At 46.3% G+C, this 103,307-nt stretch overlaps 5 protein-coding genes across 11 annotated transcripts in view; 2 read left to right on the top strand and 3 right to left on the bottom strand.

Moving 5' to 3' along the window:
* LOC311107762 (uncharacterized protein) overlaps positions 1–7,397 on the top strand; it is a 24,432-nt gene extending 17,035 nt beyond the window's left edge. The window contains exons 6-15 of the mRNA XM_084150293.1: positions 2,020–2,341; positions 2,816–2,989; positions 3,096–3,187; positions 3,294–3,367; positions 3,461–3,506; positions 3,734–3,869; positions 3,986–4,161; positions 4,611–4,705; positions 4,864–5,341; positions 5,523–7,397. Coding sequence (XP_084006419.1) covers positions 2,020–2,341; positions 2,816–2,989; positions 3,096–3,187; positions 3,294–3,367; positions 3,461–3,506; positions 3,734–3,869; positions 3,986–4,161; positions 4,611–4,705; positions 4,864–4,977 — 1,229 coding nt within the window. The 3' untranslated portion in view covers positions 4,978–5,341; positions 5,523–7,397. The remainder of the gene's footprint in view (positions 1–2,019; positions 2,342–2,815; positions 2,990–3,095; positions 3,188–3,293; positions 3,368–3,460; positions 3,507–3,733; positions 3,870–3,985; positions 4,162–4,610; positions 4,706–4,863; positions 5,342–5,522) is intronic.
* Positions 7,398–11,065: 3,668 nt separating this feature from the next.
* On the bottom strand, positions 11,066–25,560 carry rusc1 (RUN and SH3 domain containing 1). Its single transcript, XM_084158310.1, has 11 exons — positions 25,524–25,560; positions 19,789–19,911; positions 19,411–19,487; positions 18,684–18,701; positions 16,302–16,503; positions 15,676–15,781; positions 15,543–15,589; positions 14,882–15,390; positions 14,518–14,756; positions 14,257–14,415; positions 11,066–14,102 (listed from the first exon to the last, which is right to left on the bottom strand). The coding sequence occupies exons 2-11, from the start codon at positions 19,856–19,858 to the stop codon at positions 13,937–13,939; spliced, it is 1,593 nt and encodes a 530-aa protein (XP_084014436.1). The 5' UTR covers positions 19,859–19,911; positions 25,524–25,560; the 3' UTR covers positions 11,066–13,936.
* Positions 25,561–32,487: 6,927 nt separating this feature from the next.
* On the bottom strand, positions 32,488–41,649 carry fdps (farnesyl diphosphate synthase (farnesyl pyrophosphate synthetase, dimethylallyltranstransferase, geranyltranstransferase)). 7 transcript variants are annotated; one of them, XR_014612777.1, is made up of 11 exons: positions 41,595–41,649; positions 40,837–40,992; positions 40,436–40,576; positions 40,210–40,290; positions 39,879–40,001; positions 39,712–39,800; positions 39,449–39,521; positions 39,280–39,357; positions 39,036–39,170; positions 33,335–33,685; positions 32,488–33,229 (listed from the first exon to the last, which is right to left on the bottom strand). XR_014612777.1 is itself a non-coding variant. In XM_084158316.1 (11 exons), exons 1-10 carry the CDS (start codon positions 41,595–41,597, stop codon positions 33,485–33,487), a joined length of 1,080 nt encoding a protein of 359 aa, XP_084014442.1. In that variant the 5' UTR covers positions 41,598–41,649; the 3' UTR covers positions 32,488–33,221; positions 33,466–33,484. The 7 variants fall into 7 exon arrangements, 3 of the variants coding, with proteins under 3 accessions (XP_084014442.1, XP_084014443.1, XP_084014441.1); XR_014612778.1 differs by having other exon boundaries at positions 32,488–33,221; positions 33,340–33,685; XR_014612779.1 differs by having other exon boundaries at positions 32,488–33,215; positions 33,353–33,685.
* A 1,199-nt stretch (positions 41,650–42,848) lies between these two features.
* fam189b (family with sequence similarity 189 member B) lies at positions 42,849–72,049 on the bottom strand. The gene is made up of 20 exons (XM_084158304.1): positions 71,383–72,049; positions 70,439–70,499; positions 68,166–68,226; positions 67,760–67,837; positions 64,575–64,664; positions 63,945–64,010; positions 63,660–63,710; positions 58,857–58,913; positions 58,422–58,529; positions 58,057–58,173; positions 48,575–48,682; positions 48,283–48,443; positions 47,841–47,940; positions 47,531–47,603; positions 47,010–47,304; positions 46,570–46,910; positions 45,370–45,438; positions 45,092–45,273; positions 44,806–44,952; positions 42,849–44,723 (listed from the first exon to the last, which is right to left on the bottom strand). Exons 1-20 carry the CDS (start codon positions 71,504–71,506, stop codon positions 44,472–44,474), a joined length of 2,541 nt encoding a protein of 846 aa, XP_084014430.1. The 5' UTR covers positions 71,507–72,049; the 3' UTR covers positions 42,849–44,471.
* Positions 72,050–72,456: 407 nt separating this feature from the next.
* LOC311124639 (small ribosomal subunit protein eS27-like) lies at positions 72,457–77,791 on the top strand. Its single transcript, XM_084158320.1, has 4 exons — positions 72,457–72,527; positions 73,128–73,236; positions 74,032–74,142; positions 77,497–77,791. Exons 1-4 carry the CDS (start codon positions 72,522–72,524, stop codon positions 77,523–77,525), a joined length of 255 nt encoding a protein of 84 aa, XP_084014446.1. The 5' UTR covers positions 72,457–72,521; the 3' UTR covers positions 77,526–77,791.
* Positions 77,792–103,307: the final 25,516 nt, after the last annotated feature.

Below are 103,307 nucleotides of genomic sequence, written 5' to 3'. Positions count from 1 at the left end.
ACAGCCTGGCTGGCTGGCTGGCTGGCCAACATACTGTAATGTACAATGCCTGGGTGGCTGGCTGGCCAACATACTGTACTGTACACTGCTTGGCTGGCTGGCTAACATACTATACTGTACACTGCCTGGCTGGCTGGCCAACACACATTTACATTTTACATTTTAGTCATTTAGCAGACGCTCTTATCCAGAGCGACTTACAGTTAGTGAGTGCATACATTTTTTTTTCTTTTCATACTGGCCCCCCGTGGGAATCGAACCCAAAACCCTGGCGTTGCAAACGCCATGCTCTACCAACTGAGCTACACAGGACTATACTGTACTCTACACTGCCTGGCTGGCTGGCTGGCCAACATACTGTAATGTACACTGCCTGACAGGCTGTCTGGCCAACATACTGTACTATACACTTGCTGGCAGGCTGGCTGGCCAACATATTGTACTGTCTGCTGGCTGGCAGGCTGGCTGGCCAACATACTGTACTGTACACTGGCTGGCAGGCAGGCTGGCTGGCCAACATACTGTACACTGGCTGGCTGGCTGGCCAACATACTGTACTGTACACTGGCTGGCAGGCTGGCTGGCCAACATATTGTACTGTACACTGCCTGGCTGGCTGTCTGGCCAACATACTGTAATGTACACTGCCTGACAGGCTGTCTGGCCAACATACTGTACTGTACACTTGCTGGAAGGCTGGCTGGCCAACATATTGTACTGTCTGCTGGCTGGCAGGCTGTCTGGGCAACATACTGTACTGTACACTGGCTGGCAGGCAGGCTGGCTGACCAACATACTGTACTGTACGCTGGCTGGCTGGCTGGCCAACATACTGTACTGTACACTGGCTGGCAGGCTGGCTGGCCAACATATTGTACTGTACACTGCCTGGCTGACTGGCCAACATACTATACTGTACACTGCCTGTCTGGCTGGCTGGCCAACATATTGTACTGTACACTGGCTAGCTGGCCAACATACTATACTCGTAACATACTATACTGTACACTGCCTGTCTGGCTGGCTGGCCAACATACTGTACTGTACACTGGCTGGCTGGCAGGCTGGCTGGCCAACATACTGTACTGTACACTGGCTGGCAGACAGGCTGTCTGGCCAACATACTGTACTGTACACTGGCTGGCTGGAAAAACCCTAGAAGGAAAGGCTGCTCAGTCAGTGTTAAAGTTGGGGAATTTAGGAAAGATGGGAAAAAAGGAGATACTTGGGGAGAAGTGATGGATAGAGGGATGCCGGGGGACCGATAGTGAGGGAGGACAGAGAGGGAGGTTGGAGGGAGGTAGAGAGTTTTGAAAGGGGAGGGAGGGAGGGATATGTTTGGCTGTGGCACATCATCTAACCAGACACATATGTGACTGAGCACACACACACACACACAGCCCACACATTGTTTCTAATATATTGTGTGTGTGTGTGTGTGTGTGTGTGTGTGTGTGTGTGTGTGTGTGTGTGTGTGTGCGTGCGTGTGCATACCAGAGGCGGCTTGTAGGAGGAGACATAGGCGGACGGGCTCTTTGTAATGGCTGGAATGTAATCAGTGGAATGGTACCAAACACATAAAATACATGGAAACAACGTGTTTGACTCTATTCCATTAATTCCATTCCAGCCATTACAATGAGCATGTCCTCCTAAAGCTCATCCACCAGCCTCCTCTGGTGCATACCGTGTGTATGTGTGCTTGACTGCTTGTTGTGATTCCCAGAAAGGGAGTAGATGATTTGAGGGGAAAACCAGGCAGCAGTGCAGAGGAAGTGTAGAGTCACCCCATTCCTGTTCACTGTGACTCACAGGGACACACTGAGACAGACTGCTGCTGTTTCAAATACTGATACATATACACCTCTCCTCACTCTCCCTCTCTTTACTTCCCACTCATTCCCTTTCTCCTCCCTCTCTCTCCCACCTCTGTCTTATCTCTTTTCCCCATCTCTCTTCTCTGTCTCCCATCTCTCTCTCTCCCTGTCCTCGCTCCAATGACTGCTCTCTGGACTCAAGGCCCACACTATGACCTGAGCAGGAGGCAACTGAAGTGGCTGAGAACCGGTCAACGTTTTGGGGCTAAGAGAGGGCCTGGACGACCCAGGAAGAACCCTCTACCCTCCCCCATGGTCTCCCCCTTCCTCTCCCGTACAACCCCACCAAACCCTCCAACTGAGACACACGTCCAGAACAGAAACAGAGGAAGTAGAGGAGGAGGAGATACAGTGCAAGAGGTGATTGAAGCTGTGATTCGGCGCCAGAGGAGGAGAAGACGGAAGAGGAGGCGCATTGAGGAAGAGGAGAAAGAGGAGGGTGAGCATCCACCCTGTCTCCAAAGGTAAACCGTCAGAACTCACCCTTATCCCAACTGACCCAGCGGGTGCCCTCGCAGATGCTCGCAAAGTTTAACTCAACAACATTTCACTCCACAGCGATCAAAACGTTACTGAGAAAGTCTAGAAAATGCATGCTATTTTACATGCCCTGCAACTAGCTGCTAGATGTGCACTGAAGACTCAATACCTCACACAGACAAAGTATATTAACACATGGTTGACAGCACTGTGTGCTAAGCCAGTGCCCTTTCTCTCTCTCTCTCCTCTCTCTCTCTCTCTCTCTCTCTCTCTCTCTCTCTCTCTCTCTCTCTCTCTCTCTCTCTTTCTTTCTTTCTTTCTTTCTTTCTTTCTTTCTTTCTTTCTTTCTTTCTTTCTTTCTTTCTTTCTTTCTTTCTTTCTTTCTTTCTTTCTTTCTTTCTTTCTTTCTGTCTCTATCTTTCTATCTCTCGCTCTCTCTCTTTATTCCTTCCTCTTAGTTCTGGTGAAGGTGAGCCAGTCACCCACACCCCCGCCATATGCATAGGCCAATCAGAGCTAAGTCAAGCTCCATCCCTAACACCGGCCAGCCAATCAGATAAGGGAGCTGACCAGCTGCCTAGGAAGAGGTTTCAGAGGGCGGGGCTCTACTCAGATGACTACAAAACTACAGAGTGAGTTATCATGCACCCGTTCACACAAACTAACTTCACTTTGAATTTATTTCACAAATGATGTGTCTTCTATTAATTTCATTGTGTAAATGTGTCTCTTCCCCAGTCCCTCCTCTCAGAGCCAGCTGAACAGAGAGAGACTGGAATATACACCAGGAGAACAAGACTACAGCCTCCTGCCTGCTCCCATACATGTCGGTGTGTGTGTGTGTGTGTGTGTGTGTGTGTGTGTGTGTGTGTGTGTGTGTGTGAGAGATTGTGTGTGTGTCAGGTTTTTAACACCCTCCCCCCTTCTCTCTCATAGGGAAGTACCTAAGAATGAGACGTATTGACTTTCAGTTGCCCTTTGATGTCCTGTGGCTCTTCAGGCACAACCAGGTAACACACACACATACACTATACACAATATACAAACACACACACACACAATAAACACACACACTTGAATGACCATGTCTCTGTGTGTTCCAGCTCCACAAAGAGCCTGATGTTCCTCTGACCAGAGAGATCTCATCCTGTGAGTACCCTAAAGTCAGAGCTGGCTTCTGTCTGTGCATACAGTGCATACCATACACAATGTTTATACTGTAGTGTGTACATCAATACTTGACTTCAACATGACTTACCACCCTACCTGGTTGGCGGGAGACATCCAAGTGTTGCAGTGACACGTTGAAGGTGTTCAGTCTGTGTGGAGGGGTCCGTACCTCACTATCTCTCGTTCTGTCTTTGTCTTCCTCCCAGGCCAACCAAAGGAGAAGAGCCTGTCCAGTCACCAGACAGGGGTGTCCCTCCCTCCCTCTCCCTTGGAGGAGGGTTCCAGTCCCAGTAAGAAGCTGTTTCCCCACCTGGACATGGAGCCTATGACCACCAGTGACAGGTAAAGACAGAAGAGAACCCACCATGTCAATACACATGGAGGAACAGACTAGTTGTTTATTTGCATTTATCAAAATAATAATAATGATCTTATTTATGTATTTGTTTGATTGTCAGGGTGTTCGTCCTGAAGCAGCACGTGTTCCTTTTGAGGAACTGGGAGAGGGTCAGTGACAGACAGATACGCCTGAGGAGGGGGAGAGAGGGGGAGCGAGAGAAAGAAGGAGAGAAGGATGGAGGAGGAGTTTCCAGCGATGTAGCTACTGGGGACAACAACAGCCACATCATGTCAGGTCCATGAAGCAAGTGTGTGTGTTAGTTTAAGTTTTTGTAGGTGTGTGTGTGTGCTCGCCCGCCTGTGTGTCATTGTGTTTTATTTGAAATGTGTTCATTGTCTTTCAGTAGTACTGTACTGAATGTATGTTTATATGGACATAAATGTGTGTGTTCATCTCAGTGCTCAGTTTAGCTATCTGTTTTACAGTATTTATTTAGCCATATCGTATTCAGCATTACACACACAGCAGTTTTCCGACCACAGAAATAACTGTCATCTCTTCACTGCCGTCCAAGAACATTCAGCTAGGTTCAGCTTTCCCCATAAACTATCAACCAAACTTTATTTCCATCAAACAGTCACCAGCCAAGAACAGACACACATAAGGGAATTTAAGGACATCTACTGTACACACACACACACAAAACCATCCATGGGCACTAAAGTTGTTTCCCCTCCCTGTAGGTCGACGAATGGTGGTGAAGAAGAAGGTTGTGTTGACTAGTGAGCCCCTTCGTGATCCCCAGTGCCCCCCTAACCCCCTCAGCACCACACCCCATGTGAGTACTCTACTCTGTACTGTAACTGTAAACATATTCACTCATTACAGTTTCTCCCATGAGGGCTGCCTTGAAGTGTAATGTATTCATACAGAGTGCTTTGTCTGTGTCACTAATTCTTATAACTAACTGCTGATGTCGCATCTACCACACCACAGCTCACTCAACCTCAGAACAGACGAGAGGAGAAAAAACAGGGGGAGGAGGAGGGCCAGAGGGAGGTGCGGAAGGAACGACTGAACAACATACTCCTGAAGCTGCGGCAGGCATGATTGGTGACAGAGAGGAAAAGCAAGGAAGGAGGAAATCTTCTTCCTCCAAGTAGCTCAGCTCAGTCGCTCTTCTTCCTCCAAGTAGCTCAGCTCAGTCTCTCTTCTTCCACCAAGTAGCTCAGCTCAGTCTCTCTTTTTCCTTCAAGTAGCTCAGTTCAGCTAACTTTGCACTAGTGTTGGGGGGGGGGGGGAGCTTCCCCTCGTTATAAGTTATAAAGATTCTTTTCGGCTTTGTTTCTGAGAGGAATGTGGGATGGGTGTTGTTGTTTGCTGTACCATTGAGAATGATTGACAGATGGTCAGCAGACCAGTGACAGTCTGATTTAATAGTCAGAGAGGGCGGAAGGGATGGATGGAGACCATAGTCCAGGGTTCTTCAATTCCGGTCCTGGAGGGCCGAAACACCAGTTTTTCATCCTCTCCTTCTAATCAGGGGCTAATTCAGACCTGGGACACCAGGTGAGTGCAATTAACTACCAGGTAGAAATAAAAAAACAGAAGTGTTACGGGCCCTCCAGGACCGGAATTGAAGAACCCTGCCATAGTCTTAGGGCTGGATTCAATTCGTATCGCGGAAGATCCGCGTTATAGCTCGATTTAAATGTAAAGGAAATGTTCACGGTAAACGCTGCATGTCGGCTCAATCTAAAATTACCTTTTTCTCCCCAATTTTGTGATATCCAATTGCGATCTTGTTTCATCGCTGCAACTCCCCAACGGGCTCGGGAGAAGCGACGGTTGAGTCATGAGTCCTCCGAAGCATGACCCAAGCCGCACTTCTTAACACCCGCTCGCTTAACCCGGAAGCCAGCTGCACTAATGTGTCGGAGGAAACACCGTTCAACTGATGACCATCAGTTGCAGGTTCCCGGCCCGCCACAAGGAGTCGCTAGAGCGTGATGAGCCAAGTAAAACCCCCCCGGCCTCCCTTAACCCGGACGACGCTGGGCTAATTGTGCGCGGCCCTATGGGACTCCCGGTCACGGCCGGTTGTGAGACAGCCTGGGATCGAACCCCAGGCTGTAGTGACGCCGGAACACTGCGATGCAGTGCCATAGACCACTGCGCCACTCACGAGTCCTATCTTTACATTTTTATGCAGATTTTCTGCGATACACAGCCCTTAGGGTTTGATTCAATCCCTATCACTGAAGGTCATTTCCAATTGAGCCAACATATGCAGTTTTTACTGTGAATGCAGTCTCCGCTAGCCTGGGAACATTGCCTTTAATATTCTCTTCAGCGCTACGGATTGAATCAAGCCCTTAATGTAAATGTGCCATGTTGTAAATAAACTGAAGCCTAAGTGAGTTCGATCTCCAAAAGCAATACATCCTGTAAGGATTTTACTACAATAACTGTAATATCACTACCAGTAGCAGCTAGAGATCCTTCTATGTATCAAACCAAGTAGTTTTTATTGCCTTAGTGAATATGATCATTTCAAGATCGTTATATTGTACCAATGATAATGCAGTAACATTGACCTAATAATGTAATGAATCAATTTCATAATTGATAGGTATCTAAGAGTTAAAGTTAATAGTCAAAGGCCTTCATTTTGCTACAAAGTGTTAAACATATAACTGACCTTTGTTAAATATTGCTATGATTGTATATTACTTTCTTTTCTTCACCTGTATAGTTTTTCTGACTAATGGAATGTTATTTTTTTATTTGGTCAGACAATCAGGAAAATGAATTGAATCTGAGATTTGTAACCGTTCATTTGTACAGTTCATTTTGGTACAGTTTCTAATTTGACTTTGAACACTAAGTTGAATGTTTTATAGTTTACCTGTGTATTTTCTTCACCCACTATTACCAATGGGTGATTAGGAATATTATAGCATTCATCAATATAGTGAAGGGTTATTTATGTAGTTTGCATGAAATTTAACTTTGGGCTGGATTCAATCCATATCGCGTAAGATCGCATTAAAGTGTAAAGGTGATATCCCATTAAGCCGACATATGCAGTGTTTATCGTGAATGGGAATTCCACGAACGCGGGAACGTTGCCGTTAAATTGAAATGGAGCTATAACGCGGATCTCCCGCAATACTTATGCGATGCGGTGAGAATCCAGCCCTTTGTTGTACAATTTAAATTGCTGCTTATAACGTGTCTTTGGAGAAAATACCACAGAGTTCATCTGACAGAATGTAATTTCAAACATTGACCTTATTATCAATAACAATAAAATGCAGTTTTTGTTTACAAAACATTGTGGACTTATTGTTATATTCTAAACCACTTACCCCTTCATACTATCACAAGGCCCATGAAAATCGTTGCTCCTCCATCCTTATGAAGACGCTGCATAACTGGTGGGATATTTAATAGACGTAATGGAGCAACTGCTAAATGACCAAAATGTAAATGTGTAATAAACAGCACCATCTGTTGGTGTAAAGCTGAATGACTCCATTGGCCATGTGATCAGGTGATACAGCGCTTTCCTCCATCACGACCCTCATCTGAGGACGTGACAGGCAGGACTGAGCCTGAGGCCCTGCTCTACTAATGCATCCTTCTCTCCTCCTTACCTTCAGCAAATCACTGATCTGTATCAAATCACTGAATCTCATTGTGATTATATAGGCTATGTGTAAGTGGAGGCTGGTGGGAGGAGCTATAGGAGGACGGGCTCATTGTAATGGCTGGAATGGAATAAATGGAATGGTACTAAACACATCAAACATATGGAAACCACTCTGTTCCATTAATTCCATTTCAGCCATTCCAATGAGCCCGTCCTCCTATAGCTCTTCCCAGGAGCCTACACTGCATGTGTGAGCAAAAGTTGCCTAGCCAATCCATCCTGCTCAGGTCTGTGGGTACTTTAATGAGGAAATCATTTTGAAAGTATTCAAACAGGGATAGTTTCTCATTTCAGAGAGTAAGTCCTTCCCTCGATCTTCCCTCATGCACTCCCCTTCACTGCTCTGATAGAAGTGGCTAGGTCAACTGGAAGCATATACACTAAGCTCTTTGATTGTGATGGCTTTAATATCAAGGGACCCCATTCTTTCTAGGCAAGTATTCGCCATAGCTCAATGGAATAGAGCAGGGGTATTCAACTCTTACCCTTCGAGGTCTGTAGCCTGCTGGTTTTCTGTTCTACCTGATAATTAATTGCACCCACCTGGTGTTCCAGGTCTAATTCAGTCCCTCATTAGAGGGGAAAAATGAAAAACACAGTGGAACTGGCTTTGAGGTCCAGAGATGAGTTTGAGGGGAATAGAGAAGAAATGAGACTCATGAGAGAGTTTGAGGTTTGGTTTATGTTGAATATTTATTGGGTATTTACAAACAAGCACATGCGGGAGTCGGACACTGACGGACTACAGGGGCACAGTACACAATGCAACAGTTAGGTACAGGGCTGGCTACATCACACCAGAGAGAGATACAGAACCCACTGCTACACACACAGACGCTCGCTCGCTCGTACATACATGTGCGCATGTACGTGCACACACACACCAGTGGAGGCTGCTGAGGGGAGGATGGCTCATAATAATGGCTGGAACAGAGCAAATGGAATGACATCAAACATATGGAAACCATGTGTTTGATGTAGTTGATAACATTCCACGTATTCCGCTCCAGCCATTACCACTAGCCCGTTCTCCCCAATTAAGGTGCCACCAACCTCCTGTGACACACACACACAGAACCCCAGATAGATAGAGAGAGAGATAGACGTGAGGGGACAGATACAACAGAGCTATATACCTTTCTGGGACTCCAGGGTCAATAAATAACACATCCAATAAATGAACAGCTTTTCATACAAATCAATGCATTTATCATGGATCATCTCACACAATGGAAAATATACCCGAACCAACAACAAAAAAATAACAAAAAAATCCTTGTCAACATACTGAGATTGTTACCGTCACAGACCATGTGTATTTCCTGAAGTTAGGTTTACCCCTCACCTGCATCTAGGCATGGCATATTGAATGGTGGGCCTTGCTGACACTAACTAGCTCTTCCCTCATACAGCCTAATTTACTACAAGCTGCCATTAAAATACATTATAGATAGCTCTAAACAACTCATGTCAATTTACTGGCCTAAGAAAGTAGTTCTCTAACTTGTTTTGCTGCTGTGACCCAGCTAAAGCCTTTAGAAAACCAGGGGTTTAGTGTGACTGGCCATGACACGCAGTGGCTCAACTATCTATTCTAGCTAAACAATGTCTTGAGACACGCAGCGATTTGGATTAGCTAGTTAGGTTGTTGACATACTAGCCAGTGCCATACCATTGCATTTGGTAAAGTAGCCTATGTAATGCAAGTGCAAAGTTACAATGTTTCCAATCTAATGTCACATATTTCTTCTACGAGGTTGTCATAGGGACACTAACCCTGTGCTACACCACAGAGGCTTGTTGGCACGGTAACCTTTAATATTTTTTCTGACCAATCAAAATAGAGATATTCCCATAGAATTTGAATTTATGGGTAATCTATTCTATTCTTCATTCCTCAAGTACCCTGAACTCCCGCGAGTGACTTTGAAAAACAAAAAAACAGTAAACAAACCAAAAAGACAAACAGTTCCTTTAAACCACAAGCTTTCAGAAGTACATCATATGCATCATCAATACCAAGCCTACAGAATAACTACCAACCAAATCATAAGATAAACACAGTAATAAACATTACTACTTTAACGTTATTCTACTACCACTATCGTTACTACAGTATTAATAATGATGACCTTACACGGGTTAGCATGACAGGTAGGGAAAGAAGGAAGGTGCAGTGGGGAAAAAAAGTATTTAGTCAGCCACCAATTGTGCAAGTTCTCCCACTTAAAAAGATGAGAGAGGCCTGTAATTTTCATCATAGGTACACGTCAACTATGACAGACAAAATGAGAAAAAAAAATCCAGAAAATCACATTGTAGGATTTTTAATGAATTTATTTGCAAATTATGGTGGAAAATAAGTATTTGGTCAATAACAAAAGTTTCTCAATACTTTGTTATATACCCTTTGTTGGCAATGACACAGGTCTTCACAAGGTTTTCACACACTGTTGCTGGTATTTTGGCCCATTCCTCCATGCAGATCTCCTCTAGAGCAATGATGTTTTGGGGCTGTCGCTGGGCAACACGGACTTTCAACTCCCTCCAAAGATTTTCTATGGGGTTGTGATCTGGAGACTGGCTAGGCCACTCCAGGACCTTGAAATGCTTCTTACGAAGCCACTCCTTCGTTACCCGGGCGGTGTGTTTGGGATCATTGTCATGCTGAAAGACCCAGCCACGTTTCATCTTCAATGCCCTTGCTGATGGAAGGAGGTTTTCACTCAACGGGCCTGGACATGTACTGGCTTAAGCAGGGGGACACGTCTCGCACTGCAGGATTTGAGTCCCTGGCGGCGTAGTGTGTTACTGATGGTAGGCTTTGTTACTTTGGTCCCAGCTCTCTGCAGGTCATTCACTAGGTCCCCCCGTGTGGTTCTGGGATTTTTGCTCTCCGTTCTTGTGATCATTTTGACCCCACGGGGTGAGATCTTGCGTGGAGCCCCAGATCGAGGGAGATTATCAGTGGTCTTGTATGTCTTCCATTTCCTAATAATTGCTCCCACAGTTGATTTCTTCAAACCAAGCTGCTTACCTATTGCAGATTCAGTCTTCCCAGCCTGGTGCAGGTCTACAATTTTGTTTCTGGTGTCCTTTGACAGCTCTTTGGTCTTGGCCATAGTGGAGTTTGGAGTGTGACTGTTTGAGGTTGTGGACAGGTGTCTTTTATACTGATAACAAGTTCAAACAGGTGCCATTAATACAGGTCACGAGTGGAGGACAGAGGAGCCTCTTAAAGAAGAAGTTACAGGTCTGTGAGAGCCAGAAATCTTGCTTGTTTGTAGGTGACCAAATACTTATTTTCCACCATAATTTGCAAATAAATTCATTAAAAATCCTACAATGTGATTTTCTGAAATTTTTCCCCTCAATTTGTCTGTCATAGTTGATGTGTACATATGATGAAAATTACAGGCCTCTCTCATCTTTTTAAGTGGGAGAACTTGCACAATTGGTGGCTGACTAAATACTTTTTTCCCCCACTGTACATATGAGAGCTGAGGTACGGTTGGGGGAAGGGCAGCCTTTACAGTAGTGGTATCTTCATACAGTACATCAGGGAGTAGCTTGCTGCTTCATCTGAAAGCTTGGATAGTCTAGGTCAGGAATGTACAACTACGGCCCTGGAAGCCCACATTGTCTACTGGTCTCTATAGTCTTTTGAATTGTCTTGTAGTCTGAGACTTAGAAACGCCCAGGTAACCAGTCGAGTTAAATATCTGGCGAATCAAAGATACTAATTGATCTATGAGGTAAAGGAAAAGCTACCAGACTAGAGTTGATCATCCCTGGGTTGAGTAGAAAGAGACATGTCTCAAGTCCCTGTCAGTCTGTTTATCTGTCAGTTTATCTGTCCGTCTCAAAGCATTGATATTTCCATAAGCACTGAGTAGTATGTGTTAGTGAGGTTTAAGAGGTGTGTACTGATTGAAGTTACAGCATTGCTATGCCAGTTATACTTATATACTGTTGGATACTAGAATGTCCTTTAGATAGATATGTGTCATATAGATAGATACTCTTCTGCATTCCAGGGTTGGACTCAATTCGAATTGAAGGCAGTCAATTCAGGAAGTGATTTGAATTTAAAATCCGCAAATTAAAAAACTTCACATAAATAGCTTCTCCTTTACAGTTCATTAAGAAGTCATTAAAAATAGATGCACCTTTTTTAATCATTGAATTGTAATTTCAGTTTACTTCCTGAATAGACTGCCGAATTGAGCCCAACCCTGCTGCATTCACTCAAAGCATTCATTATACAATAAATACAGTGTAAAGGTATGAGACTAAATCTATCAGATTATGATGAAGATATGAAGGATATGAAGTCTGTATGCCAATGCATACAACACACACTAAGATGAAGCCACTGGATTCAGATAATTGACAAACACACTCGAGCTGTCCATGTGTAAAACGACTATAGAGTAGTGACTGGTGAGTTGGAGATGTAGTGAGAGCAGCAAATAAAAGGCCAGATCACTTATCAATTTGATTCATGATCAACCTTATCTATAGTAACGTTTGACTATCTGTTTTCTCTTGGTTATCTATCTTTCTATCTATCTCAGTTAAATCAATCTATATTCATATACCTATATATTATGTATGTATATTTATACAGTCAAATAGTTATCATTTTTAAACTGACTATTAATTGTAGTGGGCACATGTCAAACACACATACAGAGAACAGGCGATAGAGGTGAGAGATCAATAGGGGTGAAAGGTCAAATAGAACACAGAAAACGGCTACATTTCACTATGGTACTACGTTACATAACAGGGGCTACGCGCCATTGCTCCAATACTCTACTATGGCTCCCTTCACCGGTTAGCCTGGCGGCAAGGTCTGAGACGAAGGAGTTGGCTAGAGCAGAAACCGACCTGGCTACCAGGCTATACATCTTCCCATGGTGACTGCTGATCTGAAAGTGTCAGGATAAACTGAATGCATGGGTTGCATGTTTCGTCACAATATTGTTTTTAACGTTCGTTTGGACTGATGATGCCCGACTGAGCATTCTACTCAATGCATCGTCAATGAGCGCTGATGAAGATTTCATCAAAAGTGCATTACAGTGGCTTGGAAATACAATGACATTCAAAAAGAGGCAAATCATTATTAGGAAAACCTTTCGTCATAATTTTGATGTCACCAGATTTACTTTAGATGCAGTATAACGTTAGCTAAGTAGCTGAAATTGAGGGGAGGCCACTGGATTGTAGCTAGCTAACGTTACTAGCTATTTTTGACGAACTTTGCTAGCTAATGACATTACCATCTGTCTAAAGTAAATTTGACGACATTATCATGCTGGCAAGGTTGTTTCCTACTACATATTTGACTACTTTAGCAACGTCACCGTATTTCCAGGCACTATAGTGTAATTTAGACTAAACAGTAGTTAGCCTCAGTTATCACCACTTTAGGGCAACGCCGATAGAGGGCGGTTTGAGAACGTTCATAACAATGGCATGACGCGACCGAGTGACGGAGATGCAACCTATGAATAGAAAGCTATGGTGTAAACTCTACAAAGCTTAATCCTTCTCAGATCAGTGGTCACCAAAGAGAGGAGATGACGAATGGAGGACATTTAAAGGGATAGTTCACACCAAGATAAGTGTTTGTCCGAAGTTTTCGAACTTCAAAAGTGGTCTGAAGTCATGCTGGGTCCATATTCCACGCCATCTGGTGAGCTAAATAAAATCTTCATTAAATCCCCCTAATTAGATGGCGCAATTCTTTAGGGATTGAGTTTTGCAGATTTCTCTCAGTGCATATAGTGGGATCTACACAACAGATGGTGCGGAGTAACGACTGAACTAAATCACTGAGACCAGAGATCATCAACTAGATTCAGCCGCGGATGGTCAGGGGGCTGGAACATAATTACAAATAATTTGTAGACTACAAATTGACCGCAAGAAGCCCATACAGATATAACATTTGACTAAAACATAATCCTTTCAAACCTTGCTTAGATTTGTAAACAATCACGTTTCTATTATGTGTGGGAATACTTTGGAACAGATTTCCTAAATTTGCTGCTGATTTTTGGTCTTATGTCCAACAAGTAACCCTAACCCTTTGCTCAGAAAACTTGGGGGGCCAAATAAAATCACAGGCCGCCAGTTGGGGAACCCTGACTTATGACTTTGGACCACTTTAGAGGTATAAAAACGTGATTTCAACTTAGATTTGGGGGTGAACTATTTCTCTGAGAGCATTGGGACTTCGCCACAGCCTCTCAATGGTTGCCTAAATACATTATAGCTTTATGACTTCATTTTCCCTCCCCCAGATATATTAAAACAATCAAAACTCTGATCAGGCGTCTGAAATCACATGATCAGGGAGGCGTAGCCAATGGGCACGAGCCCCTCTCGGTCTCCCTGACGACAGCGAATCCAGTCGTGATCGACACCCCCTAAAACCACTAACTCCTCCCCTTTTCGGAAGCTTAGCTCCGCCCCTGTGCCAGAGTGGTCGCATAGTGTTCTGACTGACCTGAGAAAGAGAGAAAAATAAGTGATACTGCTGTAAAAAAAGTCTCATAAGAATGACATAACAGTCATAATAGACAGTCATGACAACTGAACTGATGTCTGAACTGAACAAACTAAACATGTAATCTAGATATCTTTCCTAATTTTTACGATACCTGAGGGGTCTTGGGTTGTCCCATGTCTCTTCCGTCTCTCTCTCTACCACCTCTTCTACTTGCTGGGGCTCCAGCGCCCTCCTCTGGTTAGCGCTGGAACTGCTGCTCACCATCCGGGTCAGAACAGACACCCCTGGAGACAACCACTGAGACGGACGTCTAGGGAGGGAGAGAGATACATCAATAATAAGAGTAAGATACTTAAACGGTATAGTATCATACAACTCTATCACACAAACACTTACAGACACACCAGCTCACCTGGTTGAAAGTGTGGGTATCGTGGGGTTATTGGAGGCTCCAAACAGCCGTCCCAAACCCCAGGGGACCGCCAATGCTCCATCGACCTGAGGAGGGTCACTCCTGGTCTGGGGCTCTGGAGGGTCTCTGGATGTCCCCTCCTGGTTCTGGTTCTGTACTGCAGACAGGCTGAGTTCAGCCAGGTTCTGGCCCAGCTTGCCCCCCCAGCGTACCACAGCCCCCCATCCCTGCTGGATCACCTAGGGAGAGAATAACAGCTCAGAAAAGTGCTGTGTGGCACGGACACTCACACATGCATTCAAACACACACACACACACGAATACACACACTTCAGGGAAAAAAGAGCCATTGAATTGTGCTCACCTGTCCTGCCTGTTGGGAGAGACTGGCCTCCTCAACATTAGGAGGTGCTAGCTCCCTAATTTCTTTCTCCTGAACCCACATCAGCTGAGGACTCGTCTCCGCAAGACCCCCAGAGACCTTCGCAGGCCCCACGCTGAGACTCGCTGGCTTCAGTGACTCCACCAACCCCGAGTTGGCCAGGGACGACGAGCTTGCATTACGATTGGTCACCTCGGGTTCCACACTCCCAAAGTCCAGCTCTGATAGACTCTCGAGATAACTGCTGCCCCTGCCTTGGGAAGCGGACCCCCGGGGCGAAAGCCTGAATCCCAGGTCCTGATTGGGTGGGCTGAGGATCTCTGGGCTGTGATTGGAAGGCTCCAGGTGGTGGTGCTGGAAGAGCAGGTCGAGGTTAAGGGTCAGGAGACTGAGGGGCTGCAGCAGGAGGAGGAGCTCCTCAAACAGAGGCTGGCAGGAAGTCAACGACAAGCGCATGAAGGAGGAGGGCCGGTAGAACGTCACCAACACATCTGACAGAGAGAGAGGGAGGTGAAGGAGAGAGAAAGAGACGGAGGGGTGGGGGAGAGAGAGGGGTGGAGGGAGGAGAGATAAATAATGTTATAACATATTAATATTGAAACGGCTAGATTGCGGACATGAACTTTAGGCTTCAGAGACTTACCACTGCATGACTGGAGATGGGACAGCCAGAAATCCAGAAGCTTGATGCTGAACAAGAGAGAGAAGAAGCAGGTGAGAATTGGAATTTAAAAAGTCAAACAGAAAAACCCTAGGAAAGAAGAGCCAGGTCTTACTTGAGGAGGCCGAGGAGGAAGGCGTTGAACCTGTGTTTGTTCTGCCTGAGCTGGGGCAGCTCTCCTATTCTAGCCTGTAGGCTGTACAGGGACTGAGTGCTGGGCCCTGGAGGGACAGAAGGGGAACACAGATCAGAGAAAGAAAACACTTAGGCTTTGGCACAGTGAAACAAATCACTCATGTTACCTTTGACCTCAATTGACTGAAATTGAAATTGAAATTAACAAGTACTGAGTCAATGGAATAACCCTGATCACCATAATAGTGAGAAGGAGAGAATAAGGGGGAATAGAGGAGGGGAGAGAGTGATAATCAGAGAGAGAGAGAGAGAAGGATGACTCAACACTGCAGAATAATGAGTGCCAGACTGGAGCGAGAGAGGAGAGGAGGAGAGAGAGACTGAAAGTACTATGAACCCACATGATGTCTGGGAGGGTGAGAGAGATACATATTGGAGAGAGGGAAAGAGGAAGAGAGATAGAGAGATTGGCTATGTACGTCCATAATATCTGAGAAAGAGAAATAGAGAGCGATGGATATAGAGAGAGATATATAAATAGATGGAAAGGGAGGGGGTATAACAACCATAGCCCTCCTATGCTGTCTATGCTCTCTTGCCACCCACCTCTGTACTGCGCTCCAGAGTTCCTACCTGGCCTGGTGGAGGCCTGGACCAGTCCCCAGGCTGAGTTTGGCCTCCTGCCCGAGATCAAATCACTCTGGTGGGGCTTGAGGCCGTCGGAGAGCAGGCTCCGCAGGGCGGGGCACAAACACTGCAGCACCAGCCGACCCAGAGACGGATTCACACTGCTGTCTCCTGATAGAGCCTGGAAAGGGGAGGAGGAAGGAGAGTGGCAAAATACAGGAGGAGATAAATAGAGGAGGAGAGAGAGGGAAGAGGGGATAAATAGAGGAAGAGAGAGAGGGAAGATAGGGGATAAATAGAGGAGGAGAGAGAGGGAAGATAGGGGATAAATAGAGGAGGAGAGAGAGGGAAGATAGGGGATAAATAGAGGAGGAGAGAGAGGGAAGAGGGGATAAATAGAGGAGGAGAGAGAGGGAAGATAGGGGATAAATAGAGGAGGAGAGAGAGGGAAGATAGGGGATAAATAGAGGAGGAGAGAGAGGGAAGATAGGGGATAAATAGAGGAGGAGAGAGAGGGAAGAGGGGATAAATAGAGGAGGAGAGAGAGGGAAGATAGGGGATAAATAGAGGAGGAGAGAGAGGGAAGATAGGGGATAAATAGAGGAGGAGAGAGAGGGAATAGGGGATAAATAGAGGAGGAGAGAGAGGGAAGATAGGGGATAAATAGAGGAGGAGAGAGAGGGAATAGGGGATAAATAGAGGAGGAGAGAGCGGGAAGAGGGGATAAATAGAGGAGGAGAGAGCGGGAAGAGGGGACAAATAGAGGAGGAGAGAGCGGGAAGAGGGGATAAATAGAGGAGGAGAGAGAGGGAATAGGGGATAAATAGAGGAGGAGAGAGAGGGAAGATAGGGGATAAATAGAGGAGGAGAGAGAGGGAAGATAGGGGATAAATAGAGGAGGAGAGAGAGGGAAGATAGGGGATAAATAGAGGAGGAGAGAGAGGGAAGAGGGGATAAATAGAGGAGGAGAGAGAGGGAAGATAGGGGATAAATAGAGGAGGAGAGAGAGGGAATAGGGGATAAATAGAGGAGGAGAGAGTGGGAAGAGGGGATAAATAGAGGAGGAGAGAGCGGGAAGAGGGGATAAATAGAGGAGGAGAGAGAGGGAAGAGGGGATAAATAGAGGAGGAGAGAGAGGGAAGATAGGGGATAAATAGAGGAGGAGAGAGAGGGAAGATAGGGGATAGATAGAGGAGGAGAGAGAGGGAAGAGGGGATAAATAGAGGAGGAGAGAGAGGGAAGATAGGGGATAAATAGAGGAGGAGAGAGAGGGAAGATAGGGGATAAATAGAGGAGGAGAGAGAGGGAAGATAGGGGATAAATAGAGGAGGAGAGAGAGGGAATAGGGGATAAATAGAGGAGGAGAGAGAGGGAAGATAGGGGATAAATAGAGGAGGAGAGAGAGGGAAGAGGGGATAAATAGAGGAGGAGAGAGAGGGAAGATAGGGGATAAATAGAGGAGGAGAGAGAGGGAAGAGGGGATAAATAGAGGAGGAGAGAGAGGGAAGATAGGGGATAAATAGAGGAGGAGAGAGAGGGAAGAGGGGATAAATAGAGGAGGAGAGAGAGGGAAGAGGGGATAAATAGAGGAAGAGAGAGAGGGAAGAGGGGATAAATAGAGGAGGAGAGAGAGGGAAGATAGGGGATAAATAGAGGAGGAGAGAGAGGGAAGAGGGGATAAATAGAGGAGGAGAGAGAGGGAAGATAGGGGATAAATAGAGGAGGAGAGAGAGGGAAGATAGGGGATAAATAGAGGAGGAGAGAGAGGGAAGATAGGGGATAAATAGAGGAGGAGAGAGAGGGAAGATAGGGGATAAATAGAGGAGGAGAGAGAGGGAAGATAGGGAATAAATAGAGGAGGAGAGAGAGGGAAGATAGGGGATAAATAGAGGAGGAGAGAGAGGGAAGATAGGGGATAAATAGAGGAGGAGAGAGAGGGAAGAGGTGATAAATAGAGGAGGAGAGAGAGGGAAGAGGGGATAAATAGAGGAGGAGAGAGAGGGAAGAGAGGAGAGGGAGAAATAGGGGAGGGAAGAGAGGAGAGGGGGAGAAATAGAGGAGGAGAGAGAGGGAAGAGAGGAGAATAGAGGAGGAGAGAGAGGGAAGGGAGAGAGGGGAGGAGAGAGAGGAGAATGGAGTGGAGAATAGAGGAGGAGAGAGAGGTAAGAGAGAAGAGGGTTTTATGGATTGGAGGGGAAAAGTAGAGAAGGATGAAAACAGAGAGGGGGAAACAAGAGAGAAGAGAAAAGGAGTAGAGTAGAGAGAAATGTGGGGGAAAGAGAGATGTGGAAGGATGGTGTTAGTACACAGAGGTTCTGACTACTGAGCCAAAGATAGGGATATCTGAAGACAATCTAGCACCTTGTTAATGGAGGCAGACTAGGGGAGAGGAAGAGGAGAGAGAGAAAGAGAGACAGATATTTCCAGTTATTCAATGGATGATTCATAAATTATATGGATATAGAGCCACTAACAGGCTGTTTGAGCCATCAAGTTTGAGCCATCAAGTGTCACAAGTCATTAAGTTCCAATGAGCTGAATGCAACCACCGCTGCTATAGACCTAAGTCTAATTTCAGAGACACGGATACAGAAATCCTATAAGGCAATGAAGAGTCTTTTGGGAGATTGAGCTGGTTGATCTCTTTATGTCTGTCTGTTTTTCACTTTGCTTTGCCTGTCGGTGTGGAAACCCTGTCATAGCAACAGTTTGACAATACGTCATTAGGAGCGGTAGCTAGGTATTATAAACGCGGGGTGGAGGTTTGCACTGATTGGATTACCTCCCCTGATCTAAAACCAAAATGTGAAATCGGAGGAAGATGATTGGCCCTCATATTTCTCATAATTGAAATGAATATACTTTATTGATCCACAGAGGAGAAACTGAGTTTGCTACCAGCATCAGACAAAGGCAAACACAGTAGAAACAAACAGGCATGCATTCAGAAATACATAATTAAAGTATATACATAATGATTAAAAACTCAAGCCCATTTTCCATATCTTGCATAATGTGGTGTGTACATCGTGTTATTGAAGAGACAGTGTTAAACATCGTGTTAAACACAGAGACAGTGGAAACTGACCTTCTGCACCAGGGTCCGTGAGGAGCTGAACTGAGCCAAAATGGCCTCTACTGCCACACTGACTGCACTGACCAGAGCTGTGGACGGGAACAGTTACACAGTTATACACACACAAACATAATGTCTCTAACAGTGTAAATGTACATGAATAAATGTACTGTATATCACAGACTGTTTATAAATATACATGTAGGCTATATATGGTCCTGTGTGGCTCAGTTGGTAGAGCATGGCGCTTGCAACGCCAGGGTTGTGGGTTTGATTCTCACGGAGGACCAGTACAAAAATGTATGCACTTACTGCTGTAAGTCGCTCTGGATAAGAGTGTCTGCTAAATGACTAAAATGTCAAATGTAAATATATACAGGTATATCATACCTCTTTTTTCCAGCAGGCACAGAGAGGACAGCCCTAGGCCTCTCAGAGGGGCCTTCACGTCATCGCCCATCCAGGAAGTCCCGCCCCTCTGTACAGAGCCGGCGAATGAGACGCTACGAACCGCTGAGATTAACAGAGATAGAGGAAGGATCACTTACTCTACTCTAATCAGTGGTGGACTCACAGAGAGGAATAGCAATGTTACTTGGTATTTCTGTGTTACTGTTTCAGTATTAGTGATATTAGTTGTTGTAGCAGTTAGTTAAAGCAGTGGTAGAGTAGCAGTACTATCAGTAGTAGTGTAGTAGTAATAGCATAGTGATAGCACAGTGATAGCATAGCTTAGTTTGTTGAAACATCCCAGTCAATCTTTTTCACTGAATCTAAAATGATTGTCTTGTACACTTTGCTTTTCCAATATTCTACGCAGGACATCGTCCATTCTGAGGGTGATACATTATGTAAATGGGAAGCGGATGCATTAACCTTGACAGACACAGGAAACATAAAACCCCCTAAGGGAGAAGAGAGCCATGCAGAAGTCAGGTATCAGTCACAGATTGGTGGCACCTTAATTGGGGAGGACGGGCTAGTGGTAATGGCTGGAGAGGAATGAGTGGAATGGTATCAAATACATCAAACACATGGTTTCCATGTGTTTGGATGCCATTCCATTAGCTCAGTTCAAGCCATTATTATGAGCCGTCCTCCCCTCAGCAGCCTCCTGTGGTATCAGTAAGGTGTGAGAACATTCCTTAATCTGACCTCATGATAGCCACTTATATAAATGCAGCAGGAAACATATAGACACTATAGAAGGTTAGTGTTCAGCCTAGTTTATAGCCATTCACCACTACATTAAACACATCATGTATAGTCATACCCAAACACACGCACGTACACCAATGCATTCATGCACACACTAAAGCGTGATAATAATCGTCACAGTGATTATCATGGTTCAACAGAAGCTGAAGGTCATAGCTTCATTAAGGTGAGAGTGAAAATCAGAGGTGTCTATTTCAGCACTCCATGCAACACAGACACAACAACAACAGCAGGGACAGACAGACTACAGACAGACTGACAGACAGGGAGATAGAGATATACAGTGAGGGAAAAAAGTATTTGATCCCCTGCTGATTTTGTACATTTGCCCAATGACAAAGACATGATCAGTCTATCATTTTAATGGTAGGTTTATTTGAACAGTGAGAGACAGAATAACAACAACAAAATCCAGAAACATGCATGTCAAAAATGTAATAAATTGATTTGCATTTTAATGAGGGAAATAAGTATTTGACCCCTCTGCAAAACATGACTTAGTACTTGGTGGCAAAACCCTTGTTGGCATTCACAGAGGTCAGACGTTTCTTGTAGTTGGCCACCAGGTTTGCACACATCTCAGGAGGGATTTTGTTCCACTCCTCTTTGCAGATCTTCTCCAAGTCATTTGGCAACTCGAACCTTCAGCTCCCTCCACAGATTTTCTATGGGATTAAGGTCTGGAGATTGGCTAGGCCACTCCAGGACCTTAATGTGCTTCTTCTTGAGCCACTCCTTTGTTGCCTTGGCCGTGTGTTTTGGGTCATTGTCATGCTGGAATACCCATCCACAACCCATTTTCAATGCCCTGGCTGAGGGAAGGAGGTTCTCACCCAAGATTTGATGGTACATGGCTCCGTCCATCGTCCCTTTGATGCGGTCCCCTTAGCAGAAAAACACCCCCAAAGCATAATCTTTCCACCTCCATGTTTGACGGTGGGGATGGTGTTCTTGGGGTCATAGGCAGCATTCCTCCTCCTCCAAACACGGCGAGTTGAGTTGATGCCAAAGAGCTCGATTTTGGTCTCATCTGACCACAACACTTTCACCCAGTTCTCCTCTGAATCATTCAGATGTTCATTGGCAAACGTCAGACGGCCCTGTATATGTGCTTTCTTGAGCAGGGGGACCTTGCGGGCGCTGCAGGATTTCAGTCCTTCACGGCGTAGTGTGTTACCAATTGTTTTCTTGGTGACTATGGTCCCAGCTGCCTTGAGATCATTGACAAGATCCTCCCGTGTAGTTCTGGGCTGATTCCTCACCGTTCTCATGATCATTGCAACTCCACGAGGTGAGATCTTGCATGGAGCCCCAGGCCGAGGGAGATTGACAGTTCTTTTGTGTTTCTTCCATTTGCGAATAATCGCACCAACTGTTGTCACCTTCTCACCAAGCTGCTTGGTGATGATCTTGTAGCCCATTCCAGCCTTGTGTAGGTCTACAATCTTGTCCCTGACATCCTTGGAGAGCTCTTTGGTCTTGGCCATGGTGGAGAGTTTGGAATCTGATTGATTGATTGCTTCTGTGGACAGGTGTCTTTTATTCAGGTAACAAACTGAGATTAGGAGCACTCCCTTTAAGAGTGTGCTCATAATCTCAGCTCGTTACCTGTATAAAAGACACCTGGGAGCCAGAAATCTTTCTGATTGAGAGGGGCTCAAATACTTATTTCCCTCATGAAAATGCAAATAAATGTATAACATTTTTGACATGCGTTTTTCTGGATTTGTTTGTTGTTATTCTGTCTCTCACTGTTCAATTAAACCTACCATTAAAATTATAGACTGATCATTTCTTTGTCAGTGGGCAAACGTACAAAATCAGCAGGGGATCAAATACTATTTTTCCCTCACTGTAGATATACACACAGACAGACAGACTACAGACAGACAGGGAGACAGACTGACTAACTGACTGGGAGATAGATATATAGATATACACACAGATGGACAGACAGACTACAGACAGACAGGGAGACAGACTGACTAACTGACAGGGAGATAGCGATATAGATATATAGACACACTCAGACAGACTAACAGAGTGACAGACAGGCGAGCAGGATGTTAGACAGGGGGAGGGAGTGTGAGAGAGCGAGAGAGAGAGAGAGAGAGAGAGCTCTTACTCAGCGCGGGCGGCAGCGGCGGAGCCTGGATGAGTTTTGGGGGATCTAGGGTTTTCTTGGGGGGGATAGGGGGGTAGAGGAAGGGGTAGTAGAGGGGTGCGGCCAAGGCAGGGAGGGTATGAGAGCGGGGGAACAGGGGTGAGCTGAGGCAGGATGTGTCCAGGCCTGGAGGGGGGGCTCCAGAGCGATGGGGGGGGTCGAGAGCCCCGATGGGGGAGAGGCGGGGAGGGGCGCCCCTGTGGAGGGGGCAGTTTTTGGGGTGGTAGAGGTACCAGGTGGGGAGGGGAGGGAGATCTTTAGAGGTTCTGTTCTGGCCAAGGCAAGAGGTGTATGTGTGTTTGTCTGAGATAGGGCCGTACAGCAGGTCGATGTCAGTGTGTTTGTTGGAGTGTGTGTGTGTGTCCGTGCGACCGAGGGAGCCAACGGTGTGTGTTTTGGCGTATGCCATCATCATCGCATCAATGTTTTTATATGGGGTGGTGCAGCCTTGAGTGTGTGTGTCATTGCTGACGAGTGTGTGTGAGCCGGTGTGTGTGTGAGTCTGTTTATCAGTGGCGGTAGCAGTGCAGTAGAGGGAGTCAAAGTTAGTGATGGAGTCAGAGCCAAAGCCATACTCCATCTTTTCTTTAGTCTTGGAGTCATTCACATAACGATACACACTATCAACGTTGCTCTTGAAGTCATTTCCAAAACGATGTGCAGAGTCTAGGCCTCCATCCTTCTTAAAATAGTCACTATAGCTATATCCGGAATCAATATTCTTAGAATCAGTTCCATGGCTGTCTTCATTTAAATCTGTGTGAGTGTATTGTGTAGCAAAGGGGTTAGATGACTGGGTAGTGTAGGGGTTAGGGGCCGTGGCTGTAGACTGGGTAGTATAGGGTTTAGGGCCCGTAGCTGTGGACTGGGTAGTGTAGGGGTTAGGGCCCGTGGCTGTGGACTGGGTAGTGTAGGGATTAGGGCCCGTGGCTGTGGACTGGGTAGTGTAGGGGTTAGGGCCTGTGGCTGTGGACTGGGTAGTGTAGGGGTTAGGGCCCGTGGCTGTGGACTGGGTAGTGTAGGGGTTAGGGCCTGTGGCTGTGGACTGGGTAGTGTAGGGGTTAGGGCCTGTGGCTGTGGACTGGGTAGTGTAGGGGTTAGGGCCCGTGGCTGTGGACTGGGTAGTGTAGGGGTTAGGGCCTGTGGCTGTGGACTGGGTTTCAGTGTGGCTGTGAGGTTGTGTCCTGGGGGCCGGTCTCGTATGAGCACCACAGTATCCTGGGCGGTAAGGGGGGATTGCAGAGTGAAGGAAATAGGAGGAGGGCTGGGAGTGGGACTGGGCCAGGGAGAGAGGGGGTGAGGACACTGCCCAGTCGAAAGGGGCACAGGGCAGGAGGGGAGAAGAAGAGGAGTATGAGTGTAACAGGGGCAGGTTGGGGCAGAAATGGGGATTTGAAGGGGACAAGGTTTTTTTTCAGGAGGTAGGGGTGTGAGTAAGAGGTGCGGGTAGGTGGTGTGTTTGTGTGGGGGGGGGGTAGTTGGGGTCAGAAGGGGGGGTAGTTGGGGGCAGGTAGGGGTAGTTGGGGGGTAGTTGGGGGCAGGTAGGGGTAGTTGGGGTGTAGTTGGGGGCAGGTAGGGGTAGTTGGGAGATAGTTGGGGGCAGGTAGGGGTAGTTGGGAGGTAGTTGGGGGCAGGTAGGGGTAGTTGGGAGGTAGTTGGGGGCAGGTAGGGGTAGTTGGGGTGTAGTTGGGGGCAGGTAGGGGTAGTTGGGAGATAGTTGGGGGCAGGTAGGGGTAGTTGGGAGATAGTTGGGGGCAGGTAGAGGTAGTTGGGAGGTAGTTGGGGGCAGGTAGGGGGGTAGTTGGGGGCAGGTAGTGGTAGTTGGGAGCAGGAGGACAAGCGAAAGCAGAGAGGAGGGGAAGGTAAAGGAGAAGCAGAGCCATGGACAAACGTTAGAAGGACGGATGGGACGGAGGGATGAGAACAACAAGGAGAGGAGTAAAAATGTATGTTGCAAATAAATTGGGAGGAGAGAGAGAGAGAGATGGAGAGAATGTTAGTGTCTGTTGAGAGAAGAATGCAATGTAAACCAGTAGATCCCCACCACACCACAACATGCAGTAATGCAGTACATCACCCAGTATCCACACAACAACATATGTTCAGTAGTCTGACCCAACAGATGCACACAGACTGACCACAATACATGACAGAGTCAATGGAGGTGGATTTAATGAACAGAGGAGTCAAAGTTCAGATTTAGAGAAGCCTTTCTCTTTTGTTTCCTACTCTCAGTCTCACAGTCGTTCACCATTATTTCAACCACACCCAAACCTTATATCTCACCATCAAACAGTTAGGCTATGGCATTTCCCCTCTAGTATTTCCAGTGGTTTAAGTTAGTGGTTTCACGTTCTACTCTTCCGTCAGAGTGTATTCTGTATTATAAAACGTATAGGTGCAGGTGACTGGCGAAGGTGAGGGTATCGCTGGCCATAGCTAGTCTAGTTCTTCTGCTGTTCTAGCAGTTCTCTCTCTCTCTATCTTCACCTCTCTCTCTCTCACTTTTTATTTTCCTCTCTCTACAGAGCAGTACAGAGTACCGTTGGTTACGCTGAGTCAGCCTATATAGAGTTCTGTTCCTGCCTGGCTGCACACTGTCTATCTCTCTGTCTCCTTGGAGATTATTGGATAATAGCCTGTGCTGATTAGAACTCCATTATGCACAGAAATACATTGTCTCATTTAATATCACTGTGAAAGAGAGATAGAGGCTACACAGAATGTGTGTTAACTACCATACCTTGGTTTAGCCTTGAGTTGATCTGACTGTCTCTCAGATGCAGCCACACATTACACTTCCTGTTTTTTTGCACTACTGTGAAACAAGTCTCTACCATTGGTTGATAGATGGAGCCCCTCCCTTTTGGTTCTTAAAGCTGTACACGCACATGTGACAAATAGTCCGGTCTGTATTTTGTTTTACAGTCTGTGGGTAGAAGTTGCCCCTACATAACATAGGATCAGTTTATCCTACTGCTGTGACAAGTTGACCACACATAACTCCTTCTACGTTGACAAATACCATACAACTTAGCTTTTACATACACACACAGAGGGAAGCACACTACACGCACACACGCACATTCAGCATGTCTCCTGAAATGTACATTGTGACTTTGATTCGAAATATATATATATTTTAGACAATAATCACATAATGGAATTAATTAATGTAAATTGTTATCAAAACAATAAAGCTGTGTAATTAAAATACAGATTAATAGAGGTATTCAGCCCTTCAGCCTATGTAACTAAGAACCACTCTAAAGGTAGCCAATAATATGAGTTATCGGATCTGAGCTGAATCGCAGACACTCTGGGAAGGGGAGAACAGTCTGGACAAAAGAAAGGAAGATGGAAGATAGAAGAGAGGTGAAAGGAGTGTGTGAGCGGTCAAGGACAGAAGAGAGAGAGAGGAGGAGGTAGGCAGCAAAAAATGTACCGATGACTCAGCAGATAGAGGAGAGAGAGAGGGAAGAATAGAGGGAAGGGGAAACAGAGAGAAGGGGGTACAGTGTATAAACAGAGAAAAGATTAGAAAGAGAATCAGTGAGGAGGAAAGAGACAGAAAGAAGGGGAGACAGAGGGAGAGAGATACAGAGTGTATCTCTGTCTCCCTCTCTGAGGGAAGGAGAGAACTATAGAAAGGGAGTAATGTAGAGTTAGCAGAATAGGGAGAGAGTAACAGAGAGAAAAACTGCAAGAGAGGGAGAGCTAGAGGGAGATAAAGAGAGAGAGATAGAGAGAGGGAGGTAGATGGAGGGAGGGAGGGAGGGAGGGAGGGATAGCTGTGGGTACTCCATTACTTCCCCCCGGTCTGCAGATTGGATGAATAATTTAATAAGGTAGTGATGACATCACACCAGGCCCACAGGAAGCACTGAAGAGATTCCACCATCTCTCTCCCTCTTTGTCTCCCTCTTTGTCTCCCTCTCTGTCTCCCTCTCTGTCTCCCTCTCTGTCTCCCTCTCTGTCTCCCTCTCTGTCTCCCTCTCTTTACACTCATCTGTCCATCCCTGAAAAAGAATGAGTGCAGCCCATCTAATCCTATCGCTCTCCTTTCCATCTATCTGTCCATCCTAGATAGAAAACATAGATGCTGCACCCATCTCTGTATGTATCTCTCTCTTGTTCCCCCTTCTTTCTCTTTCCCTCTTCTCTGGAATGCAGAGAAATCTCCCCCTGTGTTTTTGTCATCCTTCTCTCTGCTGGTTTAGTTTTTATTCCCAAGAGAGGACACAGTTTCAGATGTGGTGTTGTGTGCATAATATTAGATGGAAGGTGGCTTCAGTGAATACTGTAGTTTGTTACTACCTCCACATTTTAACCCCAAATCAGCACCTCACAGTCAGCAACTAGGCCTATAGTCATCATCATGACCATCATCATCATCTAACTCACCTGTAGTTCTTGACTCCCAGGTTCTTCCTCCATCAGCTGTTCCTCTCACCTCCACCTCTTCTTCCTCTACCTCTTCTTTCCTCTTTTCTCCCTCATCTTTTCTCTGTCCATCCATCCTCCATAGGTTCCCTTCACTGGCTGAGCACCCAATCCGCTGCGAGGGACACAGCTCGGGCTGTCCAATCGCATCCTCTGCTTTCTGGAACATTTCCCTAAAAGCAGCCAATGAGGTGAGGGGAGGTGGTTGCAGGAAGGCGGCCTGGGCCTGGGAGGTGTACTCCCATTGGATCCCGTCGCTGTCCATCTTTTCCCTCCTCCACTTGAGGTTGTAGAGGAAGTCAGGGTCAGGGGTTATGACTGTGGGGTCAGGATCTGGTTCAGTTATTAGCTGGTAGGCCGGGGAGCTGTGTTTGCTACGGTTACGCAGTTCCTTGAAGGTCATCACTTTTGAACCTGACCCTGACGTTGACCCAGATGATGACGTTGACCCGGAAGTAGATTTCTTCAGGGTTTCTTCATTGGATTTTCTAACTTCCAAGGGCGAGGGCAGGGGCATGTTTTCACCATCGGGGGAGAAGGCCATGAGCCAATCAAATCGCTCAGGGCGTAAAGAGTTGGCGAGAAGGGTGCAGACTTTGAGGGGGGGAAGGGTAGGGGGGACAGGGGGTAAGGGACGCGGGGGAGGAGGGGGAGGAGATTCCGAGAGCACAGGGGAATATTTGAAAGTCTCGAAGCTAACATTGTTAGAGGTGTTGGTATTGCCAGTGCTGTAGTAGGGGTCAGATGCTAGGCTAACGTTAGCCCCAAACCCACTGTTTCTCTTCCTCCTTCTCGCCATGTCAGTGAAAGACGTTGTTCTAAACACATCTCTGCTCTCCACTTTCTCTCCCTCATCCTCCTTTACTCCTCCAAATATATCAGTCTCTCTATCCCTCTCCACCCCTGACCTCCCTCCGCCATCTCTCCATCCATCCACAGCCAACCCATCTATATCATACTGCTCCTTTGCCCTCTCCTCTTTTTTCCTCATCCCTCTATCCGGTGTCTGTCCAAGCCTGGAGGTGTGGTGGGTCTCCGCCTCTCCCTCCTCCTCCAGTCCCCCCACAGAGACCCCCAGCTCTGGGCTGAGTTTGAGGAGCTCAGCCTGGGTCAGTCCTGCTAGCACCAGTAGCTTACGGATCTCATCATCCAACGCATGGAAAGAGGGAGGAGGGGGGAAAGAGGGCGGGGGAGGGATGGCAGGAGGGGGGGTGGAGTTGGAGATGGAAATGGTGGGGGCAGGAGGGAGAGGAGGGGGGCGAGAGGTGGGAGGGGGGAGGGACAAGGGGGTCTTCTCGCATCCTGCTTGGAGGATGGCGAGACGCTGGGCCTCCTTACGGGCTAGGTGCCTCCTCCGAGGGGGAGGGATGGGGGGAGTGGAGGAGGGGAGGGAGAAAGGGAGAGGGGAAGATTTGTAGAGTGTAAAGTAAGGGATGGGCTGACAGGGAAGAGGAGGGGGGACGGAGGGTGGGGAAGGAGGGAGGGCCTTCTCACACCTGAAGGTGTAGAAAGTGGGGGATGAGGATGGAGAGGTGCAGACAGAGACGGAGGGGGTGATGTCACGGCTGATGTTGATGTAGGTGTGGAGTTCAGAGTTCACGCTGGCATAGCGGGCGGGGGGTTTGGGGGGTCTCGGTGGGGGCTCTATAGGCGAAGAGGTCTCCGATTCCGAGACCAGGGGCTCGTCACAGTCTGAAGGCGCTGTCAGGTCCACTCCAGCATCAGAGAACTCCTGTGAATCTCCCAGCGACCCGCCCCGGCCCTTATACAGCTTCCAAGACATATCCACGTTCCCCATCTCATCCAGAACATCAGAGAGATCCTCCTTGCCCAGATCGCCTAGATCCAGTCCCTTCTCATGGAGCCTGGAGATGTGAGCCAGCTTCACCTGCCTGTTGACACTCTCCAGTCGGTCCAGATGATCCAGTCGATCCCTCAGTAGATCCCCCTGAGGATCCCCCTCCAGGTCCCAGCGAGCCACCTGTATCACCTGGCTGAAGCGCTCCATCTTGCCAAAGTCTCCCACTGACTCCAGGAAGTCCAGGAGGCCTAGTTTGGTGACCTCTGACCCTAAGCCTGTCTGACCTTTGACCCCCAGGTAGTCGGAGGAGGAGGGGGAGGCGGGGGCGGAGGGGTAGCCCTCGTCTGGGGAGCAGGCAAGTGGAGGGGAGGAAGGGCAGCGAGAGACAGAGGGGGGGATGGGATTGAGGAGCAGGGAGGGGGGTGAACGGGAGGCTGGGTAGCGCTCAGGAACGTGAATGAGAGTGTGGTCCTGAGAGATTGACAGATCAGCGTTCCCCTCGTGGGAAGAGGACGACAGAGAGATGGAGAGATCGGCGCAGTCTGACTCCAGATCGGAGCAGGAGCTGATGGAAGTGGAGGATGAGGAGGTGGAGGAGGTCAGGGAGAGATCCAGGAGAGAGGGAGGGCAGTCGCAGCACGATGGGACCAACGTGTCATCATCATCATCATCATCATCTCCCTCCTCCTCATCATCTTCATCAACTTCAACGTCCACACTGTTTTCCTCTTCCTCCTCTCTCTCTTTCTTGTTATCCACCTCTTCCTCCGTTTCTTTCTTGTTGTCTATGACCACGTCTGTGTTCTTGTTCACATCTGCAGTCTCCTCCTCTTTTTTCCCTTTCTCCAGCTCCAGAGCATTAGGGGGGCAGGCCGGGGCCAGGGCCTGAGGCTGGGGCTTGGGCTGAGAGGGGCTGGCCTGTGCCTTGGCCTTGCCCCCTGTCCCCTCCTGTCTCTGGGGTAGCAGGGGAGGTGGTGGAGGGGGCTGAAGCTTTAGCTGCTGTCTGATGGAGATGGTGTTGTTGTTGTTGTGGTTGTGGTTGAACAGACTGTTATTGTCCTGGGGAGAATGGCCGTCGCAGCACAGACAAGGCAGGCTGGGTTCATTACAGTTGGGGTCCAGATGAGGAAGAGGAGGAGGAGGGGTGCAGTTGGACACAGCTGCTGCTGCACGGACACTTTTGGGTTTGGGTTTGGGTTTGGTCATAGAGAGGGGAGCAGTGTTTCTCTGTAAACCCAATCTGGACTGACCCAAGGGGGCACGAGGCTGGACCCCCACCCTGGTCCTGGAAGACTCGGGGGTCACTTTGGTGGCACGCCGAGGAGAGGAAGAGGAAATGGTGTTCATGTTTTTGTCTTCCCTCTGGGAAGCAGGGCCGTGTGGCTTTGGTTCCGCTGCAGTGGTGGTCCGCCTGCTTGTGTCGAAGCGACGAGGCCTCAAGGGCGGAGCGGAGGTTCGGCTAGAGGAGTGCATTTTAGGAATAATAGTTATTTATGTTTCTATAGAAACAGGGGTTCTGTTTTCTATCTAAGGGATGGAGAGATCCAAAACATGGTGGTCACATCTTGGCTTGACTCCAAAGATCCTGCAACATCAAAAGAGACATGCAGTCAATAGAGGCACAGCAGATAATAGAGATAAGAGGAGTCTGTGCTTCCATGTTCCTCTAACTGCACAAGGGACCAGCTTGTTCTTGTTCATATGAAATCTTAGAAGTTAAATCATCCCCTGGTTCATTCATTATAGCTCAATAGCTATTGGGCTTTTTCTGCTGTATAATTACCTCCTCAGTGCTGGGACTAGCTAAATTAAATCCATCTCTCCTCTCCTCAATCTTGTCCTCCCTCCCTCCCTCTCTCTATAAACAGACAGACAGACAGACACGCACACACACAGACAAACACACACACTTAAATTCAATGTCAGAGATCGAGAGGAGATCTCCATGAAAACAGTTGGCAACTAATTAAGGATTATTGTCATCCTTCAGCATCCCAGTCTACTCTGAGATTCCGCTTGATGGAGTGATGATGTTAAAGCCTTGAGAAAGGATTTACGCTCTCTCTCTCTCTGACAAATAGGTTAAGTATAGGCCAAGCAAATTGAATCGGGATGAATCAAAATGAACTATCTAAATTCGAAGGTTATTTGCATTAAAATACATTTTTACATATAGCATCGTACAAACATCTTTAGTAGACAAGATCAAATTATTTAGAGCAGAAAATCCTTAGCGGCGCAATGACTAACGTAGAGGCTGTCTTTTAAAGCCCATCCACTGCCCAGGCTAAACACACTGGTCATATTCCTCCACAGCAGCACGGTGCCCTTCACATCAAACGGGGAGAAGAAGGTAGGCCTATATAAATCATAACCTGAACAGCGCTTAGATCGGGCCTGGGACACGTTGCCCTGGTCAGAACCGTTAGAATAACGCACCGAAACCGCATCGCACATCATCTGCTGGATTTTCGGTATTTACCACCGGATTTATCGACGTGAAGTGGCCGATGAAGACCGGGGGAGATGGGGAGAGAGAGGAGCGGAGGGGGGAAAGGGGGGGGGGGGGGGGGGGGGGTAGTACCTCAAGCCGCATCGTCCTGATACATTCACCCCCGCTACTATCACAAAATGTGTCGCAATTTGTATAAAATTAACTATAACATGCTTATGTTCGTCATTCTTTTAAACAACCATAGTCTATAAATCAAGACAAAGGCTATTCAAATTGGTTATCTGGATCTGGGGATATGGGCAGTGGTTGAAGGCATAGCAAAAACGTATAGCCTAGATCTGGGTAAATAGAGAGCATTTGATCAACAACACTTATAATCATATGATTGTGAGATATTTGACTCACCATCGGCTCGGTTGAGGAGAAGATGGAGATGCTGGATCCCGTTCTCGGTAAACGGATGCGAGCTCGCGCGAACTCGTTCGACCGACCAACAGCCTCTCCAAGGGTTACAGCGAGAGCTCTCTCCTCTCGCGACCACCTCCTTATCTTTCGTCATCCGCCTCTTTCTCTCGCTCGTACGCCGGGACCACACCCCTGTTCTGCCTCACCAATCCATCTCCCTCTCTCTGTGTTCATCTGCCAGCACCCTCCATCCCTCTCAGCCTTCGCTTCCTCCCTCCAAGAAAAAGTCAATCACTTCGGAATCTTCTACCGTATTCTCTATGATCTCTAGTAGTGGAATTCTTCCTATCCGCCATCACACTCCCTCCATCTTTATTATTCTCTTTCATTCTCAGTGGAAATGGAAGGTCACATGGTAAATGCACATGCAGTATAGTAGTCTATTCACACTGTTTCCCTAATAAACACAGGAGTGGAAACACAGGAACAGTGAAAAATAGACTCATTGTCTTTATGAATCATGATGGAAAGCCACACACAATGTTAGAGCTTGCTGTACTATATATTGTGTTTCCCACAAAAGGTCTGAATACCAAACCCATGTCATGTTGGTCACATTTCTTTATTAAAAGCAATAAGATGACTGTCAGCAGCAGGTAGATTTACAGTAGTAATTACAGACAGAAAGAGGTGATCATACACAGCGAGAGATAGAGAAAACTAAATACAAAGATAGGACAGAACACTGTGTGAGAGAGACAGCAGGATTGTTCCTTTCAGGAAGCTTCCTGCTCTAGTCTATTCACTCTACTAATAAACTCTTCTATTAGTAGAGACTGCACTCTACTGAACCACTCTACTGGTAGAGACCAGACCACTCTACTGGTAGAGACCAGACCACTCTACTAAACAATGGTCTACAGGGACCCCTGTAAAAACAGGTTGTCATCCTGATTGAGGTGATCATCGACCAATAATGGTGTCATTCCCTGCCGTCATTATCAAATCCTTGGGATTCTAGAGCAAACAGTTCCTGACAGTGACATGATGTCATACTCACATCATCATCAATAAATAACTAGATTGATACAGAGACAGACAAAGATATTGACAGACTTTTTTGATGACATGATATTCACAATTTGAGTAATCAGTTATTCTGTACATAATTGAAAATCAGAGTGGAGGAAAAATTTGCACACATAGGGGTCCTTGAAGACCAGGTTTAAGACTAACTGGCCTAATCTCAACCAGGCTCACTCTCAGTCCAAACTAAAGCCTTGTTCTATTTAAGTCCCTAGACCCTTACCCTAGCCCAGGGCTCTCCAACCCTGTTCCTGGAGAGCTACCCTCCTGTAGGTTTCCGCTCTTATTAGAATCAGGTGTGTTCGATTAGGGTTGGAGCGAAAACCTACAGGATGATAGCTCTCCAGGAACAGGGTTGGAGAGCCCTGCCCTAGCCCTTAACCCCATGGTGTTCACTGAAGGGGTAGGAGCAAGGGACCGAAATGGAAGCAGCCACACCAACTAGCCCTCCTCAGTCCAGCTACAGTGTGACACCCCCACCCCCCCCCAAAAAACTGTCCCCTCGTCATAGTCTTCACTTGTTTCTCTTGTAGATTTTCTTGGCGAAGTTGAGGAAAACTACATGTGGAAGGTTTTGGGCGTGACGAGCGATGAGTTTCTGTAAGCGCTGGTAGCTGTCGTCTTCGTATTGGTGGTACAGGGTGGACATCTGTAGGGTGTTGTACAGCGCTTTCACCTTCTCCACACTCACACTGTCATGCCGACCATAACATGACTGAAAGAGGAAAATAAAAATGGAAATCATTTATTGTATTTTTATCCATTTTCTTACCAGATATACTGTAGTCAGACCAGTTTCTTGTATTGACCTATGTAAAGAATTGAATAAATACATTCATTCCCTCAATCATTCTTCCATCCTTCCAGGCTTAGGTGTATTTACAGTTCAACAGTCAACTGTGACTGTTCATGTGTTACGGATACAGGTATCCTGTGTGTGTTTTTGTGTTTTTCCTCTCCTTCTGCCCTAATCACAGGTGTCCTTTGTGTTCCTATTTGGTGGTCGTTGGGGTGTCCCACCTGTCCGACATCCGGTTGTCTGCTGATTGCTGAGGTGGACCAATCAGTGGACATTCCTCTGTATTGCACCACCTGTTTCTGGTTTTTCACTCACACCTCCCATTGTTTTAAAAGCCAGTCAGTTGTGTTTGTTGGAAAATACTATTTTCGTATGTGAGTATGGATACTGTGGTGTCCTGTTTTGTGTACTCACTCATTTGCTGGTTACTCTGTATGGTAACTATGTTGTGTGTTTCTGGTAAAATTGGGATTTAAGCAAGTTGCCCTTGGGCATACATTACCCGTAGAAAGAACATTGTCTAAAAACACTAGTTAGACCTGAGCGGACCACCCACTGTAATTTTTGTATGGTTAGCAGTAGCTTAGCGGTTCTTGAGGCAGGCAAGATCAGTTTAGTTTTTTTTTACATTGTCGTTTCATTCCTTGGGTCCTGCTCAGCCCTTTTTCCCAAACCTTTATCGTGTGTTCAAAATAAACATTTTATGTTTGACGGTAGCTTATGGTTATCAGTGTATTTTTTTTGTTCTCACTGTTTCCATGTCACGATTTAAATTTGCATGAATTATGTTACGGATCTCTTTTCCATCCACCCTAGACTTTTAAAGCTACGGGGTTCGTAACATAACGTGGGGGCTCATCCGGGATCTATCTCATTGATACCCATGCTACTCATGCAAATTGGTTTAGTGTCTGGTTCAGTGTTGAGCTTGGCAGCTGTGACTAACTGGTTTTGTGTTCAGTATTCGTCGGCTCGTGTTGCTAGCTTAAGATGGCTACTTTTGAGTTGGAGGCCTTTTTGGAAAACCCTATGTGGGAGGTTTTTGATAATTGCCGTAGAGTGGATCTACAGGCTTTGGCTGACCACTTTTCTGTACCCATATCAAGGGTTTTGGTGAAAGCAGAAGTTAGGAAAGCAGTGTTAGAGATATTATTGAACGAGCGAGTGCTTGAGTTACCGCCGCCTGAGCCTGCTGCTCCTGTAGGGGATGCGGCTGCTGCTCCTGTAAGCCCGTCGGTGTCTGAGGACGAGGCTAAGGCTCCAGCCACATTGCCCCGTTTTGACCCACTCTCTCCACTGTCCGACAGTGATGCCAGGATGGATGTCCGCTCGACATGGCTCCAAATGGAGGCGGAAGAGCGGGCACAAATCAGGCAAGACAAGCTGGAGACGCGTAAGCTAGAGGCAGAACAGGAGACGCATAAGATAGAACTGGAGACGCGTAGACTTGATAGTAGGTGACGTGATAGATTTGTCGAACACGATTCTATTCAGAGAGTGTGACCCAGAGGATAGCTTGGGTGCTACCTCTGGTAAGCTGGTGCTGTCTGATCAACAGCCCAGGGAAAGGAAGAAGTATGTGGAACTTGTGAGCAGCTGATCGCTAACCAGAAGGTTTACATTAGCCTGGCTAAATGTTTTTCTAGTGTTGTCTCAGTGGAGGAGCTAAAGAAGGAAAACATGGCATACTTCATTGATGGTAATCTCCTCATGCGTAAATGGACATCCCATGTTGACGCTGGCGGAGATTGGAATGCTATTTACCAAATAGTGATTTCTACAGCCTTTCGACAAAATGTTTTATCCCTCGCTCATGATCACCAGTGGTCCGGACATCTGGGAGTCACCAAGACTTATGATCGGGTTTTGCAAAAAAATGTTTGGCCTGGTTTAAACCAAAATGTGGCTCAGTTCTGTCGGACTTGCCACACCTGTCAAGTAACTGGGAAACCGAACCAGGTTATTCCTCCCGCGCCTCTTTGTCCCATACCTGCCATAGGTGAACCATTCGAGCATGTGATGGTTGATTGTGTTGGACCATTACCAAAGACAAAATCTGGTAACCAGTTTCTGTTGACGATTGTGTGTGTGGCCACCAGGTACCCAGAGGCCATTCCTCTGCGAAGGATTACTGCTCCGGTGGTGAGTAAAGCGTTGATCAAATTCTTCTCAACTTTTGGGTTACCTAAGGTGGTACAAACTGATCAGGGTAAGAATTTCCATTCTAAGCTTTTCAAACAAGTGTTAAAATCCTTGTCAGTTACACACCGTGTGTCAAGCGCATATCACCCAGAGTCTCAGGGTGCGCTTGAACGTTGGCATCAGACACTGAAGTCTATGCTCCGTAAATATTGCTTGGAATCTGAGAAGGATTGGGATGAGGGAGTTCCTCTAGTTTTGTTTGCTGTCTGTGAGACAGTACAGGAATCCCTAGGGTTCAGCCCAGCTGAACTGGTGTTTGGACACACCATGAGAGGACCTATGAAAGTCCTTAAGGATCAGTTTTTATCACAAGAGTTGTGTGTGAAAGAAAATGTGTTGGACTACGTTAGTCGCTTTCGTGAGCGCCTACATGGTGCCTGTGCTCTAGCAAAGGAAGCACTGTCTTCCTCACAGAGACGTATGAAACGGCACTATGACAACCAGGCTGTTTCTCGTTCACTGCAGCCAGGTGACCAAGTTCTTGTATTGTTGCCTGTGCCGGGAGTGTCATTGTCAGCACGTTTCTCTGGTCCTTATGTAATTGAAAAGAAACTAAGTGAAACTGACTACGTGATACAGACTCCTGATAGAAAACGCCAATCTTGTGTGTGCCACATTAACATGTTGAAGACATACCACACCAGACCCGTCACTCAGATAGACAGTCCAGAGAAACTGGCCGAGTCGGCGGTCTCTATTGCTGCTGCGGCTGTAGTGGGAGGTCATGTTAATGATGTGGACGCAGATGGTTTGGAGTTGCGCAATACTCAGCAGCAGTGTGCTAGATTGCCCAATTCAGAGATGCTGCTGTCTCTCCCGTCAAGCCTGATTCATTTAACGGACGGACAGTCAGATATATTGTGAGGCTATTACACAGCTTTCCATGTCTTTTTAATGATGTGCCTACATGCACAAATGTGTTAGAACATGACATCAATGTTGGAAATGCTGCACCTATCAAGCAACATGCTTATCGTGTCAACGTCTCTAAAAAGAAAGATAATGAGGGATGAGGTCGGTTATTTGCTGGAGAATAAACTGGCTATGCCAAGTTCAAGTCCTTGGAGTTCTCTGTGCATTCTGGTTCCTAAACCTGATGGGACATCCAGGTTATGTACGGACTATCGAAAGGTCAATGCTGTCACAGTGCCCGACTCGTTCCCGTTACCCAGACTGGATGACTGTATTGACACTGTTGGTGCTGCTACTTATGTAACCAAACTAGATCTTCTAAAAGGTTACTGGCAGGTGCCGTTAACCTCACGTGCCTCCGACATCTCTGCCTTTGTGACCCCAGACCACTTCCTACAATATGCTGTCATGGCATTTGGGATGCGGAACGCAACAGCCACTTTCCAACGCCTGGTTAACACAGTATTGGCTGGAGTTCCTAATTGTAGTGCTTACCTTGCTGATCTGGTAATTTATTCAACTGAGTGGTCTGATTATGTTAACACTCTAAGGGTAGTGTGTGAACGTCTAGCAGCCGCTTCTCTAACCCTGAACTTAGCAAAGTGCGAGTTTGGGAAGGCCACTGTTACTTATCTCGGTAAACAGGTCGGCCATGGTCAGGTGCGCCCTGTAGATGCCAAGGTCTCAGCTATAAATGCATTTCCCGCACCTACCACCAGAAGAGAGCTACGCCGTGGGATGGTTGGCTACTGCCGTAGTTTCTGTAAAAATGTATCTGCGGTAGTTGCTCCATTAACTGATTTGCTCAGTCCGGCGAGAAAATGTGTATGGTCTGAAGATTGTCATACTGCTTTCAACACTGTTAAAGCACTCTTATGTAGTACCCCTGTTCTTGCTGCGCCAGACTTTGAACGGCCGTTTAAACTGGAGGTAGATGCAAGTGCCAGAGGTGCTGGTGCTGTTCTACTGCAGCCGGACCAGAGTGGAGTGGACCATCCTGTCTGTTATTTTTCACGGAAATTTAACAAATGTCAGACAAACTATTCCACCATTGAACAAGAAGCTCTAGCTTTGTTGTTAGCTCTGCAGTACTTTGAAGTTTATGTTTGTTCCAGTGCATTACCAGTGATAGTGTATACTGACCATAACCCCTTAGTTTTTCTCCACTGGATGTACAACCAGAACCAACGCCTTATGCGTTGGGCACTTGTAGTGCAAAATTATAATTTGGAGATCCGCCACAAAAAGGGGTCGGATAATGTGTTGCCAGATGCTTTGTCTCGGGCTTAGAGATCTAGGTTTTTTTGTTATCCCGTCAGGATGCTGTTGATCTTTGAATTTTGGGTGTTGTGATGGTACGTGTGTCGCAAATCATTGTGGTTTGCTCTTTTAAGGGTGGGAGTGTTACGGATACAGGTATCCTGTGTGTGTTTTTGTGTTTTTCCTCTCCTTCTGCCCTAATCACAGGTGTCCTTTGTGTTCCTATTTGGTGGTCGTTGGGGTGTCCCACCTGTCCGACATCCGGTTGTCTGCTGATTGCTGAGGTGGACCAATCAGTGGACATTCCTCTGTATTGCACCACCTGTTTTTGGTTTTTCACTCACACCTCCCATTGTTTTAAAAGCCAGTCAGTTGTGTTTGTTGGAAAATACTATTTTCGTATGTGAGTATGGATACTGTGGTGTCCTGTTTTTTGTGTACTCACTCATTTGCTGGTTACTCTGTATGGTAACTATGTTGTGTGTTTCTGGGAAAATTGGGATTTAAGCAAGTTGCCCTTGGGCATACATTACCCATAGGAAGAACATTGTCTAAAAACACTAGTTAGACCTGAGCGGACCACCCACTGTAATTTTTGTATGGTTAGCAGTAGCTTAGCAGTTCTTGAGGCAGGCAAGATCAGTTTAGTTTTTTTAAACATTATTGTTTCATTCCTTGGGTCCTGCTCAGCCCTTTTTCCCAAACCTTTACCGTGTGTTCAAAATAAACATTTTATGTTTGACGGTAGCTTATGGTTGTCTGTGTATTTTTTTTGTTCTCACTGTTTCCATGTCACGATTCTAATTTGCATGAATTATGTTACGGGTCTCTTTTCCATCCACCCTAGACTTTTAAAGCCACGGGGTTCGTAACATCATGGTTGACCTCTCACCTCCAGCTCTGCCCTCTGTTCCGGGGTCATGACCCCTAAAGCAGTCACCACCAGCCAGCCACACTTGTTGTCCTGGATGTCTGTTCCAATCTTCCCCGTCACCGCCGGGTCGCCATAGCAATCCAGGTAGTCATCCTGGCAACAGAGAAATATTGTAAAACAATGATGTTATGACATTGTTAATGTGTGTGTGTGGGTGTCAGTCTCACCCATACAATTACACATAGAATGTCTGTGGTCTCACCTGTATCTGGAAGAACTCTCCCATCTCCAGTAAGATGTGTTTAGCGTTGTTGTGTTCCTCTTCACTGTCAATGCCCGCCTGGGAATTATTCAGAAAGGGATATTCCATTTCTATAAGTTACCTTGTATAATGAGACTGCACCAGCCATTAAAAGACTATACACACTCACCATGTACATGGCTGCTGCCACAGGGAGGTAGAAGGAGTAGAAGGCAGTTTTGTACTTTACTATGGCCTTATATCTGACACACAGAGAGTGGGAGGGAGAAAGATAAAGTGAGTAAAGATAATACCCTTCCAAACCCTCCATACCCCAACAGCCATGCACTACTTCTATCAACAATACCCACTCACGTGTACCTTAAATCACCATATACCCCTCCATCTCTATATCCCTCCCTCGCTTTATCCTCCCCGCTCTCTCTCTCTCACCTCTCCATGGTGAAGCGGTTGAGGTCTATTTGACCAGGAGGAGCGGTCATCAGGTCCAGAGCCTGGCCCAGCTCTGTCTGGAAGGACGTCTGACACACACAGGGACAGAGAAACAATAGTAAGCTACAGCACAAGTCAGCCGTGTAAGTGTTTGTGTGTGTGTGTACCTCAGTGAAGAGCTCCAATAGGTGTACGTAGTAGAGCTGTGCCCTGCAGTGTCTGCGCAGTAGTCTGTAGATGGCTCCCTCCAGGAGGAAGGCATCATTGATGGCATCCAGACCCACTCTCTCCTGAGAAACAACAGCTATGTTACTGAGCACACCCTTTACTTAAAGCCTACTACGTTAACAGGGACACATGTTATTGTTGACAGGTGATGCAGTATGGAAGTTGATGTCAGCTTACAGTTCGTTTTGGGTAAACCAGTTGGCTGACCATAACAATGCTTTTAGATTAGACTACAATTCTAGTGAGAGCAATAACAATAGTCAGTCTCACCCTCTTGTACCAGCAGGGCTGACCTCTCCGAGTCACTGAAGCATCCATGATGTCATCAGCTACCAGGAAGAATGCCTGAAGCTGAGATGGAGAAAGAAAGAGAGAGAACAAGAAAAAAAAAAAAAAAAAATAGTGCGAGAGTCAGCGTTAGTCAATTCACAGTAGAGAGATACTGGTACCTCAGCAAAGTGCCAATTGATGCAACAACTGTGTGTGTGTGTCTCACCAGCTCAATGCACCAGCCAACCAGCAGGGCCCGTCGCACAGCATCCTGGGTCAGCTCTGTGGGAGGGACAAGCTCCCTCAAAGAGCCAATCACAGACAGACCTCTGTTTCTTTTTCCTCCAGGAGTGTTGTAGTGCAACACCTAAGAGACAGAGACAGAGAGAGCGAGAGACAGAGACCGAGAGAGACAGAGACAAAGAGAGAGAGACAGACAGAGACAAAGAGAGAGAGGGAGACAGAGAGAAAGAGAGACAGACAGCAATAGAGATGAGTTGCATCATCTTTGCACATCTCAATTTCTCCCCCCAAAAACTAGCAACTACCGCTAGACACTTCTCGTAGATATGAAGGATAAATACTTTTTTTTTTGACTTCCTATGGTGGTCTCACAACACACCCTACCTCTCTGAGTCTGTTGAGAGCGTCAGCGAGGACAGGGTCTGTGAGGTCCTGCTCTGTGAGCTCTGTCACCAGCTCCTCAAACTGGGCCTCAAACAGCTGTGGGTCTGACTGTACCGCCCCCGAGTGGTGGGTCCCGTTGCTGCAACTACTGTCACCCTGAGAGGAGAGGAGACATTTAAGATTGTGAGGGAAAGTCGAAAGGGGCATAGTAAGCAACAGCATTAGTTTCCAAAGCATCACATGTTAATACAAGGTCTAGTTTCTGCTTACACAGAAACATAGTTCAGTGTCAACAACAACACTCAGTTTATTAGCTAACAGTACTAGCTACATTGGTATAGCCAACTAACTGAAACTGTTAGCTCATTGCACATAAGCAGACAGGGTGAACATCTTTACAGCAAAGCTAGTAACATCCCAATGCTGTCAGTAGTAGCTTCAAAAGTCCCACCACCTGTTCTCTGCAGTAATGTGACGAATTTGAGGTGAAACTATAGCTAACAGTCTGTGTTTACTAGCTCGAAAGACCCAGATAAACAAAGTCTAAAAATAGAGATGACCCACTAACATTAGTAAAAATAGCAAGTTACCTTGGCTAGAATACAACTAACGTTAGCTAGCCAACGTTATCTAGCTACTGTTAGTAAACTTGTCTGGCTAGCCATTCAAGACACAGAGCGATATCAAGCATGAAAGTTAGATCAGATAGCTAGAAAAGCAATTACACACAAGGTTGCAATATCTGCAGTCGTTCTTACCATGATTAGCTTGTCCTTGCTTGTAGTGACTGTCTGTTTGGCAAATCCCTCTTCACTGGTGTTTCTTTACCTGTCAAAGGGGAGAGCGCGACGCCCACAGAACTTGGGAATTCTGAGTATTGTAGTTTTTGACCACGTTGTGTTTATTTTATCTCATAGCTTCTGAACTAAACGTCCCGACAGCCTTCGCGAGTGATGGCAGGGGCGTGGGGCCACGAGGCTTCATATGACATCGAGACTTTTGATTCGATAACACCATCGAACCAGGATGGGCTTTCGGGCTGACTAGCCAATAGAAATTCGGAAGAGGCAGAGTTTAGATGGGGGGACCTGTCTGATGTTTAGGTAGTTTTGTGGTGATGCACATTAACCCCATGTAGTTAGTTTGATCAAAATCAATAAATTGCTTAGCATGAGTTAGAGGTTTCTAGGCTAAGTCTAATACACGAAACAATATATAATATGCAACTTGAAATCTGTGGCTCCATAAGAATAGAATAGAATAAAATGGAATAGGGCATTTCTATAACATGTTTAGCCTAGCTACACATTTGGAACACATTACACACATGAGCACTTTCATGTTGTGGATAATTTATTAAATATGTTGAAATACATGACTTGCATTAAAAGTTCTTGCATTAGAACATGTATGTATCATATTTGAAGAGAATTATACATTTATTCAGTTAGGCTCTATCACGTCAAGCCATACAATTATACAATGTGCAAAATAGGAGGTAGAAATTATAGCTAAATTCTTAACACAGCTCAGTGCTTCTGTGTGTTTGAGTGTGTGTGTGTGTGTGTGTGTGTGCATATGTGTATCTGTGTGTTGTGTTTAAATCATTTACATACATAATTGTGTGTATATTCAAAACTTAAGTCTTCACAGATATGGGCCCAATATCGCCATTGAGTGTCTAACTCTTGTCCGACTGGGTTGAGGTTAGCCAGCTTTCTAGTCCAATCCAGAGACAGTATATCCTCTAAGAATAACGCACACTTTATGTCGTCCAACCTCCAGTATCAGACTATTATAAAATAAATAAAAATAAATTGGTCATTTAGCAGACGCTCTTATCCAGAGCGACTTACAGGAGCAATTAGGGTTAAGTGCCTTGCTCAAGGGCACATCGACAGATTTTTCACCTAGTCGGCTCGGGGATTAGAACCAGCAACCTTTCGGTTACTGGCACAACGCTCTTAACCACTAAGCTACCTGCCGCCCCTATAATTATATCCATATTCTCATAGTTCTATATCCCACTAAGTCTTGCTGGAACTACCGTCCTGAATATCTGATCCCCAACATCTATACAAACTTATCTGTACATTTATTGCAAGAATCTCTTTAGTGCTTTTGGAATCATACTGAGGTGCAATTGATCATACATAACCATTCAGCCAGAGCTATACACATCACAGAGTTCATGGATGATAGTTACAACTCAGTATATCTACGGCTCTGGGTTCAACAGCACAACATTGATCCATCCCCTTCACTATACATGAACACATTTCCAAAGGCTCAGAGCAACTAGGTTTTGGGTGCAAGAGAGAGAGAGAGGAAGGGAGAAAAGTAAGAAGCATTGCCAAAACATGCAGCTAAAGTCATTCTTAGGGTGAAGTTAGTTATTTTGTAGGATTAGATACACAGGGAAGTTGTGGTATTTGAACAAGGCTCCTGTTGCATTTGGAGTACATTTTGGGGGGTTGTAGCATAACATGCACGCATACAAATCAAATCGCTATGTCCAAGGTCATCTCAGAGAGAGGAAATGCCGAGTTTGAGAGTATGTCTTAGACCGGTGTAATGGAGTTCGTTTTGAGTTTGGGGTAGATGGTGTGTGAGTTTTGAGTTTGAGGCACCTTTCCTCTGAAGGCAGAAGGAGATGGACTAGGTAAGGGGTGTTGAGGATTACATGTTGATTTTACCTCAAGAAAATTAACCATAAAAAATATAAAAATAACAATGTAAGATTGTAAACATACGGCGACACTAGCAGGCCATTCAACTTTCACTTTCAGTCAGCAAAACGAGTGTAATCTTTTCTGTACATTTTACAGTGTCATCAGGAGAAAAGGAAGGTGAACCATTTCACCAGTGGAAGACAAAAAGGTGAGTTCCATGACCACTTAAAGTGAGTTTCGCTCTGCATGAAGAGCTGGACAAATGAATGTACATTTGAGTGTTGAAAAAGAGTGAGCAGCACAATCCAACACGTGTGTGTGCAGTGGAATGAGTGTAGGTGGTTTGTGTAAGAGTGGAGTGATGCTCACAGCTCCAGAAAAGTGTTTACCTTAGACACAGATCTAGGATCAGCTTACCTTCCCCTGATCCTAACCTTAACCATTAGGAGGAGAAACACTAAACTGACCATAGCTAAGAGTCTAGGGGAAACTTCATTATCCTACTCCTTCTCTCCATCCTCTCTAGTCTTGAAGTTAGAGAGAGATCCCAGAGAGTTGGAGAGGACAGATAGGGGTGTGTTCAGTATGGGTAGGTGGAGGTTGAAGATAGGAGGTTAGAGTTGAGAGGTCAAAGTTCAGGAAAGGAAGGCCAGGCGCAGATGCAGAGGAGGGCTCCAAGGGGAAGGGAAAGAGGAAGGATGCATGTTGAAAGTATTGGAACAAGGCTGTAGTAAAGGTCTAGTCGTTCCCTCCTCATAGTGCTGACTCCCTCCACCGCCCATCAGGATATGTCAGTAGCCTGTTCCTTCATCCTTCCTCTCCCCTGTCTAACTCATCCTACCATCCTCCACCTCTCCTCCTCCCTTTGTATTTCTTCTTCATTACACCATACCATGCCTCCACTCTCCTCTGTGTGGGTACACTTTCTGCCTCCTCTCCTTTTCCTCCTCCCTCCTCCCACTCTCACAGGGCTGACTCTGTGTACAGCGCCCCTGATGACCCATGAGGGGGGTTGGCCGTCAGTAATCGCCATAGCGACGCAGAGGAGGTGGAGCTTAAGTCGCCGCAGCTGCGCAGGTGGATCCCCTCCGTCACAGGGGGTTGGTTGCTATGACGGCGGTTGTGCCGGCTGTCGCTATGGGAGTGGTGGTGACCGCGGTGATGAGGGTGTGGGGTGTTGGATCCCCGGCTGGCCCCCCAGGAGTTACGTAACACCTGGAGACAGACAGACAGACACTAGTGTGAGTGTGTGTGTGTGTATTCACAGTATGTGTGTAAATGTGTCAGTGTGTGTTACCTGCTCTAAAGGGAGATGGCCTGTCCCGTTGCCCTCCGCCCCGCCTCTCCTTTTCTGACCCTGTCCTGTGTTCCCAGAATGCTCTGTGGCGGACGCCAGGTTCCGTTTGGAGCGCTGCAGGAAGCGAGCCACCAACCCCCTTGTCACCTGACAGGAAGAAAAGGAGAGAGGATGAGAAATGAGGACCTGGCATAATCTTTCTACATACAATATCTCAATTTCTAGATATTAGTATCTTTGCAGAGTTTATGGCTGCTGTTATTTGCATTTTTCAGCCATTACACACCTTGAGGTCCCCAAGAGAGCGGTTGCATTCTTTGGGCAGGTGCAAGGGAGAGTTGGCGGGGCCTTTGGAGAGGGGCAAGGTGCGCCCCATGGTGGCTGCCTTCACACTGCCCTTCCTGGGGAGGAGGGCTGAGGGCGGCACCAGAGAGGAGTGGGGCAGAAGGCATGCCTCGGAGGACGGAGCTGGGGAAGACAGTCAGACAGAAACTATAATCTGTAGTGTCTAACCCAAGGGTGGTCAATCCTGCTCTCTCTGACCACTAACCTTTAACTTCTCACCTGTGTCTGTAGAGGTCTGAGAGCCCACCCTCACTCCTTTACTGCCCACTGAGCCACAACTGAAGTCAACTAGAGCAGAGAGGGAGGGAGAGAGCAGAGCGGGAGGGAGAGAGCAGAGAGGGAGGGGTGAGACGGAGAGATGGGGAGAGAGGGAAGAGAGGGGAGAGAGGAGAGAGGGATGAGAGGGAGAGAGAGAGGGAGGGAGAGAGGGGAGAGGGAGGGAGAGAGGGGAGGAGAGAGGGAGGGGAGAGAGAAGAGAGGGAGGGAGAGAGGGAGGGGAGAGAGGATAGAGGAAGGGGAGAGAAGAGAATGAGCGGGGAGAAGGGAGAGAGGGTGGGAGAGATGAGAGATGAGAGAGGGAGGGAGGAGAGAAGGAGGACGAGAGGAGAGAGGAAGGGAGAGAGGAGAGAGGGAGGGAGGAGAGAAGGAGGAAGAGAGGAGAGAGGAGAGAGGGAGAGAGGAGAGATGGAGGGAGAGAGGAGAGAGGAAGGGAGAGAGGGAGAGCGAGAGAGGAGAGAGGGAGGGAGGGAGGGAGGGAGGGAGGGAGGGAGGGGAGGGAGGGAGGGGAGAGAGGGAGGGAGGGAGGGAGGGAGGGAGGGAGGGAGGGGAGAGAGGAGAGACAGAGGGAGAGGGAGGGAGAGAGGGAGAGGAGTGAAAGAGGAGAGAGGGAGGGGAGAGAGGAAAGAGGGAGGGAGAGAGGGAGGGAGAGAGAGGAGGGAGAGAGGGAGGGAGAGAGAGGAGGGAGGGAGAGAGGGAGGGAGAGAGGAGGGAGAGAGGGAGGGAGAGAGAGGAGGGAGGGAGAGAGGGAGGGAGAGAGAGGAGAGACAGAGGGAGAGGGAGGGAGAGAGGGAGGGGAGAGAGGAGTGAAAGAGGAGAGAGGGAGGGTAGAGAGGAGTGAAAGAGGAGAGAGGGAGGGGAGAGAGGAGGGAGAGAGGGAGGGAGAGAGGGAGAGAGAGGAGGGAGAGAGGGAGGGAGAGAGGGAGGGAGAGAGAGGAGGGAGAGAGGGAGGGAGAGAGAGGAGGGAGGGAGAGAGAGAGGGAGGGGGAGAGAGGTATGACATAGATATGAAATGCAAACTATCACCACGTCTTTCCTGCATAGTGTGTTCATAGCGTGTTCATAGTGTGTTATATAGTGTGTTCATACTGTGAGTTGTAAATCACTAACACAGGATGTCTGTATGTGTGTGTGTGTGCCCACCTGTATCAGCAGAAGAGCTGAGGCCAGGCTCACTGTGTGACCTCACTAGGGGCAGAAGCCCATCACTATCCCTCCTCTCGCTCCCTCCGCCCCGATGACGCAAGTACAATGGCTGTAGGGGGAGGGGCACCCCGTTGCCCTGACCGCCCGGCTGATTGACAGCTGAGGATGAGGAAGTGGGAGGAGCTGCAGAGGCAGAGGCGGAACCACGTCGTAAAGGGGTGCAGGGCCTGACTCGTTTCTCTAGGATAGAGGAGCGCTGGTGAGAGGTGGCGCCCCCTAGCAGCTCCAACTGGGAACAACTACTGGCTAACATGGCCTGTCGCCTCAACACTGGAGACCTGCAAAGAGGGGGGAGGGGGGAAGGGAGTTCCCGTTTGAGAAGGGGCCGTAAGAAAGTGGCTGTGCTGTGAACTGTGTGTGTGTGTGTGTGTATTTACCTGTATGTAGCTGTAGCAGTGCTAGATGAAGAGCAGGAGTTGGACCTCTCCCCTCTGAAGCATCGCCTGGCCCTGGGGCCTACCAGGGGACTCTCCGGGGCCTGGGGAGGGGGGCCACGGAAGCTCACATACTCCCCTCCTTCTCCCCCGTCTCCCCCCTCCACTCCCCTGGTGCTCCGTCTCTCCCCCCTATCTCTCACCCCCAACCCCACGAGGCAGGAGTCCTCTGAAGGTGAGGAGTCATCTGGGATGTCAACGATCTCCGACATCAACAGAGAACCACTGTCCATGGAGACTGGAGGGAGGGAGGGAGGGAGGGAGACGGTTCATTCACTTGTTTGTATTAGGCTACATTTATGAATTGGCAGTGTTGCTGGAACAGTCAGTAGCTGTTTAGGTAAAGAACCAGAGTCAATGGGCCCTTCATGGAAAATCTCCAGTCAATACCAGACTGGTAAAAACATGACTAATAGAGCTGAAGTAAATAGAAGTGAACAGAATGTAGCATATGTGACTCTCACCCTCTCCGCTGAAGGCAGTGGATGTGGCCCTCTCTCCAGACAGCTCGTTCCCATGGCTGTCAAACACCGTGGCCTAAAGACAACCACACAGGACATGTGTTTAATAAACACAAACACACGCATGCACACACAAACACACACACATAATACACACACAGAGGCAATTGTCCTGTATTCTTGCTTAGCACTTTCTCTCTCTCTCTCTCTCTCTCTCTCTCTCTCTCTCTCTCTCTCTCTCTCTCTCTCTCTCTTTCTCTCTCTCTCAAACACAGACACACACACCAGAAAACATGTCCAGATTCCCACTGACCTGGCTAGCTGCTCTCTGTCCCATCACTAATTCGTAAGGAGGGGGACAGTCAGTGGGGTACAGAGGGACTGGACTCTCCATCGACCCGTTATAGGTGATACTGAGGACATACAGATAAACAGACAAACAATGAACAATGATTTTATTGCCTATTTGATAATGCTAGAGTGTGTGTGTAATAATAATAATTTGAGGGGTGCTTATATTATATTATAATATTTGTACTGTTACACACAAGTGTTTAATGAAAATGTGTTTCTTGCATATCCCAACTCCCCCTGAGACACCTGCAGGGAGTGGGGTCATAGCCAGGGTCACCATTGTCCTTGCTCAAGGGCATCGCAACAGATTTTTCACCTTGTCGGCTCCGGTATTCGAACCAGCGACCTTTCGGTTACCGGCCCAATGCTCTAACCTCGAGGCTACCTGTCTGTGTTATTACCTCTGTGCGTCTGTCTCAGAGCTGCAGGTGTATTCAGGGGGGTAGTAGGGGGGCGGGGGGATGGGCGGGACAAACTCCTCAAAGTCCATGATGTTGGTTAGGAAGGCATCCTGAGGAGTGGTGCATTCTGGGTTGACGGAGCGAGAGCGGTGCGGGGCGAGCTAGAGAGAAAGAAACAGGGAGAGGAGGGGAGGAATCATTATAACGGATGGATAAAGAAACTATTGTCTGTGTGTGTGTACAAGAGTGTGTGTGTGTGTGTGTGTGTGTGTGTGTGTGTGTGTAGACTCACCAGGTGCACTAAGTCCAGGGAGAAGATGTGTATACTACAGGTGACAGTAGAGAGAGTACAGATGATGGTAGAGAGAATACTCAGACCACAAGCACTGAACAACAGGTCCTGGAACAGAGGAGAGGACACTCAGACCACAAGCACTGGACAACAGGTCCTGGAACAGAGGAGAGGACACTCAGACCACAAGCACTGAACAACAGGTCCAAGAACAGAGGAGAGGACACTCAGACCACAAGCACTGAACAACAGGTCATGGAACAGAGGAGAGGACACTCAGACCACAAGCACTGAACAACAGGTCCTGGAACAGAGGAGAGGACACTCAGACCACAAGCACTGAACAACAGGTCCTGGAACAGAGGAGAGGACACTCAGACCACAAGCACTGAACAACAGGTCCAGGAACAGAGGAGAGGACACTCAGACCACAAGCACTGGACAACAGGTCCTGGAACAGAAGAGAGGACACTCAGACCAGAAGCACTGAACAACAGGTCCTGGAACAGAGGAGAGGACACTCAGACCACAAGCACTGAACAACAGGTCCTGGAACAGAGGAGAGGACACTCAGACCACAAGCACTGAACAACAGGTCCAGGAACAGAGGAGAGGACACTCAGACCACAAGCACTGAACAACAGGTCCAAGAACAGAGGAAAGGACATCAGCCCTTAACAAATAGTCAGGAGGCCAGGGCAGTGAGGAGCAGTGTGGTTACTGTTTGTAATCTTTTATATGCTGTATACTGCAGCGTGCATCATGTGCATTTGGCTATAATATTATGCTCTGCTTAGTTTATATCTGCATAAATGATTGTTGAGCTGAATCTCAGGAGTGAGTCAAAGGACTACACTTCCCAGAGTGCACCAGCAGCAGCAAACCGGCTGCTTGTCACCTGATCAGTCATTTTCACTGATTTGGAGCACCTGTGAAGGCATGGAGGGGCTCAGTCATTCAGAAGAACAAACTTCAGAGAGAAGACTCCAAGTTCACTCACAGGTTCAGTCCAAAGACGCCAATGGTAAATGGTTAATTCATTGAAGTTATTTAGAATGTTTATTTAAATGTTTAAACTAATTTAAGTTCATTAAAATGGTAACTTTTTATTCTGTCTTTAAAGGTTTACAACCTAATTTACTGGCTAATTTACTGGACAGACCAATCAACTGAAAGCAAACTAAAAATAAAAAAGATTGAGTCAGAAATTTGAGTTGTCCCTGTGTCCTTTGGATGGTGAACAAGAGGAGGACTTGACAGTTGTAAACCACGCGGAGCGGCCTGGCCCTGAGGATAAACGGCTTCAGATCCAGAAATAAGCTGTTGACGCAGAGGAAGTCAAGATGGCGGAAGATGTCCTGGGGAAGTCGGTCCAGCAGCTCAAAAAGGAGAGGACCACTGCAAAAAGCAGCTTCACCAGACAAGCCAACTTCATTTCAAGAGGAGCAAGGAGCATGCTTCAAGTGGAGTTAAAGGAGGAATTCGCTAAGCTTTCAGATTGTTTCAGACAGATGCTCGATGCCAACGATGACTACAGGATTGGACTGGAGGCTGACATGACTGAGGATAAGGAACCAGGTCTTAATGAACAGCAAGAGGCTGACATTTATAGATCTGTAAATGAAGCTGAAACAAAGTTGGCGGAGATAAGAGACATTGTTCAAACAAACCTGTGGTCGAGGTATGGAAGGAGTGAACTTCTTGTGGCAATCCTGGAAGCAGAAAAAGCCAATGATAAAGCGGCTGATGTACCTGTGGAAAGTGCCAATTTAGAGGGCTATGAAGTGCACCTCGCTCTCTTGGACAAGAGAATAAAAGAGGCCATCTCAGCAATGTCAAGATGGGAGCGATGGATCCCTGTAGAATTAAAGGACGAATTAGATGGAAGAGTCAAGGACGTAAGAGCATTCTACTACAGGCTTGAGTTAAGGAGACCTGAATTTGCCACTGCACGGACGATCAATGAGCAAGGCACAGGAGGGAAACTACTACCCCAACCGGCAACATCCACACCAATAGTGAGAATCAAGCCAATCTCTCTACCTATCTTCAATGGAAGCAAGAGAGAATATCACAGATGGAGGAAAGACTGGGAAAGGCTACAAAAGCAGGGAGAGCCATCCGGATTAACTGAAGTTAAGAAAATTCAACTCCTGGAGAGTGTGGATGAAAAAATCTCAAAAGACCTCAGACTTTCAACCTACACCACTGCCGATGACATGTTCAGAGTCCTGGAGAACAGGTATGGCAACAAGTCAACCATCATAGTGGAAATCCTGGAAGAGCTGGAGAAGATGCCACATGTAAAAGGGAACCAACCAAGAAAGGTCATTGATCTCATGCAGTCAGTGGAGAAGGCTCTAGCAGATCTCACAGAGTTAGGAAACTCTGGAGCCATAAATAACCCACTGGTAATTAGATCCATTGAAAGCAAGTTGCCTGACTTCATTAAAAGAGACTGGGTGATGTTCATGGTTGAACCCAGAAACAATGTCACATCAGACAACCACTTTGTCATGCTCTTGAAGTTCCTGAAAAGTCAAGAAGAAATACTAGAGAGACTCGACCAGCTCAGAACTGTGGAGAAGGTGGAAAAATCAGATCGTTTGGACAAGAAGTATGACAGAAAGATTGCCTCAACAAAAACCACAAAGAAATAAGAGCTTGATGAGGTATGTGGTGATAGTGGGCACAACAACAAAATCTTCTTCTGTAGAAAGTTCAAAAGACTTAAGCTACCTGAAAAGAAAACTGTATTGAGAAAGCTGGGAGCATGCAGAAAATGTCTCGGATGCCATGATGAAGATGGATACTGCAGAGACACTTTCCTATGCAGAAACAAAGACTGTAAAAGGGAAGGTGGTGCCCCAGACCACCATTTTTTCCTCTGCCCAAAAGGAGAAGTCAAAAGAGGGGAAGAGAGAAAGAGTGGAAAAGACGGCAAAGGTGAAAGCAAGCTAACGGAGGAACAAGAGGAGATCTTGTCGGAACTTTCCCAGGAAATGGCAGATCGATGCAGAAAGGCTTTCACCAACACCAACAAAACCGCAGTGACACTCGATGCTTCAGGCCAGTCTGAGCTACCGCAGAGAAATGGGCTCTCTGAACTTCCTGTCATCATGATGTTGATGCAAGTCACGGCAAACGCAGGGCAGAAGATTGGGACTTTAATTGACCTTGCTTCAGACACAAACTACATTACCCATAAGGCTGCTGAAAGACTGAGGTTAAGACATGAGAAGATAACTTTAGTTGTGCATGGGGTTGGTGGTATGACCATGGAGGTGAACACACAAAGGTATCTCCTCAAAGTCAGAGTCAAGACACCTAAAGGGACAGAGAGAGCTCATGAAATGGTCTGCTACGGCTTGGATGAAATCGCCAGAGTGCATCAAGTAATTGAACCTGAGAAGTTGAAAAAATTATTCCCAGAAGTCAAACTTACAGAATTGGAAAGGCCAGAAGAGGTTGAACTTCTCATTAGCCACCGAGGGGGAAGACTCGCTCCCCAGAGGGTAAAAATCATCGGAGACCTCCTCTTGTGGGAGGGTCCATTGGGGAAAACAGTGGGTGGAGCACATCCCGACTTATTTGAAGAAGTGGAGGTTGCAGCATATGAGTCCAAAACACACTTTGCTCGCTCCATGAGGACAGCAGCTGTCAAATATCAAGAAATCACAAGTCCAACAACTGACACAGCCCAGCTACAGCAGGAGGATGTGACTCAGACCAAATTTACAGCTGCCAGTAACCGTGAGTTCCTTGAGTGGTGGCACTGGGACAGCATCGGAGCTGCATGTGAGCCAAGATGTGCAGGATGCCGATGTGGAAACTGTCCACCAGGAGGAAAGGAAATGACCCTGGCAGAGGAAAGGGAACTGGAGATCATTAAAGAAGGCCTCACCTACAAGAAGGGGGATGCTCACACACCGGCTCCACATTGGGATGCAAAGTATCCTTGGACGGTAGATCCAGCCTCTCTCCCGAACAACAAAAGTGCAGTCCAGGCTTGTTTCTTAAGGATGGAAAAGCAACTAAGCAGAGAGCCAGACTGGAAAGTCGCATATGCTACCCAGATCCATTAAATGGTCGAGCGAGGCGCAGCCATAAAACTCACCAACAAAGTCATGGACGAGTGGAACGGACCAGTGTGGTACGTAAGCCACCTGGTGGCACCAAACCCTCATTCGGTGACAACACCGGTTCGTATTGTATGGAATAGTAGCCAGAAATACAAAGGCGTGGGTATGAATGATCTTCAGAAATGACCAGACGTTCTCAACCCTATAAGAGCTGTCTTGCTGAGGTTCAGAGAAGGGACGTATGCATCTCTAGGAGACATCAAAAAGATGTACAACTCTGTATGGCTGGAGGAGCGTGAGATGCATCTTCACAGGTTCCTCTGGAGGGACAGCCCAGATGAAGAGATAAGTGAATATGCAATAACCAGAGTCAACATTGGGGACAGACCTGCTGGTTGCATTGCTCAGTTGCCTATGAGGGAAACAGCACGCCTGCCCAAATTTCTTCACTTGGAGGATGAGCGCAGAGTCATTGAAGAGGAAAGTTATGTGGATGACCTCTTAACCTCCCAAAATGACCTGAATAAACTTGACAAAATCACAGCAAATGTCGAAGAGATCTTGAAAGCTGGAGGGTTCTTCCTCAAACCATGGGTCCGGTCAGGGCAAAGTGGGAGGCAAGGAATGGAGATGGAGGTTCTAACAAAGACACAAAGTAAAACCTTAATTCTTCCAAATCAAATGAGGGACGAAGACAACAAAGCCTTGGGTATCGGCTACCAAATGGATGAAGACAAGCTCTACATGTTAACCTCAGTTAACTTTTCCAAAATGAAAAAGAAGATGAGAGTTGGAAAAAATCTTCTCAAGGAGGAGGTGATTACTGAGACACCTAACCCACTGACTAGGAGGGCTCTCTTAAGCCAAGTGGCTGGACTGTACGACCCAATTGGCTTAGTTACACCTGCCAAACAGAAGGGAGCAATTCTTGTTCGAAAAGCATTCCAAGAGGGAGGGGGTGGGAAACTAACCCAAGAAACCTGGGACCAACCTCTCTCAGAAAGCCTCAGAGAAGAAGCCATCCAGCTTTTTGAAGAATATGTGCAGCTTGGAGAGGTGAAATTCCACAGGAGCCTCACACCAGCTGGCTGGGAAGGGAAACCTTGGGGCATCACATTCTCTGATGGAAGAGACAAAACCTATGGAGCTGTGATGTACTTAAGATGGGAGACAAGTCAAGGCACTAAAGTTCGATTAGTTGAATCAAAAACCAAGCTGACACCCCTGGATCAGAAGGGAGAAGCTGTAAAAGCTGAGATCTGTGGTGCTGTCTTCGCAGCCAGGATCAGGAAGTATGTGGAAAAGCATGCTCGAATGAAGATCGAGAGATGGTTCCATCTACTTGACAGTCAAACGGTCTTGGGAGCCATTCAAAGAGTCAGTTATGGGTACAAAACCTTCTTTGCAAATAGAGTGGGTGAAATCCAGAAGGCTGGACAAGTGCAAGACTGGTGGTGGATCCGTGGGGATCTAAACATAGCTGATATCATAACAAGAGGGGGTGCTCCTGAAGATTTGAAGGAGAATTCCACATGGCAAAATGGACCAGAGTTCCTAAAGTGGCCAGTGGAGGAGTGGCCTATAAAATCAGCTGGAGAGGTTGCAGCTCATGCCAGGGAGAGTGTAAACAAGCTCCAGAGGAAGGCATTCTCAGGTGCATTAACAAGAGCTCAAGCAAGAAGTAGTCAGCAGAAAGAAGACCTACAAGGCACTCAGGAAAGTCCAAAGAGTGAAACTCAAGAGGGAATACCTGTGGTAAACCCAACTCTTCTTAGAAGGAAGCCCACTGGCTGGGTTAAAGATCTTGTGGAAGTAAGAAGATTCAGTAGCCTGTCCAAACTGGTGAGAGTCGTTGCCTGGGTTTGTCTAGCAGCCAAGCAGTGGCTGAAGAGGAAGGGCCGGGCCCCTAAACAGGCAAAGAGGGAGGTAAGATCACCCAAGCAACCTGTGCTGACTGTCAAAGAACATGAAGATGCACTCAAATACCTTTTCCTCGCAGCTCAAGAAGGTACAGATTTTTCAGACACAACTATAAGCAGACTGACAGTGTACAAAGATGTGAACTCTGGGCTGCTAGTTTGTGGAGGCAGAATTCAGACATTCAACGAAGATAAGACAGCAGTGCCAGTTTTACCCTTTGAAGCATGGGTGTCTACACTGCTGGCACAAGAATCCCACAAAGCAAACCACGAGGGAGTGGCGGGAACCCTTTTCCGGATGAGGAAGAAAGCCTGGGTAATAAAAGGCCGTAGACTGGCCAAGAAAATGGTTGACAACTGTGTGGTCTGCAGGAAAAACAAGGCAAAACAGTGTCAACAAATCATGGCTGACCTGCCTCTAGAGCGAACAGGCCCAGCTGCACCTTTTGAATTCACCACCATGGACCTGTTCAGCCCTTATGAAGTGAAAGATGAGGTCAAGAAGAGAACTAGACTCAAAGTATGGGGAATAGTCTTCTGCTGCATGGCTTCCCGAGCCATACACACTGAAGTGGTGAGTGACATGTCATCTGAAGGATTCCTGCCAGCCTATCAAAGGTTCACTTCACTGAGAGGACACCCCAGGAAACTCTGGTCAGACCCTGGCACTAACTTTGTGGGCGCCAAACCCGCACTTCAAAAATTCCTTAACCAACGAAACAAGTCTGAACTTGAAGACACAGCTGCCAAGCATGGTACAGAATGGTCATGGAAGATCCACCCTGCAGACTCTCCCCATAGGAATGGTGCCGCAGAGGCAGCTGTCAAAGTAGTGAAGCGGGCGTTGAGCAACCTTGGTGGAGATGGTGTTTTCACGTGGGGAGAATTCCAACCTTTTCTCTTCATGGCAGCCAACCTTGCTAATGAGAGACCCATCGATGCAAGAACTCAAAGCAGAGAAGACTGTGTAGAGTACATCACCCCGAATTCTCTGCTTTTAGGACGTACCAATCCAAAGGGAGACCCTGGAGATTTCCAGTTTGATGGCTACCCTTACAAAAGACTTAAACATATTCAAGCAGAGTTAAGCCATTTCTGGAAGAAGTGGAGCCAATTGGCTGGACCTAATCTGTTCATAAGGAACAAATGGCACACCAAAGAGCGAAATGTTGCTGTTGGAGATGTGGTCTGGTTGGCTGACCAAAACGCCCTAAGAGGACAGTACAAGCTGGCTAGAGTGGTCGGTGTCAATGCTGACAGCAAAGGCATCGTAAGAGATGTGCTTGTGAAGACTTTTCTCAGCTATCCTGTTCACATCACAAAGTCAAACAGCAAAAAAGGGCCCACAAGAGCAAACGGTGAAAGAACGAAGAGGCTTCAAACCAAAATCCCAGCCACAATTCTTCATAGAGATGTCAGACGGCTTGTCATTCTACTTCCCATTGAAGAACAAACAGAGGTGTGAAGGGCTTGTGTGACCTCTCTGGATTTGAAAAAACCAGGAGCTCAAGTGGGAGGTGTTGAGCTGAATCTCAGGAGTGAGTCAAAGGACTACACTTCCCAGAGTGCACCAGCAGCAGCAAACCGGCTGCTTGTCACCTGATCAGTCATTTTCACTGATTTGGAGCACCTGTGAAGGCATGGAGGGGCTCAGTCATTCAGAAGAACAAACTTCAGAGAGAAGACTCCAAGTTCACTCACAGGTTCAGTCCAAAGACGCCAATGGTAAATGGTTAATTCATTGAAGTTATTTAGAATGTTTATTTAAATGTTTAAACTAATTTAAGTTCATTAAAATGTTTCATTAAAATGGTAACTTTTTATTCTGTCTTTAAAGGTTTACAACCTAATTTACTGGCTAATTTACTGGACAGACCAATCAACTGAAAGCAAACAAAAAATACAAAAGATTGAGTCAGAAATTTGAGTTGTCCCTGTGTCCTTTGGATGGTGAACAAGAGGAGGACTTGACAATGATTGTCAACATCAGAAAATGTAGCCCACATACTCTCAGAGAATATAGACGCCACACACATTGAGCTGTCATTAAACACACACACTGAGCTGTCATTAAACACACTTAGCTGTCATTAAACACACTGAGCTGTCATTAAACACACTGAGCTGTCATTAAACACACTAAGCTGTCATTAAACACACACACTGAGCTGTCATTAAACACACACACTGAGCTGTCATTAAACACACTGAGCTGTCATTAAACACACACACTGAGCTGTCATTAAACACACACACTGAGCTGTCATTAAACACATTGAACTGTCATTAAACACACACACTGAGCTGTCATTAAACACACCACACTGAGCTGTCATTAAACACACAGACTGAGCTGTCATTAAACACACACACTGAGCTGTCATTAAACACACTGAGCTGTCATTAAACACACTGAACTGTCATTAAACACACTGAGCTGTCATTAAACACACTGCGCTGTCATTAAACACACACACTGAGCTGTCATTAAACACACACACTGAGCTGTCATTAAACACACTGAGCTGTCATTAAACACACACACTGAGCTGTCATTAAACACACTGAACTGTCATTAAACACACTGAGCTGTCATTAAACACACACACTGAGCTGTCATTAAACACACTGAGCTGTCATTAAACACACTGAGCTGTCATTAAACACACTGAGCTGTCATTAAACACACACACTGAGCTGTCATTAAACACACTGAACTGTCATTAAACACACTGAACTGTCATTAAACACACTGAGCTGTCATTAAACACACTGAGCTGTCATTAAACACACTGAGCTGTCATTAAACACACACACTGAGCTGTCATTAAACACACACACTGAGCTGTCATTAAACACACTGAGCTGTCATTAAACACACTGAGCTGTCATTAAACACACTGAACTGTCATTAAACACACTGAGCTGTCATTAAACACACTGAGCTGTCATTAAACACACACACTGAGCTGTCATTAAACACACTGAGCTGTCATTAAACACACTGAACTGTCATTAAACACACACACTGAGCTGTCATTAAACACACACACTGAGCTGTCATTAAACACACTGAGCTGTCATTAAACACACACACTGAGCTGTCATTAAACACACTGAACTGTCATTAAACACACTGAGCTGTCATTAAACACACTGAGCTGTCATTAAACACAAACACTGAGCTGTCATTAAACACAAACACTGAGCTGTCATTAAACACACTGAGCTGTCATTAAACACACTGAGCTGTCATTAAACACACTGAACTGTCATTAAACACACTGAGCTGTCATTAAACACACTGAACTGTCATTAAACACACTGAGCTGTCATTAAACACACTGAACTGTCATTAAACACACACACTGAGCTGTCATTAAACACACTGAGCTGTCATTAAACACACACACTGAACTGTCATTAAACACACACACTGAGCTGTCATTAAACACACTGAGCTGTTATTAAACACACACACCTTCAGCTGATGTCTGACAGAGTGGCAGTCTGCATTTAGGTAGAGTACCAGGGTCTCCTCCTCGTTTATAGAGCAGGAGTGTGTCGGGGCGCAACACACACACAACCCGTTCTCCACCTGCAAAACACACACACAGAGGATTAACACACACACATCCCCCCCCCCCACACACACACAGAGGATTAACACACACACATACCCCCCCATCCAACCCCCCCCCCCCCACACACACACACACACACATACACACTCTCCACAGGGCTGTGTACACCTCTCTGATTCAGAGGGGTTGGGTTAAATGCGGGAAGACACATTTTGGTTGAAAGCATTCAGTTGTGCAACACATTTCCCTTTTCCCTACATACCTGGCAGGTGAGGAGTGATTTGACCATCTGTGCGTTCTGACAGGAGAGCATGGATCCAGCCAGACTGAGGATGACACACACAGCAGACAGCAGCATGAAGAGGGACACCTGGAGAGGGAGACATGGAGAGGGAGACATGGAGAGGGAGACATGGAGAGGGAGACATGGAGAGGGAGACATGGAGAGGGCGACATGGAGAGGGAGACATGGAGAGGGAGACATGGAGAGGGAGACATGGAGAGGGAGACATGGAGAGGGAGACATGGAGAGGGCGACATAGAGAGGGAGACAGAGTTTTGAGGTATGCAGATGACCTGTGTTCAAATCAGGTAGCAGGTTTGTCAGTTACATACATATGCACAAACACACACACACACACACACACACACACACACCATTAACATATAAATAGACAGACACTTCTGTACTACTCACCACAAGAGTGAGTGGTCTTCTCCATGAGATAAGTCCAACTATCCCTGACGCCACAACCTGGGAACAACACACAAAAAATACATGAATCAATGATCATATCTATAACCCAGTTAAGCACAGCCATGAGATATTGGGATCATTTCAATATTCTAAAGAGGTTTCTTCTCCTTGTATCCTTTCCTCCATCTGCACTCCATCTGCACTCCATCTCCACCTCAATGAGACATTCTCCATATTGCTTTCACCTATAAAACAGCCTGCTGTCTTTTCAGGGGTGAGTTTCACATACAGATGTAGGATCTTCATTTGAGCCAGTTTGCTAGAGCAGGAAAATAATCCTGCAGCGAAAAAGGAAATGTGAATTATTCATTGAATTATAATTGATGGATATTTTTGTAGGGGTTGATACATTTTCAGTTAGGACAAATCAAGCCTGAAATGTCAAAGTGGAAATTACAAACATTGGAAGCCTTTTCAAAACTCAAATACACTACAAGTTTGCATTTCATGCTTTGCAGGAAAATTCTCAGCAATAAAATAGTGATCAAAATAAGATCCTACATCTATAAAACATAAATAATTGTTTTAGCATTAAGATCATGTTCCTCCATTGCCTAATAGACTTATGATTATCTTGCTAAAGATGATATTTAGGTTTTCAGGAAAGTCCCCCCTTATCAGTGCAGATGAAGGAAAGGTAGTCATTCAGACCATTTAGAGATGCTCCCACGGGATACTCACAAAGAAGCCGGCCCAGAAGGGGCAGGACTGTCGGACGCGGGTGGAGGATGTGAAGGCCATGCTGGTGAAGGAGAAGGCCAGGACCATGGCCCCCAGGCCCAGGTGGCACAGCCCCAGGTACAGCAGCAGCTTGGCCCCACCTTGACGGCCAGACATGCCCCTGCGGCTATCTGACCAGCCCCTAGACCCAGAGGCTGACACCACACTGCTGGAGTCTGACGGGGATGGCATGGCTGGTGTGTGTGTGGAGAGTGGTGAGTCTGTGTATGTGTGTGTGTGTGTAGGCCTATGTGCGGTGAGTGTGTGTGTGTGTGTGACAGAGAGAGAGAGAGAGAGAGAGAGAGAGAGAGAGAGAGAGAGAGAGAGAGAGAGAGAGAGAGAGAGAGAGTTTGTTGCTTTGGAAAAAATCAGCCCTTTTCCACTTTGGCACCGCAGTCAATTGGCAGGTGACAAAGAACGTTGTGCAATCCCCAAGGTTCGATCCTGACGCGACACAGCGCAGTTTCCAAAAACTCTCAACTCAGAAGACTGGGCTATTCACCATTTGAAAACACCAATAGCTGCTTAGCAGAGTGTGTATGCCCATTTCATCTGCACCCCAGACAAACTTCAGCATGTTCACGTGAGGAAAAAAAAAAAAGAAAAATACCTAGGGCTGATGCTTGAGAACGTGAATGTATTTACGACACACAGCTCCCTCCCTCTGTTCCTCTCTCTCCATATCTCTACCTCCTAAGGCCCGTAGCATTGCGGTGGGCGGAGCCCCTAGGCCGCAGTCCTGTAGCATCTCCCGTTATTAAGGGCCAGATATCCCGTTGTTTCTACGGTAATGGGAAACGACATGTATTGTGTAAGGCGGTGAGTGGGTCTGGATCTTGTCAAGGTGACGAGGAACGAGCATTGAAACAAGGCCCGAGTTGTCCTGTCTTCACGAAGGTCCGACTACCGGACCTGTCCAAGGATGAGAGATATGGCTCTTGATCAGATCTTAATCGGTCCGGTCGGGAAACCGTTCAGGTTAAGAAATTACTTAAATCCGTCGAAAGTCAACGTATATAAATTATAGAAAGTACATCCTCCTTGAAGCAGTCGGTACGTTTGTTCTGTTTTCATTTGCTATTCCTCCACTTTCCATGTTTTTCCTCCGTGGGAGTTTTGCGGTGGACCACACAAACTTCTCTCCTCTTCTCTCCTCCCTGCAGCAGTCACGCGGGCCTCCCGTTCTGCTCGTGTGTATCCCGGACATCTACCTCACTGCACCGAATTCTACGTCACACACCTCAAGCGATCGGTTCCAGTTTCACACACATCCGTTTCCCAAGTCAAATAGCCTAGCTGATCATCATTCTTATATTTCCCGTTCACCATCATCCCATCCCTCCATTATCTCTCCTTCACCATAGAGGCAAAAGAAAGGAATGACTAGTGTTTGTAAACCGACACGTCGTCATGTGACGAAAAGGCAAGCAAGAATACGCGCGAGGAGGATGCGGCAAAGCCCGACGGTCCTGGTGCTGATGATGCTGCGCTGGAGGGCAGCCCACCTCCAAGGCTTAATGCAGCCAGCCAATCAGATAGGGTTTCATTGCACTGTGCGGCCTCCAGGAAGTTTGTAGTCCCAGGACTATAGGCAGTTGTAGTTCACTGAATTTACACGTCTCACAATATAGGCCTGCCTACATGTTACATTATACATGTTTCACATTGGTTCCATCCTCATCTCTTATATAGGCCTATACATACCAGTTTAAAAAATGGTGAGGGGCTCAACAAGAACATTTATGTAAGCCATTAAAGGAAAAATGTAGCCCAGCTGGTATGGTCATAGTGTAGAAATGCAGCAATGCTCTTTAGGGGGGCTGTTAGACTTATTCATGAAACTGTGAAGGTTTGGAGAGTGGGGGACAATGCACTGATTACTGTAAGCTGAGATACACTCGTTATTTTAGTGGGACAGACAACAGAGTGATGCACCAAAATGCAATTCACTCTGAGGAAATGTAAGCATAGGCATAGAAAATAGAAGGGTATTTTATTGAATAGGCTAAGCAGCGTGTATGTGAAATGATATACATTGGTCATAAGATAATTGATCAGACAAGGAAGGTTTGATAGGGTGAACATGTGTGGAAGGAAAAGAGGAAAGGTGAGGGAGGGAACAATGAGATATCAGAGTAAAAAACACACAGGGTGCATCATCTCAATAGTCTGGAGTGGCTTCTTCCCCTCGTCTTCTTCCCAGAGGAAGCCACTTTAGAGTATTGAAATGAACCCATAGACAGATAAGCTTGCTGGCACAGTAGTGATTATGTAGTGTCTGGCATGGGCAGTTACATCATTCCTTCAGAGTAATTACTGATCTGACACGTTTGGATTGGTGAGAGCATCGAGGTGGAAGTCTTGTCCAATCACAGTACAGTTTATGATATAGGGAGAGATATATTTGCAAATATATCCAGTAGTACATCAGTGATTACCTCCAGGGGTGCATTGGATCAGGGCCCTGGTCTATGTCTGAAAGAAGAAGGGAGGGTGTTTCATTTTTGCCAAAGCTGTTGAACAGGTGCATCAGATAAAAGGTCCATTTGTCTATCAGATCAGAAAAGGTCAGTATGTTTATCACTAAAAAAAGAGAACATCTCATCCCTCTATTTCTAACTCTCATCAGCATCATTCCATCCATGTCTCTATGACACTTGCTTTACTCATCTTATCTTCTTACTCCCTTGCTTCATCCATCCATCATTCTCTCATCACTCCACTCCTCACATATTGCACTTCTCTGTCTCTCTCTTCCACATCCTCAGTCCATCCATGTACAACACTTTATGTAGTAGAATAGTTTACAACAGGCACAACCCAGATCACTCATCTTTACGTAGTGTGGAAAAATCTAACAAAATTAGAATTCAGGTTGAACTATCCCTTTAAGAGCATAATGTACCATCACCATAGATACAGCATGTAGATCTAAATTCCTGTCACTCTCTAGAATGCCCCCTGTGCTACGCCTAAACAGCTATGCGCTGCTATGACCATAGAAATAAAATGAATGGAAAGGAATGTCTGCATGTTGTCATAATTCTAATTCTTTGGCTATGACATTGAAAAGTGATTCTATGGCAGCGGTGCACAACTCAGGTCCTCTAGGGCCGCCATTATAGTAGTAGTTACCAATCAACTGTTCAATCAAGAAGCAGCAATATGTTTGGCAGTTTCACTGAAAGGTCACTTGTTAATGTTCCTGGTTAATCAAGGAAAAATAATCCCTCTGAAATAGAGAGATAAAATTAAACACAGCAGACTCTTGTTCCATTAAGGAGATGTGCACCACTACTCTATAGAGTGAAGTCCAGAGCCATGGGATTACAGAGTTCAGCAAACTCGGTTTGGGATTTAGAATTTGAGCGTGCACCATGTTGGTTCCAAAAAATCCAATTCAACAGTGCATTTTAGAAGGAATTCATATTGGAATGCTGTCTCATGGAACTTGTGTAGCCAACATTGAAGATATTTTGCTGAACTCTGTATGGCTCTGGTGGAGTGTAAACATACCATGGCTGTCAATCAGTCAGTCACCATGACAACAAAGCCATTGCAGGAGATTTGAAGGCAGTTGATACAAAACATGTTTTGGATGAAATCAAGGTGGTGTTCATCCTATTCTTTAAACAAACCATTGAATATTCCTCTGTAAAATGACCTTGGACCACCTCAACATAGTTACATGGTCAGTAAAAGTGCAATCCATAAATTCGGTTTCTGGTTTAAAAAAGTGTAGTTAGCACTTTTTAAAGGGGAGGGGGTAGTAAATTAATACATTTTTATTTTTTCTCAAGTCAATATAGTGTTTGAAATCGATCTTGTTGCCACAGGGGACAGAGAACTTGTGGATTGCGCCTTTAAAACCCTTTCCTTTGCAATAATATTGTTCCTATATGTGATAGTTCCCTCAGGTAACGAAGAGTCAGCCAGGACAGGCCAGCTCTGCCTCTACAGTAGGAGACATTTGGAGGATTTCTTCTCAGCGTTGGTGATTTTGACCTCGCGACCTGTGGGGCCTGACTTCTTGCTGGACTTCAGTAGAATATCTCGAGCCAAGGCCATAAAAGACTACAGAGAGGCAGGAAGAGGTGGAGGGAGAGAGAGGCAGATAAAGGGTAACAGTAGGAGAGTGGGGGTATGGGGATTATTAGGGTATGTGGCACATGTAACCTGTATGAAAAGGACAACATATCGCCCATATTCCCCATGTGAAATGCATCATAAAGGACCAGATAAAGACAGACTCTGTGATTGAATAAATGACATAAATGTAATATCTAAAATAACATATATTTATCTCACCTCATCAACATTGATGCTGGCCTTTGCGCTGGTCTCAAAGAATCTGATCCCATGATCCTTTGCCAGCTGTCAACAACAGAACACAAGCGTAATTACAGCAGGATATGATGTCACTCCCGCTCCTAATCAGCAGAGTTTATGCCGCGTTCAAAACAACTGGGAACTCAGAAAAATACGAGGTCAAATCATGACGTCAGTGATCTTCAGGCCGAAAAGTCGGAGAGTTCCCGAATTGGAATTCCGAGTTGGATGACTGTTCAAATAGATTTTACCCAGTCGGAGCTCGTTTTTTTTCTGAGTTCCCAGTTGTTTTGAACGCATTGAAGTCGGAAGTCTGAGATTTCCGAGTTCCGAGCTCACAGTTGATTTGAACGCAGCATGAGAAACAGCAACACTCTGGGTGAATCTCAATAGTCTAAGGTGGCTTCCTCTGCTCTTCTCCCTCCCTTCATCAGGACAATATTTGACCATCCATCCATCCATCCATCCATCCCTCAATGATCCATCCATCCCTCAATGATCCATACATTCATTCATCCATCACTCCGACATCTGCACATCAGTGTCAATATCATTGAAAGCATACACTTCTTAATCAAAACAATGATCATAAAAATTGTAGAGGCTCACCTTTTCCCCCGTTTCCTTGGATACCTTCCTCTTGGCCTCAATGTCACACTTGTTAGCTAGCAACATCCGGCTGACCCCCGCTGATGCATTCTGGGGGATAAAAGATAGGGAGTTGGCATCCATTGCATCCATTTTATATTTCAATGATGTATCCCTCTCATCTTCTGCCCTTAGTTCTGCCTCGACAAGCACTCTCTTGGATAGTCTTTAATTCAGGTCTAAATTGGAGCCAAGTCTAACTCTTGGTTCAGATGTGAAATCATGAACATTTCAAAATGTTAACTTAGAACTGTTATTTTTGTTCACTATGCAAACAAAATGAAACAAATTTAAACATGTTTTTGGGAGTGCAGTTGTATGCCCATTTATTCACTAAAGGCACCCCCTTAGACAACAGACTAACGTCTAGTCTCAATGTAACCCTTGTTATTGTGGTTTATAGATGGCAATAAGAAGTCTGGTCAATCAGAATAACTTCCTGTGCAGTCATTCCATAATACTGTCTGTCTAGGGCAGGGGTGTCAAACGTCCGGTCCGCGGGCCGGATTAGGCCCGCAAACGGGTTTAATCCGGCCCACAAGATGATTTTGTAAAGTATAAAAATGCGCTGCAATTTTTCAATAAAATAAACTGCTGTTCCAATTGAGTCCACTGGATGGCGCAATAGCAATTGTGTTAAGCAAGCAAACTGTTTTACCGGGGCAGAGCAAGTAGGTCAAGCAAGTGCTGCCAGTCCGGATGAGCTACTTTGTTTTGCCCGCGATATTTATTACGGCTTCTACTATTAACATTATGTGCTTTGGCACCCTCATTGCCCCAATATGTCTCTGTCAAAAAAGAGAAAAGTGGACGCAGAGTGCAGAGTGTTCCAAGAAAAATGGTCATCCTCCTATTTATTCACGGAATTGAATGGGAAAGCTGTATGTTTGGTGTGTTCACAGCATGTTGCAGTGCTGAAAGAATATAACCTTTGTCGCCACTATGTGAGTCTTCATGCGGACAAATATGACAACTTTCAAGGACAGCGGAGAAGAGAGAAGGTGAATGAACTGTTGGCGGGTCTGAAGAAACAGCAGTCTGTGTTTACTCACAGCCGAGACATCAGTGACGCTGCAGTGAAAGCTAGCTACCTCATTGCTAATGAAATCGCAGTGGCTTCAAAACTATTTAGTGAGGGTGAATTTGTAAAAACATGCATGATGAAGGCAGCGGAGATTGTGTGCCCTGAAAAGCGCCAGGCTTTTGCAAATATCAGCCTGACATGAAACACAGTTGCAGACAGGATTTCCGATCTTTCAGTGGATTTGGACAGCCAGTTGAAGCAAAAAGTAAAGTCATTTATTGCGTTTTCGGTTGCAATTGATGAAAGCACGGACATTACAGATGTTGCACAACTGGCCATTTTCATCCGCGGAGTTGATGACACATTGACCATCACCGAGGAGTTCGTGGAGTTGGTGCCGATGACAGATACAACGACAGCAGCTGATATTTTCACTGCACTCGTCGGCGCGCTGGACAGGGTCGGAGTGGACGGGTCCCGCACTGTCAGCCTGGCTACAGATTGTGCGCCCTCAATGATCGGGAAAAAAGCAGGCGTTGTGGAGACGCAACTCGCCGGTGGTGATGCAGCTCACTTCCCCTGTCTGAAAAATGTGTGCGCGACCCAACATGTGACAGACATGAAGCGGTTCAAAGATAAAATAACAGGACTGTTATGGGAGTTTGAGCAACGCTTTCAGATTTTTGGTGAACGGGAGAAAGACTTCAACGTTTTTTGCTCGCCATTCACCGTGAATCCCTCTGATCTGCCCGTCAGCATCCAACTTGAAATAATAGACTTGCAGTGTGACTCGGATTTGAAGGGCAAATTTGCCGCAGCTGGCTTGGACACATTTTATCAGAATCTCTTGCCAGGTTACCCCAACTTGACAACCCTCGCTGCAAAACTGTTGTGTATGTTTGGAACCACATATCTTTGTGAGCAAGTTTTCTCTGTAATGAGCATAAATAAAACAAAGCTGCGCTCAAGGCTCACGCACAAGCACTTGAATCACATCCTGAAGTTGGCTGCCACCCAGGATGTGACGCCTGATATTGATGCGCTGGTGAAAGCTAAAAGATGCCAGGTATCAGGAGTCAAATAAACTATGCAACCCCACTTAAAGTGCTGCATGAGACACCCTGATATAGTTCTGTGATCTGTGATATACTTATGTGAATCACTGAGGCATTGTGTGTTTGTGTGTTCTTTGTCCTCAGAATTTTCAAATAACTTGAGGTGTTTTATGATTAATAGTGATGTTGTGCTTTGGACACACTGTCCTCAGGCTCCAGCTTTATGTTTATATGTTTTTATGTTGATGTTGTTTTTAATTGATTTTATTTTATTTATATATTTAACCTATTCTTGACTCTGTGGTTCTTGCACTTGTTTGGGGAACAGGATTTCATTCTTTTTATCTACATTTCTGCCTGAGAAATGACACCCTGATATAGTTCTGTGATCTGTGAAACAGTTCTGTGAATCACTGAGGCATTGTGTGTTTTGTGTGTTCTTTTTCTTTAGAATTTTCAAATAAACTTGAGGTGTTTTATGATTAATAGTGATGTTGTGCTTGTACTATTTTGGACACACTGTCCTCAGGCTCCAGCTTTATGTTTTATGTTGATCGTATTAAAACAATGAAAACAATCTGAAGTTGTTGTTTTTAAGTTATATATACCATGATTTTACCAGTCCGGCCCACTTGGGAATAGATTTTCCTCCACGTGGCCCCTGAGCTAAAATGAGTTTGACACCCCTGGTTTAGGGGTTGTTTGATGTCACTGTGCATAATGGTTGATTCATCTAAAGAATGTTAACATGTTTCTATAATGAGATCGTTTTGGTTCAAAGCTCTTCTTCAGGACTAGGACTGTGCCTCCAATGTCAGTAGAGAGGCAGCTACATCATGTCTGCACCTCATGCTTTTCTAAAAGTCATCCATCACTGACCACAGAATAAGGAAACAGTGGTATGAGACCCTCTGGTAGTGTTACTCATGTCTCAGGTATTTTATTGTTTCAAATCCTTCCTAGGGGCCTGAGAAAATGCTGCCCTCTCAGATTCCTTCTGGCCTGTGTCATGTCTTGTCCCTTCCCTCTTTCACAACACTCAGTCTGTATTTTGTTTTCCCTCTCACCTCCTTGATGCTCTTCATCCAGTTCTGAATGTTCTCGTAGGACTTCTCGTCTGTGATGTCATACACCAGGATGATGCCCTGAGAGATCACAGGAGACATGAGTCAGACAAAAAAATAACATTGTGCAATTCCAAATCAACCTGATGGATGTAAGCAATATGATACTAATAGTTTCAGCCATAATCATACATCCATCATGTTCTCTCATATCTACAAAGGTGAAGTGAGAGAGAAGCCCTGTTTATGCCTGGTGCTAAGATGCAGCCTTTGTCCTGATCTTGTCCACATTCTGATTGTGCCCACAGTTTTAGACCGGTATAGATGATTAAATGCCTTGTGATCTGATTGTGATTGAGAGCGAGAGCGAGAGAGAGAGAGAGAGAGCCAGAGAGAGAGAGAGACTCACCATAGCTCCTCTGTAGTAGGCTGTAGTGATGGTCTTAAACCTCTCCTGCCCTGCTGTGTCCCTGGAAACACAATACATTAGGGAAAATGTTTCACCTCCTTCCAAAAGTAGCTCACTGAACACCCTGGAGTACAGATGAAGGATCTTAATTTGAGCCAGTTTGCTACAGCAGGAAAATAATCCTGCATCAACAGGAAATGTGAATTATTATGTGGATTATAATTCATGTACATTTTTGTAGGGGTTGAAACATTTTCCATAAGGGCAAATCAAGTCAGAAATTACACATTTTAGAACCCTTTTTAAAACTGAAATACACTACAAATTTGCATTTCATGCTTTGCAGGGAAATTCTCAGCAACAAAAGAGTGGTCAAATTAAGATCATACATTTGTAGTAAGCACTGAACCTACTGCTGATTTGTCTGTGTTGGCAGTTGGTGGCTGTTCTTTCTCTACACAGTACCTGTTTTTCTAATGCAGCACCCAATTCAAAGAGTACACTGTCTATACATACTTATCTGGAGAGATACAGCCTATACACATGTGAGTGTTCCAGCACATCATTTATCCACGCTACTACGAAAACATTAAGCTATGGTCACGCTAATGTTCTCATAGCACAGAACGTTGAAGTTCCCCACCTACACACTGAGCTATGGTCAGCACAGGAGGTTGGTGGCACCTTAATTGGGGAGAACAGGCTCGTTCTAATGACTGGAACGGAATTGGTGGAATGGTAACAAATACATCAAACACATGGTTTCCAGGTGTTTGATGCCAATCCATTTGCGCCGTTCCGGCCTCAGCAGCCTCCTGTGATGGTCAGTATGGCATATCCCCCCCTAATGGCTTAGGTCAGGATTTGGGGAGGTTAACCTGATCCTAGATCTGTGTCAAAGGACAACATCTACCAGGGGTGTGAAATCCACAGAGATATGAGACATGCATATGTTTTATGCCAGTTCAATAAAGTCTTTATGGCTGCTTCAGACTTCATGTCTGGCTTTATGATAACTCACTGGCACTCACTGACAGATAAAACATAGGTGAAATCTAAGCCAAAGGCCCTGCCGGGACAGTCAATATCTCAGTGTACTCAGTGACATATGCCAGATATGCACTATATATATATATATAAAAGTATGTGGACACCCCTTCAAATTAGTGGATTCAGCTATTTCAGACACAACCGTTGCTGACAGGTGTATAAAATCGAACACACAGCCATGCAATCTCCATAGACAAACATTAGCAGTAGAATGGCCTTACTGAAGAGCTCAGTGACTTTCAACGTGGCACCATCATAGGATGCAACCTTTCCAACAAGTCAGTTCATCCAATTTCTGCCCTGCTAGAGCTGCCCCGGCCAACTGTAAGTGCTGTTATTGTGAAGTGGAAACATCTAGGAGCAACAACGGCTCAGCTGCAAAGTGGTAGCCCACACAAGCTCACTACCAAGTCAGCACAATAACTGTTCATTGGGAGCTTAATGAAATGGGTTTCCATGCCCGAACAGACTCACACAAGCCTAAGATCACCATGCGCAGTGCCAAGCGTCGGCTGGAGTGGTGTAAAGCTCGCCGCCATTGGGCTCTGGAGCAGTGGAAACGTGTTCTCTGGAGTGATGAATCACGCTTCACCATCTGGCAGTCCGACGGACTAATCTAGGTTTGTCAGATGCCAGGAGAACGCTACCTGCCCCAATGCATAGTACCAACTGTACATTTTGGTGGAGGAGGAATAATGGTCTGGGGCTGTTTTTCATGGTTCGGGCTAGGCCTCTTAGTTCCAGTGTAGGGAAATCTTAACGCTACAGCATACAATGACATTCTAGACAATTCTGTGCTTCCAACTTTGTAGCAACAGTTTGGGGAAGGCCCTTTCCTGTTTCAGCATGACAATTCCCCCGTGTACAAAGCGAGGTCCATACAGAAATGGTTTGTCGAGATCGGTGTGGAAGAACTTGACTGGCCTGCACAGAGCCTTGAATGCAACATAGAAATATTGCATTCCTAAGGTACTACAATCAGTGTGTGGTGGCCCTTTGAGTGACATTTGGACAGTAAACCCTGTCATAAACGGTTGGTTATTTTGGTAAAAAGGGAGGTTCCTCTTTCCTCTGAGAAAGAGAAGTAGACACACGTCCAAAACACACAGGAGTTGAATAAAAACTGTGTGTTGGTCCGATAACTATCATCACTTTTGAGAGCAGCAAACAGTAGGCCTAAATGGACATTTCATTCATTCTTTGCCAGGATCCTCTTCTCTTACCAGACTTGCAGTTTGACTTTCTTTCCCTCCACGTCTATCGTCTTTACTTTAAAGTCGATGCCTGAAGAAAGGATGGGAGGATGACACAGAGAGAGGGGGAGGGAGGGAGGAGGTCGACAGGAAGGGAGGGAAGACAATGAGTTAAATTCCCTCACACACACACACACACACACACACTCACACAGCACTGGCATAGCAGCAAATATAGGTCATGCCAATTAAACCCTTTTGCCATGCATGGAGGGGGAGACAGGCATTCTCAATTCATCAAACTTTCACTGGGATAGTAAAGACTGTCTATCTCTGCCCCATTCTGCTGTGATGTACCACACACAAGCACACACACACATACATACACACACACACACACACTGTGTCTCTGGGTTTGTTATTGTCTGGGTTTCCTGCAGGACAGGGACAGTCAGAGAGAGAGAGTGGGCAGAGAGAGAAATAGAGAGGGCAGAGAGAGGGAAGCGCAAGAGAGGGCAGAGAGAGAGACAGAGAGGGCAGAGAAGAGGGGGACTTAAGCTGTGAATGCCAAGGGACGACCACCATTCTTCTGAAAATGAGAGACTGAAAAGAGATAGGAGAGATAGGAGGAATGGGGGTGGGTGGACCCTCTGGGTAAAGTGAGGGAGGGGAGAGGGGGATATGGAGAAGGAATAGAAACAAGAGCAGCACAGCAACAATGTAGATGAACTACAATATGGATATCAGATTGAGATATAGTTTGATAGAGACGTGTAGACACATGAACACAGCAGAACTGGAAACGTGAGAAAACTGCGGGGTGAACGTGATAAGAACTTGGCATTACATGGTAGCTGAAAGAATGATACCTATGTCAGCAATAACGAATTTAAAGTGTTACTGAATATTTTTGTGCCGATTAAAAAGTAGGCTATAACCGATTAAATGGGGTATCGTAGAGCTAGGCTACATACCGATAGTTGATATGTAGGTTGAGTTGAAGTTGTCCTCAGCAAATCGAATAATCAGACATGTTTTGCCAACTCCACTATCTCCGATGAGTAATAATTTGAAAAGGAAGTCGTACTTTTTCGCCATAATGTTTTTCAAAGTTTTTGGTGAATGATCAGAAACTATGACTCTTTACAAATCCAGTACAATTTCCAATGTTTTTCTTAACCTTATGTTTAACGCTTAAGAGGTTAACAAATGCCTTAAAGTATTACTCAACATACACACAGGTCAAAATTACACTCTCATTTCTCCTGGAGAGTTTTCAGCTTTTCTTTAGCATAAAATCCGCTTGTTTTCCCTTTCCCTTGAAAACTGTCACCATTACATTCGGATCTCCCCCTATGTCTTTCTTGTTCCGAGAAAAATAAAACAGAACGCCACACAAGTTAAAAACGAAAGTTGGAACAAACTTTGCTGCACTGCAATGGGCTATACAATTCTACAGAGCCACAAAACTTTGTTATAATCCATTTATCAAGCCAAAATTTCAAGTTTTCTTTTCTTCCAAAGGCCGATCAACATACATCCATTCCACACAAACAGGGCTAACTTTTCGCCCCAAAAAACTTTCTCCTGTCGAAGTTCATGTAGGATTACGTAGAGAGGGAGAGGTTCGCGGTTATTACAGTGGAGAGAACAGACAGTAATGGGACAGCAGAAAGAGCCGATGCTGCTTACAGACAGCAGAGGGCGCTCGACCAAATGAATAAAGTCAGTGGTTTCTTAGGTGTATATAGAGCTCCATGTAATTGCGTTTACCAAAGGCCTTTACTGAAATATGTCATCATTTCTCTGTAAACGTGTATCCTTAGTACCACATTTCAAGTGGTCTCTCCCTCACACTGGGAGAGAAATCGAACAAAATCAAATGTACCAGTAGGCTAGTTAAAGATGGCTCTGAACAAAACCTCTCTGTGTGTAGGCCTGTGTAATTTGGTAGGAAGAGTTGACCTCACAAACATGGCATCCTTGCCTCTCCTCCTTGACACGTAATGGCGACAAAAACACTTCCGGCCCCTGCACCTCGAGCCTCGTTCATTTATTAACTTTCAACTTCCGGTTGATCCTTCTTTTCGGCTACGGCTACAAACTCGCCAAGATGCCAGTAAGTGCGCACACAGGCTATATAACCCTTGCTTCAGTTTGTGAAATTTGTTTGGGCGGGACATGACTACACCCATCGATGCATTAGAACTTTGCTAATATTCCGATCTATTTATATACAGGATTAGTCTAGCAATGGATAGCTAATGCAATCTTGAACTGCGGGCCAAGCGCGTGCTATGGGCTTTGCTGAATTGACGCAATATGGCGGCGTACATGCAATAGAAAGCATGGACTGACATGTAGTTAGCTAACTACTTTGATGTTTTAGTGATTGTTTATAAACATTTGACACCGCTTGTACACGATGCATTTTGACTAGATATGCACATTCATTGACTTATGTTTGATAGTGGACTTACGCATGCTTTAGCCAAACAAGCTAACGGTAACTAGCATAGCCTAGTCTACTGTAATTACCAGCCAGGAGTTTACCCAACGAACATTTGTCAGACATGTCAAATATTTTTGATGATACTTATCTTATGTACACGTCTCCTGTATGGACATTGTTTTAACTTGTTAACTAGCTAGATTATCAATTGGACACCCTCTTCTGCATTTTCTAAGATGGCCACCCTCTGGTTTCTCTTTTCTTTAGCTCGCAAAGGACCTGTTGCACCCAACCTCCGAGGAGGAGAAGAGGAGTCACAAGAAGAAGCGTCTTGTACAGAGCCCTAACTCGTATTTTATGGATGTCAAATGTCCAGGTTAGTGTCTCCCTGTAGCCTGGCTAGAAGTGTCTCCCTGTAGCCTGGCTAGAAGTGGCTCCCTGTAGCCTGGCTAGAAGTGGCTCCCTGTAGCCTGGCTAGAAGTGGCTCCCTGTAGCCTGGCTAGAAGTGGCTCCCTGTAGCCTGGCTAGAAGTGGCTCCCTGTAGCCTGGCTAGAAGTGGCTCTCCGGTACAGATCTAGGATAAGCTCACCCTAAACGTTACCTAAACTGACCTTGGTTTATTATCTAGGGATGTGGTTTGCCTTTCTTTATTAAAACTGGTCAGTCCACCAAAGAGAGTTTGCATGGCTAATGGAAACTCAATGTGGTTCAGTTGGTAGAGCATGGTGCTTTAAACGCCAGGGTTGTGGGTTTGATTCCCATGGGGGACCAGTATGAAAATGTATGCACTCTACTATAAGTCACTCTGTATAAGAGCGTCTGCTAAATTACTTAAATGTAAATCTAGTATAGTGGTTATTGATTCATCACGGAGACTGACTTGTTTCTAGGGAGATGTGTAGCGTCTTGCCTTTATGTGTTGCCCGTTCATTGTCTCCAGAGTGAATGAGGTGTCAACCAAGGCATACAGTAACCTTGTTGGTTGTCTTTGTTTGGAAGGAGTCTCCACTGATTCCTTTCAATAACTGCAATTGCAAGAACACAACAGTAATTGGAGAATATAATGTGTGATTTGTTGGGACAGAAAACACGAGTAAGTCGTTGAGTTTAGGACATTTTGAGGCGAATGTTAATTCATATTCTGGATGGGTCTGAACTGTTCTCTCTACAGGATGCTATAAGATCACGACAGTGTTCAGTCACGCCCAGACCGTCGTCCTGTGTGTCGGATGCTCCACAGTCCTGTGTCAACCTACAGGGGGTAAAGCACGCCTCACAGAAGGTACTATACTACACACACACACACAGAGTATCCAGGATGGAAAAATACTGATGTTGGACATAATTGTTGCCTTTATGTGTTGCCCATTCATTGTCTCCAGAGTGAATGAGGTGTCAACCAAGGCATACAGTAACCTTGTTGGTTGTCTTTGTTTGGAAGGAGTCTCCACTGATTCCTTTCAAAAACTGTGACTGCAAGAACACACTTAATATACAGAAGTAATACTGTCCGTTCTGTTTCTAGTTTACATTTTAGTCATTTAGCAGACGCTCTTATCCAGAGCGACTTAGTGAGTGCATACATTATTATTATTTTATTTTTTTCATACCCTGGACGATGCTGGGCCAATTGTGCGCCAGGATCTCTAGTGGCACAGCTAGCACTGCGATGCAGTGCCTTAGACCACTGCGCCACTCGGGAGAGTTGTAATAGTCTGATCTGCCACTCGTCAGGATCATGCACGAGATGGCCAATGTTTTGGGGAAAAGTTGCTTACCTGAACTTGTCAAAGACCCTTTTGTTTTCCAGTTGAAAATGTAGTTTTTTCATACTTTACTGACCATGACCCAAATAATTTAATGTATTGCTGTTCAATAGCCCAATTCAAGTGTGACCCTTTACCTGCTCAGCTGGCTTGGTTTGTGTTCACCACAGTTCAAAGCGGTTGGCAGTGTTTGTAGGGCTGGGAATTGCCAGGGACCACACAATACTTAAAGGAAAAATCCACCCAAAACCACTCATTCATAATTTACAGTGCTACATAACACTATGTGAGGACAATATTTTTTGTGAACAAATGTTTCATTTTGTCGTTAAAAGATGCTTGGTAGCAACGTGAAAATCATTGTGGAAATCTGTTGCAGCTCAAGTCAACTACAAAATCCACAATGCAATGCTCTATGGGCTTGCTGGCTAGGAAGGTAGGTAGCTAGCTAGCAAACGTACCTACACACAATACCTAAGTCAATATCAGCATATGAAGTAGCTAGTTAAAATCGCCTAAACAAACTGCACTATCAATTTAAGAGTACAATCTCACCATTTTCAACCTGCAGATTGATGTGCCTCGGAGTGGAGTCTGACATTCAAAACGGCACCATGCAATGTACCCTGGACTGACGAAGCAGACAAATAGGAGGAATGTGTTAGATCCTCTGTTAAATTACAAATTTCGAGGTAGGAAAATTGCAAAACTATGATCAATGGCTCATTCAAGAGAAGACAACCTCCCGCGTTATGACATCGGCCAGTATTGAAATCTGACGTGTATGATAGACGTTTTTGCGATCTAAAAGTCATATTCCTATTAACTTCCAGTGTAGTGAGAGCGGCTTTATCACAATGCTACATCATACCAGCCAAATTTCTGCCTGCTTGAACAGCAATGGCTCAGATAAACATGAAATTATCCATGGAATCGATAGAACATCACTCAGAGATGCACAAAAACAATATACCATTCAAAATGGGTGGATATTTACTTGAAGTGCCGATACGATATGTATTGCAATTTGATGTTAAACATATTGCTGAAGATATGATCTGTGCTGTTGCCAGGTGGAACCTATTCCCTGTGTTAGCTTAGTGGCAGAGGTGCTATATACCGCTTCCTGGCTCACCAGTCGGTTGGTCAATATTGACATAGTATTAATGATTGACAATATTGGCATGCAATGAGTTCCTAGTGAATGTCTGTCCATATCATAACATGACTAGACCGTGTTGATTTTGTACGTCCACACCAGACGCGATCCAAGACACGCAGGTTGAAATATCAAAACAAACTCTGAATCAACTACACTGAACAAAAATATAAACGCGACATGTGTTGGTCCCATGTTTCATGAGCTGAAATAAAAATCCCTGAAATTTTCCATAAACACAAACCTTTTCTCTCAAATGTTGTGCACACATTTTTAGTCCCTGTTAGTGAGCATATCTCCTTTGCCAAGATAATCCATCCACCTGGCAGGTGTGGTATATCAAGAAGCTAATTCAACAGCATGATCATTACACAGCTGCCCCTTGTGCTGGGGACAATGAAAGGCCAATCAAATGTGCAGTTTTGTCACACAACACAATGCCACAGATGTCTGAAGTTGAGGGAGTGTGCAATTGGCATGCTGACTGCAGGAATGTCCACCAGAGCTGTTGCCAGATAATTGAACGTTCATTTCTCTACCAAAGTCGTTTTAGAGAATTTGGCAGTACATCCAATCGGCCTCACAACAGCAGACCACGTCTATGGCGTTGTGTTGGTGAGCGGTTTGCTGATGTCAGCGTTGTGAACAGAGTGCCCCATGGTGGCGGTAGGGTTATGGTATGGGCAGGAATAAGCTACAAACAATTGCATTTTATCGATGGCAATTTAAATACACAGAATTACCATGAGATCCTGAGGTCCATTTTTTAAAATTATTTTTTTACGTATCTGTGACCAACAGATGCATATCTGTATTCCCAGTTGTGAAATCCATAGATTAGAGCCTAATGATTTTATTTCATTTGACTGATTTCCTCATATGAACTGTAACTCTGTAAAATCTTTGAAAATGTTGCATTTTTATATTTTTGTTCAGTATATATTAATTTGGGGACAGGTCGAAACATTCATGGACATTTAGCTAGCTAGCTTGATGTTGCTTGCTAATTTGTCCTGGGATATAAACATTGGGTTATTTTACCTGAAATGCACAAGGTCCTTTTTTCTGGATCTTTGTAGATTTTTCTCCCATTTTGAGTCACACAAAATCGTGTGTTCTCTACTCCGACAATTAATCCACAGATAAAAGGGGAAACTTAGTTAGTTTCTAGGAATCTCTCCTCCTTCAGTAGTCTTCTTCTGTGGACTTTTATGTCGGTTGGCAACCAACTTTAAGGTGCATTACCACCACCAACTGGACTGGAGTGTGGACCTCAGTTAATATTTAAATCACCCACGTGGGTATTTGTTCCTAAAAACCAATGAGGAGATGGGAGCGATGTGACTTGCAGCACGTCAAGCATCAAAAATAGAACCAAGTTCTATTTTAGCGCCTGGCTACGCAGACAAACTGATTGAATAACCTGTATGTGTGCATTTATTTTGCAACGTGAGTGGTGTGGTCAGCATGTAATGCACACACTTGACGCCTCACATGATCCCTGCATGTCCATTGTCTGGATTTCTCTCCCTTCCTCCATCCCCGTTATCCTCATATCGCCTTCCCCGCTAGGCTGTCAGTCTGGCCTTAAGAATCAACAGTAGTTTGATCCCCTCACTCTCCCTACTGGAGCCTGTTGGGAGCTCTCACTACCATATAAAAGTGAAATCTGTCTGGGACCATAACTAACTCCTCTTCCTCCTTTACCCAGGATGCTCATTCAGGAGAAAACAGCACTAGTCTCTCAGCAATGGACCTTGTTGGACCGAGAGACCAAGGGAGGAGAGATGGGATTGACCCCACAGTGACCCTGTTCAGGAAGTGACAAAGCGAGAGGAAAAGTGGAGATGAAACGAGATGAAACTGAAGAAGAGGAAAGATGGTGTTGAGCTCTGCTTTGTGTGCGTAGAGAGAAAACGTCCCCTGGCATAATGACATCACTGTAACACCACTCCTCCACCGGTCTTTCTCACTTATTAATAAAGTTTAGTTTTTTCGTTAAAGAATCCAGTTTACTTGTCTGTCTTTGATCCAGGTGTCAAATATGTTTGACTGTATTATTAGAAAACAACATGAAGGTGTCATATGGGGAAGGTAAGCTGGTCCTAGATCTATGCCTGAGAACAACTTCTACCTAGAGCTCCACTGTTCTTAAATCAGGGGTGTCAAACTCATTCCATGGAGGGGCCTAGGGTCTGCTGGTTTTTCCCCTTTCAATTAAGACCTAGACAACCAGGTGAGGACAGTTCCTTACTAATCAGTGACCTTAATTCAATCAAGTACAAGGGAGGAGAGTGTCTCCTGAGTGGCGCAGTGGTCTAAGGCCTGTGCCACTAGAGATCCTGGTTCGAATCCAGGCTCTGTCGCAGCCGGCCGCGACCGGGAGACTCATGGGCGGCGCACAATTGGCCCAGCGTCGTCCAGGGTAGGGGAGGGAATGGCCGGCAGGGATGTAGCTCAGTTGATAGAGCATGGCGTTTGCAACGCCAGGGTTGTGGGTTTGATTCCCACGGGGGGCCAGTATAAAAAAAAATATATATGTATATGTATTCACTAACTGTAAGTCGCTCTGGATAAGAGCGTCTGCTAAATGACTCAAATGTACAAATGAGAGAATCCGCAGACACTCGTCCCTCTGGAATGAATTTGACACCTGTGCCTTAAATGGACCAACACAATGCGCTGACAACGTTTGGCAGGAAAATGTTTAGTTGACGATTTTAACATGGATAATTTACAGGGCTGTTAGTGTAACCGTGTGCTCCAGAGCCAGTTGCGTCTGCGGAGGATCCTTTCTGTGTCTGGGGACGAGGGTCTGATCCAGGGAGAGAAACGCACCGTCCTGCTGCGGGCCACTGGAACACACACACACCAGCTTAGACAACCCCAAGACTGCTGCTGTCCACTGGAGAACAATTACCTCAGATATAAAGCTTACAAATCATTTATGCTACCTGATGCACCAATATAATAGGAAAGGGTAACGTACTGACCTGTGTTCGGTGGTGTATTTGGGTACAGGCCGACCACAGGGACAGGAACCGTCTGCATGCAGGAGTTGTACACTGACAAATACAGAAGTTAACTGTCACTGGAGTAGGGAGTAACAGTCACATTCAGCTGCACAGGAGACATCACCAATTGAGTGGTTAGTTACCTATGAATAAGGTGGTGAGTGGTTAGACAGTTACCTATGAATAAGGTGGTGAGTGGTTAGACAGTTACCTATGAATAAGGTGGTGAGTGGTTAGACAGTTACCTATGAATAAGGTGGTGAGTGGTTAGACAGTTACCTATGAATAAGGTAGTGGTGATTGGTTAGTTACCTATAAATAAGGTTGTGAGTGGTTAGACAGTTACCTATGAATAAGGTAGTGGTGATTGGTTAGTTACCTATGAATAAGGTAGTGGTGGTGAGTGGTTAGATAGTTACCTATGAATAAGGTGGTGGTGGTTAGATAGTTACCTATGAATAAGGTGGCAGTAGTGGCCATAACTGCAAACACAGCAAAGACCAGGATGAGATGGAAGTCCAGGAAGATTGTAGACGAATCAGATCTGTCGAACCTGAACACACACACTCAGACAGGGTCAGATGTGTGGATACAGTGGGCTATATCAGCTGTGTAGTGCTAGGGCAAAAACCAAAATGTGCACCCGGGGGGGCCCCAGGACTGAACGTTTTCATTGTCGTGTTTTGGCTGTGTGAGAGTCTGCTCCTCACCTATCTTCACCTCGCTGTCCGCCGTGATGTAAACTGTGAGGACATGAGTCTGTGGGGTCAGGTGGCTGGACAGGGTGATGTTGGCAGGAGGGGGCAGGACCTTTGACCCAGGAAGTGGAAATGTAGACAGACAACACTAGACTTCCGTCTGATTGACTGGGCTCAGATAGCAGCACGTCAGTACTGTCAGAGTGGAACTGAACACAACACAGAGAGAGAAGAGATATGGATTGCATTCACTCCATACTGCCTATGCCAAGGTCTTAAAGCAGTGTGTATTGTGGGGCTGTAAATGCTCTAATGCTTAATGTTAGTCCTAATGTGACCCACCCGTAGGTCAGAGAGCACCTCCTTGGTGCCCAGCACAGAGAACTCTGCCATGGGCTGCAGAGCAGAGAGCACCAGGAAAGACACCGGGCAGTGGAACGCAGGCAGGTACGGCAACTGTACCAAACGTCCGGAGAGAGGTAGCGACAGAGCAGAGAGAGGAAGGATAGGGATGGGGGACTGGCCCCGCAGAGAGGCTGAGAGAGAGACGGAGAGAGAGAGAGAGGAGAGGAGGTGGAGGACGGAGTCTGACTGGGGACGGACGGAGACTCTGCAGCTGTATTCACCTGAGGGAGAGAGAGTAAAAAATGGGTCAAATAATTATTTAATGTATTATTTTAGAGACATGGTCTTTTTATCAATGGGATGGGGAAGAGAGGTCCTGTGTTCCTGTCGTACCTGTGTCGAGGTCATAGTGAGGTGTGGCGACGATCACAGCCTGCAGTGTGTTGAGCTGGAGGTAGGGGGCGCTGAAGTGCAGGGAACACCATAACTCTGCCTTTGGCTGCAGCTTCTCTATGGCCTCCCTCTGGAACAGGGAACACTGGGCTAGTGGGAGAGTTGGGGAGGTGGGAAAAGAGATGGGGAGGTGGGAGAAGAGGAGCAGGGAAAGGAGAGAGAGAGAGGTATCAGTTTACTACTCACCTCTGTTGTAATATGGATAACCTGTATAGGCCATGTAGGTGTGAAGCTCCACACCTGTGTGTGTGTCACCTGTGTTGACGGGGGAGGTGTATAGCTCCACAGGAACAGTGTAGTCAGGTGCGTCAGGCCAGTTGGTGAGGAAACGATCCTCAGGGGGATAGAGTTCTGGGATGGCTGGAGACTCCACCTTCACCTGTTGGCAAAACACTACCATGGTGACCCCTTCATTTCCATGGCAACCCCCTCATTTCCATGGTAACCCTCTGCTGTACTGTACCTCTCTGAGGGCCTGCTGTCCTCCTTCCAGTCTGTAGTAGACCACTACCGTTCCAGAATGCTTTGCCAGGGCAGCTCCCGTCTTTGGGTCGATCTGCAGAACACGACTAGACGACATATTCCACTGACCTGGCTGGCCTGAGAGAGAGAGTCTGTGTGTGTGTTTTGTTTAATTTGTTTAATTTTTTTATTTAACCTTTATTTTATCAGGGAGTCATGCTGAGACCAAGGTCTATTTTACAGATGAGCCCTGAAAAAAACTAAAACTAAATGCAAGCAGAAAGAAAAACAGGGTCCTAAAAAACAAAGACATTCATCAGTAAAAAGGTCCTCAATCAGCGTTCTGAACTAGCAAAAAAAAAAATTCTGATTTACTTAACTTAGAGACCAAAGGAATAATTACCAGAGTTAGCCATCCCTGAGATCAGGTGTGGTAACTCGTATGTCTAAAGTTTAGTAATGATGTTAGGTACAGTGGGGCTTTTTGTAAATGGGCTTTGTAAATGAAAACATAGCAATGTATCAACCTACATGAGTGACATCAAAGAGGGCCAACCAACATTCTGGTAGAGAATGCAGTGAAGAGTGCTAAAACTGTTGCCCATAATAAAGTGCAGTGCGCTATTATAAACTGCATCTAACGGCTTTAATGAAGTAGCAGCTGCATACATATAGATGATGTCGCCATAGTCTAGGACCGATAGGAACGCCGACTGACTAATCTGTTTTCTACTATTTATCGAGAGGCAGGACCTATTTCTATAGAAGCCCACTTTTATTCTCAGCATCTTAACTAACTCATCATTATGCTTTTTAAAAGACAGCTTTTCATCTATCCAGATGCCCAGATATTTGTAAGCAGGGACACAATCAATATGGACACCATCTAAAGTACATATGCTTAAATCAGCAGAGTTATTTGTATGTGCTCTAGAGAACAACATGTAGTTTGTAAAAAAAAAAAAATATTTTATTATTTTTTATAAAAATTATGTATTTATTTTTGTATCTTTTTGGGGGGGTGTAGATCAGCTTTAATATTGCAGATAGATTGTAACTTCCATCAATGTAATTGTCTGCATCACTTCCAATCCCCCATATGTTTTTTTTTCTCGCAAATACAGTGGGGGAAAAAAGTATTTAGTCAGCCACCAATTGTGCAAGTTCTCCCACTTAAAAAGATGAGAGAGGCCTGTAATTTTCATCATAGGTACACGTCAACTATGACAGACAAAATGAGAAAAAAAATCCAGAAAATCACATTGTAGGATTTGTAATGAATTTATTTGCAAATTATGGTGGAAAATAAGTATTTGGTCAATAACAAAAGTTTCTCAATACTTTGTTATATACCCTTTGTTGGCAATGACACAGGTCAAACGTTTTCTGTAAGTCTTCACAAGGTTTTCACACACTGTTGCTGGTATTTTGGCCCATTCCTCCATGCAGATCTCCTCTAGAGCAGTGATGTTTTGGGGCTGTCGCTGGGCAACACGGACTTTCAACTCCCTCCAAAGATTTTCTATGGGGTTGAGATCTGGAGACTGGCTAGGCCACTCCAGGACCTTGAAATGCTTCTTACGAAGCCACTGCTTCGTTGCCCGGGCGGTGTGTTTGGGATCATTGTCATGCTGAAAGACCCAGCCACGTTTCATCTTCAATGCCCTTGCTGATGGAAGGAGGTTTTCACTCAAAATCTCACGATACATGGCCCCATTCATTCTTTCCTTTACACGGATCAGTCGTCCTGGTCCCTTTGCAGAAAAACAGCCCCAAAGCATGATGTTTCCACCCCCATGCTTCACAGTAGTATGGTGTTCTTTGGATGCAACTCAGCATTCTTTGTCCTCCAAACACGACGAGTTGAGTTTTTACCAAAAAGTTCTATTTTGGTTTCATCTGACCATATGACATTCTCCCAATCCTCTTCTGGATCATCCAAATGCACTCTAGCAAACTTTAGACGGGCCTGGACATGTACTGGCTTAAGCAGGGGGACACGTCTGGCACTGCAGGACTTGAGTCCCTGGCGGCGTAGTGTGTTACTGATGGTAGGCTTTGTTACTTTGGTCCCAGCTCTCTGCAGGTCATTCACTAGGTCCCCCCATGTGGTTCTGGGATTTCAGCCACCAATTGTGCAAGTTCTCCCACTTAAAAAGATGAGAGAGGCCTGTAATTTTCATCATAGGTACACGTAAACTATGACAGACAAATTGAGAAAAAAATAATCCAGAAAATCACATTGTAGGATTTTTAATGAATTTATTTGCAAATTATGGTGGAAAATAAGTATTTGGTCACCTACAAACAAGCAAGATTTCTGGCTCTCACAGACCTGTAACTTCTTCTTTAAGAGGCTCCTCTGTCCTCCACTCGTTACCTGTATTAATGGCACCTGTTTGAACTTGTTATCAGTATAAAAGACACCTGTCCACAACCTCAAACAGTCACACTCCAAACTCCACTATGGCCAAGACCAAAGAGCTGTCAAAGGACACCAGAAACAAAATTGTAGACCTGCACCAGGCTGGGAAGACTGAATCTGCAATAGGTAAGCAGCTTGGTTTGAAGAAATCAACTGTGGGAGCAATTATTAGGAAATGGAAGACATACAAGACCACTGATAATCTCCCTCGATCTGGGGCTCCACGCAAGATCTCACCCCGTGGGGTCAAAATGATCACAAGAACGGTGAGCAAAAATCCCAGAACCACACGGGGGGACCTAGTGAATGACCTGCAGAGAGCTGGGACCAAAGTAACAAAGCCTACCATCAGTAACACACTACGCCGCCAGGGACACAAATCCTGCAGTGCCAGACGTGTCCCCCTGCTTAAGCCAGTACATGTCCAGGCCCGTCTGAAGTTTGCTAGAGTGCATTTGGATGATCCAGAAGAGGATTGGGAGAATGTCATATGGTCAGATGAAACCAAAATATAACTTTTTGGTAAAAACTCAACTCGTCGTGTTTGGAGGATAAAGAATGCTGAGTTGCATCCAAAGAACACCATACTACTGTGAAGCATGGGGGTGGAAACATCATGCTTTGGGGCTGTTTTTCTGCAAAGGGACCAGGACGACTGATCCGTGTAAAGGAAAGAATGAATGGGGCCATGTATCGTGAGATTTTGAGTGAAAACCTCCTTCCATCAGCAAGGGCATTGAAGATGAAACGTGGCTGGGTCTTTCAGCATGACAATGATCCCAAACACACCGCCCGGGCAACGAAGCAGTGGCTTCGTAAGAAGCATTTCAAGGTCCTGGAGTGGCCTAGCCATATCTTAATTTCCATCATTATCAATAAATATGCGTAATAATGTTGGCAGTTCGTGCGAAGGATTGTTACCTATAACCCTGATTGCCATTGTATTACATGACATTTTTGTCAAGCAATTATTATTTTAGCAAACAATTATTGTGGTTCATCCTATATTCTCCCTAACATCCTTACCCCCTTGCAACAGATGTGGGATACACACACACACACACACACACACACACGCACATACTCTAACACACTCAACCCCTTTCCTCCACAATCAACCATATGCTCAGATGCTCAACGGTTATTACATCCCAGAGCCCAACTCAAGAAAGGACCTGATTTACGAATGCATATACAGTTACAGCTGTTTGAGAAAGCATGCAAGATTGAGCAAAAATTGACAAAAATGTGAGATTTGATTAACCTATATCAAGTCCTAGGTGATGGAGATCAGAGCCACCCTCTTCCCCTGAGACACAAACACTCTGGTCCCCCGTTGTAACCATTTTCCCCAAGCATCTCCGTGCAGTCAGACCTTTGATTATTTTGTGCCACCAGGGCCACAATAATATGCCCCCTCTCTGATTGTCCGAGTGTGACCCCCTCCCCATGGGTTACTGTAGCCAGTGTTGCCAGCACTGCCACTACCTGGGTGGGGGTACCCCACCGGAATCCCCACCGGCTAGGTACAAGGGCGTTAAAGTTCTCATTAGCAGCTTTGAGAATTTCCTTGTATATTATGCTCTCCCATCAACATGTACTTAGTTTTACCTGCATTCAATACTAATTTCAGGTCAATAAAGTATTTATGTAATACAATGAAGGCAGACTGTAGTTCAGATAGAGCCTGGTCAATCTTGGGGGCAATAGCATACACAACAGTTTCATCGGCATACAAGTGCAGGTTAAAATGTATTACAGACAAGTCAATATTGTTAATGTAAACAGTCAAAAGTATAGGACCCAAAATCTCCCCCTGCGGGACACCTTTCATAATATCCAGGAAACCTGATTTAACACCATCAGTAGACACATTGAGTTCTATCTGTCAAGTCATGTTTAAACCATTTACATGCAGCCTGGTCTAGGCCAATTGAGTCAAGCTTCTGAATTAGCAGTGAGTGATCAACAGTATCGAAAGCCTTTGACAGGTCAATGAAGAGGGCAGCACAATGTTGCCTATTATCCATACAATTAACCACAGGAGAGATACTACTATGACCTGGTCTAAAACCCGACTGATGTACATTTAGAATACATTTAAAAGATAGAAAGGTCTTAGCTGAGAATTAATCAAGGATTCAAATATTTTAGCTAGGCAAGAAAGTTTAGAAATAGGGCAATAATTATTTAGGTCACAAGGATCACCACTTTTGTGAAGGGGGCATACATGGGCCGCCTTCCAAACCTTGGGGATCGTACAAGATATAATCGTAAGGTTAAAAATATGGATTAATGATTCAGCAATCAGGTGGGCAGAGAGCTACAGCAAAAATGGATGAAGCATATCAGCCCCCGTGGATTTTTTAAAACATCAATCTTAAGCAAGGCATCTAGCACATCACAGACAGTAAATTGCTGAAATGAAAACAAAGATTCACTTGAAGTTGACGTGTTAACCGTCGAGTCAGCTAGAGGCTGGCAGAGGGAAGAGCAGTCGATTGACTGACCAGCTCAATTAAACCACTGTTTACAATGATGATTAAAAGCATCACTTATCTCCTTCTTCTCAGTTATGATTCTTTGAGTGTGTGTGGGTGTGTCTAGGTGGCAGGTAGCCAAGCGGTTAGGACCTAGTAACCGAAAGGTTGCTGGTTCAAACCCAGAGCCGGCAAGGTGTAACAATCTGCCGTTCTGCAAGGCAGTTAACCCCCAACAACAACTGCTCTCTGGGCGCCGATGACATGGACGTCAATTAAGGCAGCCCCCCGCACCTCTCTGATTCAGAGAGGTTGGGTTAAATGCGGAAGACACATTTCGGTTGAATGCATTCAGTTGTACAACTGACTAGGTGGGGGCAGTTTCACCATTAAGGATCCCAGCTTTAAGGAAAATAAAACAGACAGAGAGAGAGATTTGACTATATACTGTGTGTGTTGTGTTACCGGTTGGTGGTAATGTGTGTGTGTTACCGGTTGGTGGTAATGTGAGAGTGTGTGTGTTACCGGTTGGTGGTAATGTGAGAGTGTGTGTTACCTGTTGGTGTAATGTGAGAGTGTGTGTTACCGGTTGGTGGTAATGTGAGAGTGTGTGTGTTACCTGTTGGTGGTAATGTGAGAGTGTGTGTTACCTGTTGGTGGTAATGTGAGAGTGTGTGTTACCTGTTGGTGGTAATGTGAGAGTGTGTGTTACCTGTTGGTGGTAATGTGAGAGTGTGTTACCTGTTGGTGGTAATGTGAGAGTGTGTGTTACCTGTTGGTGGTATTGTGAGAGTGTGTGTTACCTGTTGGTGGTAATGTGAGAGTGTGTGTGTTACCTGTTGGTGGTAATGTGAGAGTGTGTGTTACCGGTTGGTGGTAATGTGAGAGTGTGTGTTACCTGTTGGTGGTAATGTGAGAGTGTGTGTGTTACCTGTTGGTGGTAATGTGTGTGAGTTACCTGTTGGTGTAATGTGAGAGTATGTGTTACCGGTTGGTGGTAATGTGAGAGTGTATGTGTTACCTGTTGGTGGTAATGTGTGTGTTACCTCTTGGTGTAATGTGAGAGTGTGTGTTACCTGTTGGTGGTAATGTGAGAGTGTGTGTGTTACCTGTTGGTGGTAATGTGAGAGTGTGTGTGTTACCTGTTGGTGGTAATGTGAGAGTGTGTGTTACCAGTTGGTGGTAATGTGAGAGTGTGTGTTACCTGTTGGTGGTAATGTGAGAGTGTGTGTTACCTGTTGGTGGTAATGTGAGAGTGTGTGTTACCTGTTGGTGGTAATGTGAGAGTGTGTGTGTTACCTGTTGGTGGTAATGTGAGAGTGTGTGTTACCGGTTGGTGGTAATGTGAGAGTGTGTGTTACCGGTTGGTGGTAATGTGAGAGTGTGTGTGTTACCTGATGGTGGTAATGTGTGTGAGTTACCTGTTGGTGTAATGTGAGAGTATGTGTTACCGGTTGGTGGTAATGTGAGAGTATGTGTGTTACCTGTTGGTGATAATGTGTGTGTTACCTCTTTGTGTAATGTGAGAGTGTATGTTACCTGTTGGTGGTAATGTGAGAGTGTGTGTGTTACCTGTTGGTGGTAATGTGAGAGTGTGTGTGTTACCTGTTGGTGGTAATGTGAGAGTGTGTGTTACCGGTTGGTGGTAATGTGTGTGAGTGTGTTATGGGCGTTGAACTGTTGTCCCAGGTTGTCGTAGCAGAGAGCCCTGACTCTGATGGTCCAGCCCAGGGGAAAGGCAGGCAGGCCTCCCCCTCCAACACTGTACAGACTGGACACACTGAACAGCCTGACAAACCACACTGGAGACACCTGGCAAACACAACACACAAATACTATTTTGTACTCTCCAGCATGGTCAGATAGTGATGACCCAGTCCTTCGGGTCAACTGTGGATGCTGAATTTCTCACCAGGTTTACTTTAGAATAGATCCCTGCGAAGGACACAAGTGACCAACTTACCCGGACGCTGATGAGCAGGGTCTGGTTGACCCCACAGGTCTCCATAGCGATTACCTCCAGCAGGGCGGATCCTGTGTCAGGCCCCGCCCTCAGAATGCCCTGGCTGTCCATGGTTACAAGTCCCTCCCCTTTCACACACTGACACAGGGCGTACCGCACGGGACAGATCGTGTCTCTGAAAAACACAATCATACACGCATGAGTACAGACATAAACACACAATCACACACGCATGAGTACTGACATACAGTGCATTCGGAAAATATTCAGACCCCTTGACTTTTTCCACATTTTGTTACGTTACAGACTGATTTTCCTCATCAATTTAAGAATGATGGAGGCCACTGTGTTCTTGGGGACCTTCAATACTGCAGAATTTTTTTGGTACCCTTCCCCAGATCTGTGCCTCAACAGAACACCCCATAATGACAACGCGAAAACAGGTTTGTAGAAATGTTAGCAAATTTATAAATACCTTATTTACATAAGTATTCAGACCTTTTGCTATGAGACTCGAAATTGAGCTCAGGTGCATCCTGTTTCCATTGATCATCCTTGAGATGTTTCTACAACTTGTTTGGAGCCCACCTGTGGTAAATTCAATTGGTTGGACATTATTTGGAAAGGCACACACTTGTCTATATAAGGTCCCACAGTTGACAGTGCATGTCAGAGCAAAAACCAAGCAATGAGGTCAAAGGAATTGTCAGTAGAGCTCCGAGACAGGATTGGGTTGAGGCACAGATCTGGGGAAGGGTACCAAAAAAAGTCTGCAGTATTGAAGGACCCCAAGAACACAGTGGCCTCCATCATTCTTAAATGGAAGAAGTTTGGAACCACCAAGACTCTTTCTAGAGCTGGCTGCCCAGCCAAACTGAGCAATCGGGGGAGAAGGGTTTTGGTCAGGGAGGTGACCAAGAACCCGATGGTCAGAGCTCCAGAGTTCCTCTGTGGAGATGGGAGAACCTTCCAGAAGGACAACCATCTCTGCAGCACTCCACCAATCAGGCCTTTATGGTAGAGTGGCCAGATGGAAGCCACTCCTCAGTAAAAGGCACATGACAGCCCACTTGGAGTTTGCCAAAAGGCACCTAAAGGACTATCAGACCATGAGAAACAAGATTCTCTGGTCTGATGAAACCAAGATTGAACTCTTTGGCCTGAATGCCAAGCGTCACGTCTGGAGGAAACCTAGAACCATCTCTACTGGTGGTGGCAGCATCGTGCTGTGGGGATGTTTTTCAGCGGCAGGGACTGGGAGACTAGTCAGGATCGAGGGATGATTAAAACCTGCTCCAGAGCGCTCAGGACCTCAGACTGGGGCGAAGGTTCAGGTTCCAACAGGACAATGACCCTAAGCACACAGCCAAGACAACACATGAGTGGCTTTGGGACAAGTCTCTGAATGTCCTTGAGTGGCCCAGCCAGAGCCCGGACTTGAACCCGATCGAACATCTCTGGAGTGACCTGAAAATAGCTGTGCAGCGACGCTCCCCATCCAACCTGACAGAGCTTAAGAGGATCTGCAGAGAAGAATGGGAGAAACTCCCCAAATACAGATGTGCCAAGCTTGTAGCGTTATACCCAAGAAGACTAGAGGCTGTAATCAGTGCCAAAGGTGCTTCAACAAAGTGCTGAGTAAAGGGTCTGAATACTTATGTAAATGTTATATTTAAGTGTTTTATTTTTTATACATTTGCAAAAATGTATAAAAACCTGTTTTTGTTTTGTCATTATGAGGTATTGTGTGTAGATTGATGAGGGGGAAAAAACAATTTAATCCATTTTAGAATAAGGCTGTAACGTAACAAAATGTGGAAAAAGTCAAGGGGTCTGAATACTTTCCGAATGCACTGTAAACACACACACACATGCTGGCTCTCACTTGTTGCTCTGTAGTGCGTAGTGTGACTAGGGAGACATGAGGATGGATCTGGAGGTTCCTACAGCCAGCTGCATCTCCTGGTACACCTTAGAGAGGAGAGGAGGAGAGAGGAGGAGAGAGGAGGAGGTGAGAGGAGGAGAGAGGACAGGAGTAGAAATGAGTAAAGAGTGGAGAGGAGAGGAGAGGAGAGGAGAGGAGAGGAGAGGAGAGGAGAGGAGAGGAGAGGAGAGGAGAGGAGAGGAGAGGAGAGGTCATCATATCACAGACATAAACTCCTCAACAACAACCCATAAACAAATGTCTCAAAAGCAGGAGGTGAAAAGCAGTAGGTGGACCCAGTGTGTTTACCAGTCTCTATATCTCGTCAGAGAGCTGCTGGTGGGAGGCTGACGTGTGGTTGGCCAGCTGAACTGTCACTCTCAGACTGGTCCTGCCCGCTGCCCACGCCCTCACCAGCACAGAGAAACTATGGGCAGGAGAGACAGTCACCCCCGCCTACAACCCACACACACACACACACACACACACACACACACACACACACACACACACACACACACACACACACACACTCACACACACACACACAGGGTGAACACTGTCATATCCAAGTGGTTTGACAAACATTCACCTACATATACAGGGACAAAGCATAGCGTACCTGAGTGTGTCGTGGTTGTATCTCCAGTGCTCCCAGCTTGCCCAGACTCCAGTGAAAGGAGAGACCAGACTCTACACTGCCCAGAGCAAAGGGGTTCTGTCTACTGTCACTGCACATCACATACACTGGCATCTAAACGCGTGCGCGCACACACACACACACACACACACACACACACACACACACACACACACACACACACACATATACTGGGGTTACTAAACCACATGCACATACGCACCCAAATTCTTTACAAACATACACAGAAACAAACTACACTGCCTGCCACATACATTCATCATCCAATGACAGAATGTTTGAGAGAGAATACAAACATTATCTGTATCTTACCTCAGTGCCCACAGACAGTTTGACCAGAAGGGCCTGGATCCTGACCCCTGTCAGGTTAAACACCTCCACCTCCACCTCATCCTGACACACACACACACACACAACCAGATAATGAACAAGTGAAAAGTATGTGTGTGTGTGTGTACCTGTGCGAAGGTGAGCAGCGCTCCTGTGTCCTGAGTGACAGTCTGCAGCGCCCCTCTGAGTTTGACCACGCCCACTGCCACGCCACTGACCAATCCTGTGTCGGTCACTGTGGCGATGCGGCTGTCACTCACAGAGAAGCCCACACTGGACTGGGGGTGGGGGCCACCCTCCCACTTCACTTGAGAGAGGTGTGTGTGTAAGTGTATGATTGCGTGCAGATAGAGGGAGCTGTTCCGGATGACTATGTGATCACGCTCTCCGTAGCCGATGTGAGTAAGACTTTTAAGCAGGTCAACATTCACAAGGCCGCAGGGCCAGACGGATTACCAGGACGTGTACTCCGAGCATGTGCTGACCAACTGGCAAGTGTCTTCACTGACATTTTCAACATGTCCCTGACTGAGTCTGTAATACCAACATGTTTCAAACAGACCACCATAGTCCCCGTGCCCAAGGACTCTAAGATAACCTGCCTAAATGACTACCGACCCGTAGCACTGACGTCTGTAGCCATGAAGTGCTTTGAAAGGCTGGTCATGGCTCACATCAACACCATTATCCCAGAAACCCTAGACCCACTCCAATTTCCATATCGCCCCAACAGATCCACAGATGATGCAATCTCTATTGCACTCCACACTGCCCTTTCCCACCTGGACAAGAGGAACACCTACGTGAGAATGCTATTCATTGACTACAGCTCAGCATTCAACACCATAGTGCCCTCAAAGCTCATCACTAAGCTAAGGATCCTGGGACTAAACACCTCCCTCTGCAACTGGATCCTGGACTTCCTGACGGGCCGCCCCCAGGTGGTAGGTAACAACACATCTGCCACACTGATCCTTAACACGGGGGCCCCTCAGGGGTGCGTGCTCAGTCCCCTCCTGTACTCCCTGTTCACCCATGACTGCATGGCCAGGTACGACTCCAACACCATCATTAAGTTTGCCGATGACACAACAGTGGTAGGCCTGATCACCGACAACGATGAGACAGCCTATAGGGAGGAGGTCAGAGACCTGGCCATGTGGTGCCAGGATAACAACCTCTCCCTCAAAGTGACCAAGACAAAGGAGATGATTGTGGACTACAGGAAAAAAAAGAGGACTGAGCACGCCCCCATTCTCATCGACGGGGCTGTAGTGGAACAGGTTGAGAGCTTCAAGTTCCTTGGTGTCCACATCACCAACAAACTATCATGGTCCAAACACACCAAGACAGTCGTGAAGAGGGCACGACAAAGCCTATTCCCCCTCAGGAGACTGAAAAGATTTGGCATGGGTCCTCAGATCCTCAAAAAATTCTACAGCTGCACCATCGAGAGCATCCTGACTGGTTGCATCACCGCCTGGTATGGCAACTGCTTGGCCTCCGACCGTAAGGCACTACAGAGGGTAGTGCGTACGGCCCAGTACATCACTGGGGCCAAGCTTCCTGCCATCCAGGACCTCTATACCAGGCGGTGTCAGAGGAAGGCCCTCAAAATTGTAAAAGACTCCAGCCACCCTAGTCATAGACTGTTCTCTCTGCTACCGCACGGCAACCGGTACCGGAGTGCCAAGTCTAGGTCCAAAAGACTTCTCAACAGCTTCTACCCCCAAGCCATAAGACTCCTAAACAGCTAATCATGGCTACCCGGACTATTTGCACTGCCCCCCCACCCCATCTTTTTACGCTGCTGCTACTCTGTTAATTATTTATGCATAGTCACTTTAACTCTACCCACATGTACATATTACTTCAACTAGCCGGTGCCCCCGTACATTGACTCTGCACTGGTACCCCCCTGTATATATAGCCTCCCTACTGTTATTTTATTTTACTTCTGCTCTTTTTTTCTCAACACTTTTTTGTTTTATTCTACTTTTTTATTAAAAATAAATGCACTGTTGGTTAAGGGCTGTAAGTAAGCATTTCACTGTAATGTCTGCACCTGTTGTATTCGGCACATGTGGCCAATACAATTTGATTTGATTTGATTTGAGTTATGACATTGACACAGTAGATAGTAGTACCGTGACTTCCATCAGCATACTATTCAGTTTGTCCCCAACATCGTTTGTGTTGTGAATTTCTAAAAGCCTTTTGAATTGTCACGTGATCCAATGATGAATCAAAGAATGTTCAAGACCAGATGTTCAAGGCCAGAAACCTAGTCAGAGTTAACAGAAACCTAGAGTCAGAGTTAACAGAAACCTAGAGTCAGAGTTAAACCTGCAATATGTAACTTTTTGGGTGACCTGACCAAATTCACATAGAAATGTGTGTTATAGATCTGTCATTCTCATTGAAAGCAAGTCTAAGAAGGTCTAAGCAGATCTGTTCAATGTGCACTAATAGAACAGATGAAAATAAAACAGGTTTGGTTATGGAAAATATATTTCACAGGGGTTTAGGTGGTACAATGATTCTCTACACTACACTTGCTTGTTTTGGCACATAAACTGAAATTAGGCAAACTATTCGAATTTTAGCAACTAGGAAATGGCGGCGAGATTTGTGTTTTGTGTCACCGTTAACAGAAACACACCAGTGGCTCCTCCTGAACCATCATTTGAGAAACACTGATAATATGTATTTGGTTACCTGTCGTACGCTGCCCAGTGTCAGTGCCAGACTCTGTGGCTGCAGGGTGAATCTGGGGTAGACCTGCATATCAAAACAATGGACAGCACATACAGTGGGGGGAAAAAGTATTTGATCCCCTGCTGATTTTGTACATTTGCCCACTGACAAAGACATGATCAGTCTATAATTTTAATGGTAGGTTTATTTGAACAGTGAGATACAGAATAACAACAAAAAAATCCAGAAGAACGCATGTCAAAAATGTTATAAATTGATTTGCATTTTAATGAGGGAAATAAGTATTTGACCCCTCTGCAAAACATTACTTAGTAATTGGTGGCAAAACCTTTGTTGGCAATCACAGAGGTCAGACGTTTCTTGTAGTTGGCCACCAGGTTTGCACACATCTCAGGAGGGATTTTGTCCCACTCCTCTTTGCAGATCTTCTCCAAGTCATTAAGGTTTCGAGGCTGACGTTTGGCAACTCGAACCTTTAGCTCCCTCCACAGATTTTCTATGGGATTAAGGTCTGGAGACTGGCTAGGCCACTCCAGGACCTTAATGTGCTTCTTCTTGAGCCACTCCTTTGTTGCCTTGGCCGTGTGTTTTGGGTCATTGTCATGCTGGAATACCCATCCACGACCCATTTTCAATGCCCTGGCTGAGGGAAGGAGGTTCTCACCCAAGATTTGACGGTACATGGCCCCGTCCATCGTCCCTTTGATGCAGTGAAGTTGTCCTGTCCCCTTAGCAGAAAAACATCCCCAAAGCATAATGTTTCCACCTCCATGTTTGACGGTGAGGATGATGTTCTTGGGGTCATAGGCAGCATTCCTCCTCCTCCAAACATGGCGAGTTGAGTTGATGCCAAATAGCTCGATTTTGGTCTCATCTGACCACAACACAACACCCAGTTCTCCTCTGAATCATACAGATGTTCATTGGCAAACTTCAGACAGGCCTGTATATGTGCTTTCTTGAGCAGGGGGACCTTGCGGGCACTGCAGGATTTCAGTCCTTCACGGCGTAGTGTGTTACCACTTGTTTTCTTGGTGACTATGGTCCCAGCTGCCTTGAGATCATTGACAAGATTCTCCCGTGTAGTTCTGGGCTGATTCCTCACCGTTCTCATGATCATTGCAACTCCACGAGGTGAGATCTTGCATGGAGCCCCAGGCAGAGGGAGATTGACAGTTATTTTGTGTTTCTTCCATTTGCGAATAATCGCACCAACTGTTGTCACCTTCTCACCAAGCTGCTTGGCGATGGTCTTGTAGCCCATTCCAGCCTTGTGTAGGTCTACAATCTTGTCCTTGACATCCTTGGAGAGCTCTTTGGTCTTGGCCATGGTGGAGAGTTTGGAATCTGATTGATTGATTGCTTCTGTGGACAGGTGTCTTTTATACAGGTTACACGCTGAGATTATGAGCACTCCCTTTAAGAGTGTGCTCCTAATATCAGCTCGTTACCTGTATAAAAGACACCTGGGAGCCAGAAATCTTTCTGATTGAGAGGGGGTCAAATACTTATTTCCCTCATTAAAATGCAAATCAATTTATAACATTTTTGACATGCGTTTTTCTGGATTTTGTTGTTGTTATTCTGTCTCTCACTGTTCAAATAAACCTACCATTAAAATTATAGACTGATCATGTATTTGTCAGTGGGCAAACGTACAAAATCAGCAGGGGATCAAATACTTTTTTCCATCACTGTATAGACTGTATATAGACTGTATATTATAGTTCTATGGTCTGTTATGTGTATTGGTCTGCTGGGGTTACGATTGGTTGTCTACCTGTAGCTGTCTGTGAGAGGAGGTCCGTACACTCCCACTGCTGTCCACTGCAGACAGGTGAAGACTGACCACTCCCACTGTCTGACCTGACACACGGTAACCTACGGAGACGCTGTCCAACGGCCCTGCATGCCTACACACACACGTTTATGTAACAGGTTGACAACATATTTCAGACATAACCTCTCTAGCCAGTGAAATGTTTCTTAGGAATGTGGACATAACAGACAAAATGAACACACACACACAGGTACTCACTCCACAGTGACGATAGGTGAGGAGGGGGTCAGTTTGAGCTGCATCAGAGGAAGGTAGCGATGTAGGAAGGGCTGTCTGTTAGAGTCTAGAACACGCACACGAACCAGAGCACTGTGGTCCACCTCCACCTGACACACACACAGAGACACACACACACACACACAGACACACACACACACACACACAGAGACACACACACACACAGAGACACACACACACACACACACACAGACACACACACACACACACACACAGACACACACACACACAGAGAAACACACACACACACACAGAGACACACACACACACAGAGACACACACACACACACAGAGATACACACACACACAGAGACACACACACACACACAGAGACACACACACACACAGAGACACACACACAGAGACACACACACACACAGACACGCATGTACGAAATGTGGTGTCTTGTAATCCAGGATGGTTGTAAAGAGCAACTCTCCTTCATACAACAGAATGAGAGGACACTCACAATGTCAACAAAGTCTATCTGGAAGTCAGTGATGTCAGAGACGGAGGTCAAACACAGGTCATAGGCCAGGATGGAGGAGAGGCCGGGCCGCAGGGGAAACACCTAAGAGACAACACAAGCCTGAGTTAGCGGCACTCTGTGGACAGTAGTCAGAACTCCTTGGCTTTGGGAAGTGTGTGTGTGTTAATGGTGGACGTGTTTAACTATTCTTGTGAGGACCAGAAGTCCCCACAAGAATAGTAAACAAACAGAAATTTGACCAACTGGGGACATTTTGTTAGTCCCCACGAGGTGAAATTGTATTTCTAGCGGGTTTATGGTTAAGGTTAGAATTAGTGTTAGGGTTAGAATTACGTTAAGGGTTAAGGTTAGGTTTTTGGGTTAAGGTTAGGGTAAAGGTAAGAGTACGGGTTAGGTTTAGGGGTTAGGGAAAATAGGATTTTGAATGGGACAAAATTGTATGTCCCCACAAACTTAGCTGTACAAGACTGTGTGAGTTTGTGTGTGCCACCTGTACAACATTGCTGTTCTCCAGGTAAGTGATGTTGGCCAGCTCTCTGTCCTGAAGACGAACCAAGAAGTGTCCTGAACCCTGAACCAATGTCAGGTTCTCCTAGAGAGAGAGATAGAGATGAGAGAGGAGATAGAGAGAGAGAGGGGAAAGTCATGCATTACATCTGCTAGGTTATTCACAGTGGCATTGGCAATGATGTCAGAGTAGTTATAAAGGCTTTATAACACTCACAGTGACGTCAGGGTGGTCATAGAGGGTTATAGCACGTTTGTCCCACTGCACGTCCTCCACCAGTCTCAGATGCACAGACGCAGTCAGAGGTGTGGCCCATGAGTCCTACAATACAACACACACACACACACACACACACAGTTATAATACATATGCAAAGACAAACACACACACAGTTTTAATACACACACTATTACCTGTGCAGGTGTGAGGGCCACAGTGATGGTGACTGTCCCTGTTTGATCGTGGGCGTGGAGTACCTGACGACCTGCAACACAGAGACAACCAATCAGAACTCAGCATGTACACACACAGCCTATCAGCATCCACTTCTGAAAATGTTAGGGGCCTGACAACACAGCCTCTCATTGTGATTCTATTGAAATCCTGTCAACACACACACACACACAATCTCTATTGTGCCTGGATCTCCACTAGGCTGACCGAGTAATGAACACACTGACCGTGTAGTCTGCTGTGGCCGCTGGGTATGTGTGAGTCTACCAGGCCCATGTGTGTGTGTGAGGGCAGGGACAGCAGGGAGTAGTTTGAGGTCAGCCAGTTCACTGAGCACGAGCTGAAGTTGGGGGATGGGAGGATGGGAGGGAGGGAGAATGGGAGGGAGGGAGGGAGGGAGGGAGGGAGGGAGGGAGGGTGGGAGGGAGGGAGAATGGGAGGATGGGAGGGAGGGAGAATGGGAGGATGGGAGGGAGGGAGAATGGGAGGATGGGAGGGAGGGAGAATGGGAGGGAGGATGGGAGGGAGGGAGAATGGGAGGATGGGAGGGAGGGAGGGAGGGAGGGAGGGAGGGAGGGAGGGAGGGAGGGAGGGAGGGAGGGAGGGACAGGATGACATTATGGGGGTGAGGTTTTCTATGATATGACTGGCCCAAACAAATTCCATTTACGCCCTAAAATGAAACATAGACACAACGCAAACATGAACAGAACGATGGGTTTTCTATGATATGACCGGCCCAAACAAATTCCATTTACGTCCTAAAATTAAACATAGACACAACGCAAACATGAACAGAACGATGGGTAAGTGCTGTGAGATAAGGAGAGATGCAGACGGAGAGTGGGAGAGAGGCAGACAGAGAGTGGGAGAGGGAGACACACACCATATGCTAGAGGAGTGTTTTGGTCTGAGCTACTTGGTGAAACTGTTACGGTCCGGCTCTGTTGGTCCTGTTCCTGTTGGTGTTCCTTTCCCTTTTCTCCCCTGTGTGTGTTGTTTGTGTCTGTCTCCCCCTGCTGTGCAGTCAGAGGTTCTAGGTCAGCGGGCGTGGCCATCCTATAACCAGAGCAGTTACATCAAGCTGCAGCTCATTGGCACCAATCAAGCAGCAGATATCTACCCGGGCTGGACACCTCTCCAGCGCCAGTTCGTTCCTACACTTCCAGTGGTAACTTGGCCCGTACAGCACTCTCAGTGTAGTTGTACTCTCTCAGTATTATTGTTGTTCCTGCCACGTTTTGTAACCTGTCTCTCCTTCGACCAGATCTCGTCTGTTCCTGCTGCCTGCTTGCCTGCCTGCCTGCCTGCCATTCCCACGCCGCTACCTGCTCCTCTGTTGCCTGATATCCTCGTTATCCAGCTCTCAGGACTACTGGCTCTCCACTCCACTCAGCTCCTACCCCAGCCGGAAGCTATTCCACCCTGACTACTTACCTCTGCCAATACACGTTGAATAAACTACATCCTAATTTTACTCTCCTTGTCCGTGTGTCCGTCTCTGCACCTGAGTCCCCCACCCTACCTAACAGAACGAACTGGCCAAACATGGACTCAGCAGAGATGCCACATGAAACAACGGGTGATGGCGTACAACACGCCCTCCATTCACAAGGAGTACTATTGGGACAACACGACCAACTCATCCGGACTCTATTGGAGAACAACCAGCAGTTGTTGGATCAAGTATCTCATCTCACCTCTCAGGTAACTAACCTGGTAACACTCACGACCCTTTCTCCCTCTGCTTCTCCTCCGCCTGTTCCTCCTACAGTGGCTCCAGGCTCGGCTTCCGCTCCTGTCCTTCGGGAACCCCCTACAACTGCACCCGAACCTTTCACCGGGGATTTGAACAAATGCCGTGGGTTCCTGCTTCAGTGCCGCTTGGTGTTCCAACAGAAGCCCCTGTCTTTCGCCACGGAATCCTCAAAGGTACATTACGCACTGGGGTTAATGAGGGGCAAAGCTTTGATGTGGGCAGAAGCGGCTTGTTCTACTCAGCAGATTACCAGCCTGTCGTTTGATGATTTTTCCTCTCAATTGAAAGTTGTGTTTGATCACCCGGACTATGCCGGAACCGCCACAAAGAGACTATTGAAGCTACGACAGGGCACGGGTAGCGTGGCTGAATACGCCATTGATTTTTGGACCTTGGCAGCCGATTCCAAGTGGAACGACGAAGCTCTTCAGGGAGCGTTTGTTAACGGTCTAAGTGACACAATTAAGGATGAACTAGCTGTTCGTGATGAGCCTGCTAACCTTCATGTTCTCGTTTCCCTTGCTACACGAATAGACAACAGGCTACGGGAGAGGAGACAGGAGAGGGGCGGTCGGGTCCACACCTCTAACGGGGCTCCCTCGCTTTCTGCAGTCCAAGCTACACCACCACTCGGACACCGACCACACACCTCAGCGGATTCCTCCACGGAACTAGACGAGCCTATGCAGCTGGGCCGTGCTCGTCTGTCCCATGTCGAAAAGGAACGGCGCATACGGGCTGGTGAGTGCATGTACTGTGGGGACCGCACTCATTTCCTGGTTAACTGTCCGATTCGCCCAAAAGACCAAGCTCGCAAGTAAAAGTGGGCGTACTTGCGAGTGTTATACCAGACTCAATGCCCACAGCACCCCGTCTAGTGATCCCAGTTACAGTCCAGTTCAGGAAGCTATCTCTCCCACTAGCTGCTCTCATCGACTCTGGTGCTGAGGATAGTTTTATTGACGCTAGCCTGGTTACTCAGGCTGAGATCCCTGTTCAGCCCCTGCCTAAGCCTATAACAGTAACCACTATTGACGGCCATCAGTTTGCCAACATCACCCACCAAACTGTCCCCGTTTCTCTCATGCTGTCCGGCAATCACAAAGAAACCATCCAGTTTAAAGTAGTCTCCTCCTCGGCCTCCCCCCTTATCCTCGGTTTTCCTTGGCTTAGCCTTCACAACCCCCATATTGATTGGCAAAACCACAAAATACACAGTTGGAGCACTCACTGCCATTCTGTTTGCCTTGGGTCGGCTATTCCGCCCTCGGTCGGCTCCCCTGCGTCCCCTGTCAAAACCCCAGACCTCTCTTCAGTCCCGGAGGAGTACCTGGACCTGGCCGAGGTATTCAGCAAGTCCAAGGCACTTTCATTACCACCTCATAGGCCATACGATTGCGCTATTGAGTTACTGCCTGGAGCGCCTTTGCCGTCCAGTCGGCTTTTCAATCTGTCCCGTCCTGAGAGGGAAGCTATGGAAACCTACATAGGCGACTCCCTAACCTCTGGTATCATTCGTCCCTCATCGTCCGCTGTTGGTGCTGGGTTCTTTTTTGTTGAGAAGAAGGACAAAACATTACGCCCATGCATTGACTACAGAGGACTTAATAACATCACAGTCAGAAATACATACCCCCTGCCTCTCATCAACTCAGCATTTGACTCCCTTCATGGTGCCACTGTGTTTACCAAACTCGACCTACGGAACGCTTACCACCTCGTTAGGATCAAGCAGGGAGACGAATGGAAGACTGGGTTTAATACCCCTCTCGGACATTTTGAATACCTAGTCATGCCATTCGGTCTCACTAACGCCCCAGCAGTGTTTCAGGCCATGGTGAACGATGTGTTGAGGGATTTTCTACACCGTTTTGTGTTTGTCTATTTGGATGACATTCTGATATTCTCTAAGTCACAGGATGAACACGTCTCCCACGTCCGTCTGGTTCTCCAACGCCTCATGGAAAACAAACTGTATGTGAAGGCAGAAAAATGTGAGTTCCACCGGCAGTCCGTCCCCTTTTTGGGCTTTATCATTGAGCGGGGACAAGTGTCACCAGACCCTGACAAGATCAGAGCGGTTGTGGAGTGGCCCACACCCACGTCTCGGAAGCAGCTACAACGCTTCCTGGGCTTCGCCAACTTCTACCGCCGCTTCATCAGGGGTTTCAGCCGAGTGGTTGCCCCCCTGACCAAGCTCACCTCCCCTAAGGTGCCATTCCTATGGACGCCTGAGGCCGAGTCAGCCATGAGTACATTGAAGAAACTGTTCACTACCTCACCTGTTCTTATTCATCCTGACACTAGTTTGCAGTTTGTTGTGGAAGTGGACGCCTCAGATTCGGGGGTGGGGGCTGTTCTGTCACAACGTTCCCCCACGGACCAGAAGCTCCATCCGGTGGCTTTCTTCTCTAAGAGATTGACCCCTGCTGAGAAGAACTACGACGTGGGTAATCGGGAGTTGCTTGCTGTCAAGTTGGCGTTGGAGGAATGGAGACACTGGCTAGACGGAGCAGAGCAACCCTTCATAGTCTGGACGGACCACAAGAACCTGGCTTACATCCAGTCGTCCAAGAGGCTGAACTTCCGTCAGGCCAGATGGGCTCTGTTCTTCAGCAGGTTCAAGTTTATCTTAACATATCGTCCTGGCACACGTAATGTCAAGCCTGATGCTCTTTCTCGCCAGTTTACAGACACTGAAGACTCCAGCAATCCTGAATCTGTTCTGCCCGCTTCCTGTTTGGTGGCGGCTGTTCATTGGGAAATCGAGTCCCTCGTCCGATCGGCACAAGAGTTGGAACCTGGACCGGCCGATGGGCCTCCCGACCTTCTCTATGTTCCCGCAGCCGTGCGGCCGCAAGTGCTCAACTGGATCCACACCTCACGCTTCTCCTGCCACCCTGGTATGAAACGTACACTATCGCTACTCAAGAGGCACTTTTGGTGGCCATCCGCCGAGGCTGACGTCCGGGAGTACGTGGCGGCCTGTTCCATCTGTGCCCAAAATAAGGCTTCCCACAGGACTCCTTCGGGCCTGCTGCGGCCTCTCCCTGTCCCGAGTCGCCCTTGGTCTCACGTGTCCCAGCTGAAGATGGTCTCCTCCAGTCCTTTGTGTCCGCCGGCGGATCCCCCCTCCGCTACCGCGCATTATTGACGACCATCCAGCCTAACGGTTCGGAGACTGCTGGACGTCCGGAGGCGTGGTAGAGGTTTTCAGTACCTGGTGGACTGGGAGGGATACGGTCCCGAGGAGAGGTCCTGGATTCCCAGACGTTTTATTCTGGATCCTCAGCTAGTGAATGACTTCCATAGGGACCACCCTGACAAGCCGGGTGGGTCGCCGGGTGGCGCCCGTTGAGGGGGGGTACTGTTACGGTCCGGCTCTGTTGGTCCTGTTCCTGTTGGTGTTCCTTTCCCTTTTCTCCCTGTGTGTGTTGTTTGTGTCTGTCTCCCCCTGCTGTGCAGTCAGAGGTTCTAGGTCAGCGGGCGTGGCCATCCTATAACCAGAGCAGTTACATCAAGCTGCAGCTCATTGGCACCAATCAAGCAGCAGATATCTACCCGGGCTGGACACCTCTCCAGCGCCAGTTCGTTCCTACACTTCCAGTGGTAACTTGGCCCGTACAGCACTCTCAGTGTAGTTGTACTCTCTCAGTATTATTGTTGTTCCTGCCACGTTTTGTAACCTGTCTCTCCTTCGACCAGATCTCGTCTGTTCCTGCTGCCTGCTTGCCTGCCTGCCTGCCTGCCATTCCCACGCCGCTACCTGCTCCTCTGTTGCCTGATATCCTCGTTATCCAGCTCTCAGGACTACTGGCTCTCCACTCCACTCAGCTCCTACCCCAGCCGGAAGCTATTCCACCCTGACTACTTACCTCTGCCAATACACGTTGAATAAACTACATCCTAATTTTACTCTCCTTGTCCGTGTGTCCGTCTCTGCACCTGAGTCCCCCACCCTACCTAACAGAAACATCTGTTTGGGTCATTAAGATAAGCAAAGAGAGGAGTTAGGACTGAGTGCTGTGTGTGTGTGTGTGTGTGTGTGTGTGTGTGTGTGTGTGTGTGTGACTGCTCTGACCACTAATGTGTGCTGGCTGATTGGTAATTCCCTTCTCAAAAGGAAGCAGAGATATTGCAGTAGAAGTGTGTTTATTCGTTTGCTCAGTGGAGAGAGGGCACTGTATACTGAGAGCACTACTGCAATATGGCTACCAGTCTCTTTTTAGTTTCAACAAAAATGAGCTTTGCCTGTACAAGCAGCTTCTTAAACCACAAAGATAAACAAAAAGGATATCGTACTCTAGTTCTATTTCAATCAAAATCAGTCAACCATTCTCAACTACAATTTTCACAGGCAATTTGTGTGAAAGAGGCCCTGATTGCAGTCAACAGGTTTTCTGTGTGTGTGTGTGTGTGCATGCATATGCTCCTCTGTCCTTTTCCTTGGTGGAAAATCCCCCTTTCACACAAACGTTGTTGTGAAGACAGATACAGGAGTTGCTATGGAGACCACCATCACTTTTCTCAGGCAAGTGACAATGAGGGAGGAGGGAGGAAGAGAGAGAGGGAGCGAGGGGTGTGTCTGTGTGTGATAGAGAGAAACAGAGATAAACGAGGAGAGGTTCATGAGGGCAGAGAAAGAAAAAACACGAAAGGAAATATGAAAAAGTGAGAGAGAGAGAGAGACAGAGAGAGAGACAGACAGACAGACAGACAGACAGACAGAGACAGAGAGAGAGAGAGAGAGAGAGAGAGACAG

Source organism: Coregonus lavaretus (assembly GCF_964263955.1).
Source record: "Coregonus lavaretus genome assembly, chromosome: 3".
Taxonomy (NCBI): domain Eukaryota; kingdom Metazoa; phylum Chordata; class Actinopteri; order Salmoniformes; family Salmonidae; genus Coregonus; species Coregonus lavaretus.
Note: the sequence above shows the minus strand (reverse complement) of the source record. Positions and strands in the feature narration are given on the sequence as shown.

Excerpts from the sequence above, each read along its gene's own strand:
- LOC311124639 (XM_084158320.1), top strand. Across the intron at positions 73,237-74,031 it reads TATGGATGTCAAATGTCCAG|GATGCTATAAGATCACGACA; the intron begins GTTAGTGTCTCC and ends TTCTCTCTACAG. Across the intron at positions 74,143-77,496 it reads TAAAGCACGCCTCACAGAAG|GATGCTCATTCAGGAGAAAA; the intron begins GTACTATACTAC and ends TCCTTTACCCAG.
- rusc1 (XM_084158310.1), bottom strand. The coding sequence starts at position 19,858 with ATGGGCGATGACGTGAAGGCCCCTCTGAGAGGCCTAGGGCTGTCCTCT. Across the intron at positions 14,757-14,881 it reads TCTCCCAACAGGCAGGACAG|GTGATCCAGCAGGGATGGGG; the intron begins GTGAGCACAATT and ends TTCTCTCCCTAG. Across the intron at positions 14,416-14,517 it reads ATACCCACACTTTCAACCAG|ACGTCCGTCTCAGTGGTTGT; the intron begins GTGAGCTGGTGT and ends CTCCCTCCCTAG.
- fam189b (XM_084158304.1), bottom strand. The coding sequence starts at position 71,506 with ATGGCGAAAAAGTACGACTTCCTTTTCAAATTATTACTCATCGGAGAT. Across the intron at positions 68,227-70,438 it reads AAAGTCAAACTGCAAGTCTG|GGACACAGCAGGGCAGGAGA; the intron begins GTAAGAGAAGAG and ends TTGTGTTTCCAG. Across the intron at positions 46,911-47,009 it reads ACTGCTACAGCTACATACAG|GTCTCCAGTGTTGAGGCGAC; the intron begins GTAAATACACAC and ends CCCTCTTTGCAG.
- fdps (XM_084158315.1), bottom strand. Across the intron at positions 39,522-39,711 it reads AACCGCTTCACCATGGAGAG|ATATAAGGCCATAGTAAAGT; the intron begins GTGAGAGAGAGA and ends TCTGTGTGTCAG. Across the intron at positions 39,358-39,448 it reads TGGCAGCAGCCATGTACATG|GCGGGCATTGACAGTGAAGA; the intron begins GTGAGTGTGTAT and ends AATAATTCCCAG.